The sequence below is a fragment of the Musa acuminata genome, chromosome BXJ1-3 (genome assembly GCF_036884655.1).
Source record: "Musa acuminata AAA Group cultivar baxijiao chromosome BXJ1-3, Cavendish_Baxijiao_AAA, whole genome shotgun sequence".
Taxonomy (NCBI): domain Eukaryota; kingdom Viridiplantae; phylum Streptophyta; class Magnoliopsida; order Zingiberales; family Musaceae; genus Musa; species Musa acuminata.
Window position 1 is genome coordinate 8,271,075 of NC_088329.1, and position 123,878 is coordinate 8,394,952.

Consider the following 123,878-nt stretch of genomic DNA (forward strand, 5'->3'; position numbering starts at 1 on the left):
TTTTACAAAATCTTTCAAATACCTATGTATTCACCATCCCTATCTTTTTTTAAATATTTAATCTAAGAACCATTTTATCTTTTAACCAAATCATTAAATTCTTTAAATTTACTTAAAACTTCTTTCTTTTTTTTAATATGTAAACCCAAGTTTGCCACTATGATCATCAGTAAAGTTAAGAAAATACCTGCTTTCTCTAAGTGATACTGGACTAAGTATTTAAGTTAAGAATATGTAAACTTAAATACTGGACTAAGTATTTAAGTTTGCCACTATGATCATCAGTAAAGTTAAGAATATGTAAACCAAATCATTTAAGTGCAATCAAATCGAAATCATGCTCTTTTTGTTCTTTTACTTTGAAAAACTTTCTTTCTTACTTGTTCAAAACATATACTTTATATAATTTTGATGGATGATCAATTCTTGGTATTTTTATCACTATATTATACTTCTCTAGAAGTTTTAAAGCTTTAAAATTTAAGTGATCATATCTAAGATGCTATAATGTCGAAATATCCTCAATATTAGTTTTAAAACAACTTAACCAATCAAAAATATATAAATGCAAAGGAAATAAAATCAGCTATAATGCAGCACTCATGACAATTTCCTTCCGTGCTGATCATATCTAAGATGCTATAATGCAGAGGTTGTCATGTACTTTAACATCAGGAAAGCAGACAGAGAAGAACTCATGAACGATGCAGAAGCAGGATGGTTAATCTACTCACCAGTTGTCATGAGTGCTGATTTTATTTTTCACCATTTTCATATGTGATATCAATGTTTTATTCTTATCACGAATTAAAAGAGCTATATCTTTCATCTCAATATCATAATCTTTTTCTAATAATTACCCCAAGCTTAGAATATTATTTTTCATATTAGGAATATAATAAACATATGAAATATATAATTTTTTACTATTATTTTACCTTTACCTCTTATTGGTCATTGAGATAGATTACCAAATATAATATTCCTGGAATAACATATGATTTCTGAAAATAGCTCTTTGATGCCACGTAATTTGAGACTATTGAAAATAACTTTTGAGAAACAATCATAAATAGATTTAGAAGTACCTCGTATTTTTCCAAACTTAGCTTGTAAAACTTGTAAATGAAACTTTTTTACATTATTTACACTACCAAACATTTACCAATCCTCTTTTAAAGTATTTGTTGAAGTGATGATCTCGAATATTGTATTATCTAAGTCATTGATAGATCGTGAATAAAACTTTTTTCTCATTCCTCCTATCTTTGACTTATTTTTTTACTTTGGCACTCATTATTCCTTAGTTCAAAAAATCTATCTTCTATAAACTCTCATATATCTTGGGAACCTAAAAGAATCTTTATTTGGATGCACCATATATTATAATTTTTTTTTATCAATCTAAGGATTTGAAGTTGAATTATTCTTAGAAAAGAGGTCATAGCTTAACTTGGGTTTTGATACCAAATATTGAATTTGATAAGAAGAAGAAATAGGGTTATCACATAAAGGAAGAGTAAGATAAGACAAGATATTCTATCTTTCACTCAAAATTCTTTACCACTTCAAAACTCTATTTATTTCTTGGCCAAATATATGAGATTTATATAATCTTCAAAAATATATTACATTAATTATACTCAAAATCAATCTCTGGAACCTTTTCAAAAATCAATAGTCAATTTGACCTTTCCAACTGTAATGAATCTCTTTTATACAATGAACCATTCTTTTGATAAAATTAATTTATTTATGATTCTTTAATAAGTTTAATTTATGAGATAATGTCTAAACTCGAAGCATTAAAGTGAGAGTATTTATCATGTATTATGTAGTACGTCATTCATTTTATTCGGATGCTTAGTTTGGTACTTTATTTAACAAATTAAGTTTCTTTGATGAGTGTAAGTCTAGTTTTACCTACCTATTTTGAATGAACCTTTTGATTGGTGGAACCGATTTAATTATATGAGCTAATTTATTAAAAATATGGAGAGAAAATATAATAATTTTTAAGATAAAAAAATAAAAAAAATATTAGAGAGTTGTTTTTATCATTTTAAAAATTTGTAGCTCTCCGTGCGAATTCGCCCCTATCATATTTATGCCGCTCCTTCACCTATATATAATTCCACACGGAAAAGCTAAGAAAGAGTTTTATTATTATTATTATTATTATTATTATTATTATTATTATTTGTTATGGATGTGATTATTATAAACATTGTGAAAGTGGCACTTTGGATGCCAACATAATTTGCAGAGGAAACATCTCAATCATCGCAGTGAAATACGTGTAGACGACAAAAAAAGTGTCCATTCCACCAATGGCATGAGATTGGGAAATATGGACGTGTCTAAACCACAATATTTCTCTTTTTAGGGTTCATATATATAATACGTATAGCATCTTGACCTAAACGCTTGACTTAATCAATTCAATTCTTCTACGTGAAATCATGTGGTGAATAGGCGACATGATAACTGGACATGAAACATGAGAAGAATGCTCCATCCAGTCCAAAATCATCATCCACCTGTCACATCAGTTGGATCCACCCACAATCTTGTCTATCACTTACAATCCAAAATCGTCTCCATGAACTTTCCGTGTACTCTAGGTTACTGAGATTAAGAGTTCTTGTATTGATATTGTTTTGGAGAGGGATCTTTTGGTTTCGTTTAGAGTGATTTCAATGGACATCACCTCACGATGATTTTAGAGACTGATCTGAAGAGAATTAGACCTGTATATTTATTTTTTCTCTTATTCTTTTAGGATTATTATAAGTTGGATTATAATCTCTTGGTGTAAGATGAATAATTAAAAGATCGATTTGATTAAGCAAAATCCATTAGCAAAAACTTGACGCAATAGTATTTGACCCCAAGACTTCAAGTTTTGGGTTTAGACCCTATGAATCTTTTATATCACAATGTTTTATGTAAAGTAAATTACTTTTATGATTGAGTAAATGGCCGACATGAGAGAGTTAGGACATTGACATCGACGGAAATATCACGTTAACAATGGATGCTGTTTTTATCATCTTCTTGTCATGGCATCAAATGGTAGGTGCTCCATCCATGGAGGATTTTTGGCATGTCCACGGATTGAAGTGACCTGTATGCTCCTGTTTGAGTCTTCAAATTGTAAATTAATATACGGAGGTATATATTTCTTATAGATGAATATATATTTAAAAATCCTTTCCAAAATAAGATGGTGTCAAAACATAAGAAAGCTTTTTGTTTGAACTGAGTCTTTGAGCATATATTTTCCTACAAGATGTAAAAAAATAATTAGAGATCCTCTAACAATCTTTGGCTGACATAAGTTTCCGATAGATGAATGACTCTTAAAATTAATTATTATTTTTTCATTAAAAAAAAGGTTATATAAGCATGATTCAAAGTTAGGATCTCATAATGATCTATTAAAATTTTACCCAACTAAACTGACAAGTGAGTGACATCTCATTTAGGGCCATTTGATCGATTGTTCCTTTTGCACATATGGCACAGTAGGGTGCTTTTCATTCCGAGCTACAACGGGTGAATTCCGATATGAACAACATCGGTGATGTGTGTTGCACGACTAACACGGTATATTCTCCCTTATCATAAAATAAAACAATATTCTTTTATTTTCATTAGTCTGTCATCGAGCATCACCACCGTCGGTCATGTGGCTTCATAGGCTTATAAGTAGCGCCATTGCAGGAACGCTGCTCCTCCACAACCACATGCAAGATGGGTTCCCAACATCTTCTATCCTCTATGCTTCTACTTCTCTTCCTATCAAGCTTCATCCAAATGGCAGCACTTGGACGTACTCCATCATCGACCAAGGTCCATGAGCGTCTCTCTTCCATCTTAACATTTGATGTCCACGAACTAACATCTCAGTGGTCTCTTCTGTGCAGCTGCTGTACATAGTGTACATGGGAGAGAGGCAACACGAAGATCCAGACCTTGTGACTGCCTCGCACCACGATATGCTGTCTTCCGTACTAGGGAGGTGTGCTTTTTTGCACCAAATATAGTTTGTGTTCCTTTCATCTTTCTGTCATATATGCTCGATTATAGGTTATTCTAATTGGTGATTCAGCAAGGAGGAAGCCGTGAGTTCAATTGTCTACAGCTATAAGCATGGCTTCTCGGGCTTTGCAGCCATGCTTACAGAATCTCAAGCACACCAAATTGCAGGTTCTTCCTTCTTCAATTTCAGGCCTATTTGACCAGTGACAATGGAGGCAAGTTCTAATATGATTAACAGCACAACTGATGAGAACAATCCAAAAGATACATGCAAGAATATATCTGAAATTTGAAGGGACGATATTGATCCAGATTAATCAATATGTGAAAATAAAATCTCAATCACAATAGTTTTGTGCTTAATTACGGGAGATCAAAAGATAGATATACTCCTGAGAGTCGGCTTATCTGTTGAGGCCACTAAAACAAAAAATTGAAAGACTTTATCTCAACCTTTAATGTGACTTCATGGTATTAATCTAAATTATGTCATTGATTCCATGTTGAGTAATAATTTTATATTTTGTAATCACCTAGGAATCATGATCGGAAAGTAGGATTAAGGTGGGTCTTGAACGCTTTTTTTATTATTGAGATAAGGTTGGCGACTTGAGATGAGAGAGAGAGAGAGAGAGAGAGAGAGAGAGAGAGAGAGAGAGAATCCATCACGTGTTTAGTATATTATATCATATTTATACACATACGTAATCCTCAATGAAGATGAGAAAGCGCCTTGATCATATTGCCCTTTTCTTTTATTGGTAGAATTGCCGGAGGTGATCAGCGTCAATCCAAGCCGCAGCGTTCCGCTGCATACTACACGAAGCTGGGACTACCTTGGTCTTGGTTATGAAAAACCCCAATCCACAGGACTACTTCGAAGAGGCAACTTCGGCGATGGCATCATCATCGGAGTTGTCGACTCAGGCAAGCGTTATATATTTCGTTACTGGCATCGAGGTTGTTGATTTGACCGTGTCATGTGAACTTTGTTTAGGCATTTGGCCGGAGTCGAGAAGCTTCGACGACCATGGTTACGGCCCCGTCCCATCCCGTTGGAAAGGAACGTGTCAAGTAGGTCAAAACTTCACCATCAAACACTGCAACCGCAAGATCATCGGTGCAAGATGGTACGACAGAGGCGTCGACGATTCCGACATCAGCGTAGACTACCGTTCTCCCCGAGATTTTCAGGGCCACGGAACCCACACGGCTTCCACCGCGGCCGGTTCATTAGTGGGTAACGCGAGCTTCCATGGCCTCGGTGCCGGCGTAGCAAGAGGAGGCGCTCCTCGTGCCCGGCTCGCCATATACAAGGCGTGCTGGGGAAGTAACATAAGGTGCTCGGATGCCGCCCTTCTAAAAGCGATAGACGACGCAGTGCATGATGGTGTGGACATCTTATCACTCTCACTTGGGGACTTACTTTACCCAATATTTCCTTCCATACATGCGGTAGCAAAGGGGATAACTGTGATCTTCTCTGGAGGCAATGACGGTCCCGTCACCCAGACCATTGCAAATGACCTGCCGTGGGTGATCACGGTGGCAGCCAGCACCATCGATCGCTCGTTTCCTACCCTCCTAACCCTCGGAGACAACCGAACCGTGGTGGTGCGAACGTGTGGTTTTCACAGACACGCTAATACATTTGAAAGTTTGCATCTATTTATATTGAATTAATTGTTCATGGTTGCTGCGGCAGGGACAATCCATCCTCTATGAATCCACCGATGGAGGATTCAAAGAGCTAGCAGATGGTGGGAGGTAACTATAATTCGATTAAATGTTCATAAAGAAAAGAGTACCTAGTAATGTGCATTTGATCTATTGTTGCAGTTGCTCGGACGCTCTGAATTCGAGTGATGTAGTCGGAAAGATTGTGCTCTGTTACCAGCTTGCCATCGCCTCAAGCTTACCACCCGTGCAAGGCTTTCAACCGGCTGCCATTAATGTTCAGGAAGCAGGAGGGAAGGGCATTATCTTTGCACAGTACTCCACCAACATCCTCGACTTCATCGACGATATTTGCACCGGCGGCGTATGCGTCTTTGTAGATTACGAGATCGGCAAACAAATAAAAGATTATGTAACGAATACAAGGTCTGCTCAACTCGAGTTCAGTTTTCCTAAACAGATCAGAATTTTTTTTTCGGGAATAACAACCACGAAAGGAAATTGGCAGATCCCCGCTGGTGAAGGTGAGCCTAACGCAGGATATGGTCGGGAGTGGAGTTATGTCGCCCAGGGTCGCAGCTTTCTCGTCGAGAGGGCCGAGTATAAAGTTCCCAGATCTAGTCAAGGTAGGTACAATTTCTATTATTTACTAGAAGCTCACATTGTTTGGTTATTTTCGATGAACTGGTGTGCTCACCATCACTGCCTTTGGACAGCCCGATATCACGGCTCCCGGATTCCTTATCCTGGCCGCAGTGAAAGATTCCTATGAGTTTAAGTCTGGAACATCGATGTCTTGTCCCCATGTCTCTGGCGTAGCAGCTCTTCTTAAAGCAGCACATCCCCAGTGGTCTCCTGCTGCCATCAAATCAGCACTCGTCACAACTGGTAAGTAGATTTACCATCCTGCTTCTGCATCGTTCATGAGTTCTTCTCTGTCTGCTTTGCTGATGTTAGAGTACATGAAAACCTCTGTTTTAAGCTCATACGACCAATAAATACGGCTTCCCCATAGAAGCAGAGGGAGTTCCTCGAAAGCTCGCCGATCCTTTCGACTTTGGCGGCGGTCACATCGATCGTAACAAAGCCGTTGATCCTGGGCTTATTTATGACGTCGATCCCAAAGACTACTTCAAGTTCTTCAACTGCACTCACGGTCCGTCGTTCACTAGTGGCTTGGTGGACAGTCGGCTGTATCGCCTGAATCTGCCCTCCATCTCCATTCCCGACCTGAAGAAGACACCACTGACGGTGTGGAGAACCGTGACCAATGTGGGGGACACAGATTCCATTTACAGGGCAATGGTGGAGTCTCCACCGGGTGTTAACATGGTGGTTGAGCCTTATCTTCTCCTGTTCAATGCTTCCACGACGACGCACACCTTCGCGGTGACGTTCACGCCGCTTATGATGGTGCAAGGGGACTTCAACTTCGGAAGCTTGACATGGTTTGATGATGGGAAGCACGCAGTAAGAATTCCTATCGCAGTTCGAGTGATCATTCGTGATTCCTTCTCTGATACCTCCTAAGGCTTGTGGTGGCATCCGCTCTATGTCGAGTACCATGGCAATAAGTTTGTATGTTGAAGTCGTATGGAGAATAAAAATTAACGTGGTACGTTGCTCTTGTACGCTTCAATATTTAGCACCGACGTACGATACAAGTTGTCAGGAAATAATATAGCTTTCGATATCCAACGTTATGACATCAAGTTAAACTCGTTATTTTAATTTCCAAAAATTTGCCTACCACCTCAATTAAAATAGACGTTCACATAATATACTCTCGTAATCTTGATTTGTTGAAATTAATGTGGCTCATACGATTTTCATTTTATGACATTTAATGATAGTTTAATAAATATTTAATGAGAAAGACAAACCTAATTTGAGTTGTCATATCCATTGACTATAAAGAATGTTACTTGTATTAATTTTTAATTGATGTCCTGATGGAAGACATCAAGACATTTGACCATAGTCCTTCACCATCCATAGATCAGAATAAGATATTTACATTAATAACATATTTACATTAATTATATGAGCTAGTTTATTAAAATGCTGGAGAGAAAAGATAATAATTATTAAGAAAAAATAAATAAAAAATTGTTAGAGAGTTGATTTTATCATTTTAAAAATTTGAAGCTCTATGTGGAAATTCCCCCCTATCATATTTATGCCGCTCCTTCACCTATATATAATCACACTGAAAAGCGAAGAAAGAGTTTTATTGTTATTAATGAAGATATGATATTATTGTTGTTGTTGATGATGATGACGATGATGTGCTTATTATAAATATTGTGAAAGAGGCACTTTGGATGCCAACATAATTTCCAGAGCAAACATCTCTATCAGGTCTCGTAGTTGTTGGGCTCGATGAGACTTGCAAAGGTCCGTGCGTCTACCATGGTGCAAAAATGCATCACGGTTCCCATCATCGTAGTGATACTCGTACAGCATCTTGACGTAAAGGCTTGACTTAGTCAACTCAATTCTTCTACGTGAAATCATGTGGTGAATAGAACATGAAACATGAGATGAATGCTCTAATCCAATCCAAAACCATCATACACTCTTTCACGTCAGTTGGATCGAAGCACAATCTAGTCCATCTCTTCCAATCCAAAACCGTCGATAGCTGCTCCCTCCATGAACTTTTCCTGTGCTCAAGGTTACTGAGATGGAGGGAGAGTCCTTTAACCTACGTTGTGATGTGACGTCCATTGTAATCACTGAGAACGAAACCAAAATATCTCTCTTGATGTCGGCTTTTGGTTCAGTCAAATTGTTATTTTATAGGCTTGTGTGAGCTACTTTTGTCCAGACGCATGAACGTCGACATATGATGTTGTTACGAAATAATATGCCTTTGAAGGACATAATATTTTTATAAACTATATTTTCAAAATAATTCAATTGCCAAGATATAATAAAATAGCTTGGAACTATTTTACAAGGGAATAATTAAAATAAGAGCTTCGTGAAACTAAGATATAATAAAAATATAAAAAACTATAAATATTTAATGAAATGAGTATAGTGATTATAATAATTGGAAACAAGTCGATTTTGATTAGTGTTATGTCAAAATTTAATTGTGACGTAGACTTGAAGTTAATCAAGAATCTATTTCATATCTATTTCTTTTTGGTGTTTGGGATAACTAAATCCTAAAGGTATTGAACCCAATAAAATTATACTGGAGACATGTCCGACAAAATCCCTATACTTATGTTAGTTTCAGAGTTAAAAGTGTCGATCAAGTACTAAGATCGGAAGATTAAAAGTACCTAATAGGGTGAGGGCTTTTATAGTGTGACACTAGGATTATTATGCTCGTAGATATATATTATTATTAAAATAATTTCACGCATCTTATAGCCCTCATGGAATCATAAGGCATCAGATGACTTGACTGATAACCTCTGAGATATCATACCATATTAGTCAAGTACAGTAAAAATATTAGGGACACGATGTCAAAATATCGATCGCATATCATCACATGTGACTTAGATATTGATCATGTTAAATCAGAGTGTCGATAAGATGATGATAAAATATCGATCACATGATATTGATGTATCGTTCATGTTATTATTTTCCTATGATTAAAAAAATTAAGATTACTCAATCAAAAAAAAAAATTATTTAGTTTTGATATTTATCTCTCAATTGCTGAAAAGATGGACACAGTTGATTTAGTTATAAAAAAAAAAGAGAGTAAAAGTTGATAAAGAAAAGGAGAGAACTTCATTTGTAAATATACTCTTAAGTGAAGACAACATAAGGTTTAATATAATATTAAAATATTTTTACTAAATTAATTTTTAGAAAAGCAATATGTAAAGTTAAGAAACTTATCACCATCTCTGTCCGTCTTTTTATAATATGTGGCAATATTTACTTTGTGTGTTATTTACATTTGTCAGATTTCTTGAATCAATCTCAAATCGGGTTAAAATAATTTTATTTATCTCTATCGAAAATTATCTTCATGAGGAGGAGTTTGTGATCGGAAGCCATTACATTTATCAAAAGGATTGAAATAATGAGAAGAGAGAGAGAGAGAGAGAGAGAGAGAGAGAGGAAATCCTCAATAATTTGAGGTTTGTACATTAAATGGAGAGGACACGTTCAAATTACAAGTATTATTTTCATCTTTCATGTATTTGAGGTCAAATTGAATATATGTACCTTCAAAATAAATTGTTTTCATATTTATTCCTCCAAAGCGTATAGATCATTGCAAAATATAAAATATATGACATCATGTTAAGATCCTTTGGCTGCTATCATCTGGCAATTATTCTAAATGATATTAATATCTTTTAAGAAATATAATGATTATAAAAAATATTAGAAATAATTTAAATACTTAAATATTTTTAGTCTAAAATAATTAATGATAATTATTGTTAGCTTTCATCAACATGAGTATTTAGATGCATGTTTACGATCTTAATATTTGGAGGAATGTGTATATCATATCAAAATTTAAAAATTTTATCTTGAACTCTTTTTTTATTATGATTCAACATTATGGAATATTTGATTTGTTAATATCGTTGAACTTGAACCACGTTTAAGATATTTAGATTGAAATTAATAATAATACATCTATTTATTATATACGTCTAAATCGAAATACCATATTTTTAATAAATTTTCTTGTAATTTATTTATGACCCTCCACTCACGAGTGCCAATCACCTAAGTCAAAATGTAGTAAAATGAACGTATGAATGAAAAACATCACCTTAATTATAATCAGACTATTAAGTCCCCAACAGAGACGTCAATTACAAGTATTATCTCTCCTTAACATTTGTGAACATGAATATATGAAATATTAGGTTGTATGTTTAGCTTCATTGATCTAAAAATATTAGAAAGAAGAGATGATAGTTAAAATATAAAATATTTATTTATATTAGTTGTATGTTTAGGAGAAAGAAGAGATGATAGTAGGAGAAGATTAGAAAAGTACTTTCAATCTACAGTGATTCGAATTTATCTAAAAATATCTAAAAATATTAGATAAATTCATGAATTTATCTAATCTAAAAATATTAGAAATGGTGCCGTGTGGGACCATGAAATCTCCTCCCGAGTGTGCATAAGACCGGAGGAGTTGACCAATTGATGCAAAATGGGAGAAGAAAAGAACACACACTTCCAAGTCAAGAATAATTTATCTTTACAACCATTTACAAAATCGAAAGAAATCGTTGACTTCAAAATCATGATAAAGTGATAGGTATGATATTAAAAATCACATCCATTTTATGCTTTTCAGATTTAATTTAATTCACAGAAGATTAGAGACATCATGACCTCAATGGAATATGGAAGATGATATTAGATAAAAACAAGTCCTCAAAAGAGTGGTTCACCTTTATAATCAATAATAGAGAACACAGTATGTTACGTAATAAAGAAGAAAACTCAAATTCATTTATGAGAAAGAAAATGGTTGAGGACATTTGGAAATCTTGTTATATTCTCCAAGCAGGAGCACTTGCTCCGAACCAGTCAGCCCAAATTAAAATAAGAGCTGATGAAATTAAGATATAATAGAAATATTAAACATTATTAATACTTAATGAGAAAAAAAATGTGAGCTAAGCTATAATTAGCAGTATCATTTTAATGATATATTAAGAAATACAAGCTTTTAAAATCCTACGTTGTGACATCAAACTAACTTACTAATTTAATTTACAAATATTTACCTACAACCTAAATTAAAATAAAAGTCCACATAGTAAAAAAAATTTGGGTGAATTCCTAAAAAAAAGGGTTTTATCTTTTAATTTTTTTCACATCAAAAATTCTCGTAAGCATTCCTGACTAGACTATTTTACCCTATAACATTAAAAAAAAAAATTATCTGTACCCCCAACTCTAGTTGTGTCTCTATCCGTGTTTAGTCGATCGTCCCATCAATCTTTACTATTGTCAGTCACAACCCTTGTACAAGGTAAGAGGAGACACATAGGTTATGATCATCTTTGCAGACCCCATTGGCCTTCTCCCTCTATGTTGAACCTACCCATCGTTTTCTCCCTCTTTGGACTCATTTCCATCCTCCCTTGTCAATGATTACAGGCATGACGACCATGCGAAGACCAGTAGGCAACCTCTCCCTTGTGCAAGAGCCATGATCGATCATGATAAGAGCCAACGATCGAGGTGGCCAAGCATGAGATAAAAAGAGGATAATTAGTGGGATGGAGAAACAATGAAGGGTGGTGACCAATAAAAATAAAATAATCATTTATAAAAATAGATATTCTATGAAAACTTTTAAGCTTAGTGCGAAAAATCCAAAATTATGAGTTTTTTTTCGAGAAATCATTCATAAAATTATATATTTTCATATTCTTTATTTGTTTTAAAATTTATAAAATTTTATTTTAAATTCATTAACTACAACATTTCCTCTTGATAATATAGGATATTCATGTGACTCACATCCTATGAAAATTAAGCATGCCATAGTATCTATATTCCGTGAAATGAAAGATCTTGGATCATAAGGTCAAATGATCCCCTCAATTATAACTACATGATTGATTTGATAAGCTAGTTAAGATGGCCTTCCTTACGAGGGCACAACTAAAACATGGCATAACAATAATGGATAAGATCACATTATTATTGACTCTAGAGATATAATAATAAAAACGTGAAGCATTTAAGCAATTGAAAACGCCCCTTTAAAAATAATTTAAAAAATTATAAATCGATAATCACGTCAATTATAATTATTTTTTTATTTTAAACTATTAAGTAACAACAGAAAATTCATTAACATCATCACAGAACGTGAACGGAGAAGACTTCGTCAATAAAAAATATTATTTTCATTTGCACGGGTCATCGTGCCAATAAGTGTATATTTGATTCAACTTAATATGAAATATTATTTGAAGTATTATGTGTTTTGTCCTTCATAATTAAAAGATATTATTCTCACATGTGAAACTCAATTTGAGATCTATCAGTTTGTATAATATTACACTAACGAATCTTGATATATTATAATAAATGAACTTCCAACTTGCATTGACCTATCACACAGTGAAAAGTGTTTGCCATTTATAAATATTTTTTATTATTTATTTCTTTAAAATCATAATCAATTTCTCTATATTCAGGCCATGCAATAATAGTATCAATGACTCTTTTATTATTGGAGTCATCAATTTCCAGATCTACAAGTAAAACATATTATAATCATGTCTACATGTGTATGTCACGGGTAATTAACGTAGCCCCAAAGATACCTTACAACTGTACCCGCAATTTTATTATTCTTGTTTGACTTTGACCTGTGGGTTCCTATCACGTGGCAGACCCATCACCTTCGTCTTTAGCTTGGTAGCTTATAATAGCGCCCACCGTACGAATGCTGCCACTCCATAGCCGAAGATGGCCTCCCTTCCAATTCTATCCTCCATGTCTCTGGGAATCTTTCTTCTCATTTGGAGCTACTTCCAATGGGTAACACTCGGAGATAACCCATCAACCAAGGCGAGTGTCTCTGTGCCCTCTTCTACTGCGAAGCTGTACATTGTGGATCTTGGAGAAAGACAATACGAAGATCCACAGCTTGTGACTGCTTCCCACCATGATATGCTGACTTCCGTACTGGGGAGGTATGTGTTCTCCGTCACGCTTCGCCGCCCTTCCTATTCTCTAAGCTTTCCTTTGTGCGCTAAGGTTGGTTGGTCGGTGCACTTTGTGTCGTTTCAGCAAGGAAAAGGCTCGCGATTCAATTGTTTACAGCTACAAACATTGCTTCTCGGGCTTTGCGGCCACGCTCACGCCATCTCAAGCACACCAAATTTCAGGTCCTTAGCATGCATTCTCGCAGCAAATCATAAGAGCTAGATAATAACTTTTAGTATTAAGGGTAACCTTGAAATCGAGATCATGAAGCATTGATATCAAGCTTTCAAAAGCTTCTATTATTGGCCATCGAGATATGATCTATCGGTAGAGAAAAAAGCAAAGCACTAATCTGTATGATATGCGTGGTTACAGTAATAATTCCATTTGTACTGTCGTTTTGGTGTTAGAATTGGCGGAGGTGATCAGTGTCAGTCCAAGCCGCACTTTTCCTCTGCATACCACACGAAGCTGGGACTACCTCGGCTTACGGTCTGGCCATCAGCAACCCACAGGACTACTTGAGAAAGGCAAGGAAGGTGATGGCATCATCATCGGAGTTGTCGACACAGGTATTTAAGAATCATCTGTTCAGTACTGATCGCCTAATTATATATCATTGAGCATGTCAATGGGAGTTTTTCTTTCATAGGCATCTGGCCGGAATCGAGAAGCTTCAACGACGACGGTTATGGGCCCGTCCCATCCCGTTGGAAAGGAAAGTGTGAAGCAGGTCAAAACTTCACCGTCAACCACTGCAACCGCAAGATCATCGGTGCAAGATACTACAGTAAAGACGTCGACCCGTCTGAGGTCGCGCGAGACTACGACTCCCCCCGTGACGCCAATGGCCATGGAACACACACCGCTTCCACCGCAGCAGGTTCTCTGGTAAGCGATGTAAACTTCCACGGTCTCGGTGCCGGTACAGCAAGAGGAGGCGCTCCTCGTGCGCGGCTAGCAATCTACAAGGTGTGCTGGGGATCAGGAAAATGCGGGGAAGCCGACGTACTACAAGCCATAGATGACGCGGTGGGTGATGGTGTGGACATATTGTCACTGTCGATCGGTGGGTATGGTTATTTTCCGGCGTCACTAGGCGCGGTAAGGAAGGGGATAACGGTGGTCTTCGCTGGGGGCAACGATGGCCCGGTTCCTCAAACAATCAACAACGCGGTGCCATGGGTCATCACGGTGGCTGCCAGCACGATCGATCGCTCTTTTCCGACCGACATAATCCTTGGAAACGGACGAACTCTGGTGGTACGTACGAGCCCGTGTATCTCTTACCAGATATTGATCAACTTGAAACTTATAATCTTCATCAATTTGTTCCTAACTGAAGGGACAATCAATGTGCTACGCGTCCAGTGATCCAGGAGACAAAGAACTTGTACCTTTTGACAGGTAACGACTGCCTATTACTGTTGTCTTCTTTGCTTTGGATCTCTTTTCACACGTCTAAGAAGAGGGCAAACAGTAACGTGTACATGTAATCCGTTGTAGTTGCTCAGTGGTGCCTCAATATCTCACGCAATTAGCAGACAAGATTGTGCTATGCTTTGATCGTACATTTGCTGCCGCCGTCGATGCTGCCGGTGAAACCTCCCAGTTGCTAGCGAGATTGTCGCAAGCCGGAGCAAGGGGAGCTATTATTGCACGATTCCCGCGCAGCATCCTCCCAGACTGCAGCGGCATTACATGCGTCCTCGTGGATTATGATGTAGGCGGACAGATAGCCAACTATGCCAACGTGGAAACGGCAAGGTCTGTTTCCTTGATTTCCATTCTGATCCCCACCCGCGCCGTGCAGTTAATTTGGGAATCTGACCACGGATAGATTGACAGTGGGAGAATCCCCGTGGCGCATGTGAGCCCTGCATCCAACATCGTCGGGAGCCAAGTGATGTCGCCGAGGGTGGCAGCTTTCTCCGCAAGAGGGCCGCATACAAGCTATCCGGACTTAGTGAAGGTATGTATGCAGCTATAGTTGTCTCTGTTCATGATAATTATGAAGTCTCCTATAATAGATTGCAAAACGGACCCCTCCCACATCTAAAACTTTGAGAAGTAAAATCATCCTCTGCATGAAAACAATGATAAAACCAACCATAAATCCTCTGATAAGCACAAGACGCTGCTGAGGGTCGATCGTAGCTCCACTGGAAAATGGAAAAACAGAGCACTGAAGCTCATCCTTTACCTTCTCCTCAGCCTGACTTCACAGCTCCGGGAGTCAATATCTTGGCGGCAGTGACAGATGGGTATCAATTTATGTCAGGAACTTCAATGGCTTGTCCTCATGTATCTGGAATTGCAGCTCTTCTCAAAGTAGTGCATCCCGATTGGTCTCCAGCTGCCATCAAATCAGCACTTGTCACCACCGGTGGGTAGATATATCTTTTATCCGCTCATTTGCCATCGTTGACTCTGACATATGTATGTATGCCTCCGTCTCAAGCATATACAACCAACGAACGAGGCTTCCCAGTAGAAGCAGAAGCGATTCCTCGGAAGCTGGCCGATGCTTTCGACTATGGCGGAGGTCACATCGATCCTAATAAAGCCGCAGATCCTGGACTTGTTTATGATATCCATCCGGATGATTACTGCAACTACTTCCCGTGCACAAACCGTGCCTTGAGTCTGCCCTCGGACGACATTCCCGGCCTCGGGACATCCGGAGTGGATAACAAACGTATGTATGACCTGAACCTGCCCTCCATCTCCATTCCTGACCTGAAGGAGACACCTGTGACGGTCGGGAGGACCGTTACTAATGTGGGCGACAAGAAATCCAAGTACAAGGCAGTAGTGCGTTCTCCACCAGGTGTTAACATGGTTGTGGAGCCGTCCGTTCTGGAGTTCAAGGCTTCGACGCAGAAGCTTCCGTTTAAGGTGACCTTCAGGTCGCTTCACAAGGTGCAAGGTGGCTTCACTTTCGGAAGCTTGACTTGGGTGGATGATGGTGGGAAGCATACTGTCAGGATTCCGATTGCGGTTCGGGTGATCATCGTAGATTCCTTTTCTGACACCTCCTAGGGTCCAAGTTATAAGCTCTGGTCTGAGCATTCGAGACGTGAAGTAATAATGGAGCCGAGTTATATGTTGCTGTAGCAGTCAGTTCAGTGTTAAGATGTCTCGAGGAATAGAAGGATATCTGTTTCGTTGCTCGTGCGTATGATGATGAGCATAAATCATCATAAATTTATTATTAAGTTCAGTGTCAATCAAAATTTATCATAAATAAATATTTTATTAAAATAAATAAATTTTTTTATTCATTTAATATATATACTTTTGATGTATTTCAATTCATAACGTAGCTAACAATATTTTTAAAATATAAAATATAAATAAATATATTTCATAATAAAAATATAAATATAGCTAATGAGCATAAATCATTGTAGTACTATCATTAACTTTTCATAAATGAGCATAAATATAACTAAGGGTTTGTAAATTTAAATATTGTATAATTATATATGTTTGAACATAATTCGTGGTAGTATGAATAGCATATTATTTAATTATATCAACAACATATAACAGATCAACCAAGGAATCTCTAAACAAAGGATGCGATTTCAACCCTACACTCGAGGTTTTCCTTTGAACGAAAAGATGCCTCATGAATGTTATGGGAACCCGACGGCATGACCTCAAAAGAATCCGGAAGATGGGAGTAAAACGGACTAGTTAATCCAAACAAATTCCCGAAACAGTATTCGACATTCAAATAATTAATACATATTACGGTTTGTTCCACAACTAAATGCAGTCATTCATTAAAGTAGAAAACTCCATCAATTATGAGAAAGGAAAAGCTCAAGGACATTTGAAAATTTTATTGCAGGTTAAAGGCAAGGTTCCTTTGCCCTAGAGAATTCTCCAACTGACACTGAAATCTAAATGCTCCTTGTGATCGCTGACAGAGCTTACCTCACAGAGATTTGGCTGCTGCAACAATACTCTCTGCTGTTATGCCAAACTCCTTGTATATTCTCCCAGCAGGAGCACTTGCTCCAAACCGGTCAATCCCGATCGCTTTGCCTTTGCTTCCGACATACTTCTCCCATCCAAGCGTGACCCCTGCTTCGATACTAATCCTTGCAGTGACAGCAGCGGGGAAGACACTCTCCTTGTATTCGTCTGGTTGCTCATCCAACAACTCCCAGCAAACAAGAGATACCACACGAACTGTTTTCCCCTCCTTCCTTAGCTCATCTGCGGCCTTCGCTGCAATCTCCAATTCTGAACCAGTGCCGATCAAAATCACATCTGGTTTGTTACCAGTAGAATTATCAGAAATGATATATCCTCCCTTCTCAACACCTTCAATTGATGTTCCTGGAAGTTGAGGAAGCTTCTGTCGTGAGAGAGCAAGGACTGACGGTCTCTTCCTGTTGAGCACCGCAACCTTGTAGGCCCCAGCAGTCTCGTTCCCATCAGCAGGCCTGAGCATCAGAACGTTGGGCATGGCTCGGAAGCTTATCAAATGCTCAATTGGCTGATGGGTAGGGCCATCTTCCCCAAGACCAATTGAATCATGTGTCATCACATAGATGACTCCTGCCTCAGACAAGGCCGAAATCCTCATGGCAGCTCTCATGTAGTCGGTGAAAACAAAGAAAGTAGCACAGTGAGGGAGAAGACCAGGGCTGTGAAGGGCAATGCCGTTGCAGATGGCACCCATCCCATGTTCCCTAACCCCGAAACGAACATTCCGCTCCTCAGGTGTGCCCTTTTGGAAGTTACCAAACATCTTCAACAATGTCATGTTGGAGGATGCGAGGTCCGCACTACCACCAAGAAGCCCAGGTAGTGTACTTTTGCAAGTGCATTTAGGTTCTGCTGCGATAAATTTCTAGTTGCATCTGCAGGACTTTCAGGAGTATATCTCTGGAAAAAAAGCAAAGAAGTTAATTTCTAGTATAATCCATCTCACAACGTAAATGTAACTATAATAACAGATATTGTAAGAAGAACGGAAGGTGAAGGGTCAATAAAGGCGATCACCGGAAGGGCTTTCTCCCATCCAGCGGGCAATTCTCCTGATATGATAGCTTCCAGCTCTGCAGCATCCTCCTTGTACTTCTCTTCATACTCCGCAAATCTGGCATTCCACTCAGCTTCAAGAGCAGCACCTTCAGGGGCATGGCGGCTCCAGTGACTGAAGCATAAAACCAGTGCATATATTCACATAACAGAAAAATATTATTTTTATTCGACAATTATAGTAGGAATTACATAGTTTCTGACCTCTTCACATCCTCAGGCACATAGAAAGGTTCATATGGCCATTCGAGACTTTGCCTAGTTGCATCAACTTCCTTGGCACCCAATGCACTTCCATGTACGCTGTATGTGTTTGCCTTGTTTGGTGATCCATATCCAATGGTCGTAGTGACCTGCAAGAATTCAGTATTTCGTCAAAGCTCTAACACTCCCAAAGCAAATGCAACCAGTTGACCATGTCCTTGGTGCCCAAAAAGCAATTCTGGAAACAAACCTTGATAAGAGTCGGTCTGTCTTTCACTGCCTTTGCTTCCTTAATGGCAGCACGAATATCATCATACCCGGTGTTTCCATTCTTCACCCAGATGGTATGCCATCCGAGAGCCTCAAAACGATCAATAACATCTTCTGTAAATGCAATCTCTGTGTCACCATCAATGGAGATGTGGTTGTCATCGTAAAAAGCGATAAGATTCCCTAGACCCCAGTGCCCAGCAAGAGAACAAGCTTCGTTTGCGATGCCCTCCATTTGGCAACCATCCCCAAGCATCACATATCTACACCATCAAAATCAAGCTAGTCTTATGCACAAAATGCAGCACACAAATATAAGTAAGATAGAATTGGGTAATCGTGAAGAGAACTTACGTGTAATGGTCAATAATCTCATTGTCAGGCTTATTGAAACGGGCAGCTAGGTGTCGCTCAGCAAGAGCCAAACCAACAGCATTAGCAACACCTTGACCGAGCGGACCTGCAACATTTTGTGACAATTAATTGATATCTCAAACTCCCTAACAACCAACCATCAATAGAAAGCAAGAACAGGACATCTGGACAGAGCAAGCAATCAAATACGTGAATCATAAAATGATATAGAAACGAACCAGTAGTGACTTCAATTCCTGGTGTCTCGAAGTTCTCAGGATGACCAGGAGTTTTGCTTCCCCATTGACGGAATTGCTTCAAGTCTTCCATCTAAAATCAGATTACAATCATCGAAACTACTTCAGTCTGATACAAATCAAAGCATGACCACTGAAACCACTGAACACTGAGCTCTCATTCACATAATCAAGGTGATGAAATGCAAGATTTCAATTCTATCGAGGAAGCTGCAACCCATGAAGTGGATTGTACTAATATGAGTTTTCCACGACAGGCCATAGCTAAATAGATTGGTTAACATAGAGATGCCTGAATGAACCGTTCAAACGAGAAGTTCTCCCACTTTAGAAACTCTATAACTCCAACAAAATAAACATAGATATCCCCACGATAAAGAACAAAGAAAAAGTTAGATGGACCACCATATCTATCAAATTCTCTTCTTGTTAGGCTGAGAAATATGTCAAGAAGCAGAAGACTTCGCGATAGAATAGATCAAGAAATTTAAGATTTAGCCACGCAAAAGCGGCCAAACAGAACTTCTCATAAACCACAGATAAGATCAAAGTATATGGGTAAAAGAAGAAGAAGAACGATCCAAATCTCTGAAGATAAAGATGACAAAAGTAAGATCACCATCAAGTTCCCAATATTCTTGGTAATATCATCGTCGAATCTGGAAATAACTCTCGGGACAGATCGAAGGCCGTACCTTGACGCTATCGTAGCCAGCAAGATGGAGCAGGGCGTATTGGAGCATGCATCCATGGCCGGCGGAGAGCACAAACCGGTCGCGGTTGAACCAGTAGGGGTTCTCGGGGTTTTACTTCATGACCTCGTCGTACATGATGTGGCCCATGGGCGCGCACCAAATGGGGAGGCCCGGGTGGCCTGAGTTGGCCTTCTCGACGGCGTCGATGGCGAGGAACCGCATGGTGTTGACGGACTTCTCCACAAGGGCATCCGTGGCGGCGGCCTCGAGGGTCTCCACCGAGGCGAACCTGGCAGGCGCAGCGCGGCGAGAGGAGCAGGGCTTCGGCCGTCGGCGAGAGGTAACGACTGCCGATTACTGTTGTCTTCTTTGCCTTGTATCGCTTTTCACACGTCGAAGAAGAGGGCAAACAGTAACGTGAAAATGTAATCCGTTGTAGTTGATCAGTGGTGCCTCAATATTTCACGCTCTTAGCAGACAAGATTGTGTTATGTTTTGATCGCGCATTTGCTGCCGCCGTCGCTGCTGCCGGCGAGACCTCCCAGTTGCTAGCGGGATTGACGTAAGCCGGAGTAAGGGGAGCTATTATTACACGATTCCCGCGCAGCATCCTCCCAGACTGCAGCGGCATCGCATGCGTCCTCGTGGATTATGATGTAGGCGCACAGATAGCCAACTATGCCAAGGTGGAAACTGCAAGGTCAGTTTCCTTGATTTCCATTCTGATCCCCAACAACACCTTGCAGTTAATTTGGGAATCTGACCACGGATAGATTGACAGTGGGAGAATCCCCACGGTGCATGTGAACCCTGCATCCAACTTCTGTTGGGTCTAGCCCATATGTGGGCTTGGACTTTGAGTTCAAATTTAATTTATTAAAAAAAAAAACATGTAGAGACGTTCGGGCAGCGCACTGTGACGGCGCTGAGAAAAAAAAAAGAGGTTAAAGTTTTGAAAAATCCTTACAAGTTCTGTAATTTTAATAATATCGATCTATAGTTTATTTTCTTTAAGATGCTTTCGTACTATATTAACTTTATGAGATTTAAAATTTTTCTTTTATGAAATCTATATATGATAATAATGATGTGTTATCATTAAGTCAAGATATGTATTATTGATGTTATTATGATCATCTGATTATTCTAGAGAAGATTCATTCTAAACCTATTATCATTATTAGTGATAGTAAAAGTTTGAAATAAATTATGGTTTGTGATTTTTTTCGCATTAGGTTTTTTACGTAAAAATTTTAGTGTCCCATTGTGTGATTGATTTATTGTTCTACTATTTATGTCGCTCTGGTTAATATTTACTTTTGATAATAAATTAGTATTTTGATGAGGAACCCGTTTTGATAATAAATTAGAGCTCTAGGTTGTTTGGTGATAGTTCTTCTTGTGTGACTGCAATTGAAGAGTCAAACGGTATGATTAAATTGAACTCACAAATTATTTCATTTTGAGGCATATGATGTTAGATTTGCTATATTGTAAAGATTTATATAAGCCCATCAAAATTAAAGAAAAATCTTATATTATGGAAGATGAGTAATAAGAGATTTAACATAGAAAAACTATTACTTATATTAGAAGATGGATGGATATAAATTTGCATGATCATATTTCTGATGAAACTAGAGTTGATATTGTTTGATAAATGTTAGAAAATCTCTTTGCGAAAAAGATAGTGGGAAATATAATTTCTCTCCTCAGAAAGCTTGTCAATTTGAAGTATAAAAATGATGGTAATATTATTGAGCACATAAGTGTTAGGATCAAGAGCACTAAGAGGGGGGGGGGGGTGAATTAGTGCAGCGGAAATATTTCATCGATTAAAACCGAAAGCTGCGTTCGTTTGATAAAAACGATTTCGATGTAAAAACGAATTCTAAGATTACTTTAACTTAAGATTAAGCAAGATGACGTTAAAGTAAATCTACAAAGGCAATTTGCAGTTTATAATGAAAATCAGAATGCAAGCGCAAACTGAAATGCGACGTTCATACGATAAAACCGGTTTACGTCTAAATGTCAATCTTGAAGATACTGAACTTTGAGATATGTTTTATAAATGTGCAGAAGGCAGTTTGCAGTTATGATTAAAATCAAAATGCAAGCGTAAACTGAAATGCGACGTTCGTACGATAAAACCGGTTTACGTCTAAATGTCAATTTTGAAGATACTGAACTTTGAGATATGTTTTATAAATGCGCAGAAGGCAGTTTGCAGTTATGATTGAAATCAAAACGTAAACGTAAATTGAAATGTAATGATCGTACGAAAAAGCCGATTTATGTCTAAACGCAGATTCGGAAAGCTCTGAACTTAGAAACTCGTTCGTAAAAGCGCAGAAGGCAGTAGCTATTTAGGAGGTTTGCAGTAAAGATAAAATGCTCAAAGTAAATGCAAACCGAGATTTAGAGTGGTTCGGTCAATCTTAACCTACTCCACTTTTGGCTTCCTCCACCGACGAGGTCACCGATGTCAACTAGAGGCCTTCCTTCAATAGGCGAAGGCCAACCACCCTTTTACAGTTTCACTCCTTTTGACGGGCTTAGGAGACAACCCTTACAGAAATTTTCTCTCCTCTCTTTACAACTCAAAACTTTGAAGAATAAAGGGAGGAGAACTTTTGGCCTTTACAACAATTTTGAGCTCTAAGAATCACAGAAAGATATCAAGATTTCGAGTGTAAGTTGCTCCCTTTCAGTGCTGAATGGGTGGGGTATTTATAGGCCCCAACCCAGTTCAAATTTGGAGATCAAAATTGTCAATTCCCAAAATTCCGGGATCAGGCGGTTGCACCTCCTGACTGGGGCGGTTGCACCGCCTAACAGAGCTCGAAGACTGAGCCTCTGGGCGGTGCCACCTCTGTCAGGGGCGGTTGCACCTCTCTGCCAGAGCTCGAAGACCGAGCTCATGCGGTTGCACCTCCTGACTTGGGCGGTTGCAACGCCTGCCAGAGCTCGAAGACCGAGCTAAGGCGGTTGCACCTCCTGTCATGGGAGGTTGCACCACCCAGTCTCGCTCGGAGACTGAGCCCAGGCGGTGCTACCTCCTGGCTGGGGCGGTTGCACCGCCCAGTCTCCCTGGGAGACTTAGCCCAGGCGGTGCTACCTCCTGGCTTGGGCGGTTGCACCTCCCACAGCAATCAGGGTCCGAATGGGTAGATCCATTCGGCCCAATTTGGGTTTTTCAGGGGCCCAATTGCCCCAAGATTAAGCTAATGGGATCACCTCCCATTTCCAACTTAATCATTGTGCTAACTACGATAAATCCTAAGACAATTTCTGCAGCTTGCTCCGGTGCGTCAATCGCTTCTTCCGGCGAGTTTCCGGCGAACTTCCGTCGATCATCCGATGAACCCTCGATGATTCTCCTACGGACTTCCGGCAAACTCCTGGACTTGCGACGATACACTTGGCGAGTTCCGACGAGCTTCTTTGGCAAGCTTATGGACTTCTCGGATTTGTTCCCACAGAACCTCCGACGATTGTCCGAACTTCCGTCGAGCTCTCGAACTCCCAACGTGATCATTGTCATGACTCCGGCGCAACTCCTACTGCATGTCTTAATTTCATCGTAGTTAATCCTGCACACTTATCTCAACATATAGGTTAGACAACAAATGACAATTGACTTCATCATCAAAATTCGAGATTCAACAATCTCCCCATTTTTGATGATGACAATCAATTGATAATGGAGTTAACCTTAACTCCCCCTGTCTACATGCCATACTTGAGATAAGTCATTCTTAAATTCAAGACCTAAGAATTCAAATGACATCTCTGAAGATGATGTCAAGGCTTGACATTCATTTTCAAATCTTACAAAACAATTTTGAATGATGGTAATTGAAGCAATTCATCACATGGTAAGATATCAACTCGTAAAATTACGATGCAAGTTTTTGTTTGATATCTTGACACGATACAAGGCATAATGCAAATCATAGCATTTATTCATATATCTCTTAGTGATGCAAGCATGGCATAATTATAGCATCAGTGTTTATAGCATCAATTCATATATTTCTCCCCCTTTGTCATCAACAAAAAGCAAGATAGATGTGATACCAGGAGAACAATATAAGCAAGTTATCAAGAATATAAAGGAAGGCATGATACGTATAATGCTTTGAATACTTCTTCTCCTTTTATATTATAATTCTTTGTGCATGAAGGAGGAAAGTCATTTTATCAAATCCATTTCGGAAAAAAATATTTTTCATAAGAGTGTATTTGATTTTTGTCATTCCAACTGTTAAGTGAATCCGAAAATGAGATGAATTCTTTCATACATTCAGACAAGATTATGCTACAGTTTTTCAAAAATCAAAACATTTCAACACATGGCAATCAAGTGATTTGATCATTCAATAAAGTCCGAAAAATAATTTTGACTAGTTTATCTATTCGGACACATCAACATTCCTAATTCTCTTCTTATGAAATCAAATTATTCTTATGAAATCAAACATGTCAGCTAGTTGATGTTTAGTATCAATAACAATGACTTATCAACTGCATTGGTATATCACCTTTTTCAAACTATATTTATTATGGAAATCAAAGCACAAGGTTTTCAAAACTTTTAGTTTCAATATAAAATCCGAGATAACCATTTAGTTTATATTTACCATAAGGCACAAGGCATATATTTACCACAATAGATGTTTACAACTCTACATATGCTCAAAATATATCAGGTAACCATATCAAGTCAAAGCACATCATGGTGAGTAACATAAGAAGTTTACAATAACAACAGATGATTGTGTTCATACAAGCTCATTCATGAGGTGAAAAATTAAAGTGCCTAAACAAGGAGTCAAATTGACGATGAATTTGCTGCAGCTCAGATAGGATTTGATCTTGTCGTTGTTCAAGCCGTTCTTGTCTTTGTTCGAATCGGTCCATCCAAATCCCAATATCTTCGACAGATGATGTATGAGTTTGCTCAAATGGATGTGTTTCCTCAAAGGGACAGATCGGAGGAGATTGGGTACCCCTAAATACTGGTGTTTCCGGTTCTGGTTCAGGTTGAGGGGGATCAGTTCTTCTTGGCATTCTAACCCAATTACCGTTTCTATAAAAATATCTTAATCGGTGAAGTAGATTTTTATTAATTATGCTAAATCTATCTACTTTTATTACTTCTTCTTCCGGTGGTATTAGAATATCGTAGGCTTTCATTATTCTAGTTATTATACCACCATATGGGAGCATCATGTCTTTCTTAGATAGTTCTAACATGTTTTGTTGGATAAGATAACCAAGACAGATGTCATGTCCTTTCATGATCAAATACATAGTTCCTAATTCTAATTGGCTTACTTCATCATGATGGTATTGTTTAGGGAGAATGATGCTAGTTAGGATATGATGAAGTACCTTAGTGTTTAGAGGCAGTAGATGTTCACAACTTTTAGGAACAAATGCTAAGTTGGGATTGGCAAAAATTGTTCCTAAGGCTTCAACATATGTTGTTCCTTCATCATCCCATAATCCTCTAAAGTAAAGTCCTCTACTTTTCATAGGAATGCCTATCATGTCGCAAATGAATCTATCCGTAATTGAGATGTGTTGTCCTAAAAGATAGGTGGATATTCTTTCTTCTTCATCTACTTGTATGTTGTTGTAAAACAATCTAACAAGTCTTGGATAAATGGGTTCGTTAATTTGCAAAATTGGAAGTAGATCTAAGTTTGTAAACCATTGGATTGTCTTTAAGTCTCTTAGTTCATTTAAATCTATGTATTTTCCCTTATTGACACTCCTAAGTTCGAAAGAGGAAAATTTTTCAGCATGGTATTTTGAATCGAAAAGGGTGAGATCAAAATCTTCTACTAATCTCCTCTTTCCTTTGTCCCTTGAGGATCTTCTAGATCCCATAACTACTGCTGTTTAGAAGAATAGTGATGAGCAAGAGTAAATGAAACAAAAAACAGAGTTTAAGGGCTTCTTAGAGAGTACCTTAGTGAGATCTTCAAGAGAGGGAAGGATTGTTGATGTTTTGCTTCGAAATGAGGGGTATTTGGGATGCTAAGATGGGAGAAATGGGGATGGAGGAGGCTTGGAAGAGTAGAGGAGGGAAGGGAGTGAGTTGGGGTTGGTTTCACCGCCGGCCCTAGCTTGGGTTAAAAAGGGGCAGAGTTGCGGGCGATTGCACCTTTGGCTGGAGCGGTGCAACCGCTTGCAACACGTGACAGCTGGAGGTGCTACCTCCAGCTGGGGCGGTGCCACTGCCTGCAGGCGGTGAGCACTTGTTTTGATCAGTGTGATCTGATCTGAGAGTATTTTGTCTTGAGGAGAATTTTCATTCAGAGCAATCAACTTTACTTACGTAATTACGTAAGAGTTTTCATTTTAAGGCAAGGACTTTTGCACGATCAAGGTAGATCTTTTAACGTGCATACTCTCAATGTCGTACACATGTTTGTGATAGTTTGCTCAAGTTGGTAAGCCTTGCAAGTTCATGACAGACTTAGTCACTTCATGATACAGAGTTGGATTCGAAGGTTATGAACGGATGAAATTAATGGGTTCGAAAATCCAGGGGATATGTGAATTTGGGAATCATACGTTTCTAATTCTGAAAAGTCAAATAAGGTTGTATCTAAATCGCATTTGTGATTTTAAATTTATAATCTCCATCTGTAATTTTGGCTAGAGAGCATTGCGAGTTCCTTTTTGGATCTTGGGTTATGAATATCGAGAATCAAGGAGCAGAATATTATTTCTTGCTCCAGCCTAAAATTTTTATGTTTTTAATGTTTTTACAGGAAGGGATGATTTTTAGGTACCCATTTACTTTTGGGTGCCTCACAAATAGATCTATATTCTCTATCATGTTGCATAGAATTTATCATGGTTCCTTTAGGAACCCAAATCAATTTGTTTGGACTAATTTTCTTGAATGGACAATAATGCGTCTTGTGTCCAAATTTGCAACAAAAGTTGCATTTGTTTTGGTGTCGAACATGTAAGATGGTGCCTTTTACGAAGGTGGTTGGATTTTGGTGAGAACTTCTCACAAATCCAATTCCACTTCTTTTGGGAACGTGACCCTTGTTTGCAAGGATCATGTTCAATGACTTGCTACCAACCTCGAATTTCTTCAAGGTGTCCTTAAGTAGCAAGTTTTCTTTTTGGAGAGTTTCTAGATCATGGCATTTGATGCATGAATTTAAACTATCATGATATTCAGTTTTTAACTTATCAAAATCACAAGTAAGACTATCATGCTCCTTTTTTAGAAATTTGTATTTTCTATTGATAATCTTGCATTCATCAAATAAGTCATGGAAGGCATTTAATAATTCATCGAAAGATAAATCTGCATCTATTAAATTCGTTACCTCCTCTCCGATGGCCATTAAGGCGTAATGAGCAACTTGCTCGGTGTTGGACTCCTCTTCTTCGGACGCGCTTGAATCATCCCATGTTGCTTTGAGCGGCTTCTTCTTTGATATTCTTTTTTTGACTTGGGGACAATCACTCTTGTAGTGTCCCAGATTTTTGCACTCATAGCAAATAACTTGGTCCTTCTTGGGTTCAAATTTGTTTTTTGTGTCATTCTTAAACTTGTTTCTTTTAATGAACTTTTTAAATTTTCTTGTTAGAAGTGCCAAGTCATCGTCACAGTCCTCATCACTTGAGTTTTCTCTCAAGTGGTCTTTTGAAGTTTTAAGTATCATATCCTTCCTGTTCTTTGGAAGGATGTCTTCTTGCTCTTCATGAGCTTTGCAAGTCATCTCGTAGGTCATTAATGACCCGATTAGTTCTTCAAGAGGAAAGTTGCGCATATCTTTTGCCTCTTGAATAGCAGTGACTTTAGGATCCCGACTTTAGGATCCCAACTTTTAGGAAGGGATCTTAGAATCTTATTTACGAGCTCAAAATCCGAAAATTTTTTTCTGAGTCCTTTTAGACCGTTGACGACATCTATGAAACGGGTAAACATGTCGCCAATGGTTTCACTCGGTTTCATCCGGAAAAGTTCGAAAGAATGTAACAGAAGATTGATTTTTGACTCTTTCACTCTACTTGTGCCTTCGTGAGTCACTTCGAGTGTGTGCCAAATATCAAATGCTGTTTCACAAGTTGAAATACGGTTAAACTCGTTTTTATCAAGTGCACAAAATAAGTCATTCATAGTCTTTGCATTAAGAGCGAAAGCCTTCTTCTACAAATCATTCCAATCGATCATTGGAAGAGAAGACTTCAAAAAATCATTTTCGACAAGATTCCAAAGTTCAAAATCCATAGAAATAAGAAAGATCCTCGTTCGGGTCTTCCAATAGGTGTAGTCCGTCCCATTGAACATGGGTGGACGTGTAATAGAATGACCCTCTTGGTTTCTGGCGTAAGCCATCTCTCTTGGGTTTTAATCCGTTTGAGAGTTAACCCCGCTCAAATACCAATTGTTAGGATCAAGAGCACTAATAGGGGGGGGGGGGGTGAATTAGTGCAGCGGAAATATTTCAGCGATTAAAACCGAAAGCTGCGTTCGTTTGATAAAAACGATTTCGATGTAAAAACGAATTCTAAGATTACTTTAACTTAAGATTAAAGTAAATCTACAAAGGCAGTTTGCAGTTTATGATGAAAATCAGAATGTAAGCGCAAACTGAAATGCGATGTTCGTACGATAAAACCGGTTTACGTCTAAATGTCAATTTTGAAGATACTGAACTTTGAGATATGTTTTATAAATACGCAAAAGGCAGTTTGCAGTTATGATTGAAATCAAAATGCAAGCGCAAACTGAAATGCGACGTTCGTACGATAAAACCGGTTTACGTCTAAATGTCAATTTTGAAGATACTGAACTTTGAGATATGTTTTATAAATGCGCAGAAGGCAGTTTGCAGTTATGATTGAAATCAAAACGTAAACGTAAACTGAAATGTAATGATCGTACGGAAAAGCCAATTTACGTCTAAACGCATATTCGAAAAGCTCTGAACTTAGAAACTCGTTCGTAAAAGCGCAGAAGGCAGTAGCTATTTAGGAGGTTTGCAGTAAAGATAAAATGCTCAAAGTAAATGCAAACCGAGATTTAGAGTGGTTCGGTCAATCTTGACCTACTCCACTTTTGGCTTCCTCCACCGACGATGTCACTGACGTCAACTAGAGGCCTTCCTTCAATAGGCGAAGGCCAACCACCCTTTTACAGTTTCACTCCTTTTGACGGGCTTAGGAGACAACCCTTACAGAAATTTTCTCTCCTCTCTTTACAACTCAAAACTTTGAAGAACAAAGGGAGAACTTTTGGCCTTTACAACAATTTTGAGCTCTAAGAATCATAGAAAGATATCAAGATTTCGAGTGTAAGTTGCTCCCTTTCAGTGCTGAATGGGTGGGGTATTTATAGGCCCCAACCCAGTTCAAATTTGGAGCTCAAAACTGTCAATTCCCGAAATTCCGGGATCAGGCGGTTGCACCTCCTGACTGGGGCGGTTGCACCGCCTAGCAGAGCTCGAAGACTGAGCCTCTAGACGGTGCCACCTCTCTCAAGGGCGGTTGCACCTCTCTGCCAAAGCTCGAAGACCGAGCTCATGCGGTTGCACCTCCTGACTGGGGCGGTTGCACCGCCTGCCATAGCTTGAAGACCGAGCTCAGGCGGTTGCACCTCCTGTCAGGGGAGGTTGCACCGCCTAGTCTCGCTCGGAGACTGAGCCCAGGCGGTGCTACCTCCTGGCTGGGGCGGTTGCACCGCCCAGTCTCCCTGGCAGACTTAGCCCAGGCGGTGCTACCTCCTGGCTTGGGCGGTTGCACCTCCCACAGCAATCAGGGTCCGAATGGGTAGATCCATTCGGCCCAATTTGGGTTTTTCAGGGGCCCAATTGCCCCAAGATTAAGCTAATGGGATCACCTCCCATTTCCAACTTAATCATTGTGCTAACTACGATAAATCCTAAGACAATTTCTGCAGTATGCTCCGGTGCGTCAATCGCTTCTTCCGACGAGTTTCCGGCGAACTTCCGTCGATCATCCGATGAACCCTCGGTGATTCTCCTGCGGACTTCCGGCAAACTCCTGGACTTGCAACGACACACTTGGCGAGTTCCGACGAGCTTCTTTGGCAAGCTTATGGACTTCTCGGATTTGTTCCCACAGAACCTCCGACGACTGTCTGAACTTCCTTCGAGCTCTCGAACTCCCAACGTGATCATTGTCATGACTCCGGCGTAACTCCTGCTGCATGTCTTACTTTCATCGTAGTTAATCATGCACACTTATCTCAACATAGAGGTTAGACAACAAATGACAATTGACTTCATTATCAAAATCCGAGATTCAACAATAAGCCTGTTTTAGAGTCTTGCAAACAAGTTGGTTGCTATGAAAATGAATATAGATGATGAGATACAAGGATTGTTACTTCTCAGCTTTTTATCGAAAAGTTAGAAAACTTATGTGGTGATAATTTATAACTCCATGCTAGAGAGGATTTTAATTATAAATATAGATAAAATAGTTTGCTAAATAAAAAATATCATAAGAAAAGAATATGGAGAATCTTCTTTTAGTGTACTTGTTACTAAAAAATAAGAAAGACATGAAAGAAGTCATAGTAGAAATCTACATGGTTATTTAGGAAGATTCAAGTCTAGAAGAGATATCAAATATTTTTATTGTAATAGGTCAAGTCACATAAAAAAAAAGTATATGTTTTGGAATCGAGAACATAAAAAAAAGAAGAAAATTAAGAAAAAGACTAATACAATTGTTTTGAAGGTAATATCATTATTGTTTATGATGACGGTTATGTTAGTCTTGCAACTCAGGACAGTAATTAAGTAATTGACTCTAGTGCTTTGTTTTATGCTACTTCTCATAGTGATTTCTTTAGATCTTACATTGCTGGTGATTTTGGTAATGTTAGAATGGGAAATAGTGGTACATCTAATATTTTGGGTATTGAAGATATTTGCTTTGAGACTAGTATTGAGAGTAAATTGATACTAAAAGATGTCAGACATATTCCAGATATTCGTCTTAACTTGATATCTACAAGCATACATAATAATGAGGGATTTACACATTTTTTTTTGGAAAGCAAATGAAAATTCACTAAAGGTTCTCTAATTGTAGCAAGAGGAAAGAAGCTAAACTCTTTTTATATCTTGAAAGCTAAGTTACACAAAGAAGAGATTAATGCAATTCAGAAGGGTAAAAGTATAGATCTTTGATATAAAAGGCTTGGTCATATTGGTGAGAAGGGACTTCAAACTCTTGCTAGAAAACAGGTCTTATTAGAGTTGCAAGGTACATCTCTTAAATTTTATGATTATTGCTTAATTAAAAAAACACATAGAGTTATCTTTCATACATATTCATTATCTAGAAGATCAAATATTATTGATTTAATTTATACTAGTGTCTATACTATGCAAATTAGAACTCTTGGATGTATTCGTTATTTTGTTACTTTCATTGATAACCATTCTAGAAAAAATTAGGTTTTTGCTTTAAAATCTAAAAACCAGGTACTCGATGTTTTTTAAGAATTTTATATCAGTATTGAAAGAAAAACTAATAGAAAGCTAAAGTGTATTCGAACAGATAATGGTAACGAGTACAAGGGTTCTTTTGAGAATTATTATAGGTTCCATAGTATCAGACTTAAGAAAATAGTTTCTAAATCTCCTTAGTAAAACAGTGTGGTAGAAAGAATGAACAAAACTATTAAAGAAATGATTAGGTGTATGCTTTCCCATGACAAGTTACTAAAGTCATTTTAGGGGGAGGTTATGAGAACTATAATTAACTTAATAAATCTTTATCCATTAGTTCCTTTGAAAGGTGATATTCTAAAGAGAGTATAGAAAGGAAAAGATATATCTTATAATCATTTAAGAGTCTTTGGGTGTAAAATATTTGTTCATATTTCCAAAGATAAGAGGTTTAAGCTTGATAATAAGGTAAAAGCATGTATCTTCTTGGGGTATGGTTATGAAGAGTTTGGGTACAGATTATGGGATTCAATGAATAAGAAGATTATTAAAAGCAAAGATGTTGTGTTTCTTAAAGACCAATTGTTTGATGATGGTGATAATGTTGAGAAGCAAAAAACCTCTGTCTATATTTCTTGGAGTTTAGGTCCATAGTTCATGATGGTCATGAGCGAGATGAACAAAAAGATTGTGATGAGAATGCCAATGATGATGCTCTTACAATTGATGATGTTGAACTAACTAAATAAGCACCTCCACTTATAGTTGATATTCCATTGAGAAGATTCACAAGAGAGCGACAACCATATACTAGATATCCTTTACATGAGTATATTATATTTACTAATGGGGGAGAGCCAAAAACTTATCAAGAAGCTATTCTACATGAGCATGAGAATAAGTGGGTTAAACCCATGCAAGAAGAAATGTGACCCTTGCTTTAAAATCACACCTATGACTTAGTAAAGTTACCTAAAGAGAAGAAAGCTCTCAAGAACAAATGAGTTTACAAATTGAAGACTAAAAATAATAGCTCACAATAAAAATACAAGGCACAACTAGTTATGAAAGGATTCAGTCAAAAGAAATGTTTTGACTTTGAAAAGATATTTTCTCGTGTGATGAAAATGTCTTCTATCTGAGTTGTTCTTGGTTTGATTAACCGCTTGAATTTAGAAGTTTAGCAACTTGATGTGAAAATAGCATTTTTTCATGGTGACTTAGAAGAAAAAAAATTACATAGAGTAATCAGAAGGTTTCAAAGTTAAGAGAAAAGAAAATATAGTATGCAAGCTTATAAAAAACTTATATTGACTCAAACAAGTAGTTTGCTTCTTTTATGATGAGTCAAGAGTACAATAGAACCACATCTGATCATTGTGTATTTACAAAGAAGTTTTCAGATAATAATTTCATTATTCTCCTACTATATATTAATGATGCTGATTGTTGGTCATGATGCCGATAAAATTAAGAAGCTTAAAAGAAAGCTAAGTAAGTCTTTTGCTATAAAAGATTAAAGATCGATAAAATAAATACTTGATACGAAGATTCTTCATGATAGGAAGAAAGAGAAGATTTGACTATCTCAGGAGACATACATTGAAAATGGTTCTTAAAATATTCCATATGAGTAAAACCAAAGCAGTTTGTTCTCCACTTGTAGGTTATTTCAAGCTTAGTTCGAAACAATATCCTATAAGTGAGAAAGAAAAAGAAAAAATGTCTAGAGTGCTTTACTCATTTGTAGTAGATAGTTTATTGTATATTATAGTTTGTACTATGTCAGATATAGCTCATGCAATTAGAGTTGTTAGTCGATTTCTCTCTAATCCTGGTAAGGAACATTGGGCAGTAGTGAAATGGATATTAAGATATCTAAGAGGTACTTTCAGGTTGTGTTTATATTTTGGCAATGGTAAACCTGTGCTAGAAGGGTACACAGATATATACATGGCAAGTGATATTGATTCTAAGAAGTCCACTTCGGGATTTTTGATGACGTTTGCAAGGGAAACAGTCTCTTGGCAGTCTAAGTTATAGAATTGTGTTGTTCTATTAACCATAGAAGTATAATATCTAATAATTACTGAAGTATATAAGGAAGTTTTATGGATGAAAAATTTTCTACAAAAATTGGGCTTGAAACATGAAAGATATACTGTTTACTATGATTGTCAGAGTGTCATTCATCTCTCCAAGAATTTAACATACCATTTTAGATCCAAGCATATTGATGTTAGATATCACCGGATTTGTGATGTGCATGAGATGAAAAAATTGCACTTGGAAAAGATGCATACCAATGAGAATAGATCATATATGTTGACAAAGTCTTTACCTAAGGAGAAGTTTGAAGTATGTAGGTGAAAAGCGGGCTTAATACAACTCACCATATGAGTTGGAGGAGAAGAATTATTGGGTCCAGTCCATATATAGGCGTAGACTAGATCATTTGGACATTAAGCCCAAATTTGATTTATTAAATAATAATAATAATAAAAATCATAGAGATGTGCATAGCGAGAGCAGCGAGCAGGCATGCATGCAGCGTAGTGGCGGTGCTGAGAAAAGGAGAGAAAAGAAAAAAAAAAAAAAGGTTTTGAGGCTTTTGTTAGATGATCGAACGGTTAAATTTTATTGATTTTGGTTCATTATATGAAAAATCTTTGCAATAAGTTCTACAATATTAATGGTATCGATCTATAGTTTATCCTCTCTAAGATTCTTTCTATTATATCTATTTTGTGAGACCTAAAAATTATTTCGTTAAAATAATTATTCCGTAAAAATTATTGAGCCAAGTATGCAGCAATAGTCGTAGGAACCCATTGCGGACGGTGGCAGCTTTCTCCGCAAGAGGGCCGAGTACAGACTATCCGGACTTAGGGAAGGTATGCATGCAGCTATAGTTGTGTCTCTGTTCATGAAAATTATGAAGTCTCCTATGATAGATTGCAAAACGGACCCCTCACATATCTCAAACATTGAGATGCTAAATCATCATCTGCTTGAAAGCAATGATAAAACCAACCATAAATCCTGTGATAAGCACAAGACGCTGCTGACGGTCGATCGTAGCTCCACTAGAAAATGGAAAAACAGAGCACTGAGCTCATCCTTTACCTTCTCCTCAGCCTGACATCACAGCTCCGGGAGTCAATATCTTGGCGGGTGAGAGATGGGTATCAATTTATGTCGGGAACTTCATTGGCTAGTCCTATGTATCTGGAATTGAAAATATTACATCTCTTAGTAGGATTTTTTAAAATGCTCTTTTAATAACCTTTCTTTTTAATTATATCGTCGTCACATCATGATTTAACCCCAGACCTCAACCATTTTAAACGAGCAAGCAAACTGTCCCCATTTCCAATTGCAAGTATTCTATTGAGTTACCTGTCTGATTCCGTGTCATGATCGAGCAGCAATAGTTGTTTCCTGGCTCGATCGCCTCTCACCAAATTATTGGATGTTTGTCTTGTCAGCTTTTGCTAGTTACTCATGACTAGCTATAAGACAACTCTGTTATGCTTCCGAGGAAGGGAGAGAGAGAGAGAGAGCGATGAAGTCACAAATGTGCTGTTTTTTTTTTTTTTTGGCGGGAAAAAAGAGAGATGCAGTAACTTCATATATGGGCCAATCAATCAAGCTGAGCACAGCTAATGATTACTTGCTACAAAGGCATATCCCTACTAACTGAAATATACAGAGGAACTACACATGCAATTAATTACTAACCGGTTTGATAGAGCATGATACACAAATTCAATGCAGTTAGACTAACACACTTTGTCAGATGGAAGTATAAAATAAAAGAAGGATCGATGAGTGCTTGACTAATTAACTACAGCAACAGAGTAGACAAGCATGGAGTCATAAATGTAAATATGGATTTCTCGGAACATAGTAGAATTCTGTTTCAGATGAAGGTAGCATTTGCATAGGCCCTACCACTAGCAGTTATCGAGAAACCAAGTTTCAAGGACTTAACTCTTTGGTTTGCCATTGGAGGAGTGCTGGCAGTAGTTCTTACTGCCTTCCTTTCTTTGAACTGCAACTCGGGCACTTGTATTGCTTTATGCTCTCAGCTTTTGCAGGAGTTAAGATGGAAGTGCAGCCATCTGTTCTACACTTCAGGGCTTCCGGCGAGAAGCTTCACTTTGAGGTGACGTTCACGCCGCTTCACAAGGTGTAGGGAGGCTTCACGTTCGGAAGCTTGACTTGGGTTCATCGACGTGGGAAGAATTCGGTACGAATTCCTATCGCAGTTCGGGTCATCATTCGTGATTTCTTCTCCGACACCTCCTAAGATTTAATCCCATTGTTTGCCACTGGTTACGCATTCAAGACATGAAATAATGTTATGTTGGATACATGAAATAAGCCTTTTCACATAATAGTAAGTACATATACGTAGCATTTAGGAAAACATTTGAGTGTATCTGGAATCATTTGAAAACCAAGTGATAATTTCTATCCTATTATGGATAAATTTCATGTTAATGGGAGGAATCCATACAATACATCTCTCTATTTTGATTGTCTTAAGTGAAAATTTGGTTATGTAAATTGGAGCTTGAGTCCGAGCTAATCGTCTTCCTCTTCATTTGTATTTTGATTATGTTAGGATGATTGAATCCAAAATACATCTAATTCTATAAATATATTGGGGGTGTATTTGATAAAACTCTTCTAATACTTAAGTTAGTTTGAGGAATGCATTGACGTCAATACGCTAAGAGTGATAAGTCAAAAGTACTAAAAGAATGTTACTCTTTTCTTAGGAATCCATATGATAGAGCTTTTTATAGCGTGAATTTTGGATCATTATACTTGCGGACATGAATTGATGTTGGATATGTATATTTTGTAATCTAGGTGAAATTATTTTGCTTCAAATCCAAAAAATATATACTAAACTCGATAGAGTCATTAACATTTAGATATCATGACTACATCTTCCATACTTGATGGAAGTGGCATCGATGTGTCATCCTTACATCGATATGTGGGTACTTTCAGATGTCTATCACCTGACTATAAGTGGCATTGATGTGTCATCCTTGAGATATTCGTCATTTAGTTATGAGGTATAAACCACTTGATTATAAGGTGTCAGAGTTTTTTTTTTAGGTGTTGATTATGTTATTATCTATTTATTATTTTATTATATTAAATTGATCTCTCAATTATATCGACATGATTGATTTGATAAAGTTGGCTAAGGTGACTTTAGATGTCAAGAAAAGGTGTTGGCATAACAATGATTGAGCATTTTATCGTCCATCAAATACTAAAAAAAGTAGGATGTAGGAACAATCTTGATTTTTTTTTTTTTTCAGATGAGGATAAGGAACTGCTGCAAATAAAAATCCACGCAATAGCATTTGACGTGAAGACTTCAAATTTTGGGTTTGGACTCTCTTGAATCTTTGGTGTCTTAACGTTTTATGTAAAGTATATTACTTTATGGGTGAGTGAATGGCCGACATTAGAAAGTTGGACGTCGACATGGATGGAAAGAAATATCACGTTAACAGTGGATGCTTCTTTTATAATCTTCTCGTCATGGCATCAATTGGTGACTACTCCATCAAATGAGAATCGAAGCAACGCCCGTTGTAATCAATGAGAACAATAAGCCATGGATCTGAATGCCCCTGTTTGAGTCTTCAAATTGCAAATTAATATACGGAGGTATATATTTCTTATACGTGAATATATATATATATATATATATATATATATATATATATATATATATATATATTCCAAAATTAGATGGCGTCAAAACATAAGAAAGTTTTTTGTTTGAACCGAGTCTTTGAACATATCTTTTCCTACATGATATAAAAAAATATTAGAGATCCTCTAACAATCCTTGGCTGACATAAGTTTCTGATAGATGAATTACTCTTAACATTAATTATTATTATTTAATTAAAAAAGGTTATATAAGCACGATTCAAAGTTAGGATCTTATAATGATCTATTAAAATTTTACCCAATTAAAATGACAAGTGAGTGACATCTCATTTAGAGCCATTTGATTCATTGTCCTTTTTGCACCTATGGCATAGTAGATTATTTTTCATTCCAAAATAGGATAAATTCGGATATGAAAGATACCGGTGATGTGTGTTGCACGACTAATATGATATATTTCCCTTATCATATAATAAAATAATATCCTTTTATTTTCATTAGTCTTTCATGTCAACAAAGTTATCCTTGGCTTAATTCATCACAAACAAGCTATCATTGACCATCACCACCATCGGTCATGTGGCCTCATAGGCTTATAAGTAGCGCCATTGCAGCAACGCTTCTCCTCCACAGCCACATGCAAGATGGGTTACCAGCATCTTCTATCCTCTATGCTTCTACTTCTCTTCCTTTCAAGCTTCATCCAAATGGCAGCACTTGGACGTACACCATCATCGACCAAGGTCCATGAGCGTCTCTCTACCATCTTAACATTTGATGTCCACGGACTAACATCTCAACGGTCTCTTCTGTGTAGCTTCTGTACATAGTGTACATGGGAGAGAGGCAACACGAAGATCCAGACCTCGTGACTGCGTCGCACCATCATATGCTGTCTTCCGTACTGGGGAGGTGTGCATTTTTTGCACCATATATAGTTTGTGTTCGTTTCATCTTTCTGTCATATATGCTCGATTACAGGTTATTCTAATTGGTGATTCAGCAAGGAGGAAGCCGTGAGTTCAATTGTCTACAGCTATAAGCATGGCTTCTCGGGCTTTGCAGCCATGCTTACAGAATCTCAAGCAGACAAAATTGCAGGTTCTTCCTTCTTCAATTTCAGGCCTATTTTACCAGTGACAATGGAAGCAAGTTCTAATATGATTAACGGCACAACTGATGAGAAGAATCCAAAAGATGCATGCAAGAATATATCTGAAATTTGAAGGGACGATATTGATCCAGATAAATCAATACGTAAAAATAAAATCTCAATCACAATAGTTTTGTGCTTAATTACGGGAGATCAAAAGATAGATATACTCCTGAGAGTCGACTTTTGTGTCGAGGCCACTAAAACAAAAAATTGGAAGACTTTATCTCGACCTTTCATGTGACTTCATGGTATTAATCTAAATTAAGCCCTTGATTCCATGTTGAGTAATAATTTTATAGTTTGTGATCACCTTAGAATCATGATAAGAAAGTAGGATTAAGGTGGGCCTTTGAACGCTTCTTTTTAGCTAAACGTCGGGTCATTATCAACCTCTTGAATCGACAGGCTGCTTAAGATAAGGTTGGTGTATCGAGATGAGAGAGAGAGAGAGAGAGAGAGAGAGAGAGAGAGAGAGAGAGAGAGAGAGAGAGAATCCATCACGTGTTTAGTATATTATATCATATTTATACGTATACATAATCCTTAACTAAGATGAGTAAGCAACTTGATCATATCGCCCTTTTCTTTTCCGGTTAGAAATGCCGGAAGTGATCAGTGTCAATCCAAGCCGCAGCGTTCCACTGCTTACTACGCGAAGCTGGGACTACCTTGATCTTGGTTTTGAACAACCCCAACCCACAGGACTACTTGCAAGAGGCAACTTCGGCGATGGGATCATCATCGGCGTCGTCGACACAGGCAAGCAATCATTACCTTATCGTCATTGAGCTTGCCCGGTCCTACAAAATTTTCTTATATAGGCATTTGGCCGGAATCGAGAAGCTTCGACGACCATGGTTACGGCCCCGTCCCATCCCGTTGGAAAGGAACGTGTGAAGTAGGTCAAAACTTCACCGTCAACCACTGCAACCGCAAGATCATCGGTGCAAGATGGTACGCCGGAGGCGTCGACCCTTCTCTCATCGAAGGAGACTACCAGTCTCCCCGGGATTCCGAGGGCCACGGAACGCACACGGCTTCCACGGCAGCAGGCTCGTTGGTGAGTGATGCGAGCTTCCATGGTCTGGGCGCCGGCACAGCGAGAGGAGGAGCTCCTCGTGCCCGGCTAGCAATCTACAAGGTATGCTGGGCAGAAGCAGGGTGTCGCGACGCTGCTGTGCTGAAGGCGATAGATGATGCTATCCATGATGGTGTGGACATCTTATCACTCTCACTTGGGCGCTTACTTCACCCAATCTTTCCTTCCATACATGCGGTAGCAAAGGGGATAACTGTGATCTTCTCTGGAGGCAATGATGGTCCCGTCACCCAGACCATTGCTAATGACCTGCCGTGGGCGATCACGGTGGCAGCCAGCACCATTGATCGCTCCTTTCCTACCCTCCTAACCCTCGGAGACAACCGAACCGTGGTGGTGCGAACGTGTGGTTTTCACATACAACTAATACATTTGAAATTTTGCATCTACTTATATTGAATTAATTGTTCATGGTTGCCGCGGCAGGGACAATCCATCCTCTATGGATCCACCGATGGAGGATTCGAAGAGCTAGCAGATGGTGGGAGGTAACTATAATTCGATTGAATGTTCTTAAAGAAAATCGTACCTAGTAATTTGCATTTGATCTATTGTTGCAGCTGCTCGCGGGACGATCTGAATTCGAGTGATGTAGTCGGAAAGATTGTGCTCTGTTACCAGCTTGCCATCGCCTCAAGCTCACCACCCAAGCGACACTTTCCACGGGCTGCCTATAATGTTCAGGAAGCTGGAGGGAAGGGCATTATCTTTGCACAGTACTCCGCCAACATCCTCGACTTCATCGACGTTATTTGCAACGGCACCGTATGCGTCTTTGTTGATTACGAGATCGGCAAACAAATAACAGATTATGTAACGAATACAAGGTCTGCTAAACTCGAGTTCAGTTTTCCTAAACAGATCAGAATTTTCTTTTCGGGAATAGTAACCACGAAAGGAAATTGGCAGATCCCCCCTGGTGAAGGTGAGCCTAACGCAGGATATGGTCGGGAGTGGAGTAATGTCTCCCAGGGTCGCAGCTTTCTCGTCGAGAGGGCCGAGTATATTGTTCCCAGATCTAGTCAAGGTCGGTGCAATTTCTATTATCTACTAGAAGCTCACATGTTTGGTTCTTTTCGATGAACTGGTGTGCTCACCATCACTGCCTTTGGACAGCCCGATATCACAGCTCCCGGAGTCCTTATCCTGGCCGCAGTGAAAGATTCCTATAAGTTTGAGTCTGGAACATCGATGTCTTGTCCCCATGTCTCTGGCGTAGCAGCTCTTCTTAAAGCAGCACATCCCCAGTGGTCTCCTGCTGCCATCAAATCAGCACTCGTCACAACTGGTACGTGGATTTACCATCCTGCTTCTGCATCGTTCCGTAGTTCTTCTCTCTCTGCTTTCCTGATGTTAAAGGAGCATGACAACCTCTGTTTTAAGCTCATACGGCCAATGCATACGGCTTCCCCATAGAAGCAGAGGGAGTTCCTCGAAAGCACGCTGATCCTTTCGACTTTGGCGGCGGTCACATCGATCCTAACAAAGCCGTTGATCCCGGGCTTATTTATGACGTCGATCCCGAAGACTACTTCAAGTTCTTCAACTGCACTTACGGTCCGTCGACCACTTGTGACTTGGTGGACAGTCGGCTGTATCACCTGAATCTGCCCTCCATCTCCATTCCCGACGTGAAGAAGACACCACTAACGGTGCGGAGAACCGTGACCAATGTGGGGGACACGGATTCCATTTACAGGGCAATGGGGGAGTCTCCTCCGGGTGTCAACATGGTGGTCGAGCCTTCTCTTCTTCAATTCAATGCTTCCACGACGACGCACACCTTTGCGGTGACGTTCACGCCGCTTCAGATGGTGCAAGGGGACTTCAACTTCGGAAGCTTGACATGGATTGATGATGGGAAGCACGCAGTAAGAATTCCTATCGCAGTTCGAGTGATCATTCATGATTCCTTCTCTGATACCTCCTAAGTCTTGTGGAGGTATCCGCTCTACGTCGGGTACTATCGCAATAAATGTTGAAGTCGTATGGGGAATAAAAATTAACGTGTTAGGTTGCTTCTGTTATCCAAAAATTGATGCTACTTTTGGTTTAGGCTGTTGTTTTGTACGCTTCAGTATTTAGCATCGACGTACCGTATATTGAATTTGATAAGAAGAACGAGTATGATTATCACGTAAAAGGAAGAGTATGATAATGTAAGATATTCTATCTTTTACTCAATTTTTTTATAACTTTAAAACTCTATATATTTCATGACCTCATGTTTATATAATCCCAAAGATATATTATATTAATTGTCCTTAAAATAAATCACTCTTTTTTAAAAAATTCTTTCAAAATCAATAGTCAATTTGGCTTATCCTTTCATAGGTATTTAATCTATTTTTTCTCATGAACCTCTTTCTTGATGCAATGAACTTCTCTCTTAATGCAATAAATCTCTCTCTTAATACAATTAATCTAACCTCTCTCTTGATGCAATGAACCACTCTTACAATTAACGTAATCTCTTTATGATATTTTAATAAGTTTAAGTTTAATTTTAACATTCTTCTTCCTTAAACTTGTTCCATCTAATATGCTAAGTTTCTTTCAAAGTTATTGAAATATTCTAAATTTAAAAGTTTTTGTAAGTATTTCGGCTATTTGTTCACTTGTCTTGATATGATATAGCTCCACTTTTTTGTTTTTGACATGATCTCTTATAAAATAAAATCTTGTGTTGATATACTTCGATCTTTCATAGTAGATTAGATTTTTGGCTAAGGAAATAGTTGATTTGTTATTAATATAAATCTTGATCGACTTCTCCTATAATATATGAAGTTTATGAAGTAATCTTCTTAGCTATATTGCATGACAAACATAAGAAGATGCTGTTATATATTCTGCTTCGTAACTTGATAGAGTAATAATATGTTATTTTTTTTTAAGACTATATGAATATAGTTTCACCAAAATAAAATACAAATCCAATTGTACTCTTCCAATCATCATAGCTTTCGGCTTAATCATTATCAATATATCCAATAAGCTCCAACCTTTTGGATGATGAATAAAATATTTCATATTCGATTGTTTCTTTAATATATCGTAAAATTCTTTTCGTGACATTTAAATGAGATATCTTAGGAGCTTCCATATATCTACTTATTAAATTAACTCCAAATAATATATCAGGTCGAGTTCATGTCAAATACCTTAAATATCAAACTAGACTTTTATAATAAGTTAGATTAATATATTTTCCTTCACATTCTTTAGTTAACTTGGTATCATATTTTATAGGTGTATTTGTAGGATGATAATCTTCTATAGAAAAATTCTTTAGAACTTCATTTGCATAATTTTCTTATGAGATAAAAATTTCTTTATTGTCTTGTATAACTTTGATATCGAGAAAATAAGTTAATAGGCCCAAGTCGGCCATCTTAAACTTTTTTTTCATAGAGTGCTTAAAGGCTTTAATCATAGAGCTACTATTGCCCTTAAAAATTAAATCTACATACAAGCATATAAAGAAGATATTTCCATCGAGTTAAATTTCATATAGAGAGCATGTTTATGTGGACACTTGGAAAACTCGTTTTGAATAAAATAAGCATCTATCAGAGAATTCCATGCTTGTGGGGCTTGTTTAAGCCCATAAAGTGCTTTCTTTAATATATACCTCTTCATAAAAAAAATTATTAAGAAATACTGATTTGACATCAATTTGTAAAATTTTCTATTTCATTTGAACTGCTAGGGAGATAAGTAATCTTACTATCTCCAATCGAGCAACTAGTGTAAATATTTCTTTATAGTCAATCCGATATTGTTGTTTGTATCCTTTTGCAACCAATCAGACCTTATATTTCTCCATCTCACCTTTTACATTTCTTTTTGTTTTGAAGATCCATTTAACATTGATTGCTTGGTGGTTTTTGAAAGTGTTGTAAGCTCTCATATATCTTTTTTATTAATAGCATGAATCTCCTCATTCATAGCTTATTGCATTTTTTTTTTCTCTACAAGCTTTTTTAAAGGTTAATGGATCATATCTTGCAAAAAGATAGAGTAAAGAAAGTTCATCATTGTTAGTATCAACCTTTTGAGTCACATCATATATCTCTTGAATCAATCTTATTTTTCTTATAATCGGACTTCTTGAATCATGTGATCTAGTTGATCTAGATGATGATTTCAGCAAAGCCTCTTCGGTGCTTACTTGTCTTATTCTTTTGAAGTTATAGCTTTCTTATTCTTCTCATTGTTATATCTCAGATTTTAATGATGAAATTAATTGATAAATTATTGATCTAATCCATATGTTGAGATAAGTATTGCAAGATTGGCTTCGATAATGAATAAGGCATAAAGTAGATATTGGGTTGGAGTTGAAGATTGGACGATATGACGACGATTTGGACGATGTGCTAGAAGTTCGCCAAGAGTTCATCGGAAGCTCCTCGAGAGTTCGTTAGGAGTTTGCCAAGAGTTCATCGGGAGCTCATCGAGAGTTCATCGGGAGTTCGCTAAGAGTTCATCGGGAGTTCGTCAAAAGCGTGCCGAAAGTTCGTCGAGACTTTACCGGAAGAACAATTGACACACCAGATAAAAATTATTTAGTTAATACCTTAATTATCATAATTAGAACTTAGATTGAGTTATGATTGGAAGGTAATCTTACTAACTCAGTTAGGGGCTAATTGGGCCCGATTTAGGGTATAGTTGGGCTAGATGGAAGGCCCACTCGGCCATTTAGAGCCTTGCCAAGCGGTGGCACCGCCCAAGGTTGGCGATGGTACCGCCCAGTGTCAGAATGTCATGCGATGGTATTGCCCAGTACTGATGGTGGTACCACCAGAACCCCAAAAATATGAGATGAGACACTTTTTGGCTCCAATTTTGAAGTCATTGGGGCCTAAAAATATCCCACTCCTTTTTACATGAAAAGAAAATAAAAAAGAATAAAAAAGTGTGAAAAAAATCTTTAAGTATTGGGGTGTAAAAGTGTTGTACTAAGGGTCCTTCTCCTCATTCTTCAGCTTTGAAATCATTAGAGAAGAGGTGTGAGACTTATAAGGGTTATCTTCTAAACCCGTGAAAAAGAGAAAAACTTTGTAAGAAGGTGGTTGGTCTTCACCTATTGAAGGAAGACCATTAGTAGATGTCAGTGACCTCGACGGAGGAGGAATCAGAAGTAGACATAGGTCACAATGACCGAACCATTATAAATTCGGTGTGTTCTTTCCTTACTACTTTCTTTCATTACTTAGCTACACTCTACACTTTACATTTACTCTAAGTCATTACTTTCCAATATGGACTTTGTCGAAATGATTTTATTGAACAAAATTTTTCAAATCAACGTAATTTTTATCGCTGCACTAATTCACTCCCCCCCCTCTTAGTGCATCCTAACACTCACTTTTTCAGTTCCAAATTTGTTATTCATTAAATTTAACATCTCTTGACATCATAACTTTATTTTCTGATAGGATTATAGAGTTTGTAGCTACTAAAATTCTCAACATAACCTGACAAGATATATCTCTAGCTTTTATCCTCAAGTTTTGTTTCTTTTCTTCTAGTATCTTAGCAAATGCAACACTTTTGAAAATTATCAAATGATTGACTCTTGATTTCTGTAATCTCCATACTCCTTTTGGTGTAACATTACCAACTCGTCTTATTAGAAACTTGTTAAGCAAATAAACTATACAAGCAATAGTATCTTACCAAAATTCTTTAGTAATTCTTCTTTCCTTTAACATGCATTAGACCATATTAATTAGTCCTACTTTTTTTTCTAGGACACCATTTTATTAAGGTGTGTATGACATAGTGAATTGACATAAAATTTTATTATTTCTATAAAAATATTTAAATTCATTTGATATATATTCACCACCCTTATCTGTTCTTAAACATTTAATCTTATAACTATTTTATCTTTCAACTAAATCCTTAAATTCTTTGAATTTGCTTAAAACTTTTTTTTTTTAACATGTAAACCCAAGTTTTGCCACTATAATTATCGATAAAAGTAAGAAAATACTTGCTTCCTTCAAGTGATATTAGACTGATAGGTCCACAAACATATGAGTACGCTAGATCAAGTCAACATCATGTTCTTTTTATTCTTTTGACTTTGAAAGACTTTTTTCTTGCTTGCCCATGACACATACTTCACATAATTTCGATGGGTAATTAATTCTTGACATTCCTATCACTATATTATATTTCTCTAGAAATTTCAAAGCCTCAAAATTTAAATGAGCATATCTAAGATATCATAATATAGAAATATCTTTAATATCAATTTTAAAATAATTTGATCGATCAAAAAATACATAAATGTAAAGGAAATATTATGTTCTTTACTATTATCACACGTGATATTAATTTTATATTCTTATTATGAATTAAAAGAGCAATATATTTCATCTTAATATTATAATATTTTTCAAGTAATTGCCCTAAGCTCATAATATAATTTATCATATCAGGAACATAATAAATATCTAAAATACATAATTCTTTCTCATTATTAGATTAAAAAAAATTATACTTTTTACCTCTTATTGCTCTTTGAGATATATCACCAAATGTAATATTCTTGAAATAATATGTGATTTATGAAAATAACTCTTTGATACTACACATGTGATTTGTAGCTCTTGTATCTAGATACAATGTCATAGACTAATATTCTTTCAAATTATTATAACTCATTATCAAAACTTAATTTTTGTTCTTTTCTTACTCAATAAAATTTGTATTATCATCTTGATTATTAGGATTATAATAATATTTAAAGAAGTAGTATCTATACCTTTTGCAAAGTATTGTATTTCAGATCTTTTAGAAATTCTATCACATCCATGGTTTCAGCTACATCCTTGACCATAACCTCAGCCTTTTTAACTTAAATTTTCTCCATCACTTTCATTATTTTGATATTCTTGATTGGTCTGATTTCTATCACCTCTTCCTCTTTATCCATGTTCTATTCCTCTTTGAAATTTTGATTCATATTTATTTTCAAGAGTAAGCTTAGTTTGTAGTGCCTGCTTTATAGATTTTTTTTTCTTCTTTTTGTAAGCTTTTATTCATGAACTTGAAGAGAATCCGTTAGTTGTTCTAAAGATATTTGTTCCAAATATATAGACTCTTCAATTGCTATAATAATAAAATCAAACTTTTAATATAGAGATCTTAGTATTTTTTTCTATTATTCTTTGATCACTAATTTATTCATCATTTCATCTCATTTGATAAATATTAGAAATGACTTTTAAGAAATAAGTAAAAATAGATTTATAAGTACTTTGTTATAATTTTTCAAACTCAGCTTATAAATGAAAACTTTTTACCTTCTCCGTACCACCGAATGCTTTTTGAAGCATTTCCAAAGTCTTTTTTGAAGTCTTTGCTAGAGTGATGATCTCAAATATTATATCATCAAGCCCTTGGTAGATCGTGAGCAAAGTTTTTTTCTCTTTCTTTCTTCTATCTTTAAGTTGTTTTCTTGCTTCTATATTCATTGCTCCTTCTTCTTTTGCTAGACTTAGTTCAACAAATCCATCTTTTGCAAACTCTCATACATCTTGGGAATCTAGAAGAACTTTCATTTAGATACACCATATATCATAATTTTTTTTTGTCAATCTAGAAATTTTTTTTGGATGGTGCTTAGGGAAGAGGCTATAGCTTAACTTAAGTTATAATATCAAATATTAAACTCGATAAGAAGAAGGGATAGGGTTATCACACAAAGAAATAGTAATATAAGGTAAGATATTTTATCTTTCACTCAAAATTCTTTATAATTTCAAAACTCTATACGTTTCATGGCCCGAGGCTTATATATTCCCCAAAGATACATTACATTAATTTTACTCAAAACGAATCATCTCCTCCAAGAAATCCTTTTAAGAATCAATTGCTAATTTGGCTAATCATTATATATGCATTTAATTTATTTTTCTTCTTGATGCAATGAACCTCTCTATAATGAGTTTAATCTTTTTTTCTAACCTCTTTAAAATATTTTAATAAGTTTAATTCTAACACCACAGATTATAATATAGATTTGATGGACTCATTTTTTTCATAATAACTTACAATTTGAAAATCGGTCTTCACAAAATAATTCAACTCTCACTTATCAAACTATTTTAGAAGTGAATAATTTAAATGAGAACATGATGAAATTAAGATATGATAAAAGTATTATAAACATGTAAATATTTAATGGGAAAAACATAAACAAAGCTATGATTAGCAATACCATCTTTATGACATACAAAAAAAATCCAACCTTTGGATATCCAACGTTATGACATCAAGTTAAACTCCCTAATTTATTTTTTGAAATTTAATGATAATTTAATAAATAATTAATGAGAAAGAAAACCTAATTTAAGTTGTCATATCCACTGATGATAAAGAATGTTGCTCATATTAATTCTTAATTCATGTCTTGATGGAATACATCAAGACATTTGACCCTGGTCCTGCCATCCATATATATTTGCATTAATCACGAATGCCAAAGTACATGATTTTGGAGGGAGAAACCAAAATTCTACTCGTCTGAATTATCTTTCAGGATATTTAGATTTTCTCAAAAGATGAAATTTTAGACATTTTCTGAGAGATCAAGATATTTCAATTAAAGAATTTTTTTTCATGAAATTAACTAATTCTAGTCCACTATGATGTTTCATTTTGTACATGAATAAAATTGTTTATATGTGGCATCAGAGCTATGATTTTAGACTTATGATTTTTATTATTTAATTTGATTTTTATTATCAATTAAAATTATGATTATGATATTTTATGGTAATTTCAATTATAATTTGTCTTAACAATTGAATTTAACTTTGTTTAAATTATACCGATCATAAAACTCAATTCACTCTTTTTTTTTTTTAATGAAATGGATGACTATAAGTCATATTATGGTAATGAATTAGATTATAACATTATAGCTTTATTTCATATATTATGAGCTAAAATCATGAGTAATTTAATATTTATGTATTAAGTGGTTTGTTAGTCACCAAAGCCGTGAAAGATTATGATTACATAAACATCAATTAAATAAAGTTCATAAATAAACTCTCCATGATTTGTGGCTGCTTATTAATGATATGATGGTATATTTTCTAATTATTATATTGATATTCATAGTTTATAAGAACTTTCAGGATCACCCAAAGGTTGAACTATTATTTTTATAACGCATGAATATAAATATAATCATTAATATATTCAACTATATTTTTTATATATTTAAATATAGTAAATATATCTGATTTGAATATATTCAATTATCAAGTAAAGTGAGATATACAGAAGCATTATTGTGGTTATATATCTTAGTTTGCCCGACAGGATGACTTGGTAATTTATGAGATAGTGTTTAAACTCGAAGCATTAAAGTGAGAGTATTTATCGAGTATTACGTAGTGTGTCATTCTATCATTTTATTAGTATGCTTCGTTTGTTACATCATTTAACAAATTAAATTTCTTTGATTGGTGTGAATAAGTCTAGTTTCACCTTAGGTGTTTTGAACTTTTGATTGGTTGAACCGATTTAATTATATCAGCTAGTTTATTAAAATGATGGAAAGAAAAGATAATAATTATTAAGAAAAAAATAAAAATTGTTAGAGAGTTGCTTTTATCATTTTAAAAATTCGGAGCTCTATGTGGATATTCCCCCCTATCACACTGAAAAGCGAAGAAAGAGTTATATTGTTGTGCTCGATGAGACTTGCGAAGGTCCGTGCGTCTACCATGGTGCAATAATGCATCACGGTTCCCATCATCGTAGTGGAATACGTATAGCATCTTGACGTAAAGGCTTGACTTAGTCAATCATGTGGTGAATAGGCGACATGAAACATGAGATGAATGCTCTATCCAATCCAAAACCATCATCTACTCGTCACGTCAGTTGGATCGAAGCACAATCTAGTCCATCTCTTCCAATCCAAAACCGTCGATAGCTGCTCCCTCCATGAACTTTTCCTGTGCTCAAGGTTACTGAGACGGAGGGAGAGTCCTTTCACCTACGTTGTGAGGTGACGTCCATTGTAATCACCAAGAACTAAACCAAAATGTCTCTCTAAAAACCTCTCCCCATCGTATGTGGTCCTCGCACGACTAACTTTTTTGTGAACGCGTGGTGCGAATGGTCGAAGCCTCAACTCGTCAGACACCAACTGGTCACCATTGACTTAGCATGCCTATTAATACATGAGATGTAGTCTCACTTGGTAATTATTTAGCAACTATTCGCAGTATCTGTTTCGTCACTCCTACCTTCTGAAAGCTAATGCTCATTCGAAAAGTCAAAAATGGGTTACTATCATCATATATTTTTTGCTATATCGTATTATCAAATTGCAGATTGATATTACTCGTTTCATGTTTACTTGTCAGAATAAGACTTGAACTAGTCCATTTTGGATGACTCGTTAATGCAGCTTCTCCGTATCCAAATCAAGACGAGTTCTCAATATATACTATCCTCTCTCTTTCTGCTTCTCTTCCTCGCCAACTCCCTTTGAATGGTGACTAAGTAAAGAAATAATCAAGGAAAGTGTCAGATTAGGGTGGGTCTCAACGTAAAGGAGCCATGCTAGTAAATTATATTAACATAAAAATATAATCATTTTTTATCATGCGAAAAAATTTTAATATCAAGAACTGAAATCAAATAATTATATATCGAAGTTTAGATGTATATGCCTTTTGATACTGTTCAGAAAATCTTTATCTAAACGTTATTCAGTTTTAAATTTACAACGATATTAATATAAAGAGAATTAGACTCATATTTTTATTTCTTTCTATTCTTTTAGTATCACTATAATCTTTCAATCTAGAATAAATAATTAAGAGATTGATTTGATTAAGTTAAATCCATTAGCAAAAACTTTACGCAATAGTATTTTACTTGAAAACTTCTAAGTTTTAGGATTGGACCCTATGAATCTTTCATATCACAATGTTTTACATAAAGTAAATTACTTTATGGATGAGTGAAGGATCGACGCAAGAAAATTGGATGTTTACATGGATGAATATATCATGTTAACAAAGATATATTTTCCCTGAAATACCAAAAAAAGATATATTTTCCTTATTATATAATAAAACAATATCCTTTTATTTTCATTAGTCTTTCATGTCAACAAAGTTATCCTTGGCTTAATTCACCACGAACAAGCTATCATTGACCATCACCGCCATCGGTCATGTGGCTTCATAGGCTTATAAGTAGCGCCATTGGAGCAACGCTGCTCCTCCACGGCCACATGCAAGATGGGTTCCCAGCATCTTCTATCCTCTATGCTTCTACTTCTCTTCCTTTCAAGCTTCATCCAAATGGCAGCACTTGGACGTACACCATCATCGACCAAGGTCCATGAGCGTCTCTCTTCCATCTTAACAATTGATGTCCACGGACTAACATCTCAATGGTCTCTTCTGTGTAGCTGCTGTACATAGTGTACATGGGAGGGAGGCAACACGAAGATCCAGACCTTGTGACTGCGTCGCACCATGATACGATGTCTTCCGTACTGGGGAGGTATGCATTTTTGCACCATATATAGTTTGTGTTCCTTTCATCTTTCTGTCATATATGCTCGATTACAGGTTATTCTAATTGGTGATTCAGCAAGGAGGAAGCTGTGAGTTCAATTGTCTACAGCTATAAGCATGGCTTCTCGGGTTTTGCAGCCATGCTTACAGAATCTCAAGCAGATCAAATTGCAGGTTCTTCCTTCCTTCTTCAAGTTCTAATATGATTAACCGCACAACTGATGAGAACAATCCATCGCTGGTTGGCGTCTTGAGATGAGAAACAGCATGTTTATAGTGAATAAATCATGTCTCCTTTGTTGGTTTAAACATGTAAATGGATCATGAAAAGGAGAATTGATGTTCGTGAAAAGTTATGAGAAAGGAAATCGTATTTATACATATACATAATTCTCAATGAAGATGAGTAAGCGCCTTCATCATATTGACCTTTTTCTTTTATTGGTAGAATTGCCGGAGGTGATCAGCGTCAATCCAAGCCGCAGCGTTCCGCTGCATACTACACGAAGCTGGGACTACCTTGGTCTTGGTTATAAACAACCCCAATCCACAGGACTACTTCGAAGAGGCAACTTCGGCGATGGCATCATCATCGGTGTTGTCGACTCAGGCAAGTGTTATATATTTATTTCGTTACTGGCATCGAGCTTGTTGATTTGACCGTGTCATGTGAACTTTGTTTGTATAGGCATTTGGCCGGAATCGAGAAGCTTCGACGACCATGGTTACGGCCCCGTCCCATCCCGTTGGAAAGGAACGTGTGAAGTAGGTCAAAACTTCACCGTCAACCACTGCAACCGCAAGATCATCGGTGCAAGATGGTACGCCGGAGGCGTCGACGATTCCGACATCAGCGTAGACTACCGTTCTCCCCGAGATTTTCAGGGCCACGGAACCCACACGGCTTCCACCGCGGCTGGTTCATTCGTGGGTAACGCGAGCTTCCATGGCCTCGGTGCCGGCGTAGCAAGAGGAGGCGCTCCTCGTGCCCGGCTCGCAATATACAAGGCGTGCTGGGGAAGCAACGGAAGGTGCCCGGATGCCGCCCTTCTAAAAGCGATAGATGACGCAGTGCATGATGGTGTGGACATCTTATCACTCTCACTTGGGGGCTTACTTCACCCATACTTTGCTTCCATACATGCGGTAGCAAAGGGAATAACTGTGATCTTCGCTGGAGGCAACGATGGTCCCGTTCCCCAGACCATTTCTAATGACCTGCCGTGGGTGATCACGGTGGCAGCCAGCACCATGGATCGATCGTTTCCTACCATCCTAACCCTCGGAGACAACCGAACCGTGGTGGTGCGAACGTGTAGTTTTCACAGACGCTAATACATTTGAAAGTTTGCATCTACTTATATCGAATTAATTGTTCATGGTTGCTGCGGCAGGGACAATCCATCCTCTATGAATCCACCGATGGAGAATTCAAAGAGCTAGCAGATGGTGGGAGGTAACTATAATTCGATTAAATGTTCTTAAAGAAAAGAGTACCTAGTAATGTGCATTTGATCTATTGTTGCAGTTGCTCGCGGGACGATCTGAATTCGAGTGATGTAGTCGGAAAGATTGTGCTCTGTTACGAGCTTGCCAGCGCCTCAAGCACACCACCCAAGCGATACTTTCCACTGGCTGCCATTAATGTTCAGGAAGCAGGAGGGAAGGGCATTATCTTTGCACAGTACTCCGCCAGTATCCTCCACTACATCGACGAAATTTGCAACGGCACCGTTTGCGTCTTTGTAGATTACGAGATCGGAAAACAAATAGAAGATTATGTAACGAATACAAGGTCTGCTCAACTCGAGTTCCGTTTTCCTAAACAGATAAGAATTTTCTTTTCGGGAATAATAACCACGGAAGGAAATTGGCAGATCTCCGCTGGTGAAGGTGAGCCTAACGCAGGATATGGTCGGGAGTGGAGTTATGTCGCCCAGGGTCACAGCTTTCTCGTCGAGAGGGCCGAGTATATTGTTCCCAGATCTAGTCAAGGTCGGTGCAATTTCTATTATCTACTAGAAGCTCACATGTTTGGTTCTTTTCGATGAACTGGTGTGCTCACCATCACTGCCTTTGGACAGCCCGATATCACAGCTCCCGGATTCCTTATCCTGGCCGCAGTGAAAGATTCCTATAAGTTTGAGTCTGGAACATCGATGTCTTGTCCCCATGTCTCTGGCGTAGCAGCTCTTCTTAAAGCAGCACATCCCCAGTGGTCTCCTGCTGCCATCAAATCAGCACTCGTCACAACTGGTGAGTAGATTGACCATCCTGCTTCTGCATCGTTCCGGAGTTCTTCTCTGTCTGCTTTCCCGATGTTAAAGTACATTACAACCTCTGTTTTAAGCTCATACGGCCAATGCATACGGCTTCCCCATAGAAGCAGAGGGAGTTCCTCGAAAGCTCGCCGATCCTTTCGACTTTGGCGGCGGTCACATCGATCCTAACAAAGCCGCTGATCCCGGGCTTATTTATGACGTCGAACCGAAGACTACTTCAAGTTCTTCAACTGCACTTACGGTCCGTCGACCACTTGTGACTTGGTGGACAGTCGGCTGTATCGCCTGAATCTGCCCTCCATCTCCATTCCCGACTTGAAGAAGACAACACTGACGGTGTGGAGAACCGTAACCAATGTGGGGGACACGGATTCCATTTACAGGGCAATGGTGGAGTCTCCTCCGGGTGTCAACATGGTGGTCGAGCCTTCTCTTCTCCAGTTCAATGCTTCCACGACGACGCACACCTTCGCGGTGACGTTCACGCCGCTTCAGATGGTGCAAGGGGACTTCAACTTCGGAAGCTTGACATGGTTTGATGATGGGAAGCACGCAGTAAGAATTCCTATCGCAGTTCGAGTGATCATTCATGATTCCTTCTCTGATACTTCCTAAGGCATCTGCTCTATGTTGACTACTATGGCAATAAGTTACATGTGGAAGTTGTATGGGGAATAAAAACTAAGGTGTGTAAAATGCTACCCAAATATTGATGTCGGCTTTTGGTTTAGTCAATTTGTTCTTTTATAGGCTTGAGTGAGCTACTAATTTACTTTTGTCCATAGAAGATGTAGGTCACGACCGAACGACTATAAAATTGGCGTGTTCTTCTCTGATTTGTATTTCTATATTTGATCAATTTATTTTACTGCAAACTTCTTAATTTGTTTTACATCTACTATGCATCTTTTGTACGCTTTCAACCAATTCAACATCAAAATTATATAATTTTCAAAATTACTAAAAGCGAAGTAAGAGGAATTAGTGCAGCGGATAAACACATCATCATGTCGTCAAAAACGTTTTGTTTCGATAAAACTGGTTTCGTAAAGATGTTAACTTGAAATTATACGGAAACATAGTGAAAGAGAAATTCAATTTGCAATAAGGTAAATAGCAAAAAGTAAATGCAAACTAGATTTTAGAGTGATTCGGTCGTCGTGACCTACATTCACTTCGCCGATTCCTCTTCCGTTAAGGCCATCGACATCCACTATTGATCTTCCTTTAATAGGCAAAGATCAACCTCCTTACACCCTCTTCTCCTTTTACCGGGTTTAGAAGACAACCCTTGCAAGCACTCATTCCTCCTAAATAGAATTCTAAACTTAGACTTAGAGGAGGGGATTTCTTAAGTGATTACAACAGCGTTTCTTCACCTTTAAACTCTTTGTGCTTGTATGTTTTAACTAGGGATGAGAAAGGTATTTATAGGCTTCAAGTTGATTCAAACTTAGAGCCTAAAAACATCTCATCCCGGGTTTCCCGAGCACAGGTGGTACCATTGCTAGTGTTAGTCTGACACTGACACTGCACTGGGCGGTACCACCGCCCAGTCTGGCAATACCACTGCTTAACACTGGGCGATACCACCACCTACAGCCTCTCGAAGGTTGTGTTTGGGTGGTACCACTGCCTAGACCGACGATACCACGGCCCAAATCGGCGGTACCACCACTTAACACAATCTCGAAGACTGTGCCATGACGGTGTCACCTCTTGGGGCACTGTTTGGGCCTCTCATTGGGCCCAACACAGTCCTTATATGGGCCCAACTAGCCCCTAATTGGGTTGGCCCAAATTAAAACCCAATTACGTGCTAACTACGATTTCTAAGACATATTCTAAGCTAAACAAGTCCGTAAGTCTAGTTTCTTCCGGCGATCTTCCGACAATTTGTCGACAATGTTCCGGCGGACTCTCGGCAAGCTTCTAACTTCACGATGATCTTCTTGGTGAGTTATGACGAGCTTCTTTGGCAAGCTCCTGAACTTCTCGGTAGAACTTCCGACGAACGTTTGGACTTTCGACGAACTCTCGAACTCCCAATAAAATCGCGTCCTTGACTCCGGGACTTCATTTTGCTTCATGCCTTGCTATCGTAGTTAATCCAGCATATGTAAAAATACACTTCGATCTAAACAATTAATACTAAGCATTAATCATATTGTCCGGCATGTCTTTGGTCCCTCGACGCTTCGTCCGATTCTTTTGCGCATCGTCTTCTCTTGCGGCCTATTGCCCAATCGACCAATTGACTCCGCAACTCCGATATCCTTGGCGCAATATCCGCTCTTCTTAACCCGATGCCAGAATCCATAGCCCGAAGCCTTCTGTCGATTCATCGACCGATCCACCAGCTCGACGTTCAATCTTCTGATATGTTTTCCTTTGGCCTAATATGATTTTTCCTGCTTTAATTGTCTCATCCTGATCGAAGCATCCTGCGTCACTCAAAATACAGATTAAAACATAAACACTTATCAATTGGTTTCATTATCAAAATCTGAGATTCAATAATCTCTCCTATTTTGATGATGACAACCAATTGATGACGAAGTTAACCTTAACTCCTAAAATTTAAACAAACTCCCCCTATCAATATGTCATATTGATAGAACCTTGAATTCAAGCAAAATTTAAGTCATTATAAATTTCATCTTGAATATTTGTAATACGTCATCATGCATAACATGATCATACTTGGTGAAGACCAACTATCCTTTTAATTTTTTTTTGAACATTTTCATTAAACATATAATTTTCAAGAAAAAATTATATATAATTTTATGGATTGGTATGTTTTTATCCATTGCACTAATTCACCTCCCCCTCTTAGTGCTGACCTCTTTCCTAACAATTGGTATCGGAGCCTTGTTTTCTTATTTGGTTTAACACCCAAAAAGAAATGACTCTTTTTGACTTTCAAGATGGTCACTTTCTCATTCGTCCTCCCTTTTTCAATGGGACGGACTACACTTATTGGAAAACTTTAATGAAAGTTATCTTGCTTTCACTGAATCTCGATTTATGGCACATAGTCAAATTTGGTTTTCAAATGTCTTCTCTTCTAATAAATCATTGGAATGATTTGGAGAAGAAGAATTTTTCTCTAAATGCAAAGGCTATGAATGTCTTATTTTGCACCTTGGACAAAAACGAGTTTAATCGAATTTCTATATGTGAAATAGCTTTCGAAATTTGGCATACTTTCGAAATCACACATGAAGGTACTAACAAAGTTAAAGATTCGAAAATCAACTTTTTGATGCATAATTTTAAACTATTTCAAATGAAACCAAGCGATACTATTGGAGATATGTACACCCGTTTTATGGATGTCATCAATAGTTTAAAAGGTTTTGGTAAAACTTTTTCGAATTTTAAACTTGTTAGTAAAGTTTTACGATCACTTTCTAAAAATTAGAATTTTAAAGTAACAGCTATTCAAGAATTAAAAAATTTGAATACTTTTTTTATCGAAGAACTTATCGAGTCTCTAATGACCTATGAAATGACGTACAATGAATTTAAAGAACTTGAGAGCCACCTTCTAAAGAACAGGAAGGATTTGGCACATCGAACAAAAGAAGACCACTCGAGCATAAGCTCAAGTGATGGTGAACTTGAACTCCTTACTAATAAATTTTAAAAGTTTATGAAATAAAAATTAAAGAACAAAAAAAACTTAACTACTTGCTTTGAACACAAGAAGAAGAACACAAAATAGGATGAATCGAGCTCCTCTAAAGACGATGAGAAAATCAACAAATGCGAGGTGGCAAACTACACCTTAACGGCTTTCGACAATGAGGTAATCAAAATACCTTTAATTTAATTTGAAATTACATAATACTTTTCATGAAGTTATTTTTTTATTTAGAAAATTATATATAATTTTTTTCTTGAAAATTGTATGTTTAATGAAAATGTTAAAAAAATTAAAAGCGTTTAAGGATCACGCTTATCTTTCTAGTAATTTTGAAAATGATAATAAAAATTATATGTTTATGATAAACAAAATGATTTTGATTAAAAATACTTTATGAAATCATGTTTCATGATATCATGCTTAATAAATTTATTTTTTGAAATTATGCATGATGATTTGACATAATGACGAGTTTTAGGTAATTTATGGTTTATTGATCTTAATGATTTCCATGAGGATATTTGCTCTTTTGATTTTAAACTATGATATATGGTTTTAATACTAAAATAAACTTGAGCATGCTTATATGAAATCAATCACTTAAAATGTAACACATAAAAAGAAAAATATATTATTGGATTTAAAATCATGAATCTATTTATGTTATAAATTTTGTAAATCATGAAATTGATTTTGATGGTTTGAATTTAATAGGTTTTATCGAAATCATGATCTTGATTTCTCGAGATTTATTACATAAAAATCCTTCGTAAATCAAGATTTCTTACTCTTTATTCTCTTGCATTTTGAGAAAATTTTCAATATGAATCATAAGAGTGCTTATGCATCACTTGAAATCTTTTTCTCCTATGTTTCCTTTTACGATTTACTAAAGAGAATATCTTTTTCGAAATTCATGATTTAAATTTTTTTTTGAATATCTTTCATTATTTGATCTCTTAAGATATTCTTTTGATTATTTATGAGGAGGTTTTTCAAAAGAAATCATGCCTTTTGGTATTCACATGATCTTGTCTTTCATAATATGATTTTTATGCAATTCCTTGTATTCATGAAATGTTTATCTCATCACCCAATTAATTTTTCTTGATATTCTTCATGTGATGATATGAATTTATGCATAAGATACTCATGATATTATTTTGATGCTATGAAATGATATAAAATTTGTAAGCTTATGAGTATCATATATGCTATGATGGTTGATTTTTAGTATCATGGATAGAGTAAGGATGATATGTAAAGTTTTAAAATTATGCATGTTTTAATTTGAAAACATAATGATGCATAAATAAGATTGATACTTTACCTTTGTCATGCTTTGAAAATTATTATAAAGGAAAAAAAAGATACAAAATTATATTCTTCCCTTCTTTTTGACAATAACAAAGGGGGAGATAGCTAACTTGCACAAGTCAAGAAAATACAAAAATTTGCAACTTGTACAATTGCTAAAGGAAGCAAGAATCGCTAGCTTGAACACTTAAACAAGAAAGCTATCTTGTATTTACTTTCGAAATATTGCTAGCTTATATTTTTTAAAATGATATAAGAATTTGCTAGCTTGCATGATATAAAACTTGCTATCTTAAATATTACCTAGACTTGCTAGCTTTCAATCTCAAGAGAAGCAACATTGCTATCTTGAACTTGCTAATTTACACATTTTGCTTATCTTAAGAAGCAAAATATGCAAACTTACACATCTCTAATTACTGCTAGCATGCATGATGTAGAACTTGCTATCTTGAACAACACCAAGACTTACTAGCTTGCATAATGATAAAACTGAAAATTATATTTATTATGTAACGATTTAAACTTGAATTTCTAAACGCATGAGAATTGAACTTCTCATTTTTGTTGATGACAAAGGGGGAGAAGTATGATCATGTTATGCATAATAATGTGTTGCAAATATTCATGATGAATATTTGTAATAACTTGAATTCGGTTTGAATTCAAGGTTCTATCAATATGACATATTGATAGGGGGAGTTTGTTTAAACTCCGGGAGTTAAGGTTAACTCCGTCATCAATTGATTATCATCATCAAAAAGAGGGAGATTGTTGAATCTCATATTTTGATGATGAAACAAATTAATAAGTGTTTATGATTTGATCTGTGTTTTTAGTGATGCAGGATGCTTCGATCAAGATGAGACAATTAAAGCGGGAAAAATCATGTTGGGCCGGAGGAAAACATGTCAGAAGATTGTACGTCGAGCCGGTGGATCGGTCGATGTATCGACAGAAGGCTTCGGGTATCGGGTCAAGAAGAGCGAATATTGCACCAAGGATATCAGAGTTGTGGAGTCAAATGGCTGATTGGGCAATAGGTCACAAGAGAGGACGATGCACTGAAGAATCGGATGAAGCGTCGAGGGACCAATGACATGCCGGACAACATAATTAATGCTTAGTATTGTCTAGATCGAAGTGTGTTTTATATGTGCAGGATCAACTACGATAGCAAGGCATGAAATAAAATGAAGTCCCAGAGTTAAGGACGTGATTTTGTTGAGAGTTCGAGAATTCATCGGAAGTTCTATAGGAACCAACCCAGAAGTCTCAAAGCTTCCCAGAGAAGCTCATCGGAACTCGCCAAGAAGATCATCGTGAAGTCCAGGAGCTTACCAGGAGTTCGCTGGAACATTGCCGAGAGATCATCGGAAGTTCGCCGGAAGAAACCAAGACATAGGGACTTGTTTAGCTTAGTAAATGTCTTAGATTTTGTAGTTAGCATGTAATTAGACTTGGATTTGGGCCAACCCAATTAGGGGCCAGTTGGGCCCATGTAAGAACTGTGTTGGGCCCAATAAAAAAGCTCAAATAGTGCCCCAAGAGGTAACACCGTCGTGGCACAATCTCCGAGATTGTGTTAGGCGATGGTATCGTCGGTTTGGGCGGTGGTACCGTCTAAACACAGCCTCCGAGAGGCCGTAGGCGGTGGTACTGTCAGTCTGGGCGGTGGTACCGCCCAGTGCAATGTCAGTGTCAGACTGACATTGGCGGTGGTACCGCCTAGCGCAGGCGGTGGTATTGCCCATGCCTAGGAAACCCGGGATGAGATATTTTTAGGCTTCAAGTTTGAATCAACTTGAAGCCTATAAATACCCTTCTCATCCCTAGTTAAAAAACACAAGCATAAAGAATTTAAAAAGGGAAAAATACTGTAAAAATCTCTTATGAGAATCCTCCTCTAGTATAAGTGTTAGAATAGTTTGAGAGAGGAGTGAGTGCTTGTAAGGGTTGTCTCCTAAACCGGGTAAAAGAAGAAGAGGGGTGTAAGAAGGAGGTTGATCTTTGCCTATTAAAGGAAGATCGATAGTGGATGCCGGTGGTCTTGACGAAAGAGGAATCAGCAGAGTGGATGTAGGTCATAACGACCGAACCACTATAAAATTGGCGTGTTCTCTGGTTTGCATTTACTTCCTGCAATTTACATTAACTGCAAACTGCCTTCAATACGCTCTTACTTCGCTTTCAAAGTTAAGCATTTTTGAGTTTGGTTTTATCGTAAGAAAGGATTTTCTAAAATCGATGTTTTTATCCGCTGTACTAAACCCGATAAAAGAAGAAAAGGGGTGTAAGAAAGAGGTTAATCTTTGCCTATTAAAGGAAGATCGATAGTGGATGTTGGTGGCCTTGATGAAAGAGGAATCAATAGAGTGGATGTAGGTCACGACGACCGAACCACTATAAAATTGGCGTGTTCTCTGATTTGCATTTACTTCCTTCAATTTACATTAACTGCAAACTGTCTTGCTCTTACTTCGCTTTCAAAGTTAAGCATTTTCGAGTTCGGTTTTATCGTAAAAAAAAAAAAATTTAAACTGATATTTTTATCTGCTGTACTAATTCATCCTCCCCTTAGTGCCGACCTCTTTCCTAACAAAGACAACATAAGGTTTAATATAATATGATAATATTTTCACTAAATTAATTTTTTAGAAAAGTAATATGTAAAGTTAAGAAACTTATCACCGTCTCTATCCGTCTTGTTATGATATGTGAAAATATTTATTTTGTATGTTATTTACATTTGTCAAATTTCAAGTGGGTTAAAATAATTTTATTTATCTCCATAGAAAATTATCTTTACGAGGAGGAGTTCGTGATTGGAAGCCGTTGCATTTGTCAAAAGGATTGAAATAATAAAGAGAGAGAGACAGAGGAAATCCTACGTAAAATGGAGAGGACACTTCAAATTACACGTATGATTTTACCCTTATAATATTTAAATAATTTTACCTATAGCCTCAGCCCTAGTAACGCCTCTATCCATGCTTAGCCGATCAATCTGTTGATTTTCACTATAGTCATTCGTGACCCTAGGTAGGAGGGAATACAAGGGTTATGACCACCTTCGCGAACCTTACTGACCTTCTCCCTTCTTATGGATCTACCCATCGCCTTCTCCCTCTTCGAACTCATCTTCCTCCTCGTTTGTCAATGATTGTAAACACAACAGCTATGCAAGGGTCAGTAAGCAACCCTTCATTCATCGTATAAGAGCCATAGTCTATCCATGACAAGAGCCAATGAGCAGGATGCCTAGGCATAAGGTGGAGGGGGATAGCCGGTGGGGTGGGGTGCAGGTAAAGGAATGACGAAGGATAATGATCGATAAAAATAAAATAATTATTTATTAAAAAAGATATTCTATGAATTTTTTTTTTAATTTGGGGTGTCCAAACCCAAAGTTATGGGTTTTTTTTCAAAAAATATCCAAAAAATTATATATTTTCATATGCTTTATTTGTTTGAGAATTTAGAATTTTTTGCCATCCATTTTGGATCGTTAGGTCAAATGGACCCCTCCCTCAATTACAACTACGTGATTGACTTGATAAACATGGCACAACAATAAACGCTTTATTATGATTTCCATCATTGAAGTGGAACACATCAGATACAGAAAAGGGAACAACTTCCCTTTCAGATTTGTTGAAAGTTCAATTAAATCTTATATTCCGGACAATTTGATTTAGAGAGTCTTATTATAATTAAAAGTTTTATTAAGTTAAATTAGGACATGTTCTCAATATAAGCTTTACAGGTGCTGCTGGAGAATATTTATATCGATGATGAATATAAATGGATTGGAGATTAATCCGATATTACAAAACCATCAAAAGAGACGGATGATGAATTGGGTCTACAGTTTTGATGAGTCATCCCCTCACAACCTCGCGACTGCCATTATTGAAAAGAATGTGTGAATTGATAAGACCACATTATTATTGACTCTAGAGATATAACAATAGAAAGACTAAGCATTTAAGCAATCGGAAACCCTCTTTAAAAAGACCATATATTATTATTGACTCTAGAAATATAATATAAAAAGACTAAGCACTTAAAGAATTGAAAAATGCCCTTTAGAAATAATTATAATTTTTTTATTTTAAACTATTAAGTATCGAACAAAAAATTCACTAACATCATCAAAAGGAGAAGACTACGTCAATAAGAAATATTATTTTCATTTGAACCGGTCATCGTGCCCATATGTATAGTTGTATGTTTGATTCAACCTAATGTGAAACATTGTTTTATGTGTTCCATCTCGTGTTTTTCTTTTAATTGAAAGATATTATGCTCACATATGAACCTCAATTTGACATCTATTACAACACTAACCAATCTTAATATATTATAATAAATGAACTTATAAAGTGTGTGTCATTGATAAATGTTTTTTATTATTTATTTCTTTAAAATCTTAATCAATTTCAATATATATTCAAGCCATTCAATAATAGTATAAACGACTTTTATTATTTGAGTCATCAAGTTCCAAATCTACAAGTAAAACAAATTATAATCATGCCTAAATGTGTATGTCACGGGTAATCAACGTAGCTCCAAAGGAACCTTACAACTATGCCCACAATCTTATTATTCTAGTTTGACTATGAGCTGTGGGTTCCTTTCACGTAGTCGACCATCACCTTCGTCTTTATCTTGGTAGCTTATAAATAGCGCCCACTGTCCGAACGCTACCACTCCATAGCCGAAGATGGGCTCGCTTCTTATTCTATCCTCCATGTCCCTGGTAATCTTGCTTCTCATTTGGAGCTACTTCCAAAGGGTCCCGCTTGGAGATAACCCATCAACCAAGGCGAGTGTCTCTCTGCCCTCTTCTACTGCGAAGCTGTACATTGTGGATCTTGGAGAAAGACGATACGAAGATCCACAGCTTGTGATTGCCTCCCACCATGATATGTTGTCTGCCGTGCTGGGAAGGTATACATTCTCCGTCACAATTCGCCGCCCCTGCTATTCTCTAAGCTTTCCTTTGTGTTGTTTCAGCAAGGAAAAGGCTCGCGATTCGATTGTTTACAGCTACAAACATTGTTTCTCGGGCTTTGCGGCCACGCTCACGCCATCTCAAGCACACCAAATTGCAGGTCCTTAGAATGCATTATCGTACCGAAAACAGGAAAAAACATGAATGAATCATAAGAGCTAGATAATAACTTTTAGTATTATGGGTAACCTTGAAATCGAGATCATGAAGGATCGATATCAAGCTTTCAAAAGCTTCTCTTATTGGCCATTGATATATGATCTATCGGTAGAGAAAAAAGGAAAGCACTAATCTGTATGATATGCATAGTTACAGTAATAATTCCATTTGTACTGTCGTTTTGGTGTTAGAATTGGCGGAGGTGATCAGTGTCAGTCCAAGCCGCACTTTTCCTCTCCGTACCACGCGAAGCTGGGACTACCTCGGCCTACGGTATAGCCATCAGCAACCCACAGGACTACTTGAGAAGGGCAAGGAAGGCGATGGGATCATCATCGGAGTTGTCGACACAGGCAATTAAGCCGCATCTGTTCACCACTGATCGCCTAATTATATGTCACTGAGCATGTCAATGGGAGTTTTTCTTACATAGGCATCTGGCCGGAATCGAGAAGCTTCAACGACGATGGTTATGGCCCCGTCCCATCCCGTTGGAAAGGAACGTGTGAAATAGGCGTAGAACACCCCATCAGATGCAACCGCAAGATCATCGGTGCAAGATACTACAGTAAAGACGCCGACCCGTCTGAGGTCGCGCGAGACTACGACTCCCCCCGTGACGCCAATGGCCATGGAACACACACCTCTTCCACCGCAGCAGGTTCTCTGGTAAGCGATGCAAGCTTCCACGGTCTCGGTGCCGGTACAGCAAGAGGAGGCGCTCCTCGTGCGCGGCTAGCGATCTACAAGGTGTGCTGGGGATCAGGAAGATGCGGGGAAGCCGACGTACTACAAGCCATAGATGACGCGGTGGATGATGGAGTGGACATCTTGTCACTGTCAATCGGTGGGAATGGCTACATTCCGGCTTCACTAGGCGCGGTAAGAAGTGGCATGACGGTGATCTTCTCCGGCGGCAATGACGGTCCCGTCACTCAAACATTAAATAACGACGTTCCATGGGTCATCACCGTGGCTGCCAGCACCATCGATCGCTCTTTTCCGACCGTCATAACCCTCGGAGACAAACAAACTGTGGTGGTATGCTGCGCAGATGTGTTGCATGCTCAAATAAAGGCTTGGCAACTTGGTCAAGTCATTGTTAATTGGTTTGCTGACGAAAAGCCTGCTGCAGGGACAATCGCTGTTCTATGACTCGGCGGATGTAGGATTCAAAGGCCTAGTAGTGCCTGCAAGGTAGATACTGTCAATCACAACTCTGTTTCTCCCCTTTATTTATGTTCAGATGTTAATTCCGTCGTCCATTGTAGTTGCTCTGCAGAGGACATACATTCCAGATATGTAGTAGGCAAGATTGTGCTGTGCGCTGACAGTGGGCCTGCTGGGAACTTCGACGACGTTTTAGGAATCCTGCAGGGAGCCAAAGCCGCCGGTGTGATCTTTGGACGATTCCCACGCAGCAACCTCCTACCTTGCGAACGCTTCATATGTGTCCTGGTAGACAAAGATGTACACGAGCAAATATGGATATATGGTGAAAAGACGACAAGGTTTGCTTCCTAGATTTCTATTCCCGTTAACGCGTTGCAGCTAATTAACCACGGGTGGGTTACCACTGGCAGTTCTCCGGTGGTGAAGGTGAGCCCAGCCTTAACCTCGGCCGGGATTCCAATCACGTCGCCCAGGGTGGCAGCTTTCTCCTCCAGGGGGCCGAGTATATCTTATCCAGACCTGGTCAAGGTACGCCCACCCCGCATCCATGATCTCATTCTTGCATATATCTTCATCTGGGACCAACAAAGAAACGTGCTAGCTTATTGTTGTTTACGTCCTTCGGTCAGCCCGATATCACAGCTCCGGGAGTCAGTATCTTGGCCGCAGTGGAAGATTCTTATGAATTCATGTCCGGGACTTCAATGGCCTGTCCTCATGTATCTGGAGTTGCAGCTCTTCTCAAAGTAGTGCATCCGGAATGGTCTCCAGCTGCCATCAAATCAGCACTTGTCACCACAGGTGAGTAAATATCATCATGTTACTACTTCTACTCCATCCTTTAGTTGTATGCTCATGTCCGATTGCCTCTGTTTGAAGCATACACGACCGATGCGTACGACTTCCCAGTAGAGGCAGAGGCGATTCCTCGGAAGCTGGCCGATGCTTTCGACTATGGCGGAGGTCACATCGATCCTAATAAAGCCGCAGATCCTGGACTTGTTTATGATATCCATCCGGATGATTACTGCAACTACTTCCCGTGCACAAACCGTGCCTTGAGTCTGCCCTCGGACGACGTTCCCGGCCTCGGGACATCCGGAGTGGATAACAAACGTATGTATGACCTGAACCTGCCCTCCATCTCCATTCCCGACCTGAAGGAGACACCTGTGACGGTCGGGAGGACCGTTACTAATGTGGGCGACAAGAAATCCAAGTACAAGGCAGTAGTGCGTTCTCCACCAGGTGTTAAGATGGTTGTGGAGCCGTCCGTTCTGGAGTTCAAGGCTTCGAAGCAGAAGCTTCCCTTTAAGGTGACCTTCACGTCGCTTCACAAGGTGCAAGGAGGCTTCACTTTCGGAAGCTTGACTTGGGTGGATGATGGTGGGAACCATACCGTCGGGATTCCGATCGCGGTTCGGGTGATCATCGTAGATTCCTTTTCTGACACCTCCTAGAGTCCAAGCTATAAGCTCTGGCCTGAGCATTCGAGACATGAAGTAATAATGGAGCCGAGTTTATATATATGTTGCTGTAGCAGTAAGTTCAATGTTAAGATGTCTCGAGGAATAAAAGGATATCTGTTACGTTGCTTGTGCGTTTGATGATGGTGTGTAAAAGTAATTCTATAGATTTTTATGTAAGAAGACGAAATCAGATCCAATCCTATAGATTTTTCTATAACAATAATTTTCAGAAAATATTTATCTTATCATTCAATCAATAATCAATTCACCCATGTGATATTTAATACATTTAATAACTCTTTAAAGATTCATAAGTGTGTGTGTGTGTGTGTGTATCAATAGATTAATTATATAATTCAATTAGTAATCGTGACTCTGAAAATTTTAAAAATAATCAAATAAGCAAACCATAGATCAGTAAACACTTTGACTCGTATGTTAATCAAAATTTATCATAAATAAATATTTTATTAAAATAAATAATATTTTATTCATTTAATATATACTTTTGATGTATATCAATTCATAACGTAGCTAACAATATTTTTAAAATATAAAATATAATTAAATGTATTTCATAATAAAAATATAAATATAGCTAATGATCGTAAGCCATTGTAGTACTATCATTAACTTTTCATAAATGAGCATAAATATAACTAAGGGTTTGTAAATATAAATAATTGTATACGTTTGAACATAATTCGTAGTAGTATCGATAACAACTGTCACATTATACCCTGGTTTAGAATCATATTTAACATTGAATAAATAACATATATCTTCTTGTATCAAAACTAAAAAAAACTAATTTTTAACAAATATCAATATATAATCCCCATTTGTAGAGTCCAATCATATATACGTATCAGACAACTATTATTATAGTAAAAATAATATATCAATAATTTTTTAAAAAAATATTTTAATATTTTTTGTATATTATTTAATTATCTAAAAACATCATGATTCACCCATCTATAATTCAGAACACAAATCTAATTAATGAGATTACAAGAGAATTTAATAATATAGTTTTGTTAGACTTATCGAATCCATTTGGTATCAAAACAGAACCTCCAAAATTTCTCTTATTTTTCTTCTTTTTCGTTTTCTCTTTTCTTTCTTTTCTCTCACTGTTCTTTCTTTTTTTTATTTCCCTTCTCTTCTACTCCTCTGTTTCTTCTCTCTCACACCCCATCCTCGATTGCTTTTTTTCTCTCTCATCTTTCTTCCCTTCTATTCTTCTTCTTCTTCCCTTCTTATCTATTTCTTCACCCTTTTTTTTTCCCTTCTTCTTTCTTCCCCTACTCTGTTCTCACCGATGCCTCCCTGTCTTCTCTCTTTCTCTTCCTCTTCTCTCTCTCCTTTCTCCCTTTTTTCTCCCTCTCTTTCTCTTCCTCCCCTTCTCCCTTTTTTCTCCCTCTCTTTCTCTTCCTCCCCTCCTCCCTTTCACTCTTCTTTTCTTTCTTTGTTTTTTTTTCCTTCTCTTTACTTCTTCTCCGATCCCCTCTCTGTTTCTTTCTCTCCCACACGCTCCCATACCACCGCAGCCTCTGTTTTACCCGAGAGAGAGAGAGAGAGAGAGAGAGTGCGAGAGGCGGTGGGAAGCTATGGGGTGTTAAACCAACTAACCAACCAACGCCGCCGCTGCCGTGTTTTGCAATTTAAGGTCCTCAGAAAAAATTAGGGATTTAGAAAAAGACTATCCAAGGAGGTGCTTATGCCGACATGATTGTGCACGCTTGGAATAGCACTTCCATAAAATGCTTTATGGAGGATTCAGACAAATGTTTTAATGCAGCAGAGCAAATCTCCAACTAGATGTGTTCTATTATATCATGACAAAGGACCTTACGGGTCTGGCTGGAAACTTAGCATAGCAAAATCCCAGACTAGACATTCTATTATATTAACTAAACTTCAACTCAAAATGATATATGCAATTTTTTAGATTTTAAATAATAATATATATGCTAAACTTAAATTTAAAGAGAGAAATATAAATGAAGCTCGTCGATACACAAGATCACCTCCACCATTAACTTCTATTTCCTTGAGAACTATGTTAACTTATCAACGATATCACTTAGGTTTGACAACTTGATCCACAAGCAAGAATCCTCAACCGTTTAACATCATGTCCTCAGTCTACAGAAATTGTTTAGCAGATATATCTTGCATGCAACAACATATAACAGATCAACCAAGGAATCTCTAAACAAAGGATGCAATTTCAACCCTGCACTGGAGGTTTTCCTTTGAACAAAAAGATGCCTCATGAATGTTATGGGAACCCGACAGCATGACCTCAAAAGAATCCGGAAGATGAGAGTAAAACGGACTAGTTAATCCAAACAAATTCCCGAAACAGTATTCGACATTCAAATAATTAATACATATTACGGTTTGTTGCACAACTAAATGCAGTCATTCATTAAAGTAGAAAACTCCATCAATTATGAGAAAGGAAAAGCTCAAGGACATTTGAAAATTTTATTGCAGGTTAAAGGCAAGGTTTCAATCTACTAAGCAAGGTTCCTTTGCCCTAGAGAATCCTCAAACTGACACTGAAATCTAAATTCTCCTTGTGATCACTGACAGAGCTTACCTCACAGAGATTTGGCTGCCGCAATAATACTCTCTGCTGTTATGCCAAACTCCTTGTATATTCTCCCAGCAGGAGCACTTGCTCCAAACCGGTCAATCCCGATCGCCTTGCCTTTGCTTCCGACATACTTCTCCCATCCAAGCGTGACCCCTGCTTCGATACTAATCCTTGCAGTGACAGCAGCGGGGAAGACACTCTCCTTGTATTCATCTGGTTGCTCATCAAACAACTCCCAGCAAACAAGAGATACCACACGTACTGTTTTCCCCTCCTTCCTTAGCTCATCTGCGGCCTTCGCTGCAATCTCCAATTCTGAACCAGTGCCGATCAAAATCAGATCTGGTTTGTTACCAGTAGAATTATCAGAAATGGTATATCCTCCCTTCTCAACATCTTCAATTGATGTTCCTGGAAGTTGAGGAAGCTTCTGTCGTGAGAGAGCAAGGACTGACGGTCTCTTCCTGTTGAGCACCGCAACCTTGTAGGCCCCAGCAGTCTCGTTCCCATCAGCAGGCCTAAGCATCAGAATGTTGGGCATTGCTCGGAAGCTTATCAAATGCTCAATTGGCTGATGGGTAGGGCCATCTTCCCCAAGACCAATTGAATCATGTGTCATCACATAGATGACTCCTGCCTCAGACAAGGCCGAAATCCTCATGGCAGCTCTCATGTAGTCGGTGAAAACAAAGAAAGTAGCACAGTAAGGGAGAAGACCAGGGCTGTGAAGGGCAATGCCGTTGCAGATGGCACCCATCCCATGTTCCCTAACCCCGAAACGAACATTCCGCTCCTCAGGTGTGCCCTTTTGGAAGTTACCAAACATCTTCAACAATGTCATGTTGGAGGATGCGAGGTCCGCACTACCACCAAGAAGCCCAGGTAGTACTTTTGCAAGTGCATTTAGGTTCTGCTGCGATAAATTTCTAGTTGCATCTGCAGGACTTTCAGGAGTATATCTCTGGAAAAGAAGCAAAGAAGTTAATTTCTAGTATAATCCATCTCACAACGTAAATGTAACTATAATAACAGATATTGCAAGAAGAACGGAAGGTGAAGGGTCAATAGAGGTGATCACCGGAAGGGCTTTCTCCCATCCAGCAGGCAATTCTCCTGATATGATAGCTTTCAGCTCTGCAGCATCCTCCTTGTACTTCTCTTCATACTCCGCAAATCTGGCATTCCACTCAGCTTCAAGAGCAGCACCTTCAGGGGCATGGCGGCTCCAGTGACTGAAGCATAAAACCAGTGCATATATTCACATAACAGAAAAATATTATTTTTATTCGACAATTATAGTAGGAATTACATAGTTTCTGACCTCTTCACATCCTCAGGCACATAGAAAGGTTCATATGGCCATTCGAGACTTTGCCTAGTTGCATCAACTTCCTTGGCACCCAATGCACTTCCATGTACGCTGTATGTGTTTGCCTTGTTTGGTGATCCATATCCAATGGTCGTAGTGACCTGCAAGAATTCAATATTTCGTCAAAGCTCTAACACTCCCAAAGCAAATGCAACCAGTTGACCATGTCCTTGGTGCCCAAAAAGCAATTCTAGAAACAAACCTTGATAAGAGTCGGTTTGTCTTTCACTGCCTTTGCTTCCTTAATGGCAGCACGAATATCATCATACCCGGTGTTTCCATTCTTCACCCAGATGGTATGCCATCCGAGAGCCTCAAAACGATCAATAACATCTTCTGTAAATGCAATCTCTGTGTCACCATCAATGGAGATGTGGTTGTCATCGTAAAAAGCGATAAGTTTCCCTAGACCCCAGTGCCCAGCAAGAGAACATGCTTCGTTTGCGATGCCCTCCATTTGGCAACCATCCCCAAGCATCACATATCTACACCATCAAAATCAAGCTAGTCTTATGCACAAAATGCAGCACACAAATATAAGTAAGATAGAATTGGGTAATCGTGAAGAGAACTTACGTGTAATGGTCAATAATCTCATTGTCAGGCTTATTGAAACGGGCAGCTAGGTGTCGCTCAGCAAGAGCCAAACCAACAGCATTAGCAACACCTTGACCGAGCGGACCTGCAACATTTTGTGACAATTAATTGATATCTCAAACTCCCTAACAACCAACCATCAATAGAAAGCAAGAACAGGACATCTGGACAGAGCAAGCAATCAAATACGTGAATCATAAAATGATATAGAAACGTACCAGTAGTGACTTCAATTCCTGGTGTCTCGAAGTTCTCAGGATGACCAGGAGTTTTGCTTCCCCATTGACGGAATTGCTTCAAGTCTTCCATCTAAAATCAGATTACAATCATCGAAACTACTTCAGTCTGATACAAATCAAAGCATGACCACTGAAACCACTGAACACTGAGCTCTCATTCACATAATCAAGGTGATGAAATGCAAGATTTCAATTATATCTAGGAAGCTGCATCCCATGAAGTGGAGTGCACTAATATCAGCTTTTCACGACAGGCCATTGCTAAATAGATTGGTTAACATAGAGATGCCTGAATGAACCGTTCGAACGAGAAGTTCTCCCACTTTAGAAACTCTATAATTCCAACAAAATAAACATAGATATCCCCACGATTAAGAACAAAGAAAAAGTTAAGAGGACTAGCATATCTATCAAATTCTCTTCTTGTTAGGCTGAGAAATATGTCAAGAAGCAGAAGACTTCGCGATAGAATCGATCAAGAAATCTAAGATTTAGCCAAGCAAAAGCGGCCAAATAGAACTTCTCATAAACCACAGATAAGATCAAAGTGTACGGGTAAAAGAAGAAGAAGAAGAACGATCCAAATCTCTGAAGATAAAGATGGCAAAAGTAAGATCACCATCAAGTTCCCAATATCCTTGGTAATATCATCGTCGAATCTGGAAATAACTCTCGGGACAGATCGGAGGCCGTACCTTGACGCTATCGTAGCCAGCAAGATGGAGCAGGGCGTAATGGAGCATGCATCCATGGCCGGCGGAGAGCACAAACCGGTCGCGGTTGAACCAGTAGGGGTTCTTGGGGTTGTAATTCATGACCTCGTCGTACAAGATGTGGCCCATGGGCGCGCACCCCATGGGGAGGCCCGGGTGGCCTGAGTTGGCCTTCTCGACGGCGTCGATGGCGAGAAACCGGATGGTGTTGACGGACTTCTCCACGAGGGCATCCGTGGCGGCGGCCTCGAGGGTCTCCACCGCAGCGGCCCTGGCGGGCGCAGCGCGGCGAGAGGAGCAGGGCTTGGGACGTCGGCGAGAGGCGCACTGCTGGAAGCGGGGAGAGGACGTGAGTGACCAGGCGGCGTGGGATCTGAGGGCGGATCCGCCGGCCGGGAGGGCGACGCGGTCGGGGCGGGCGTTGGAAGATGAGCCATGGTCGTAGACGGCGAGGCCCACGAGGGCTCGGGCGGCGTTCACGGAGGAGGAAGCGGCCATGGGCTCTCAGTCTACTGCTACGTTTGATCCGCCTCTCTTCCCTCTCCCCCTGAGATTTGGTTCGGGTTAAGAAAGTCGTGAGTTGAAGAGCACAAAAGGGAAAAAGGCGAGGCTCGATCATATAGCTGGCTGTGGGCCCATCTTGTCTCATTGACCAAAATTTCCTCTGTTTTATTTCTTTTAATTTATAGTTGGTGGATTCCAAAGCAAATGCCTGTAATTAGTTCCTCCTCCCACCGCGTTGATGATGGAATGAGTAGGTTGGATGCGTGACTGGTGATCACAACTGTCTGATATCATAGGACAAGCGCCATTGTCACATTGCCAAACCCTTACCACCGTAATCTTCTTCTTTTAATGTTTTTCTTTATATTGGCTTCCATAGAGTCGTTGACAATTACGTATTCACTAAGAATATGATGATCCATCGAAAAGGGACATGTAAAACAAGGCTGCGGTCTCGTATGAGTGCTGAGAAGCCAACTTGGCTTTATTAGATGCGGCTCACCTACCCACTTCCGATTCAGATTTGAGCATGAAAAGTCCAATTGATAGGCTCGACTTTGAAGATCGAGGCAATTAAATCATTTGGTTTTGGTCTCTCGTCTTACGACAAACAGACAAAATAGGCTTGGGTAGCTGATTGGGCCAAATCGAAATGCTCTACATTTGAATTGGGCTTCGCCCGTCGATTGGCATGGGATTAAATTTAATTTAGGTGAGTCCATTACTTGGGCTCGGATGAATCTTCTTGCAAATTACACTTGACCAAGGCTTGCTCAATGGATTTAGCCAAGTCGAAGCTTCTTCTTCGCTTTCAAAAGGATCATAGTTTATTTAATGTGTATTCTATTTGTAATTGACTTTGATGTCGCAGATAATAATCACCACCAATTTGGGGATTCGAAAGAGACGTCCGTGACCGGAATGATTTAAACGCCGACCTAATTCGGACGGACGGTGGAGCGAGTGGTAGATGCACGCATTACCACCACCATCTAACCCCATCATTGCGCTCCGGCACAGCCGTGTACGCGCCACTCGCTCGTAGTGCCGCTGTATAAAGAGTACGCATTTGCAGACCCCACCAACTGTTTGCGACAATGTCCCCGAGAGAAATAAAAGAGGCCCTCGTGTTGTGCGTCAGATGGCGCCCCATCAGTTCGGTCCGTGATCGTGGACGGGGCTGCCTCTACCGATGCATCAAGTCTCCTGGGATTCAACCCCCGCGAGGTGGCCGAGCGTTCTTATATTTACAGCATGAGGCGAAGTATGGAGGATAATAATCGTACAACGGGAGCACCACTCCTGTCTTCCGCGGGGTTGGGCCCGAAAGCGATGTGCTCCCCCCGGCCGAATTATTATCTCCCTCCGAGACGCCGGACTGGTTGGGTCCCGGATGATTTGTCGCCGTCCGCGTACCACGGGGAGCGAGAGCACCGGACGCGAGCCTCTGCGATCGCCAAGTTTCCCTTGTTAGGACTGCAACGGGACCCACACGGCGAGGTGATACGTACTCCTCTGCTCGCATGTCCTTCGGTTCTCCTGATACGATCGAGAACGGCGAAGTTGGATTGGGGATGCGTTCGCAGGCAGGTGGGGACAGCCCTGACAGCCACACACACAGAGCTTCCAACCTGTCTCCCACTGTTCAACCCCCGCCACTTGATGGCACGCTTTTCTACTCTCGTTCAGAACCGTTCATCGCACTAGTTCCTTTAATCTCGACCGTCCTTCTGATTTGTCTGCTCCAATAGGAAGAGCGAGATGTTCGTATGCATCCCTCCGCACATTTTCTCGTCCTCGGAATTGGGCAACAAAAGCCAGCAGCTATTTAGAAGAGACCCCTCCCCCCTCCCTCTGTTCACCTCACCACCACTGAGAGCTGAGGCGTTTCTTTGTAGGCTCTTCTCCTACAATGTGTATTACAAGCTCCCGCTTCTTGCTCGTCACCCTTGTAGCCTTGGCGATTGCCTTGCCGCTAGGCGTCGCGGCATGGCGCCCGTGGCCGCACCACTTCCTTGGCAACGCCACAGCCAACACCATGAGCGTCGGTGGCGGTGGGAGCGGAACCACCGCCGCCGCCGCCGCTGCGGGAATCGGGGCGTCGAAGAAGTACGAGGGGTCGTCGGAATTCGTGAAGCTGCGTTACCACATGGGCCCCGTGCTCGCCGCCAACATCACCGTCCACCCCATCTGGTACGGAGCGTGGGCGCCCGCCCAGAAGCACATCCTCCGCGCCTTCCTTCGCTCCATATCCGCCCCTTCCGCCCCCCACCCCTCCGTCGCTGCCTGGTGGCGCACCGTCCGGTTGTACACCGACCAGACCGGTGCCAACGTCTCCGCCACAGTGTTCCTCGGTGCCGAGCGGTCCGATCGCCGCTACTCCCACGGCCGCGCCCTCTCCCGCCTCGCTATCCAGTCCGTCATCCGCGACGCCGTGAACTCCCCCCGCCGTCCCCTCCCCGTCAACCCCCGGGGTGGCCTCTACCTCGTCCTCACCTCCTCGGACGTCGCCGTCCAAGACTTCTGCGTCCAGGTTTGCGGTTTCCACTACTTCACCTTCCCGGCCATCGTTGGCTACACTCTCCCCTACGCCTGGATCGGCAACTCCGCCACCCAGTGCCCCGGGATCTGTGCCTACCCTTTCGCCGTGCCGCCATTCGCCCTCGGGCCGCGGACGGCAGACCGCCCGCCCAACGGCGACGTCGGGGTCGACGGCATGGTCAGCGTGGTGGCCCACGAGCTAGCGGAGATGGCGTCCAACCCCCTGATCAACGCGTGGTACGCCGGGGAGGACCCCTGCTTCCCCACCGAGATCGCTGACCTCTGCGAGGGCATCTACGGCACCGGCGGGGGCGGGGCCTACACGGGTCAGATGCTGCTCGACGGCCACAGCGGCGCCACCTACAACATGAACGGGCTGGGCGGCCGCAAGTTTTTGGTGCAGTGGATTTGGAATCCCTACTTGAGCTACTGTAGCGGACCCAACGCACTCGATCACTAGCCGTCTTATTCCACTCTTCATTAATATTTAGCAGCAGCAGTAGCCAGCCATCACGCACTAAAAGAAGAGAGAACAGAAAACCAGTGAAAGAAGATCTCTTGTTTCTTGTTTGTGTGCATGATGTCTGAGGCTGCTTCAAGGCCCTCTACTTATCTATCTAGCTAAATAAGAAGAGAGGGTAGGGCTGAAGAGGAAGAAGAAGTAAGCTAGTAGTTCTTGTGAAGTGTGTGTACAGAGAGAGAGAGAGAGAGAGAGAGAGAGGTGGGAGCGCGGCAGGCCCACGCTCTTGATGTTGCTGTTGGTGATTATAATGTCTTGGGGTTTAGTGATTGCTTCTGTGCTTTTCCTTCTCCTTACGCCAGCCATTCCTTCTTCCCCTCTCCAAACTTTTTTGCTGCTTTCAATATGGTCTGCATTCAGGTCACAAGAACATGTAGCAGGAGGTACTGTTGTAGTCCGGAGATGGAGAGGGAGAAGAAGAAGTGGTCCACTAGCTGGCGCTGCCGATCGATGATTAGGTTTGCTTCTGGGGCATGTGAAAAAACCGTGGGACGTCGATCCTTGTCCAAAGGCGTTATCTTTCCGGATCGGGACAGCAATCGATTTAGGCCCGAACTAGTTGGAGCAACTGGAGGGATTCAGAACAATGTCGCATTTGCTGAGCGATTCTGAACATGAACTCCAATAATCACAATAATCCAAGAGCATGAGTGCGGAGTAGATCCATCACTCGTTGAATCATTCGATTGTCCAACTTGCAAGAAGAGAGTTATTGGAGCAGAGCCCCACCTTCTTCCCAGGAACGAGAAGACAGCATGGATCTCTGCAGTCCTCATATTTCAACTGCTTGTCGATACGAATTCGAGATGATTGCAGAAAAGCTACCATGCCGAAGCACAATACTTCCCTGTGTCAGACACTGGATTCGGACAAGAACGATCGTCCGTGACACCAGTGACTCCACCTTGGAGTGGAATGGCCTTCGATGGGGAAGCTGCGGTGCAGTGTTCATATCCGCCAGATGCGGAGCCTAACAAGAGTGGCTTGTGAGAGAGGTGCTAGACTATTAGCAAAGCTCCTCTTTTTCTAGGGAATCATGCCATCATTTAGGTGATAACACCGGTCAATGGTCGGGTCTGCGAGTTTTCAAGCCCCGAGTCTTTGTTGGGGACCAATCAACCATTGAAGCATCTAAAAATGAGCTCCACTGCAGTAGCTTTTGGAACGAATAGAATGAGGCCATTGTTCTGTGCCACTGCTGGGGGTGCAATCATGTGCAGTGGAGATGTACACTTTTGTCAATGAGGCCATATGCTCATTGAAAACGGAGACCACAAAGTAATAAATAGTTAGAAGAAACAATTGGCAGACAAACACTACTGGTAATTGGGGTTTGAGACTGGTTGTCGGTTTACAATTACCCAGATACAAAGAGATCCTGTTTTGACTAGTGAGAACAAAGCCAAGAATTATTCTCAGAAACAGCTTCTTCAGACTTTATGTTTGTATATGCATTGATTTTTATTGAATTTTGATTTCATTTGTCTAGATTGCAGTGTTTTGGTGGACGTGCCAAAAACATAATTGACACCGTAAGTCTTACATTCCATAGCATAGATATAATAGATTTATCATATAAGGCGTTTCATATATTAAAAAAAATCTTATGAAAAAGCTCAAAAAGATAGAGTTTTCTCCGAATTCTGTGCTAAAATTTCCTCATTCATATTCTTAATATTCTGATCGAGATGTAAGTGAGAAGAGGACGCAAGTATTGCTCTGGTGAACACTGTATTAAAATAAATTTATAGAACAGCATCCTGGATGAGAAGATACGGTTCCAAATCAAAAGCCTGAGTTGTCGCTATCCTCTTTCAAAACACAGTTGAGGCAGCAGCTTTGTGCTCCTTACAGGGACTCTGCTAATCCCTCTGCGGCTCATCCACCGTTCCGATTTCGACTGTTGCTGCTAAAAGCATGGAGCAGAACTATGATTATTACTCCCCGAAATCTCTGCTTGTGTTGTGCATCAGAAAGCTCGTACTAGTTGTTAGTTCTTGGCTTAGTGACAAATCTTTATCTTTGGAGTAGTTTCCATCGGTTCAGTGTGGAATAGTTGGTTTCGATTTTATCAAATTAAAAAAAATAAACAGGTTTAAAATCAAATCAAAATCATTAATTTAAAAATCAATATGTTCCTAAATATTTCTTATTCATTGGTATGCTTATAAATATAGGCAACCAACCACAAACGTATATAATCATATAATATTAAGTTTAACACCCATTTATGAAGATCTTATAAGCTGATCAAAACCAAGATAGGATTTGCAAAGTCTAGCTATTATACCATTGCTCTCTGTACAGCTTTCCTCTATCCTGCCCATGGTTTTCAAGCATGAGACAAAAGAAAAGTCTGCAGTCACAAGACTCCATTCCATGCTTGTCTGGTCTACCAACTCTCTCTCATTTCCCTTGAAGCCCAAATCGAACATGATTAGCCATTTGTTTCAAGATTCTTTAACAAAATGTGGCCCCAAAAAAAGAAGCTAAAGTCAACTGCCTTCTGCTGGAGATTAAACAAAACTTAGAATTAGGTATGGTGTTTATACCGAAACGATTGAGTTTTTTTATTTATTAGTAGTAGAATTAGTGTATGGAAATCCCCCAGAATAATAATAATAATAATTTGTAGTTCTAATAGAATCATGTTACACAATAGGAAAATGGATAGAAGAAATCATCATCTTATTGGGGGAGAAAAAAAATAAAAAATAAAAAATTCATCATAAATTATTAATTAAAATAGTATATTAAAATTTATTTAACATGGGTCGATAACTCTTATCTACATCAATATAAATAAATAAATTTTTTAATATATGAGATCAATTATAAAACCCATGAGTTATCCCACGATTTTTTTAAAGAATTTATATCTTTTCTCTCGTATAAATTCTAAATATAAGGATTCCTAAATATATTTTCTCTCACCAATAATTTTTTATTCTTATAAAAATATTATAGGATGATGACATCCTACCTAAGAAGGTTTCTAAGCACAATAGAAAATTGGACAGAAGAAATTACGATATTATCCGATGGGAGAAAAAACATAAAAAAAATAAAAAAAAAATCCACCATAAATTAATAATTAAAATAGTATATTAAAAATTATTTAACGTGGGTTAACAACCATTGTTTACGTCCACAAAGTAAATTAACAATTTTAATATATGAGATCAATTATAAGATATTTGAGTTATACCACTTAAACATAAATTTTTTTGTAAACCTCTCTAATAAATTCAAAGAATTTATATCTTTTCTTTCGTATCTCTAAAAATTCTAAATAGCACTCTTTCTAGACATCCTAAACTAAAAATTCTAAATAGCACTCTTTCTAGAATATTCTTCGTATCTTATCTACCCTCCTCCCTATCAAAACTAAAAATATATGATATATTTATAAAATAATTAAATCATAATTATTAGGGTTTTTTTTCTTCACAAGAACTTATTTTTAAACTCATAATATTAACTTTGATAGTCTTAAAATACTTATAAATCTTAATAATCACTCTAAGTATTTTATCCACTTTCATAACTCTAAAGAGAAAATAATTTTGCTCCACACTCATTTCATTTTTCATTGATTATTCTGATTGAATCTTTGACCATTAGATCTTTTAGGCTTTCATATCACTTATTTGAAAGAGAGGAGAAAATTTTAAAATAAAAAAATCCATAAGAAATTAACAATCAAAATAACATACTAAAAATCATCCTAAAATTTAATATGATTTAACAACTCACGTCTATATATTTACGAAGAAAACTAAACTTTTTAATATATAAGATCAATTACAAAATCTTTAAGTTATCCTCGATACGAGTTCCCTTACATACATATCACATAAATCCAAAAAATTTATTTATTTTTTTTCACCATCTCTAGACATCATACACAAAAACCTAAAAGTACCTAATGTTAGCGACAAGTTGGCACTAAGAGGAGTGATGAATTAGTGCAGCAGATAAAAACGTTGGTTTCGGATAATCCTTTCGTATGATAAAACCGAACTCGGAAATACTTAACTTTGAAAGCGAAGTAAAAGCATATTGAAGGCAGTTTGCAGTTAATGTAAATTATAGGAAGTAAATGCAAACCAAAGAACATGCCAATTTTATAGTAGTTCGGTCGTTGTGACCTACATCCACTCCGTCGATTCCTCTTTCGTCGAGGCCATCGGCATCCACTATCGATCTTCCTTTAATAGGCGAAGATCAACCTCCTTCTTACCGTTGAATCTCGTATTTTGATGATGAAACCAATTGATAATTATGTTTATGTTTAACTGCATTTTGAGTTATACAGGTCTACTCGATCAAGATTAGACAATTAAGGTAGGAGGAATTGACGTTGTGCCGGAGGAGATCACGTTAGGATATTGGATGGCAGAAGGCTTCGGACGTCAGGCATCGGGCCAAGAGCGGAATTGTGCCAAGGATATCAGCATTGCGGAGGTCAACCGCCGATTGGGCAACAAGCCGCAAGAGAGGACGATGCGCCGAAGAATCGGACGAAGCGCTAACCAATGACATGCCGGGCAACAGAATGTCAATTCGCTTTATAATAATTGTCTAGATCGGAGTAGATTTTTTGCTTGTGTGTGCAGGATTAACTACGATAACGACGAAGACATAAAGCAAAACAAAGTGTCGGAGTCAAGCACAAATGATTCATTGTGAGTTCGAGAGTTCGACGGAAGTCCGAAGGTTCATCGGGAATGCTGCCGGAACTAGCCAAGAATGAGTAGGGAGCTTGCCGAAGGGTTTTTCGGAAGCTCGCCGGAAGGTTCGTTGGAAGTTCGCGGAGCTCGCCGAGAAAGATCGGAGCTTGCCGAAGAAGCTCATCGGAACTCGCCAAGATCAAATCGTGAAGTCTAGGAGCTTGCCGGGAGTCCGTAGAATGGTTTCCGAGAGTTTATCGGAAGACCGCCGGAAGTTCACCGGAAGCTCGCCGGAAGAAGTCTTGACTTACGGACTTTGTAATAGCTTAGAAAATGTCTTTAAATTCGTAGTTAGTACGTTAATTAGGGTTAGGATTAGGTGTTAATCTTATAACCCAAGTAGGGGCTAATTGGGCCCGAGTTCGGACTGGTTTGGGCCAAGTTTGGAGCCCAACCAGTGAGCTGAATTGGCCTAGGCGGTGGCACCGCCTAGGCTGGGCGGCACCGCCCAGCACCCGAGAGCTGGGCAGTGACCCGAGCGCTGGGCAGTGGCACTGCTTGGCTGGGCGGTGGCACCGCCAACATCGGGAACATAAGAGAATTCAAATTTTTGGAGCCCAAATTTGAATCCTCTTGAGGCCTATAAATACCCCTCAAGTCTCAACTGAGAATACAACTTTTTGAGCAGAAGTGATTGAGAGAAAAGTCTTAGAAGAGTCTTTGCTAGTCTTGTTTTCAATTTGCTAGTGTTCACCTCCTTCTTTCTTGCTGAAAATCTGTAAGAGAGTGAACCGCTTGTAAAAGTTGTAAGAGGGGTATTTACCCTTCCCTTTCAAGAGATTTGCTAGTGGAAGGTGGGAGCCTCATCGAAGAGGGGCCTCGCAAGTGGATGTAGGTCATTTGACCGAACCACTGTAAAATCGGCGTAATCTCTGGTTTGCATTTATTTATTGTCATTTATATTACTGCAAACCATTTGCACTTTAATGCTATACTGCTTTGTCTCCGTCTTACTTATCTCTTCAAGTTAAAACGCAATCGAAACGTTTTTAAACGAAAACGTTGCTTTTATCGTACGAAGTTTCCGAAAAGTGTTTAAATCGTGAAAAGTTTATCGCACTTCACCACTGCACTAATTCACCCTCCTCTCTTAGTACCGCTCCGATCCTAACACTTACACCCCTCTTCTCCTTTTATCGGGTTTAGGAGACAACCCTTACAAGCACTTACTCCTCTCTCAAACTATTCTAACACTTAGACTAGAGGAGGATTCTCACAAGAGATTTTTATAGTGTTTTTTCCTTTTTAAATTTTCTATGCTTGTGTGTATTAACCAGGGATGAGATAGGTATTTATAGGCTTCAAGTTGATTCAAACTTGGAGCCTAAAAATGTCTCATCCCAGGTTTCCTAGGTACTGGCGATACCACCGCCGTTCCTAAGCGGTACTACCGTCGCAGGATCTGGTACTATAGATGGTACTACCGCCGAACAATGGCGGTACCACCGCTGGCAGCATTATTACTAGCGGTACCACTGCCCAACCTGGGCGGTACCACTGCCCAACCTGGGCGGTACCACCGCCCAAATTTTCTGGGGTGATGTTCCCTAGGCGGTGCCACCGTCGGCCAAGGTTTCAACACCTTGGTTAGGCCTTGAATCCAGCCCAAACCAATCCAACTTTGGGCCCAGTTGTTCCCTAACAGAGTTGATGGGATTACCTCCCAATCTCAACTCTAATTATATGCTAACTATGATTCCTAAGACATATTCTAAGCAAGATAAGTTCGATTTCTTCCGGTGAGCTTCCGGCGAACTTTTGACGATCTCTCGACAATGTTTCGACGGACTTCTGGCAAGCTTCTGGACTTCACGATGATCTTCTTGGCGAGTTCCGATGAGTTTCTTTGGCAAGCTCCTGGACTTCTTGGTTGGTTTCGATAGAACTTCCGACGAACGTCCAGACTTTCGATGAACTCTCGAACTCCCAACAAAATCGCGTTCTTAACTTCGGGACTTCATTTTGCTTTATGTCTTGCTATCGTAGTTAATCCTGCACACACAAAAATACACTTCAATCTAGACAATTATTACTAAGCATAAATCATGTTATCCGACATGTCATTGGTCCATCAACGCTTTGTCTGATTCTTCGGTGCATCGTCCTCTTTTGCGACCTATTGCCCAATCGGCCAGTTGACCTTCGCAACTCCGATATCGTTGGCTCAATATCCTCTCTTCTTGGCCCGAAACTTTTTGTCAATACGTCGACCGATCCTCTGACCCGACGTCCAATCTTCTGATATGTTTTTCTCCGGCCTAACATAATTCTTCCTGTTTTAATTGTCTCTCCCTGATCGAAGCATTCTGCATCACTCAAAACACAGATTAAATCATAAACACTTATCAATTGGTTTGATTATCAAAATCCGAGATTCAATATGGTATTCCTTCTATCTTGCTTTGTCCCATCAAAATCTAGAGACACACGATATATTTATAAAAGAATTAAATATAAATTACTAAGTTTTATTAGGATTTCTTGTTTCCACATTCGTATAAGATATTTCAAAATACTTATAAATCTCAACACTAACATAACAAGCTTAAATGCTTATAGATAATCACCAACTATCCCTATTATAGCTAACTAGACGTTTAATTAATTCTCGACAAAAGTCTTTGAAATATAATAGTAAATACCTATTTATAGACAATCATACTTAAATGCTTATGAAGGAAGTACAGACGAGGACTTGGAGCTTTTGAGAGAGACATCGGAGCTGCAGTCTCCTACCTCCTCTGCAACTTGAAGTAGTCATCTAATTTTCTAACGACTTGTATTCCTTTTTTCGTCTCTTTCGCACGACTAAACGTACTGTGCGATGGATCTTATAAACGAGTGGAGCTGTGAAACTTGATGTGATTGAATTAGTCATACATTGCTATCCAGAACACTTTTTCTAATCCCACTTTCCAACATTTCAAACTGCAAATTGATGATGAAAGCATCATATAAGTTTATGATCTTATGACTCAGGCAACTCAGTTTCGTTGTCCGAAGCGTCGATCCTTGAATTAGTCCATGGTGGCAGGTGAGAAAATGGGATGTTTTGTATTCATCTTTCGAGTTGGTAAACCTTCTGCCATGAGCCATTACGTGCTTATAAGGAGAGCCATGATATGAGCTCTCTCCTCCATTACCAAACTAAGATGGCTTCCCAGCATTTCCCATCCTCCATATGTCTCCTCCTTCTCATCACGTTGAACTCCTTCCCATTGGAGGCATTTGCAGATAAACCATCAACGAAGGTGGAAGTCCATTTGCTCTGATATTGTTGGTCGATTACTTGCTAAATTCGAGTAAACGTGTCTTTATTTTTCAGCTGTATATTGTGTACCTCGGAGAGAGACGACATGAAGATCCAGACCTTGTGACTGCGTCGCACCATGATTTGTTGTCTTCACTGCTGGGGAGGTACATCTACATGACTGATTACTTCTCATTCCTCTTTTCTTCCTTATGCTTACGAAGGACTGGAATTGGCGTTTCAGCATGGAGGAAGCTATGAATTCTATTGTCTACAGCTACAGACATGGCTTTTCGGGTTTTGCGGCCATGCTCACAGAATCTCTAGCAGACCAAATCGCAGGTTTTTAACCAATCATTCTAAGTGTTTTTCTTTATATGTATTTTATTTTATGATAACAAAAACGATCAAAGAAAAGATGGAGAGATATGATGGTATTCTTGTGAGTGCACCTCAGTTGCATGAGTGGATTTTTACTTGCAACTTTCTTTTTCTTTTTTCTTTTGTCTATGCACTTCATAATAGAAAGAGAGATTTAGTCAAAAAAAAAGGACTGTATTGCTTACCATTTTTTAAATAAAAAATGGATAATTTTCTTAGAAAAACCCCCTGCGGATTAGTTTTTTTTATCAAATAGTGTCCCTCTACGAAGAATTTACCAAGTGGTGTTCCTTTTTACGACGATTGATAAGTATGCCTTCGTTTGATTTTTGATGAGTTTGAGTATCAACCTCAACACAAACCAAATTACTATTATCATTTTCTTTTTTTTTTTCTTCCCTCTTTTCTATGTCGATAGAAAAGGATACGACAGAGGAGGAGAAGATGGAAGAAATAAAAAATGGCAAGGAGGAAGAGTGAATGATGAGACGGAGAAGAGACAGTATAAAACAAATTAAGATAATTCTTCTTCTTTTGACTTGCATATTAAATATTTTAACCATCGCGTATCCTAATCAATGATCACAAGTTACAGATCACATTGAGAAAAAAAAAAACATTGATGATACTTTGAGATTTAGTTGTTTACATAGGTGATGAGTTGACTTGAACTCGTTGACTCTGATTTGGAACTAAATATCTTAAGACTTGATGGCTTGAACGATTACTATTATTTATTATTATAATCGCATTCTCTAATACAACCATCTCATTCACTAATCCAAACTGGTTTAGTGGACCGGTTCAAAAAATTTTGACCAAAATTTAGAAAAAGAAAGCCCTTCTATCTAGTAAAAAGGTTAATTAGCAAGGAGTTTTCTAGGTAAATTTCCCTAACAAAGATGAACACATCATATCTCCTTTGTTGGTTTAATCTTTTAAATAGGTAATTCAATCGAGATCATAATGATAATAAAGATAATATGCCGCAATTTTCATGTCAGAATTGCCGGAAGTGATCAGTGTCAAGCCAAGCCGCAGCGTTCCCATACATACTACGCGAAGCTGGGAATTCCTCGGCCTGAATTATAACCAACACCAACCCACAGGCCTCCTTCGGCAAAGCAACTTCGGAGATGGAGTCATCATTGGTTTTGTAGACACAGGTAAGCATCGGCCATCGAGTAATGTAATGTCGACGAGCTTGCTAATTTCACATCGTCATGCAATCTTTCAACGACGACGCAGGCATTTGGCCGGAATCCAGAAGCTTCGACGACCATGGTTATGGCCCCGTGCCATCTCGTTGGAAAGGAATATGCCAAACAGGCGAACTGTTCAGCATCCACAGCTGCAACCGCAAGATCATCGGCGCAAGATGGTATGCCGGAGGCATAGACCCTTCGCTGCTGGCGGGAGAGTACAAGTCTCCCCGAGACTCCCAAGGCCACGGGACGCACACGGCTTCCACCGCAGCAGGCTCGTTCGTGAGTAATGTGAGTTTCCATGGTCTGGGTTCCGGCACCGCGAGAGGTGGAGCTCCTCGTGCTCGGCTAGCAATCTACAAGGCGTGCTGGGTCGGTGTAGGGTGTCTCGACGCCACTGTGCTGAAGGCGATAGATGACGCTATACATGATGGTGTGGACATCTTGTCACTGTCCCTCGGTGGGCAGCTTAACCCATACTATGCTTCTATACACGCGGCAGCAAAGGGGATACCGGTGGTCTTCGCCGGCGGCAACGATGGCCCCGTCCCTCAGACCATTGCTAATGACCTCCCGTGGGTGATCACCGTCGCAGCCAGCAGCATCGATCGCTCTTTTCCTACCGCCCTAACCTTCGGAGACAATCAAGCTTCGGTAGCATGAGTTTCATCTTTACTACTACTGATCAACTCGAAAATTTCGCATCTACTCGTGATCAATTACTGACTAAATTCTGTTGCAGGGACAATCTTTGTTCTACGGATCTAAGCATGACGGATCCATAGAGCTGATGGATGGTGGGAGGTAACTAGTGTGCTTTGTCTTTTGGTTAGGATATCAGAAAAGGACAGATATTAACCTATACTCCGTCCATTGTAGTTGCTCGGCGGAGTCCATAAACTGCACGAATGTAGCAGGAAAGATTGTATTGTGCGATGATGGCGAGCCTCCTGCCCGCGCTGTCGCTGCCGATGGCTACCTCCAGGACGTGGCAAAGAGGCTGAACGAAGCCAAAGCAGCGGGTGTTATCGTCGCACGACCCCCACTCGGCCTCCTCTCAACTTGCCAAGTTTTGTGTGTCAATGTAGATAGAGGAAGACGCGCGAGAATATTGGCATACGTGGCGAGCTCCAGGTTTGCTAGCTTCTCTCTCGTCTTGGATATTCTCCAACGCCGGGAAGCCAATGTTCCAATCTAACGTCAGTTGATTTGGCAGTTCCCCAGTGGTGAGGGTGAGCCCGGCATCCAACATTTTGGGGAGCGAAGTGATGGCGCCCAGGGTGGCAGCTTTCTCCTCCAGAGGGCCGAGCGTACTGTTCCCCGAACTAATTAAGGTATCATCATCTTCCTTCACGGAAAAATAACAGTCTTGTTTCTCTTCAATGGCTTGACGTTTACCTTCTGGCCAGCCTGACATCACAGCTCCGGGAGCTACTATATTGGCAGCGGTGAGAGATTCGTACGAATTCCTGTCCGGTACTTCAATGGCTTGTCCTCATGTATCTGGAGTTGCAGCTCTTCTCAAAGCAGTGCATCCCCATTGGTCTCCTGCTGCTATCAAATCCGCACTCGTAACAACTGGTGAGTAATCTGCTACGTGCATGCAACTCTTTGCCCGCTCATGATCGTTCGCTGACGTGACATATGAACGCCTGTGTTTAAAGCTCGCACAACTACCGCGAACGGCTTCCCAATAGAAGCAAACGGCGGTGTGCGGAAGCTGGCCGATCCTTTCGACTTCGGCGGAGGTCAAATCGATCCCAACAGAGCCTCAGATCCTGGGCTTATTTACGATGTCGATCCTAAAGATTACTTCAAGTACTTCCACTGCAGCGATGACGCATTGGGCTCTTGTGACTTGGTGGATCACCATCTGTATCACCTGAATCTGCCCTCCATCTCCATTCCCGACCTGAAGACCTGCGTGACGGTGTTCAGAACCGTCACCAATGTGGGCGACACGAATTCCACTTACATGGCGGTGGTGCAGTCTCCTTCAGGCGTTAAAGTGACCGTCGAGCCTTCTCTTCTCCAGTTTAATTGTACCCAGAAGGTGCACACCTTTATGGTCAAGTTCACATCGCTTCAGATGGTGCAAGGGGGCTTCACGTTCGGAAGCTTGACGTGGGTTGATGGTGGGAAGCACTCGGTAAGAATTCCTCTTGCAGTTCGGGTGATCGTTCGAGATGAGTTCTCAGATACCTCCTAAGATATGTCTTTGGATTGGATGCCTTTTAAGGCACGTAAGATTGTGATAGTACGGAGCCCAGTTATGTCTTGTCGTGTCAAGCAGCTTGTGCTCTCTTTCTATCTTCAAAATAAACGTGCACTTAGATGCATGAGGAATAAAAGCAAATCCATCCTATTTATGTCCCTCGACGGCATGGTCAGCGTGGTGGCCCACGACCGCCCCATATATTATTTTTTAGGTCAAATAAAAAATAATATATAGTATATAAGAACGGATCCGAATATTTTAAAATTTTAATGAAAGCTTTGAATTTTACCCACATAAATAGTTTACGATTTTTTTTTATTTTTCTTCATATTTTTTTTTATTTTCATCAAAACATGATATATTTATGTAATATTTTTTTATATTTGATATTTTAAATAGTTGGACAACTTATTATAAAAGTTTGGTTTAAAAAAATCAATTTTTAATATACGATATACTATCTTTGAAGATCAAACTAAAAGACTTTTATGAAAGTTTTGAATTATACTTATATAGACATGTATCGCTTTTGTGATTTATTTATAATATAAACAGTTTTATGATTTTTTTATTTTTCTCATATTCTTTTTATTTTTACTAAAATATGTTATATCCATGTAATATTTTTTAACATTTGAGATTCTAAATAGACGAACAAACTATAGTAAAAATTTAATCCAAAAAAGTTAAACCTTAATATTTGATACATAGTTTTTTTGGGGTCAAACCAAATAACAGTGTATCACATAGAAAGGCTGATCCAAATGCTTTGAATTTTGTTGTTTTAATATTGCATTGCACTTTGATTGACATATATCATCTTTTTTCTAATTAAATTTTTTTAATATTTTTTATTTATTCGAAATCTAAATAGTTTATGATTTTTTTTTATTTTCTCTAAGTTTTTTTTATTTCCATGGAAATATATCATATCCATGTAATATTTTTTAATATCTGAGCTTCTAAGTAAATGAACAACTTATTGTAAATGTTTGGTCTAAACTAAAAACTAGTGTATCATATATAGATATCTATCAAAGTTTTTCTATTTTAATATATTTAATATTATTCTGATTTATTCAGAAATAGTTTTTCTATTTTCTTTATATATTTTTTTTATTTCCACCAAAATATGATGGATCCATATATATTTTTTAGACATTAAATTGAATTATATTTATAAACAATGCAGGTTGTTTAGCCACGCATCCATTCTTCTGTTTTAGATATCAGAATGAGAGGATTGTTTTTCACTTTGAATTATATATATTTATAATGTCAAAAAACCATCTTTTTCGTGTTAAGAATCGCCGGAGGTGATCGGTACACAGCCAAGCCGCAGCGTTCCGCTACATACCACGCCAAGCTGGGACTGACTACCTCGGACTGGGTTATGACCAACACCCCCATTCTTCACGAGCTGTTCTTAATATGTTGCTGACCAAAAGTTCTGTTGCTGGGACAATCTATGTTCTACGGATCCAAGGATGACGGATTCATTCAAAGAGCTCGCGTTTAGTTTTAGGTGAGTGAGCACTGTCGATTACTGATTCCTTTATTCTCTTCTATTTTGCGTTCAGATGGTAAGGAGAAGATGGCTGATAGTTACTACATCGTAGTTGTGCCCGCAGTCGATCTAAATTCCACAGATGTAGCAGGGAAGATGGTACTCTGCGCTGATATAAGACCAAAACTTATCCTTCGTGGTAAGGAACTTGAGGCAACTCAAAGCAGCAGTGTCATAGTTGCAGGATACCTTGCGAAGACTCAATATGTGTCCTCGTAGATTACGACGTAGGCCTACAAATATCGAACTATGCGCGACGGGAAGGTTCAAGGTTTGATTCCTGCATATTCGTTCTTCCGAACACCTTACGGCTGTTTCTGAAGAACCGATGATGTCAACAGTGGCAGATCCGCCATGGTGAAGGTGACTCCAGCATCCACCACCGTGGGAAGCACGGTGATGTCGCCGAGGGTGGCAGGTTTCTCGTCGAGAGGGCCCAGAACTGGCGAAGGTACCTACTTTTACTTCATCACTCATCACCCCAAGAAGAAAGCAAACCAACGAATGTGTTCATGGTTGTGTCGTCTGGTCAGCCTGATATCACTGCTCCGGGAGTCGGCATCTTGGCCGCAGCGAACACTTGGTATCAGTTCATGTCGGGGACTTCCATGTCTTGCCCACACGTATCTGGAGTAGCAGCTCTTCTCAAAGCACTGCATCCCCAATGGTCTCCTGCCGCCGTCAAATCAGCGCTCGTAACGACTGGTGAGTAGTAGATATGTTACCGTTCCTCCGTTCCGTTCATGAGATGTTGCTGCTGATCACGAGATGTATGACCGCCGCTCTTTAAAGCTTACACAACCAACGCATACGGCTTCCCGATGGAAGCAGAGGGGGTTGGTTCCTCGGGAGTTGGTGAACCACCGCCTGTATCACCTGAATCTGCCGTCCATCTCCATTCCCGACCTAAACAACACGCCGGTGACGGTGTGGAGAAGCGTTACCAACGTGGGCGACGCGAATTCCACTTACGAGGCGATAGTGCAGTCTCCTCCGGGCGTCAGCATGACCGTGGAGCCGTCTCTCTTCTCCGGTTCAACTCCTCTCGGACGACGGACAACTTTGCGGTGACCTTTGCACCGCTTCACGTGGTACGAGGGTGCTTCACCTTCGGAAGCTTGACATGGTGCGGTGGGGGAAAGCACACAGTACGAATTCCTATCGCAGTTCGGGTGATCGATCATCCAAGATTTCTTCTCTGATGTCTCCTAAGTCATGCGGACAACAACCACCGAGTTTTCCTACTTGTCTTTTGTACGGAGAAGAAAAGAAATAATGGACTGCAGAGTGTGTTGTCTGAAATGAAATGCGATGCGCATCAGGAACAAAAACGACAAGCCTTTCTATAATAACGATCATTATACCTTGAAATTAAGTTGACATATCTGTGCCTCGATCTAACTCGAGGGCATTCATTCGACCAGGCATGGTTTCAGATAGTTATGGCTCGATTCAGATCAATTCATATCTAACTCAAATCAGGCTTAATCCAACCCAATTCGGGGGAAACTAATTACACAAGTCCAATGCAACATGTTGCATAACTGGTACTGAAAAAGGTTTTCTACATACAAAAGTTAGATCTCCCAAAACAAAAACATTGTTGAGAAACCATCAACTATACGAGTGAAGAAAAAGATCCAAAAACGGGCGTTTCTTGCTCTTTCACCACAGTAACAAAAATTTCTTAGAGAGAAACCAACAACAAAGAGATCCAAAAATCCGAAAAAGGCAGCAGTCTCCATTGTGTGTGTGTGTGTGCTATGGCTGTGTTGTAGACAACCGCAACTATCAATGATCAGCAAACAAAACTGAAAGTTCAGCTTCACAAAAGCAAAAGATGAAAAATGGGATATGCTAATAACAATGAATTCAGACAACATACATGAGACTGCATTCATTGATTTTGGTAATCGGTAAACCAACAGGGACCAGCTAGTTTGCTACTGTTGTAAATATCAACCTGTAAAGTTGACTACAAGCAGTTATAGATAGTGTTTTCAAGGTTGAAGGAATGACACTATACTTCGCAATGGTGACACATTAATAGTTGACTAAAATGCATAACCCCTGATATGACTTATCAATCATTGCAATGTACTCCCTCAACCCATGTCATCTTTGGGCAGTGATCGTCACAATTCTTTCATGAACTCATTGGCCATTTATCATACTGATATTTATGCATAGTTAGTTCACAACAAACCTAAATTTCCTTAGGTCCATAAGAAGAAATTGTGTTAGGTCCATAAGTGACTTTCCCTACATCCAAGAAAAGAAACTCACTGATGTAGAGCCATCAAGTCAAAAGTGAGATCACATCGACAATCCATATCGCTTCTACGAAGATCATATTTAGATTAATGTTAGAAAAAATTTAGAAACTCAACATTTACAGAGACCAAATCTTTACGAAAGCAAGTTAAGTCTCAGTTCCAACTATGAGATTTCCCACAAACGAGTTTCTTTACTTTGGTGAGGGAATATAAAAGTTTTATGAGATTTGGAAGATACAATTATAACTTATATAAAAGTTTTATGAGATGTAGAATATACAACAAATTGAGTCCTAAACTTATATTCAAGATCAACTATTTGAGATTTTGGAATGGATTGGATAAGTTGCACCTACCTTTGCCAAGAGCCTATAATGTATATTCAAGATCAAAATTGTGTAATTGAACTTCCACTAATTCGATGAGAACTTGAAGAGATCAACTATTTCCTAACTCAATTACATCAACTAAAACTTTTTCTTTAGGGAAGAATGCACTTATTGACCTAACTATAATTATATTCTTAAGAGCTTATATAAGAAAAAGGTGATTAGGGTTTTTCATGTTTGCATAATTCGAATTGCATCTTTCACATACATCAACAAGATGAGAAAAGAAACTCTTTCATAGAGAGTCAAAAATGAGACTTCACATCGGAAACAATACCAAAATAAGGATCATATTTAGATAAGAGTTGATTTCTAAAATCTTTATAATAAAAATATGTATGCAATTCAAAGTAAATTTTCCCAAGTGATTTTATCTATAGGATTGATTATGTGTTACTATACTTCCAACATAAACAGTATCTGATCTCATCATTTTCTTATACATGGGAAAGGTTGATCAAAATCAATCTGTTAATACAAAATTTTGTTTGTAACTAGCCACGCATCGATGTTGGTAATCATAATGTCTGAGTTGATATTCTTAGGATTAGGGGTGGCAATTCTCCAATGGTCTCTTATGAGGATTGATAAGTTGTATATGTCAATCCAATGATCATATACAACTTTAAGTAAGACGTCTTCAATAAAAATGAAAATACAGAAGGAAGCATTATTTAGCATCAATTATGCATGCAATTCACGTTCATAGCTCAGAGAAACAAAATGAATTGAAGAACGTTAATTCACTAAAAAGAAACATTGATAACAAAGTGAACAAACCTGAAAATCCACAAGGAAATAACTCTGCCATCTCGAATTCAACTAAGCAAACATATAAGACTCGTAATAGATTAACCAAAATAGCATAGAAGACCAGACACGATGGCGGCAACAAGTACCTAACATTCGTATCTAAACAGAGGACGATAACATAGATCTTTCTCTCTGCCTATCTAATCGAACAAGCTGAATCCCATGTCATCATCACTCTCTTCCTTGGGCTCCTCCTGCAACAACAATGACGAAAAACATTTCAAACACTACCGTGTAACATAAATAAAACCCCAAAAGAAGAGAAAATTTCTCACCTTTTTCTCCTCAGCTGCAGGAGCAGCAGGGGCCGCAGCCCCGTCCCCAGCAGCCGGCGCAGCGGAGACTGCAACCGCAGCACCACCGCCCCCTGCAAAAATATAAGAATATCACGAAAAATGAGGTTAAAAATTGGATTTTTAATCGCATGAAACGGACGAGAAGGACGAAAAGTAACGAGAACGAACCGGATCCGACGCTCAAGATAAGGTCATCGATGCTCCTTTTCTCGAGGAGCTTCGCGAAGAGGGGCGCCCAGTAGGAATCGATCGTCAATTTGGCGGCCTTCACCAGGGTCAGGATCTTCTCCGACTGAACGATACACGGTGGGACGAATCAGGAAATCAATGAAAAATAATGCATGAACGAGAGAAGGAACGCTGAAGAAAGAAACAGGGATGTAAGGGGCGGATTACCGTGATGGGGATGCCATCGTCGTGCAGGATGAGAGCAGCGTAGCAGCAGGCGAGCTCTCCAATCGACGCCATCAGGCGGCGACCAGGAATTCTTCGCCGAATGACAGATCAAAGAACGAGGAGGGGATCAATTCTAGGAAGACTGAGGAATAGAGGGATGCAGACCGACAAGAGAGATGGAGAAATACCTGATTTGGGCGGCTAAGAAGACGCGAGCGCAAAGGAGAACTACGGCGGCGAGAAAACGAGGGATTTATATAGATGAACACCTAGGGTTTCACTGGAATGCCGTATAGAGTGGGAGTCAGGGTTCAGCGAACAGGAGCCCTCCTGTTGGTTGGCTTCCAGGGACCCACAGAACAAAAAATGAAGATCCTTTCTTAGATATTATATTAATTGAGAATATCTCATTTGAGAATCGGAGGTTTATATTGAGACATTGAATAGAATTTCGTTTAATTAAAAGATAAAATGCATAATAAAAGTACGGAGACTATTTCTATAATTCAGACTATGATTAGCAAATGAACAACCTATCAGTTGATGTCACAGTAAAAGTTAAAAAAAAGTATGATATTTAAATTTTTGTTGGTATCACAGAGGCATTGCTAGAGTGTAATATTTTTAAAAATGATGTAAAATGAGCAAAATTATATATTTATAGATAGGTTCAGTATGGCACAAATGTTTATACCGAATCCTAAAACATATGTATAAGGAATCTTACTCAATCTTTTACCAGTTGAAATAAATGTATCATTTTCTTAGCTACAAGGGCTTTCTTTTTTGTTTTCTCGCGTCTTTTGAACCTCTTCCACGTTGTCGTTCACTTGATAGATCGAACCTGTAGTGATAGCATAGCCAAGCATATTTCAGGTTTGGCCCCGAGAGCACCCAAACCAACGGATGCCATCTCGCGGTCAGCCGCACAGCTCTCAGCACTTATTTGGGAAGGGGGTCGGTTCAGACTGTACGAAATCGAGTTCGAGGTTGATCAGAGGGTTTGGAATCAGAGCTACAGCAAATCCAGTGGTTGCGCTGCGCGAGATCAAATGAACCAAATAACAGCTCCCCAAGAAATAACTGAATTTTTTTTTCATTTATTTCCATATACAATTTACACCAAATAATAATAAAAAAATGAAACCTGTTTAAAATTCAGAGAATTTTTTTTCTTGTTTGGTATCCATCCCCGCCGGTGACTGATCTGTATGAGGTTACAATGTTGCATGAAGAACGGCGCTCCAAGGAGCATCCCAGGGTTCTTCCACTTTGACCCATGAACTGTTACATACAAATGGGAATCGTTCAATCCATGGTATAAGACGAGCAAAATGTGCGCCTACATGCTACCTACATGCTAACATTAATGGACAGACAGAAGATGGTCGACAAGTGCTAAATGAGACGAATGTCATGTTAGTTGATTTTCTAATTCCAGAAAAAGCACTTGACAGAAAATTATGATGCACCATGCGCTGGTATATCTTTTGTGTGGCATAAGGTAAAAGATGGGTGTACTCAAAAGGGAATTATTTTCAGATCTCAAATCCATTCATCGAGGAACTAATGATAGCAAGCAAGTCAAACGAAGATTATCTTGTAGCAATAAGCCAAACAAATTCCAGTAAAGACAATTTTTTTGCATATGCATATCAGCACAACTTTACCTCCAACATGACTAAGATTTCAGGCCAATAGGAACACTCAAGGAAGATCAGGTTGTTGGACGCGTCATTGTTGACAAACCACGGCCAGAAGAAGCCATTCCATGGTGACCAACATCTAGCTCCTCATCTCCTAAATCTGTCAGATGATGATAAAAAAAAATAAGCGCACAATAGAACAATCTTATGCTGTATTATAATCAAAGTTTAAAAACTGTAGGAACGGTACATATCGACCCATATTTACAGATAAAACCATGTACCAGCACTTTGACCAGATGATTTCACTCAAAAAATGTTATTTTACGTCTTAAATTTGGAGACCTGATGTTGACAGCCAAAACATCATGTCCCACAATCCAATCCTCATGTCAACAGTACAGCTCCCTACCGTTGCCGATCAACAGCTGTTTTGGTTGTCAACGACAGATCCCACAATAAAACATTGATTACAAGTACTCCCAAGAAAGAGATAAAGGTACTATGTTGCAAACCTTGATTACAAGTACTCCCCATGAGGGGTCTAATGCAGGCATGTAACTGCATGTATGGTGCCAAGTGGCTGATGCATTTTTAAAAAGAATGGCAACTACATGATAGAAGAAAAACATGCTCCCTTTGATCCTATGTTGATCCTTACGAGTATCAGACAAGCTGTTCCAGAAATGATTATGGAAATTATTTCAGCGATAAACAATATAACTCATATAAGATGCATGTATTACCAGAAATATCTTCGCCTGCCTGGGCACCAGCGACTCCAATACAACAAAACAAGGAAGTATCATCTACTTTCAAATGTTCATAAGCAACATATATGTCCTCAATCATTGCAGCTTCGTATAAGGAAGTTAAGTCTTTGATGCATGAGATGTCCTGTAATCCATCACAAACTGTCAGAAAAGGAAAAAAAGAAAGAAAAAAAATCTGACTGATACGTTTTATACCAAAAGCAAAGCCAGGAGAAAAGATGAACAAAAGTGGAGAGGAAACAAAGAAACATTAGGGAGAATAAGAAAGATGGAGCACAGGACAACTGGAATTGGACTTTATTGCAACATATATGTTGCTTCCTGAATTTGCATGCCTTATAAAACTACTCCTAGCGACAACTATAGATGTTTTCTCCCATTATAGCAATTCATAAAGGCACCATACAGGAAACAAATACTTAAGGTCCAGTTCAATAAGCTGATAGCCTTTACACAGCTAACTCATACTCAATTTGAGTATTCACTTCAAAAAAAAAAAATCAAATTAGAACATTTTGCATAATTACTTTTGCACCAGAAAAATACTTTCAACCTTTATGTGCATTCATCACAAAAGATGATTTTCAGTAAAAAAACATCCCAGTTGAAATCTCAGTTAGTTCATGTTTTGCCAAGTGGGCACCAGCAGATTTTATCTCTAGAGTAATGGGAGATGGACACCAGGTCTCCACTGTTTTGTTGTGGGAAAGGTGATTAAAACATAACACCCACAAATGTTGAAGTCATGGTTTTAAATATTGGTCCAATAGTAGTTTGGCACATTGATAGACCAGTACTGGTATATATTGATATCATTAAAAAAAATTAATAATAATACTGACTATAATTGAGCCACCTGATATGATACTGGTTCTTAATCAGACTGGTAAAAACCGGCTGGTACATACCAGTCCAATGTATTATAAATCTGATAGCAGCCACCAGGCCTTCTCGATCAACAAAAAGGTTATGTAGACTAAGAATAGATAAGACTTTCTATACCTCAACAACCATGCAGGTTTGTAAATTCCCACAATTATCACAAACTAGACAAATGTAAAACACAGAAGAATAAAGATAAAAGAAAGAATGACAGCAACAACAGCCAGGGAAATGAAACTTAGACTTTGTTTCCACTTTCAACTGATACTCACATACCAATAGGTATACCTTACAACAAGAAACATCAAAGAAATATGAAGCACTGAATTTACCTTCCTTGGAATGGAAGAAGATTGAAGGTGGGCCATCAATCCTAACCAGTAAGCATTTGACTTAGTTTCAGCCTCATGTCTCATCAACAGAGTCCTCTTTGCCTGCAATAACAATAGTTTTGATGTTAGTGGTCTCCATATTATCTATTCAGGCCCAATAGTGAAATCAAAACCTTCTAAACAGAATTAAACAATTGCACAACTTAGGCAATTATTCTGACCATTCCTACTCAAAATCATTTTAAGAGACAAGGTCATGTACCCTAAGCAACTAAACAATGCAACATGATATTGGTGGGGACTAAAAAATACTTCATAAGGTTCCATGGAGGAAGATAGATAGTGCATTAAAATTTAAGCTTTAATTCCCTATTACATTTCATATGCCAGATTACAGTCAAAACCTAATTTATCAAATTTGTAGTTGCACAGTTCCATTTCATAGATCTGGACACGTGGTTACAAATTATTAGATAAATATAACAGGCTAGATATTCACTAACCCGATCCAGCTCCCTCTGAGCAATCTTGTTACTGTGTAAACCCCTGAGAACATTCTTGCATGCATCAACAGCTTTATATACCTTGAAAAGAAATCACACAGGTTGATGCACCTGGATATTGGAGCAAGCACATGAGATAATTTGTTCAGAGGCAGATTGACCATACCTTGCTTGGAGTCGATGTCACCGATATAACATACCACCCAAGATTCAGCCAATCAAAAAGGCTTAGTTCAAATGATACATCATATGTTAATCCCAGAGAATCCCTGACTGTTGTGAAGAGCCTGGAACAGGATACACATGTATTGGCATACATTATGTCAGTAACCATTTGAGCTTATAAGTAAAAGGACAGTCGTCACCATGTATACGGTTCACGAGTGTTATTTATAAAAAGTTGCAAAGAGAAAATGATGGTTGTGTAAGATTAGATAAAGGGTAAATCCATTGAATCTATTATGTGATAATAAATGAATGACATGATTATACATCACAAGATGCCAATTGCATATTGAGAAAGTAACAGGAGAAAAAAGAAGCATCCATCCTCCAAGTTCCAACTAAATTAAAGGGCAAAGTTGAACCAAAGAGATAAATATCATCTGGAATTTGAATCTTTAAGTTGAAAAATGAATAGGCCACAAATAAAAAAGTATCATAGTTACATCTTAAAGTCAAGTTCTAATTTAACTAATTAATCAATATTACGAAAAGTGCAATATTGACATGAGCTAAATATATTTACCAACCAATGACAACCCATGTACCTTGAATTTATGATCTCAGCTAACAGCCCCAAGGTTATGCTGAAGAATAGCGGATGACTGCGAATACCTTTTTTACCATTCTTTTCAACATTTTTCTCTTCCAAGTGAATTATTTTATCTGAGTTGGACATTTCATCTGCATTAAAACAATTCAATCAGTTTCAGCCAGTAGATGTAAGTCCCAAAAATAGGCATATACATAGCAAATATCAGCATTCTAAGTTTGTCCAAACAAATATACAATTCGTTTTGATGCAGTTACTAATAAGCTTAATTCCTTCCATTTTTTTCAGAAAAAAAAAGTACTTGTGGAATTGAAGTACTATCTTTTGAGGAAATGAATTGGACTGTCTAATTAGCATGCTTTGAGACTAGATTTGTTACTGAGATGATATCTATAAAAGATGACCATCCCATTTGGAATTTATCCACATCAATTATGTTTAGAATAAAATCATAAAGAACTAAGATGGATGCACAAAGGAATCAAAGACAAAGGAAGCCATGGAAAAGAAAAGGAGCAGTCTTTGTCAAGAGTTTCAAGCAAACATAATGTACCATCCATATTTGATGCATTAATCAAATAAAAAAGATCTCTTCCTTCAGCAGTGAATCCCCAACGGCTTGCGGCTGGGCCCGCAATATATGCACATGCTCTCTCATCAGTGTCTTTCAGGAACACCTGCCAATGAAAATGATTTTTAGACTAACAAGCTTCAACATTTGAACACTGAAATATATAAGTGAATCAATCAAATAATGAAATCCACAAAATTCTAGACATAAGCCAATCATGTTGCTGCCATGAAGCAGAACTTCACAAAACAACTGCCTGGACTTCCTGCTTCCAAGCCTCTTAAGATTATCTATCCCAAACACCTGCTAGCTATCCTTTTTTCTCAGTGACAAGAAATGAATTAAAAAACATTTAAAATCATTTCACTTCACTAAAATAATTACCTAATGGTTCCCAACCAAAAAGTGCTCCTGAATACATGATAACAAAATATGTAATTAAAAAATGAAGTGATGACAAAAGGATATTTACATAGGAAAGAAAAAAGGATTGCCAAGCCCTTTAAATTGCCGCCTCTCCCTCTCTAAGTAAAAAAACCACTCTTTAAACATTGAACATTTACATTGTGCATTGTGTTGAAGGACAGAGAGACGGTGCAGTTTGACTATTGATATTGGCCTTAACATAGCTCAAATTGCTTAAAATGATCCACATAGCAGAACCAAATGATTGGGCCCTTATGACTTGCTGGAAAGATATGGACTGTAAATACAGTAAGTGCACTAGTTATCTCAAAATGACAGTATTATCTCTGAATAATAAGCTCAAATTCTGGAATGTTTTATGTAAATGAAGGGTAAAACATGGGCAATTCTGATGTTCATGGAAGAGTCATGATGTTAATAGCTTAGAACACATACTTGTTGGAAATGAATATCGGATGGGAAAGGTCGGAACATAATTGGTTCAAAAGACTGCTCAATGTTAGGACTTTTTGCAGTGCTAACTGTTCCCAGATAATCAAGAATACAAGCTTCAATGTCTTCCTCAGTAAAATCCCCAACAATGCTAACCTGTTATACCAATAGCAAATTAGTTTAACAGAGAAAGAGATGTGCAGGTGATATGAACAAGGAATCCTGTGCATGTCATGCAATCATTTACTTACCCATACCTTGTTAATCTACAAGTTAACATGAAACAAAACATTGAGAACAAAATAATCATTGTGATCAAACCAAAAAAAAAAATGTCCACCTCCATATTGTCAGCAACAAACTGCTTCATTACAGCATCTTTTACTGATTGAAGTGTTAAATTTTGCAAAGACTCTGGCATTGGCTCAACAAATCTCTCGTCACCGTTTAGCATTGCAAGCATAAGTTTGAAAGCAGTAGAGCGCTCCAAGCTTTTTGGAATGGAACGGTAATATGATAGATATAGCTGCCTGGCTCTATCAAATGCATCTTCTAGCCACACACTATGCTGCAACAAGAAACTTAAACTCAATTGATCCAATATCAACTTAAGAGAAGCCCACAATATGATTTAAGGGTTAATAAAAAATGAAGAATCATCTTATGTTAATTTTCTCTTTCTAAGTGTTGCAGCTCCAACAGTGAACCAATTACAACAGCTACAACAGTTTGGCATCTCCAGTTGGCAAAAAATCATCATGACCAGCTTAAAATGTGCTTGGTACAACTAGAATAGGTAACTCAATAAATCAATGAAACAAAGAAAAAGATTTGATAGGGCCAACATCAAAAGTCTTTCAAGAACTTCAAAAACAAAAATTCTTAAAATAAACTCAGCTCATGTAACTTTAACCAATCACATTCTAGATAGATGGTAGACTCCTAAAAATAAGCACAAATAGAATTCAAATTATGGACATAGACAAAGTGAAGAAGTTCAAAAGAAATATTGTTACCTCAAGTACCATATGAAGAAGTTGGAAAGCAGCACGCATTCCATTATCTCTTAAAGTAAATCGGAATTCCATAGCAATGAATTCCTCAGTGGACTCCAGGGAGCAGTTTATTAGGTGATTAACACAAAAAAGTTCTACCTGGAGAAGAGCAGAACAAGTCAACTAGTTGAGAAGCAGATAAAAAACTAAATACATTTCACTCCTTGTCTAATTGGTTGGACAACACTATAAATTACCTTTTATATTGTTCTTTAAGGGTTGTTTTATTTCTTTTCAGGCATATACTTTTATTTCTTTCCATGTTAACCCAACATCCTTCTTTTAATTACACATTAATCCAATATATGAATACAATAGTTGTCATTTATTTGAGACAACACAATACTACAAGACTGCAGAATAATACATAGAATAGTTGTACAATCCTACAGATTTCCAAATAGAATCTTAATAGAATAGGGCAGCTTGCTCCAACCAACACTCCACTTTTTGCTGTTCCTAGAGCCTATAAATCTTCAGTATCCTTAAGAAATACATCTCAAGATAAAGAACAACCATAAAATTACTACAGTAAGAGATGAAGAAAAAATTCATTCAGGTCAAAAATAAACTACTCATGCGAAACTAATTTATGGACCAGAAACTTCAAAACATTCTTTTATGCATTCTCAAATGAGAAAGTTGGCAATATTCACAAAAAGTAAATGAATCCCATTTTGTCCATATAAGCATATTGCAAAAAGAAAACTGCACCTGTTCCCTGGAAAAATTACCGACACATCCACCTTCACTCAGAGTTCGGACACCCACTACAACAGCTCCTTTTGATACAGAAGTTTCAGTTGCTCTTCCACCACGCACAATGAGGCGCATGACACCGCACCTAGCTTCATTTTCTGTTATCTGTTCATAAAAAAACACAGAAAAGTAAAAGAAAGAAAAATCAGGCAACTGCAGATAATGATGTTTTTTTATCTATATCTAACAATTAAGAGGAAAAGGTAAATAAGAGTAAATAATTCCATTAAACAAGACTTGAAAAGGAAATACCCTGGTAAGGGAGAATGATTCTGATTCTTTTTCCATAAGAAGCAACTACAATTAGAAAAATGAAAATGCAGGCCTTGCAGTAAGGCTTAACAATTTTGCACAGGTTCTGCCTCCAAAATGGTGACCAAGAGTGACAATATCGTCTCACATTTGAGTCACTTGTTGGCACCATAAAGAAAGAAAAATCAGGCAACTGCAGATAATGATGTTTTTTGATCTATATCTAACAATTAAACACATTGAGGAAAAGGCAAATAAGAGTAAATGATTCCATTAAACAAGACTTGAAAAGGAAATACCCTGGTAAGGGAAAATGATTCTGATTCTTTTTCCATAAGAAGCAACTACAATTAGAAAAATGAAAATGCAGGCCTTGCAGTAAGGCTTAACAATTTTGCACAGGTTCTGCTTCCAAAATGGTGACCAAGAGTGACAATATCGTCTCACATTTGAGTCACTTGTTGGCACCATAAAGCACCATGCCAATGTCTAATGTCAATGCATGTCAGTGACACCTAGTCGGACCGATATGTACCAGTCAGTACGTAAGTAGTATGTACCAACACATGATACACTAATATGTACAGGTGACTCAAAGAGGAAGGAGGAGGAGAGAACAAGAAGTGGAGACAATGGACAAAGAGAAAGGAATAAGAGGAGGCAATGGAGGAAGAGGAGCATGAGGCAAAAGAGCTGACATTCAAGCAAAGAGGGCTCATGAATGTAAACCCTAAAGTATGTGTGTGTGTGTGTGTGTGTGTGTGTATATATATATATAATGGTTTGGACCATACCACCCAAAACGGGGGTGGTCCAGTTCACGCCCAGAGCCACACGTACCGCTCGTTTTGTACAGATCCGAACAAAACATGAAACATTGGGTGACATTAACAGGGCATGTTTGCACACTGCAATGGCACAGGCCACCATGCATATTATGAAGATATAATACAAACCTTTAACGAGAATTCGTAACCAGCAACAAATTAGCACAGCACAGCCATGCAGCATGCATTGTTTCTATGCTGGGTATTCACTTGACTACCATATTTATCCTATATGCACAATGCATAAAAAAATGGTTGTTATTCCATTTTTAGCATATATGACAGCAGATACGTGACTTGAGGAGATAATAATTTTTGGGTGCTTTTTCAGGCAATCAGTTCTTGTTCGTCTACAAAAGGTTTTTCAAAATGAACAAAAAAATGAACATAATTATATAGTTTATAGTTTATACTTTATATAGAGAAATGATGAACACACCAATCATTACTAAAGATAAGTACCTTGTAGTTTACAGGAATCCCATTTGAAAGACAACACTGTGTTATGCCAGTTTCCTTGTCAAATAGTTTTGTTCCATTGCCTTCCTTTGACATGGGAACAAAAGAGGGTCTTCGTTGCACCCTCAACTCCTCCAGCACTGCCTGGCTTATAAGTTCTTTTGGCACCTCAAGCTGCAGAAAAAAGAGATGATATACAGTTCAAAAGCTACATGAATATGTACAACTTGATTCAAGAATTCCTACCATAAATTTACTATAGATTTTATTCTCTTTTTCTCCTATAGGAACTGATAACTCTCCCAGACAATATAATTCACATACTAAAAGAGAGATAATAAAACATAGCCCCTAAAGGCAGCTGCTCAATAACCATTGAGGTTGAGAAAATTTTGCAATTTCGAACCTGTGGCTTGCGTTCATAGTAAACATAATTTAACATAGAAGTCAGACAGCAAGGAAAAAGAATCAGATCTTTATGTGGTGGTAGAAAGAAATAGAAAAAGGATAAACATATGGTGTTATAATTGATAGAAAGAGATTCAAAGGAACTAGACAGGGACTTGAAATTTATAAAAAAACATTTTCCATTTATCAAAATGGTCACAGATACACTTTGATATAAGAAAAACATGGGTTTATTTAATACTAGCTAACAAATTTAATATTATGATTTGTATGACCCTAAGATTTTTGTTTCTTAATTTATAATCAAATAAAATCCTATCAATTAAAAAAGTAAGTTCTTGTCAGAAATAGATATCCACCCAGTTATTTACCATTATTTTAATTCCTAATGTTACAAGTAAAGATCAAAAATAAATAAAACAACCAAAAGTTTTAATAACATAATAAAACTATTAACTAGAAACATTTCAGTCCTTGTCATCTATAAAACCATCACATATCTTCTTTGTTTGTACATTGCACAGCCTATCATATCTAAGGTTTAAAAACCATCTGTACCGATCTATAAATGCTAATATTTACAGGTCCATTAGCCAACTGGGATGAGCGTGGGATGATTTTGCCTGGTTTAGATATAAGTATGCACATACTGCAATGACACACTAAAGTCTATATAGTAACATATTTGAGAGGACAAACAAATACATATTACTTGATTCCAAGAGTTGAGAAGACCATACCTCAGGTTCGGCATGTATGGGTTCCTTCAAACCCACTATTATAGAATCAGTTATTTCATGTGGATAGATTTTAAACTCGGTTTCTCCCACTCCTTCGATATGTACTTTGCTCGGAACACATACAACGATGGCTGCAGGAAGCGGTGCAGTGGGTTTTCCAAAGTCCGAAATGAACTCCAACACTTCTGCACCTATGGAGTTAACCTACAGCAACCATAAGCAATTAACATCTAACAAAAAAATTTGTTGAGAAGACTGAATAGCACACAATCAGAAAAAGAATAGTTAAAATAATTACTTCTTCAAGAGTGACTGTTTCAGCAACTGTGACCAAACTCTCATGCCCCTGTCTCTGATCCATGATGGTATGACCAAGAGCATCACTTTCCATAATAAATTCTAGGTTGTCAACAGATGGGACACTATCAACCATTGCAGCCAATTGTTCACTATCTTTCAACAAAGCATCCATGTAGCGAGTTAGTTCTCCTTTTGTTACACCAAATTCCTTAAGTCTTCGAACCTGATTCCAGGACAAACATAAGTCATGGAACATCATAAATGATGAAAAGATACAAGGACCAATTTCTCATCATTTCAAGTTAGATACATGATGCTAAAAAAGAAATGCCTTTGGAATAGGAAATTTTTAGTGTACCACAATTTTAAATGTTAAGGGGTGATTCACTAATAAAATCTAGAAATCATACATGTGCAGTACCACAATTTTGGTGCTGTGCACCACACAGATGCACAGTACCAAAATCCAAGACTGACAATATAGCCATCAGTTACTGGAGGCACTCAGCTTAAAATATGATTTTTACAAGTTCAATGAAGAATACAGCCTTAAATAGCTTGCAATAAAATAACATATATTATGATACAACATCTGGAAAGTGGAAACAATTAGTAATTTCATTACTGAACATGGATTGTTCCATCAATTATGGTTCAGGTATGTATCTAATCAACTGAAATGCATCTCAATGAGAAAACCAAGGTGCAAACCTCTTGTACAGCAACTTTAACAGCACTCTGCCAGTTTTTGGGTTCTGCTGTTACAGTGAGAGTGGTAACAGTGCATCCCTCTCTTCCAGAATCACTATGATCTAACTCGATCGACGTAAAAGGAGGATTTGAACTCTGCAGAGTTCCAACAACCAAATATAAATAATTGTAATTTCAACTTAAAGAAACATCTGAAGCAACAATAGGAAGTTCTAACATGAATAGGACAATATTTTTTTCTTTAATTCCTTTGTTGATGATACTTTGCCAGTTACATAGTATATATAAATCAGTATAGCCATTTGCGAGTTATAGTTCCATGCTTCCATAGTAATAAAATACCACTAGAAGCAAATCTCCAAGTGCTCTAGAACAAGATCGAAACATAGTCTATATAAATCAGGAGAAGCAATAAAGCTTCAAAGGTGTCGAGTGTATAAAAGACAGCTACAAGGAAAACAAATATAACACAGTCCTGGCATAGCCAATTGCTGATTACACCAATCCCCATTCCCCTCGTGCCACCCACGACCGCGCATTACTTGCGCCACCGGTTTCTTGTCTTCGCCTGTCCCATAGTACTCATCTATCTCTTCCTCCTCGTATTCCACTTTTTTCCCTCCTCTTCTCCTTCTCCTCCTCCCCCTCCCCCTTCTTGATGCCAGCTGATATTGCCACTATACCAAGCGTTGATACACCAATAGATACCAGACTGGTAGCGGTACCAGTCTGGCTAAGGACTGGTGTAGGATCCAGCGCTAAGATTTAAAACCATGGTATAAACTATAAACTTATAAAGTATTGCAACAACAACCAATTACTACAACAGCAATGATAAGACTATTCCCAAGTAATTGGGTAGGCCTACAAACTACTCTAGTTTCATTTTATCTCTATCGAGGCAACCTCTGCAAATACAGTAAGCCCATCATGTCTCGCACTATTATTTCTACTTTTCTTTTTATCTCAATCTACATATGTAATTCAAATCAAGCATTGCACATGCTGACCAGACTAATTTGTGCTCGCCACATTGTGACACAATAGAAATGGGGCATACCATCCAAGTCCAGATTTGTCTATGCTGGCCAGCATAGAGAACATGAACCATGTTGGTATTAAGTTGAAACCTTTGCTTATACTCTAGGCACACTTGATTGTTTTCTTTATGTGTCAAAGCCACACAAAACAATTTTTTCTATGATTTTCTTAATTGGTGCTACCTTCAGTTTACCATACAATGGTATGCAACAATGTAATTTAGGACATGAAAAACTATAAATTACAGTGGCAAATGATTCAGTTGTAATGGTGATGGATTCATCCTTTGTTGCAATGCCAAAGAACCCAACAGCATTTATATGCAACCCAATACCCAAAATTTGAGTGAACAAGCAACATTGATTGAACATTTAAAATCAACAAGAATGAGCAGATCCACAATTGTCATCACTCAACTATCACTTTGTTGCTACTACAGAAAGGATAAGAATAAAATATCTCAAAGACCAACTGTGCTCTTAAACAAAAAGCACGCTTCATGGTAGTAATTATCCTGAAAAAGGTATTGCTTCGAGAAATTATCCTCGATAACCAGAATAGCAATTACCTTATATCTAGTGTTAATCCGAAAGTGTAAAGCTGTCAAAAATATTCTTTTCATCAAGACATTACGCAGGTCTCCATATGTGCAAACTTGGCTCACAGGAATCTAAAAGAAAAGACAAGAACCATTAGAAGTACATATGCATCAAGTACAAATTTAACAGTAAGCAGAAAACACAAATTGTAGTGTCCGCCATGCTGTACAGATCACAGGATGACCTTGAATGTCCAAGACAGATTTTCTGTATAATCCATAATTAGGAGATAGAATTGATATATATACCATGTAAGAGATCAAGCTAGGTTTACTTGTAGAAGGAACAAAAGATTATCTATTTCAGAAAATAAAAAAGGAGCCAACCAATAGTGAAGTTTTTCTTTTATTAGAAAGCGAAAAGAAAAGAAACAGCAAGTTTTGACATTCGATTCATCATTCTCATACTTATTTCATAAGCTTAATGAAATAAGTCCACGACATATTCCCAGTACATGGCCAGATTAAAGGCACTGTAGTGTAGAGGTATCTGCATAAAAGTTGTAAAATGAAATATTTACATGCCCAAGACTCCATCCCAGAAATAAACCTACACCTAGTGGGCATTTTCAGGAAATAAAAGGCCATATGTGGATGACATGACAAACATTGTGTTATGCCACTAAGTTATATATTAGATAAGATGATAATTTTTGTTCCCTTGAATCTTGCTTGCCCTTCAAGATTGTCTATTTTCCTTTTAAAGGTCAATATACGGGATTATATCTATGTGAATGGTTAATATTCCTCACTATAACATGAACTATTATCATGTTTGGTAAGCTTTTGACACCAATAAAACAATCAGCAATCTCGTCTCCCCAGCGTTAGTTCACAATGTTCTATTTTTTGTATAAAATATTCATTTTTATAGTCAAATATAAAAGCTTAAGGAACCATAACTATTATTAAGTTTTACGAGACCTACCATCCCCCTACCCATCTCATGGAAACTAGATGCCCAACTTTTTCACTTTAAAATCTTTAGATGTGAATTGCAACCAATTTCATAATAGAAATACCAGATAGAAACATTTTTTAAGACAAGTTATATTAAACTTGCTTAAAAATTCTAAAATGATGTCTCATTTATATTAGATAATTAAAGAGTAAAAAAAGGAAGGAAATGCTCGGCAACAAAATAGAGGACGACAGTCAGCAGGCTGAAAAGCAATGTGAATTGCAGAAAGAAACTAAGGAACAAACTTATTAGCTGACAATTATGTGTTACCTTGCAGAACATGTTGAATGAAAAATTTTGAATCAACTCATGCTGGAATATTTCCGGAGGCTTAGTATTGTGATCTAATCCTGGCAATGACCACTCATGTTCTACAGGAGGCCTGACAGCCTGCCTCTCCCTTCTTGTAAACTGTGGTTGATCAAACGAGATAGAAGATCTCTCATTAGACAGACTACCAGCTAGACCTCCTGGCAGCTTTGGAACAAGGAAATTTGCCATTGCACCAAATGTACTGGGACTATGAATGTTAGCCATTTCACTCTTTGCAAGAGTCTTTCCAAAAACAAACTACATCACATCCAAAATGTCAGTAAACAGCTTACATAAAGTTCTTATACACAAAACAAAAAAAATGAAAAGAATGTTTTAATCATACCTCAATCTGTGCCTCTGTCTTAGGAATGTCATCAATATCCCCCACTAAGTATAGTGTGGCATTTGCAGGAAAATACCAGCGTTCATGAAATTTCTGGATTTTCTCTGGGTCCCATTTCTTGATTTGCTCTTCCAGTCCAATTGGGAATCTTTTGCTCAGTTTGTTTTCTGAATGCAAATGTTGTAGCAACTGCTAGAATGGAGTCATGATCAATATACTCTATGAATTTAACAAGCTATCATACAGAAAGGACCATCTGAAACACTTAAAACTTAGCAAATTCAAGATCTACTCTTGCTCACCTGACAATCAATACGATACTCTATTGTGTTCATCATTTGCAATTCTGAGAGAATTGCCCTTCTCTCCTTCTCCACACGAGATGGAAGAAACTTTGGGTGAAAAGCAATCTGAAAATAATAAGCAGTAACCATCATAAAGTGTGTACAAGTGCACCAAAAATTATTTTCACACAAAATCTTAGCATGCAGCAATTCAATTCATGTTTCTTGAAAACAACTTGGTAGCCTTTCATTCACCATTTGTGAGAAAAGCATTTATAATGCCCGTTTGCACTAAAAGAACAGTCAATTATTATCAGGTGACAGCCCTTGTAAAAACTATAAAAGCTCTAGATGCAAGATGTAGAAATGCAGTCAACCAAATGTTCTTCATCTGGTGAAGATAAACAAGGAAAGCTATTTACCTCATTAAGTGCATCCAATACACATGGAACTAAATCTGCATCAGAGTCCTGAAACAAAAGTCAATTGATCACTAAAAACATGAACATCTTGTAAAAAAAGGTTAGACCAAGAAGGGACATAAAAAGTATCAAGAAATATAAACATTAGGTAGAGAGCATATAAACCCATTATCTCCATGCTTGCAGAATGTACAAACATGCTAGGAGGTCGTAGAAACATCTAGTTGGTAGGTGAATCTAGTAGTTCATTAATGAATGCATTGCTCCCCATGTATATGAATGCTAACATTCCCCGATGAGCATTTATATACATTTTTCATGAGAAAGTAATAAAGAAAATATATCATCTTATTTTAGCACCAAAAATAATAATAGAAACAGAAATTCTTACAATAAATTTTAAATAATATAAGAACTTGTCAGGAATACTGGTGTGTGAAGCCAGTTCCCAACAACTTAATAAGCACCATCAGACCCGGGGCGGATAAGTGCAGAAATTGTAAAAATGTGTTATATCCTACTGATAAGTTTACATCCAGCTTCTCAAGCTAAGTCTTGCACAAGAAGTTACATAAACACTAACCATAAGTTCAATAAACCCATAGTTGTCAAGGAGTAAATGCTCACTGACAAATACACAAGCTCCACAAACAAACTGATAAGGATCTTGAGAAATGGAACGTTCTTTAAATCGTTACATAAGAAAAGCATAGTAAATGCTTCTTTTAATAATATCATCATAACCTAATATACAACCAAATTACTTATATACGTTGTTATCACATGATAATGTAGAACTAGCTTTCATTGTTCGCAATCAACAAAAAATTATAACATAATATATAAGGGAAAAAAAAGGAGGCGGTTGGATGAGTTAATATGAAAAAAATCCAGGGTCAAATTTGTCAAATGCAGGGTTTTAAATTTTCTTCATATTTGTCTTTATCTTTTAGATTGTTTCTGCAAACTTAAATAGTTAAGTTCATGCACTAATTCATAGTACACAAAGACCTACCATTCAGAGACCACATACAACTGGCAGACTTTACAGTATTGTTAGTCTCAAGAAGGTCAAGTAAAACATTTTAACTTTTCTGAGAGATCGCTTGGGATCACCCCTTCCATTAACCAATTCAATTGCTCTACTTCTTTCAACCTCTACTGTGATATCTCCTATGACCAGATTCTTACTTACTGACACAAGAGACAATCCAATAGTGGCAGGATGTAACAAGTTATTTTGAACAGTCTCAAAGCAGTCCAACAGGAGCAACTTTCCTGCATCAGAGTTTTTGCCAATTCCAAAAGCCTTGTCAATATGCTTTTGAATCCCAAAAGCACCCCAATGGCAACTACACTCCTCTGCCATGACATTTTCCATCTTTCCAAAACTGTCAATGTTATACAATGCAAGGTTCACAATTTCGTACCGTACCGGAGTTTCGACGTTCGCTCGATACGATACTGTATACCGAGCGATATACCGTTCAGTATACCGCTCGATATATATATATATATATATAATTCGGCGACGTCACCTCGTTTATATATATATATATATATATATATATATATATATATATATATATATATATATAAACGAGGTGACGTCGCCGAATTATATATATATATATATATATATATATATATATATATATAATTCGGCGACGTCACCTCGTTTATATATATATATATATATATATATATATATATATATATATATATATATATATATATATATATATATATATATATATATATATATATATATAAGATTATATATATTTATATTTTTATATATATATATATTTTTTATAAAAGGCGATGTCACATCGCCTCGACGACGTCGCCTTTTCCTTCTCCCACGCGAGACAACGTCGGCTCGTGTATATAAATATAAATATATATATATATATATATATATATATATATATATATCGTTTCGTCCGGTAACGGGCGGTCTGTGTACCGGTCAGACGAACCGGTACGTACCGCCCGTACCAGGCCGTATTATTCGAAATTGCATACCTTGATACAATGATCTCACATCAACAGAAACAGCAATATTTTTGTGCAAGTAACCTTGCAAATTTTGGTAGACAGAACACTTGTGTATTTTGAAGAGGTGATTCACCTACTATTGATCTGTATAGTCCCATTTTTTAGTTAATATAGCTTTTCTTTCACCCAGAAACAAAAAAAAAAACATTTGAACCTTCTTGTGAAATAAAAAAGTCTAAAATCTCAAGAAACAAACCTTTGTACTAGTTGGAGAATGAATGTGAAACACCGTGTGGTGGAAGTCGGTATATGCATTAGACCTTGCACCTGTACCAAGAAGTTTCTCACGCTTTTTACTTCCAAGAAATGCAACATGCTCAATCATATGTGCGATCCCCTGCTCATCTTCTTCCTCATCAATTGATCCAACATGAACTTCCATATGTGCCTCAAACCTGTAAATTCAAAATACATAGAGAGAAACGATAAGATCCTACATTTCCAACCAAATATTATTTCCAATGTAGCTAAGTAAAACTTTTTCATATCAACTCAAATAAATATGATGAAGAATTCGAAGAGGAATTTTATAATTAGATCCTAATTAACTTGATTAAAAAAGCAACTCTAAATGACTTAGACAAGTCGTATATGCTAACAGAAATACACTGACACAGGTCTGGATGAAAATGTATGTCGAAAGAACTCCTAGTGGTTAAGAGCATAAGGCTAGAAGCATGATGGGATAGAAAATATGGTTAAAACTTAAATGTATGAGATTAAAAAAACAAAGAAGATAGATATAAAGGTTGACCAATTGAAAGTAAATATAGCACAAGGATCCACATACATTGACTAAAGGCACAGACTCATTAAAAGAGGACTGGTTTGCCACAAAACATAAAGCAGCAAAATGTCAACTAATGAGTGGCATGAAAGAAACCTGATTTATTTTCCCCAAAAGCAACTCGTGTTCTTAAGCAGTTTATGGTAATATGGTCTAAAAATACCTACCAATAAATTGTGCTGACAAACTCAAGTACAATATATCAAATATAGTAGACATGAGTCACATGACAACAATGATAACAAGTTAACATCTGAACCGAGCTACTAAGGTCAAGCACTATGTATCAAATAAGAGATGAGTCATATAACTACAACAATAACAACGTGAGGAAAAAATTAAAAATGTACAATATTTTCTTGGCACACGAATGACACCTTAAGCAGTAGGATTAAGTTCCAAGCAGAAAGGATTTGTGTGGCTGCCAGCTGTGGTATAATATTGGGAAATAGTATATTGCAGGTTTGTGATTATCAGTTATTCAGCTTAACTACCATTGAATTGTCATAAACAGAACTAAAAGAATCAAACTTGTGCTGATGGCATACCTGTTCGCTGGAACTTTATTTGGTAATATAATATATCGCAATCCATTTTTCAGTTGCCCTCGGTGCAGTTTTGGATGAGAAGGAAGTGGAGCATTCAGAAATCCTTCTAGTTCGGCATTCTCCGCCTCTGGGTCCCAGAAAGTAGAACCTGATTTTTCAAGGACTGTATCTGACAAGGTACTTGCTACATGTGGTTCCTCAGGACCTAAAGCATGCAAAATATGAGCTAGTTTCACCTGAAAAGAAACCATATAAAAATTAACTCTCTATATGCTACATGAGTTCAAAATAAATATAGTAAAGAGCTAAGGAACACTGGTTTTGAAGATTTGAAGGCATATAAATTCAAGTTGAATTTGTAAATGGTCATCTTCCCTTGTATATATTATTTACCACTTTTAAATTTAGAAAAAAATAATGGATATATTAGGGTCGGTCATCGACGATTTAACAGTGTATTGCATCAGTTCTTTGCATGGGCATCTATGTTTCACACATCAACAGATTTTTCTCCATGTAAAAACATCAAAGGCATGGTAACACAATGATCAGCTTCATTTCATTGAACTGCAACATCATTGTCAATCATCTGACCAAGGGCTACTACTGACACTTTGGGAACATCTCCAGAATTCTTCAAAATCCTAAATAAATAACATGCACCTTTGGAAAGATTTCCTGGCATGCCTAACTCTGGAAATACATATTTTTGCTGTAGAAGATGAATCAACCATAACAGAAAGCATCAACATGTCCTCATATACCATGCTGATGTTCATGGATAAAAAGTTATTAAGCTGAACATAATGCCATAAATGCAAGGTTGACTTTTGATACAGTTCAGAAGCCTATAAACAATTAGAAAGGTGGTTTACTTGTTTACTGCTACTTCATCTTATTTCCTCCACAAAGAATCAAAACTTTGCTTGAAGAGAAAACACAATCCTAGATGACTACCTCATTAGGTTCCAAAGTGGAGTATCAAAACAACTGATGCCTAGATACGGACAATTGCAAGAACTTGGAAGATTAACTTACTGATCTACCCCCAACTAAGTGCTTCTGAAACAGACAAGCTGATTTGTCCAGAAAGACACCAGGTGTGTATCTTGTACGATAACTCCTTGATCGATTGTGTCCTTGGAAACAAGAAACACATCCAGGATATCCTCGAGATAGCCCTTCAACAACTCTTCCATCAATCTCATCAATATATTGCTTTGAAATGCCACATGGTTGTGTGGTGATGAATTGCTTTTCCTTTGCTCGAAAATGTATACCTCTGTATTCATGGAAATGAAAGAGTTTAAACAGCCAATCAAAATCGAGTGGGCAAGCTTATTCCAAAGACTATGAACACCAGTGATATAAGCACCATCAGACAACAGAATGCCATGAATTTGTGAGTAGAACACAGTAATCATTGCATCTGGGATAACTACAGAGTATAGGCAGAACTTCTAAGCATCGATACATTTGCAACAATCAGGAAGTTGAAAAAGAAAATGAAATTAGTTATTATCAGATGACAAACCAATGACTTCCACAAATGGCATTAGTTTGTACCAGCAATCTTTGGATGACAAATGATAGACTTTAACAAGTTAGATGCAATGTGGACATACACAAAACTGTGCAGAAACATGATAATTGACCACACAAGACATGAAATCCCAACTTTTCTATTGCCAACAAAGAGAAACAACAATTTGATTAAAAACATTCTTATGTGTTAGAAACCATTTTCCTTTTGTTTAACTATTGTCTGTATAACAAGGTCAACGCCTGAACTTAAAAGTTAAATGGTTGTAGAATTCATGCATGTCTGATCAATTTATAACCTACAAAAGACACCATAAACCAACAAAGACATAAGTTAGAAAGTCATGTGGAGAAAGTTATTGATAAAGTGGTACGTCATATTCAACCTTGATTTGCATTCGGTTTTCGTTTTCATTAAATCTCTCATTATCAGGACAAATAACTTGTATGCCATCGAGGCCATGGCTAATAATTAACAGATGAAAATACCAGCTGAATTTCTAGCACTATGCTGCAAAATGAAAGATGGACCAATTGACCAACAAGAAGCAAGTCGCAGGATGCATTCGTTTTTTGAAGTGATATATTTTTTTCTTCTTTTTTGAATAAAAAAGTGCATAGTGCTTAAGATCTTCACGAACCATACATCCTTGACAACTGTGCAATATTTATCAGTGATTTCAAGCAAATATGCAAGTTAGATATTACTTTCACCATATGACATTACATCACCGCTGCAAATGTACAATGAAAAGAATTATTATGTAGAAAGAAACAAACATTACCAAGCCCCAAATCATGAAGCAAGTTCGCCGAAAAATATATTGAGGCTCATGAAAGATGCTTTACAGATTGTGATAACATTTCCATCATTTTTTTCACCTTTTTCTGCTAGACAACTTGAAGCAGGAAAGCAAAGTGCAATAAGATGCAAAGTCATACAGCTGTGATTTTAGTTACATTCACATTGAGGGGTGAAGTATGAACTTTAACAAGTCTACAATCATTTCTAGTCATCTACCATTAAAAAATTTCCAAAAGTTTTACCTATCTTATTTTTCACATTCCAATTGCTAGTCTTCTACAGAATCTTGAAGTCCATGTCATTAAGAATATCAATACTTCACAGTTCACACTTAAAGTCTTGAAAGCAAAAGATCTGATTTGGCGAGTGACAATTTCATGAATTTGCATATTATGTCATTATCAGTTCTGAAGAGGCATTTTTGCCTAGAGTTTTAGCCCTTATCACCAGTTGATCATGGATTTCTGCTTGTTGTGGACATTATGGTGCTCTCATCATATACTTCCTCATATATGTATGTATATATATATGTATATGTATATATATGTATATATGTATGTATATATATGTATATGTATATGTATATGTATATGTGTATATATATATATACATATATATATATATACACATATACATATATATATACATATACATATATATATATATATACATATACATATGAGAGAAAAGAAACAGAAGGCCCTCAACGTTTTGAAAGGCAAGTAAGGTTATTCTATCAGCAAACAGAGTGTGCCTACTAACATGTAGCAAGGAGATAAATTTCTTGAACCAAAACTTTTCAAGAAAATTAGAAGCACGACATTCCCAAACTATTCAGAAGTACTTTTACTTCTCCAATTCTGGAACGAAGCAACAGAGATGAAAGACAAGGATTACGATGAAATAAGCAGATGAAGACGTAGGAGAATTTTAATTTTCATATTGCAATTGCTAGGTCAATGCACCTTGATGGAGAATGAAGATGTGGCTTCAAGAACATCAAAAGATAAGGCCGTACCTAACTTTTCAACCTTAAATTAGCAAAAGATCTGATATGATGAACGGAAACTATGTGAATTTGCATATGATGGTATTACCAAGTCCTGAAGGACAAGCGGTCTAGGCATTGTTGCGTGCGTTTTCAGACTTTTCCTCATCCTTTGGCAATGGATTTCTGCCTTCTAGATACGATTATGTAAACCCACAAGAAAGAAACCCGGTACAAGAAATCAAGAGGACAGAAACAATAGATCCCCCATGTCTTTCAAGACAAGTAAACGAGAGATCCCACTGATCCGCAGCTAAAGAAGAGCAATTCTTGAACCAAAAGTGTTCAAGAAAACAAGAAACAAGACATCCCTAAAACATTCGGACACACACAGTGTATCTAATCCTCCAATTCGACAGCTAGAATTGCGAATCAGGCCACGAAGACGACATCACCAAGAAAGACGATGGAAAGAAGCAAATGAGAATCAAAGGAAATTACCGCCGTTGTGGGGGAAGGAGGGAGAGGCGACAACCAGAGTGGACTAAGGGGGAAGGGCGTCGTTGGCTGCTGGCTAGGCGGCGGGCGGGGATGAAGCCCCTCGGGCGGCCGCCGCCACGGTGTCGGTGAAAAGAAGGGGGGAGATACGGAGATGTGGCCGTCGTGGTCGCCGCCGCCGCCGCCGCCGCGGATAGAGGAGAGGAGGCCATGGCTCGCTTCTGCCCTGCACCCCTCGATTCTTGGACTGCGTCACGTTATATTTTGCGGTCTGGCAATCGGTCAAAGAAAAATCATGGGTCGAGCTGTGGAGAATGGTTGAGGACGAGAAGGCACTCTTTACCCTGAGGTATTGTTTTATCCAACCCGCTTATAGTTTCTTTGCGTCGGCTACCTGCCTCTCAATTGGTTAATACTGCGGGCCCCCTGGTGAGTCCCAAAGGTCCCGCTTTATTTCGATTAAGTCAAGTAATTAGGTTTTGTTCTCTTTGAGACGGATTAGCTTTTAGGATTGAGCCCGGGACTTCAAGCCATGCTTGTAGTGGGTCTTAGACTGGGCTTGGCTCAATACCGAGCTGTAGTCTCGTGCGAGTCACCCTTTTGGACCGCCGCTGCCGAAGACTGGAGAGTCATAAGAACTGGGGACCGGAGGGGAGAGGGGACGAGCCTCCAAAGCTCCAATCTCTATCCTCCGCAGCCTCGCCGTTGATTCCTCCTTCTTTCTTTCTTCTTCGTTTGACACGGATCGGTCGATCGGATTCGTATGCTGGATGGGAAGGAGGATAATGGAGTGGGCGGGGCGGGCGGAGTACCTGGGTGGGATCCCGCGGGCGCTTGTGGTCTTGGCGGTGGGAGCCTTCGCCAAGACCGTCACCTCCTGCCTCAACTCCACCTCCGTCCACAACCCCCAAGCCCTCCTCCACCTTGTCAAGTTCCGCCCACCTGGCGTTCCCCTCCTCACCGTCAGCAACCACATGTCAACGTGAGTCTCTTTCCCTCCCATGAATCGAAAGCAGGATCTTGTTGTTATTTTGTTGGTATCCTCATAAAAGCTTCATCGCTTGTTTCTTTCACAAAGTCTTATAGACGGTGCACGGTGTTTTGGTTCCTCCGTCGCTTGATAGCCCGTCAGGATAGTTAACTTCGAACTTTATCCCTTAGTCAACCAATCTTGGATTACGAATCCGATCTCTATGGAAAAAACAATTCACCAGCTTATTCAAGGAAAAAATTGAGAGTTAGGAAGTTGATTCAATGATTCTTGATTGTTTGGAGATGTTATGCGCTTTCAAGTGGAATAAGTTTAAATTGATTTGAGCGGTTGGTAAACTGTTCAACCTTTTCTCAGGAACTAATTTTGGTAGGTTTATCCAAGAAGAGGGCCAGTTAGTCTGGAACTAAAGGTGGGATTAGCATGTGGAATCTTGATTCTTGGTGACACATTGTGGGTTAGTCTAGGCTGATGCTCTTGAGTTGCTCGGAAAACCTAGGCCATTTGAAGTCTTCCCTTGAATCTTCGAGCATATCAGATAATGTAAATTTCTGTGCTCAGATGAATTAGAAGTAGCATTTACTTCATTGTAGCACATTAAATATATGGCCGAGGATGGGAAGAAGAAAAACTAGATTGAGGAAGGAAATGGTTATCCATTTATTTTGTCTCTGTCAATACCTGGCAAACTTTGCCTTAATAGCTGTGTGGTATTGTACAAGTTTAAACCATTACTAGTGACATGACTTCTGATACAAAATTTCATTACGTAAGATGATCTAGTCTGTAAACTTTAGCACTGAACTGCCTCAAAAAATACCAAGTGCAATTTTTAATTATTTCAAGATTACTTGTGCTACATTTTAACAATGTAGTGTAACAAACTGATCTTAGTTTTTCTTTTGTTCCTTGGGCTCTTTGTTCGGATTAACATTTATGACTGCAAGGCCTTGTTAGCAGCTTAGATGTTCTCTCCAAATTCAGTGATAACTCCTGACTTAGCCAAGCAGACAATATTAGTGAATGGATCCTGTTATTATGAGTACCTAAGCTAGGAATTTGAGATTTAACAGATAGATATCTTGCAGTAGAAACATTGTGAATGGTTTCAATATATTATGATATTTCTCTGCATGTATCGTTGTAATGTCGTTGTATTAGTCTACTTATTTATTTTGGGCATTGTTATGTTCAATATATGAGCACTGTTTCTGTTTGTCTTGTCTTTATACTCTGCAGTAAATAGATTGCCTAGTTTTGCATTGTAAAACAGGTTGGATGACCCTCTTATGTGGGGGTTTAAGGGATTTCCATCTATGGATGCAAAATTTGCAAGGTGGGTTCTGGCGGCAGAGGACATATGCTTCAAAAATAAACTGTTTTCCTACATATTTCGACTTGGTAAGATTGCTCGCCCTCAGACTGATACTCAGATTTTAAGTTGCTTGTGCATCAAGTTTCTTCTATTCAGTTAGTACTATATGAGTGTCATTCTTTTGTTTTATGTGTGTTGTTGTTTGTAAAATTCTAAGGTTTCTTTAGTTGGATATATTGCCTTTGAAGAGCAAGTAAGAAACTAGTGGCACCTCCTATTGACTCATAAGTAAAATCTTCGTGCTGTTCCATGTAACAACAATAGGGTCTTGGACATTGCAGACTTTGAAGTACCAGCCAACTGGAGAATACGGGTTGCATGAGCTAGTCAGCAGTTAAGAATCAAGAAATTGATACTGATTGCAATCTAGTTTACTTGACTGATAACCCTGAACTTCTGCTGAATATTTGTATAACCTTGTTCTTTTTAAATTATACAATTAATTATGTTCTTAGTTGCTGGAGCAAAATGTTAATGATGCGATCATGATTATATGATCAGTTACTTCCAAACAGTCTTGGTTGGATCTTGTTCAGAGAATGAACATACACGTACACTGTTCCCAACTACACAACATTCTCTACCTTTCAATAGAATTTAAAAAAATAAATAAATGATATGATGGATGACACTGCTCTCAAGATAACTAAATGGCAGGAAACAACTTATCTATGCAAAGCAGACAGACGGAGAGGAACAGCCGTGATCTTTAAGAAAACATTCAACAATATGTATTGTAATATAAGTAATTACAAACTTATGAAGCATAGGTTTTGTTTGACTGATCATACATCTTTGGAATATCGGCCTGCTTTTCATTTCTGGTTTTTGTACATTATATATTTTCTTTAGATTTTGTTGTTATTGTTTAAATGTGGAACTACCAAGTACAATCCTTGCATGTCTGTGCAATTTGTTTAAGACAGGTTTGATTATGTCTTTCAATTATTGTGCATCATTTACTTTTTTTGTTGTTTTTATTGAAAAAATATCTGAATTGTCTGGTTATTTTCTATTTTTAAAAGGATTTTAAATTATCTGACAGTCTATCAATTTGTCTAGTGACAAAAATATTCTTTTGTCAAACATTAAATTTTGATCTACTCCTTACTGGTTTAAATGGACTGCATACAGCCCTTCAATTATTGTATGCAGCCATATTATTGGCTGATTCTCCATCATGTTTCTCTTAAGAGATTAAGTTTACAGGAAAATGCATACCAATAATCAGGGGTGGTGGAATATATCAAGAACATATGAACGAAGCTCTTGAAGTGTTAAATCATGGAGGCTGGGTATTGTTTTTGTTGCTTTGCGATTTTTTGCTATCGTTATCTAGTTGATGTTGTTTTTCTTTTCTGAGGAAATAAATGGTTGAATTATCATGGAGTTCATCATTATGTTTAAACAGTTGCATACATTTCCAGAAGGAAAGGTGTGTCAAGATAAAGCTCCCATAAGGCGTCTAAAGTGGGGAACAGCCAGTCTCATTGTACGTGCACCCATCACGCCTATAGTCTTGCCAATCATCCACTCTGGTTTTGAAAAGGTTTTTTTCCGTAACCTTTTTATGTCTGAGTTACCATATTAAACTCTTTGGATCCAATTGGAACCTGATATTCTTTAGACTACCACACTTGTACAACTACAAACTATACCTTTGTATTGGTCTGTTTGCTATATATTTTGTTTTCATCTTAAACCTCAGTCTCATCCTGGCTCCAAGTCAATGATGAGAACATTTACTCTTTTGATGTTGTTCAAGTCATCTTATCAAACTTACAGGTCATGCCAGAGAAATCATTTTTTGGAAGGAGGCCACCGTTGCCTCTTTGCAATAAAGAAATCCGAATTGTAATTGGTGAACCAATTGAGTTTGACCTTCCAAGCTTAAAGCAGGAAGCCATTGCTGCCACTCAAGATGGATGTCTCCAGACTTTAGGATGGCCAAAGACTTTCCCTGATGGACTTGGTGAGGCTGCACAGAGATGGATTTACACTAACATATCTGATCGGCTTCGATCGGTGATGGAAAGTTTACGAATTTTCACTTCCGATAAATTCAACCTGTGAATTTTTTTACAATATTTGAGATTAGAACTTTATTGAATTCAAATTACGAACTTTATTGAATTTTCAATGTAACAGATATTCGTATCAGTTTGCTGTTGGTTCATTTGTGTCCATTGTTATCAGAATATGGATTCAAGCTTCTTACAAATTCAATTAATACTTTGCCGCCCCTATGATTCACTCGGTGAATCGGCATATGTCTAGTCATCTGTTACATGTTTTGCTATATTTATGTTTTATAATTGGACTAACGTAATTATTTTCTATGGATAAAATCACTTATATTGCATTTGGGTTGTTCATTGGGATCGGATTCAGAATTATCATGAAATTGGAATTGGAATGATCAATTCATGTGCTCTCAAATTATCATACATAATTTGTTTCTGTATGATATTATTTTTATATTTATGTTTTTGATAATGTCATTTTGGTTTAGTATTAATTTAAGCACATATTATTCTTTTATCAAGAGGGAAAGCGGAGGGAATTTAAAATCAAATGAATAATATCTTTGGAAACAAAATATATTCTGATGAGTGGTTGATGAGATTTGGCTCTTAGGATGATCCAACTCCGTCCTGTAATTTAATTGGAATGGGAATGAGGTTAAGTATATTCGAACCAGTGTAGTTAATATTGCCAATTACGACTGAAATTAAAAGAGAAAAGAAACTCGATACATGATTTTATTATAGAAAAGAGAATTTATTCTCTTATACTTGGAAAGATCGCCCTCTAACATCGTTAAAAGCTTACGATGGGATGATTCACTGAAACATAAATTCTACTCGACATTTAAGAGTGGGCTTCACAACTCAACACAAACATTTAAGAGTGGGCTAATGCCATGACATTCTGGGAGCAAGACGTCAGGTAGTTTCCACGCAAAGTGACACGTCTGTTGGTGGGCTAATAATACCCACCAACTGCTGTAGAACTGCAGGAAACTTCTTAGACGCTTGCACATTACTACATTGCACGTTCGTGTGTCGAAAGCATGAGGAGACTCACAATGCGTGATGTATTGGCTTGCAATTTGCTGTTTACACAGCTGTGATTGTTGCACCGATGATGTAGTTGACAGAGAAGAAGGTCAGGTCACGCCTGCAAACGAGGAGTTGGCCTACAGGTCTGCGACGACCCACTCTAACCAAATATCGAGTACGTGAAACGAAGATGTCATTTCACCGGAGAAGGTAATTCTGCGTTCGCATGCTTCGTACTACTTCCATGTTGGTTCTTTTGGCTCTGCCTATCAGGAAACGTAGTGACCAACGCAGCTTCGTGATGTCTACTCTACGTGACTCTTATTCGGTTGTTTGTCTTAAAAGGGTGTTATCTTTTTCTGATCTAACATCACATCCATCTACATGACGCCAGTTCTTCTTCTTCCGGGGAGGAAGGAGAGAAGAAAAAGTGAAAGGGAGAGTACCATCTCAGTAGGTGTCGGTCATCGTTGGAGCGGTGCTCTCTTTGCTAAGGAGCGTTGGGTAATTAAGAGAGGTGTGAGCTGGATTCACCGAGTTCTTCTGTGTCGCCATCGAGCAGCAGTCAGAGAAAGCGGAGGCCATCATTATTATTATTAGTTTTGTGTCGGCTTGGAGTTTAGCAACGTGTGTCTTTTCCTTAATCAGATTAGGATCATTTACTTTTAAAAGCTCAACTAATTGATTTTCACTAAATCAATCTTTGATCCTTCTTCTCAAAATTTTTTCTTCTCTTTTATTTTTTCTTTCATCCTATTTTAAAAATAATAAGATGATGATAATAAATCTATAATGGAGGAAAAAAGATTTTCTTCATCTTACTCCTCCTTGATATATTTCTTCTTCTTTTAGAAATAAGAGACGATCTATGAATCTAAGATGAAGGAAAATAATAATAATAAATATCTACGAGAGAAGGTTGAATCTAAGCTAAAATAATAACAAAGATATACTTATGAAAAAAAAATCTCTTATAATTTTTCGATAGAGAAATATCATCCAATGAAGGTGCTCTCCTAACTGATACATTAATCTGATGCTGAAATTATTTATGTACGTATCTTAAACTACAGAACCACTTTCTTTTACCGTGACTTCAAAGCTTAAATGATGTCTCCTCTTGTACTGACACTGCAGCTGCATCAGACCCATTTCTCTCAACCATTTTCTCGTCGCTCAGTGGGATTCCACATGTGGTCTGTCTCTTCTCCGAAGAGGAATATCCATGGCAGAGGAAGAGACTAACGATACATGGTGACTCTCAACAAGAGATGGGACCTCTCTCTCTCTCTTTCTGTCTCTCTCTCTCTCTCTTCTATCACTCGGAGAGAGTAAAAACTAAATTCATGCAGGAATGATGAGGCAGCTGAATTGAGACATCCACAAGCTGGTTGGGCGAGTGAAGTCGGTCATGGGCAGACAATGATGAAATGCTATGGATTTTTCGTTGTCGTGTAAGCTTGATTTAGACACAGCACGGCGGTCGTCCACGTCGTTGGACGTGCACAATTAATTATCTTACCATTATTGCTCTCTCTCTGTGTAGTACAATTATTAGACGAGCTATGCCTTTCACACCAGCACTTGTGTTGATTGTGCCAATCGCTCGCAGCAGGAGAAAAGCATTGGGCCGACAAACCTCTCCAAATTAATCATCAGTCTGAGTTGATTCAGCTTCATCAATATCAATATACAAATAATACATCAAAAAATCGATGCACGATTAATATAGTTTAGCATTTAGAGTTATTCTCATTTAGACGTAAAATCTGTATATATTCTTTTACATAAACTCTAAAAAAATTATATATTTGCTTTATCATCTTTAGGAAACATAGAGAGTAAATTCTCTTGACATCATAGAGAATAAATCACAAATACCTAAATTATTCTGCTGCTCTCATTTTATCAAACTTTAAAGATATATAAAATACTTATAAAAGAATCAAATTTTAATTTTTAGATTTTGTTTTACTATGACATATCTTATTATGATTTCTTATCATTTGGTTTTAAAAATTTTAAAATACCTATTGATCCTAATAAGTAGTAAAATGGATAAGATGATTTTTAACAATAATACTTTATTTATAAAATTATATTATATTCATTTTGCTACTTAAGTCAAATTGATTTATGATACCAAAATTAATCATCGATTCATGATAATATTTTCATATGCTAAACTATACGTCAATATCTTTAGAATAATCAGAAACATTTACGATACAAAAATATATAAAAAAAAATTACATAATACGATAGATTTAGCTTATTGAGCTCAGAAATCTAATACTATGAACTCAGAAATCTTTTTAGCTCTGTTTTTTTTTGTGAGAATAAAAACAAACTACATGTTGGATGATAATGATCGATGGTGGATCCGATGCCTTGCTTTAAGTTACCATTAGCGTTAATCTTCCGTGCAAACAAGCATTAGATGTTCTTTCGTTTTCTTATTGC

At 38.2% G+C, this 123,878-nt stretch overlaps 10 protein-coding genes and 2 pseudogenes across 13 annotated transcripts; 8 read left to right on the plus strand and 4 right to left on the minus strand.

Annotated features, from left to right (window-relative positions):
- The first annotated feature begins 3,411 nt into the window (after nucleotides 1-3,411).
- On the plus strand, nucleotides 3,412-7,352 carry LOC103974803 (subtilisin-like protease SBT3.5). Its single transcript, XM_065123245.1, has 11 exons — nucleotides 3,412-3,609; nucleotides 3,704-3,855; nucleotides 3,930-4,024; nucleotides 4,115-4,212; nucleotides 4,810-4,971; nucleotides 5,042-5,658; nucleotides 5,750-5,811; nucleotides 5,884-6,147; nucleotides 6,230-6,347; nucleotides 6,438-6,609; nucleotides 6,704-7,352. Exons 2-11 carry the CDS (start codon nucleotides 3,757-3,759, stop codon nucleotides 7,249-7,251), a joined length of 2,235 nt encoding a protein of 744 aa, XP_064979317.1. The 5' UTR covers nucleotides 3,412-3,609; nucleotides 3,704-3,756; the 3' UTR covers nucleotides 7,252-7,352.
- A 5,812-nt stretch (nucleotides 7,353-13,164) lies between these two features.
- Nucleotides 13,165-16,618, plus strand: LOC135636930 (subtilisin-like protease SBT3.10). The gene is made up of 9 exons (XM_065149135.1): nucleotides 13,165-13,391; nucleotides 13,489-13,586; nucleotides 13,815-13,976; nucleotides 14,057-14,667; nucleotides 14,750-14,811; nucleotides 14,911-15,171; nucleotides 15,253-15,376; nucleotides 15,619-15,790; nucleotides 15,866-16,618. The coding sequence occupies exons 1-9, from the start codon at nucleotides 13,165-13,167 to the stop codon at nucleotides 16,444-16,446; spliced, it is 2,298 nt and encodes a 765-aa protein (XP_065005207.1). The 3' UTR covers nucleotides 16,447-16,618.
- Nucleotides 16,619-17,302: 684 nt separating this feature from the next.
- LOC135620316 (transketolase, chloroplastic-like) lies at nucleotides 17,303-20,482 on the minus strand (annotated as a pseudogene).
- A 17,526-nt stretch (nucleotides 20,483-38,008) lies between these two features.
- Nucleotides 38,009-41,735, plus strand: LOC135620331 (subtilisin-like protease SBT3.10). 2 transcript variants are annotated; one of them, XM_065123230.1, is made up of 10 exons: nucleotides 38,009-38,168; nucleotides 38,243-38,337; nucleotides 38,429-38,526; nucleotides 39,179-39,340; nucleotides 39,403-40,016; nucleotides 40,107-40,168; nucleotides 40,241-40,507; nucleotides 40,590-40,707; nucleotides 40,797-40,968; nucleotides 41,064-41,735. In XM_065123230.1, exons 1-10 carry the CDS (start codon nucleotides 38,070-38,072, stop codon nucleotides 41,609-41,611), a joined length of 2,235 nt encoding a protein of 744 aa, XP_064979302.1. In that variant the 5' UTR covers nucleotides 38,009-38,069; the 3' UTR covers nucleotides 41,612-41,735. The 2 variants fall into 2 exon arrangements, with proteins under 2 accessions (XP_064979302.1, XP_064979309.1); XM_065123237.1 differs by lacking the exon at nucleotides 38,009-38,168 and having other exon boundaries at nucleotides 38,407-38,526.
- Nucleotides 41,736-50,954: 9,219 nt separating this feature from the next.
- Nucleotides 50,955-54,245, plus strand: LOC135620348 (subtilisin-like protease SBT3.13; annotated as a pseudogene).
- Nucleotides 54,246-63,237: 8,992 nt separating this feature from the next.
- LOC135620353 (subtilisin-like protease SBT3.5) lies at nucleotides 63,238-66,452 on the plus strand. The gene is made up of 9 exons (XM_065123277.1): nucleotides 63,238-63,463; nucleotides 63,530-63,627; nucleotides 63,878-64,039; nucleotides 64,120-64,727; nucleotides 64,822-64,883; nucleotides 64,958-65,197; nucleotides 65,270-65,387; nucleotides 65,489-65,660; nucleotides 65,739-66,452. The coding sequence occupies exons 1-9, from the start codon at nucleotides 63,264-63,266 to the stop codon at nucleotides 66,317-66,319; spliced, it is 2,241 nt and encodes a 746-aa protein (XP_064979349.1). The 5' UTR covers nucleotides 63,238-63,263; the 3' UTR covers nucleotides 66,320-66,452.
- A 2,205-nt stretch (nucleotides 66,453-68,657) lies between these two features.
- On the minus strand, nucleotides 68,658-72,444 carry LOC135620356 (transketolase, chloroplastic-like). Its single transcript, XM_065123288.1, has 7 exons — nucleotides 71,837-72,444; nucleotides 71,121-71,211; nucleotides 70,882-70,987; nucleotides 70,508-70,790; nucleotides 70,258-70,406; nucleotides 70,015-70,168; nucleotides 68,658-69,897 (listed from the first exon to the last, which is right to left on the minus strand). Exons 1-7 carry the CDS (start codon nucleotides 72,350-72,352, stop codon nucleotides 68,941-68,943), a joined length of 2,256 nt encoding a protein of 751 aa, XP_064979360.1. The 5' UTR covers nucleotides 72,353-72,444; the 3' UTR covers nucleotides 68,658-68,940.
- Nucleotides 72,445-74,181: 1,737 nt separating this feature from the next.
- On the plus strand, nucleotides 74,182-75,688 carry LOC103977925 (protein EXORDIUM-like 3). Its single transcript, XM_009393584.3, has one exon. The coding sequence runs from the start codon at nucleotides 74,271-74,273 to the stop codon at nucleotides 75,357-75,359; it is 1,089 nt and encodes a 362-aa protein (XP_009391859.3). The 5' UTR covers nucleotides 74,182-74,270; the 3' UTR covers nucleotides 75,360-75,688.
- A 7,562-nt stretch (nucleotides 75,689-83,250) lies between these two features.
- On the plus strand, nucleotides 83,251-87,345 carry LOC135620367 (subtilisin-like protease SBT3.5). Its single transcript, XM_065123301.1, has 10 exons — nucleotides 83,251-83,403; nucleotides 83,478-83,569; nucleotides 83,647-83,744; nucleotides 84,788-84,949; nucleotides 85,032-85,642; nucleotides 85,731-85,792; nucleotides 85,868-86,122; nucleotides 86,205-86,322; nucleotides 86,398-86,569; nucleotides 86,653-87,345. The coding sequence occupies exons 1-10, from the start codon at nucleotides 83,275-83,277 to the stop codon at nucleotides 87,195-87,197; spliced, it is 2,244 nt and encodes a 747-aa protein (XP_064979373.1). The 5' UTR covers nucleotides 83,251-83,274; the 3' UTR covers nucleotides 87,198-87,345.
- A 4,821-nt stretch (nucleotides 87,346-92,166) lies between these two features.
- Nucleotides 92,167-93,198, minus strand: LOC135620373 (large ribosomal subunit protein P1-like). Its single transcript, XM_065123305.1, has 5 exons — nucleotides 93,132-93,198; nucleotides 92,944-93,034; nucleotides 92,716-92,839; nucleotides 92,527-92,618; nucleotides 92,167-92,445 (listed from the first exon to the last, which is right to left on the minus strand). Exons 2-5 carry the CDS (start codon nucleotides 93,013-93,015, stop codon nucleotides 92,392-92,394), a joined length of 342 nt encoding a protein of 113 aa, XP_064979377.1. The 5' UTR covers nucleotides 93,016-93,034; nucleotides 93,132-93,198; the 3' UTR covers nucleotides 92,167-92,391.
- Nucleotides 93,199-93,579: 381 nt separating this feature from the next.
- Nucleotides 93,580-116,289, minus strand: LOC103977928 (stromal processing peptidase, chloroplastic). Of its 2 annotated transcripts, XR_010489697.1 has the most exons (26): nucleotides 115,991-116,289; nucleotides 113,193-113,436; nucleotides 112,155-112,390; nucleotides 111,016-111,214; nucleotides 108,759-108,806; nucleotides 108,355-108,462; nucleotides 108,053-108,241; nucleotides 107,665-107,964; nucleotides 106,404-106,505; nucleotides 104,795-104,929; nucleotides 104,082-104,306; nucleotides 103,784-103,987; nucleotides 102,639-102,809; nucleotides 101,053-101,202; nucleotides 100,300-100,437; nucleotides 99,624-99,851; nucleotides 99,287-99,439; nucleotides 98,408-98,531; nucleotides 97,850-97,985; nucleotides 97,246-97,366; nucleotides 97,080-97,160; nucleotides 96,577-96,678; nucleotides 95,336-95,486; nucleotides 94,614-94,749; nucleotides 94,091-94,227; nucleotides 93,580-93,981 (listed from the first exon to the last, which is right to left on the minus strand). XR_010489697.1 is itself a non-coding variant. In XM_009393587.3 (25 exons), the coding sequence occupies exons 1-24, from the start codon at nucleotides 116,197-116,199 to the stop codon at nucleotides 94,661-94,663; spliced, it is 3,843 nt and encodes a 1,280-aa protein (XP_009391862.2). In that variant the 5' UTR covers nucleotides 116,200-116,289; the 3' UTR covers nucleotides 93,997-94,227; nucleotides 94,614-94,660. The 2 variants fall into 2 exon arrangements, 1 of the variants encoding a protein (XP_009391862.2); XM_009393587.3 differs by lacking the exon at nucleotides 93,580-93,981 and having other exon boundaries at nucleotides 93,997-94,227.
- A 260-nt stretch (nucleotides 116,290-116,549) lies between these two features.
- On the plus strand, nucleotides 116,550-120,513 carry LOC135620385 (N-acylphosphatidylethanolamine synthase-like). Of its 2 annotated transcripts, XM_065123314.1 has the most exons (5): nucleotides 116,550-116,969; nucleotides 118,252-118,379; nucleotides 119,563-119,648; nucleotides 119,765-119,902; nucleotides 120,139-120,513. In XM_065123314.1, the coding sequence occupies exons 1-5, from the start codon at nucleotides 116,758-116,760 to the stop codon at nucleotides 120,424-120,426; spliced, it is 852 nt and encodes a 283-aa protein (XP_064979386.1). In that variant the 5' UTR covers nucleotides 116,550-116,757; the 3' UTR covers nucleotides 120,427-120,513. The 2 variants fall into 2 exon arrangements, with proteins under 2 accessions (XP_064979386.1, XP_064979388.1); XM_065123316.1 differs by lacking the exon at nucleotides 119,563-119,648 and having other exon boundaries at nucleotides 119,781-119,902.
- The last annotated feature ends 3,365 nt before the right edge of the window (nucleotides 120,514-123,878 follow it).

Bases quoted from the DNA above. Each gene is read 5' to 3' on its own strand.
- LOC135620385 (XM_065123314.1), top strand. From the start codon at position 116,758: ATGGGAAGGAGGATAATGGAGTGGGCGGGGCGGGCGGAGTACCTGGGT. The intron at 119,649-119,764 runs GTATTGTTTTTG...ATGTTTAAACAG, and splicing joins TGTTAAATCATGGAGGCTGG to TTGCATACATTTCCAGAAGG. The intron at 119,903-120,138 runs GTTTTTTTCCGT...TCAAACTTACAG, and splicing joins TCCACTCTGGTTTTGAAAAG to GTCATGCCAGAGAAATCATT.
- LOC135620373 (XM_065123305.1), bottom strand. From the start codon at position 93,015: ATGGCGTCGATTGGAGAGCTCGCCTGCTGCTACGCTGCTCTCATCCTG. The intron at 92,840-92,943 runs GTAATCCGCCCC...TGTATCGTTCAG, and splicing joins ACGATGGCATCCCCATCACG to TCGGAGAAGATCCTGACCCT. The intron at 92,619-92,715 runs GTTCGTTCTCGT...ATATTTTTGCAG, and splicing joins TATCTTGAGCGTCGGATCCG to GGGGCGGTGGTGCTGCGGTT.
- LOC135620331 (XM_065123230.1), top strand. From the start codon at position 38,070: ATGGGTTACCAGCATCTTCTATCCTCTATGCTTCTACTTCTCTTCCTT. The intron at 40,169-40,240 runs GTAACTATAATT...CTATTGTTGCAG, and splicing joins GAGCTAGCAGATGGTGGGAG to CTGCTCGCGGGACGATCTGA. The intron at 40,708-40,796 runs GTCGGTGCAATT...GCCTTTGGACAG, and splicing joins TGTTCCCAGATCTAGTCAAG to CCCGATATCACAGCTCCCGG.
- LOC135620356 (XM_065123288.1), bottom strand. From the start codon at position 72,352: ATGGCCGCTTCCTCCTCCGTGAACGCCGCCCGAGCCCTCGTGGGCCTC. The intron at 70,988-71,120 runs GTACGTTTCTAT...AAAATGTTGCAG, and splicing joins AGGAATTGAAGTCACTACTG to GTCCGCTCGGTCAAGGTGTT. The intron at 70,407-70,507 runs GTTTGTTTCTAG...GAATTCTTGCAG, and splicing joins ACAAACCGACTCTTATCAAG to GTCACTACGACCATTGGATA.
- LOC135636930 (XM_065149135.1), top strand. From the start codon at position 13,165: ATGGCCTCCCTTCCAATTCTATCCTCCATGTCTCTGGGAATCTTTCTT. The intron at 13,392-13,488 runs GTATGTGTTCTC...GTGTCGTTTCAG, and splicing joins CTGACTTCCGTACTGGGGAG to CAAGGAAAAGGCTCGCGATT. The intron at 14,668-14,749 runs GTACGTACGAGC...TCCTAACTGAAG, and splicing joins GAAACGGACGAACTCTGGTG to GGACAATCAATGTGCTACGC.
- LOC103977925 (XM_009393584.3), top strand. From the start codon at position 74,271: ATGTGTATTACAAGCTCCCGCTTCTTGCTCGTCACCCTTGTAGCCTTG.
- LOC103974803 (XM_065123245.1), top strand. From the start codon at position 3,757: ATGGGTTCCCAACATCTTCTATCCTCTATGCTTCTACTTCTCTTCCTA. The intron at 3,856-3,929 runs GTCCATGAGCGT...TCTTCTGTGCAG, and splicing joins GTACTCCATCATCGACCAAG to CTGCTGTACATAGTGTACAT. The intron at 6,610-6,703 runs GTAAGTAGATTT...CTCTGTTTTAAG, and splicing joins ATCAGCACTCGTCACAACTG to CTCATACGACCAATAAATAC.
- LOC103977928 (XM_009393587.3), bottom strand. From the start codon at position 116,199: ATGGCCTCCTCTCCTCTATCCGCGGCGGCGGCGGCGGCGGCGACCACG. The intron at 108,807-111,015 runs GTTTGTTTCTTG...CTTTTGTTTCAG, and splicing joins ATTCTCCAACTAGTACAAAG to GACTCTGATGCAGATTTAGT. The intron at 95,487-96,576 runs GTAAATTCAGTG...GATGGATTACAG, and splicing joins CTTCTTCCATTCCAAGGAAG to GACATCTCATGCATCAAAGA.
- LOC135620367 (XM_065123301.1), top strand. From the start codon at position 83,275: ATGAGCTCTCTCCTCCATTACCAAACTAAGATGGCTTCCCAGCATTTC. The intron at 84,950-85,031 runs GTAAGCATCGGC...ACGACGACGCAG, and splicing joins CATTGGTTTTGTAGACACAG to GCATTTGGCCGGAATCCAGA. The intron at 86,123-86,204 runs GTTTGCTAGCTT...TTGATTTGGCAG, and splicing joins GCATACGTGGCGAGCTCCAG to TTCCCCAGTGGTGAGGGTGA.
- LOC135620353 (XM_065123277.1), top strand. From the start codon at position 63,264: ATGTCCCTGGTAATCTTGCTTCTCATTTGGAGCTACTTCCAAAGGGTC. The intron at 63,628-63,877 runs GTCCTTAGAATG...TTTTGGTGTTAG, and splicing joins TCAAGCACACCAAATTGCAG to AATTGGCGGAGGTGATCAGT. The intron at 64,040-64,119 runs GCAATTAAGCCG...TTTCTTACATAG, and splicing joins CATCGGAGTTGTCGACACAG to GCATCTGGCCGGAATCGAGA.